This window comes from Lynx rufus, unplaced genomic scaffold, assembly GCF_022079265.1.
Source record: "Lynx rufus isolate CCGP_SWC_20201006 ecotype Redwood Valley unplaced genomic scaffold, mLynRuf1.p SCAF_19, whole genome shotgun sequence".
Classification (NCBI taxonomy): domain Eukaryota; kingdom Metazoa; phylum Chordata; class Mammalia; order Carnivora; family Felidae; genus Lynx; species Lynx rufus.
This window is the reverse complement of record NW_025814833.1, coordinates 7,385,923-7,530,101: the sequence shown is the minus strand read 5'-3', so window position 1 is coordinate 7,530,101 and position 144,179 is coordinate 7,385,923. Positions and strand designations below refer to the sequence as shown.

The 144,179-nt window shown below is 42.8% G+C and overlaps 2 protein-coding genes across 5 annotated transcripts; one reads left to right on the top strand and one right to left on the bottom strand.

Annotated features, from left to right (window-relative positions):
* The first annotated feature begins 8,788 nt into the window (after positions 1-8,788).
* Positions 8,789-24,842, top strand: CAPN6 (calpain 6). Its single transcript, XM_047082138.1, has 12 exons — positions 8,789-8,953; positions 17,474-17,605; positions 18,606-18,814; positions 19,324-19,516; positions 20,076-20,269; positions 20,511-20,588; positions 20,694-20,880; positions 22,456-22,578; positions 22,757-22,959; positions 23,543-23,664; positions 24,007-24,143; positions 24,660-24,842. The coding sequence occupies exons 1-12, from the start codon at positions 8,789-8,791 to the stop codon at positions 24,840-24,842; spliced, it is 1,926 nt and encodes a 641-aa protein (XP_046938094.1).
* A 21,167-nt stretch (positions 24,843-46,009) lies between these two features.
* Positions 46,010-138,394, bottom strand: PAK3 (p21 (RAC1) activated kinase 3). 4 transcript variants are annotated; one of them, XM_047081981.1, is made up of 16 exons: positions 138,220-138,394; positions 117,744-117,844; positions 115,223-115,285; positions 113,580-113,624; positions 112,258-112,411; positions 110,236-110,273; positions 99,954-100,085; positions 98,918-99,083; positions 89,648-89,711; positions 70,863-70,911; positions 70,387-70,499; positions 68,520-68,637; positions 67,026-67,125; positions 65,874-66,070; positions 49,530-49,667; positions 46,010-46,099 (listed from the first exon to the last, which is right to left on the bottom strand). In XM_047081981.1, exons 1-16 carry the CDS (start codon positions 138,392-138,394, stop codon positions 46,010-46,012), a joined length of 1,743 nt encoding a protein of 580 aa, XP_046937937.1. The 4 variants fall into 4 exon arrangements, with proteins under 4 accessions (XP_046937937.1, XP_046937938.1, XP_046937939.1 ...); XM_047081982.1 differs by lacking the exon at positions 113,580-113,624; XM_047081983.1 differs by lacking the exon at positions 115,223-115,285.
* Between the last annotated feature and the right edge of the window lie 5,785 nt (positions 138,395-144,179).

The window sequence follows — 144,179 nt, the reverse complement described above, 5'->3', positions numbered from 1 at the left end:
CGGTAGTGTTTTATCCTGGACCCTATCTCATTCGATAATGTTGTTAGTCTGGTTGATCAAATATGCTGATAAAAGAAACTTGGTGATATAGAGTGTGCACTGTCAATGGGGGCGATATCGCCCCCAAGAGGGCAAAAATTCCTTCTTGAGGAGTGAAAAGAAAGCTTTTATATACAGAGCCCGGATAGGATTACTGTACATAAACATATATATGGCATATCTGTGTTAGTAAAGTCTCATGGGAAAATATTAGGAAAATAATGCCTTAAAAGGCTCTTTAGAGGTGTGATAATGCAAAAAAGGTTGAGAAACAATGATACAGAGAATGTGTTTTACATGAGACTCAAGATCTAAAAAAGTTACAAGGGGTACATTGAAATAAAAAATAAACAAGGTGATGGTTTATGAGAACGCATGTAAAGCACAGCATCTAGGTTAAAATAAAAGTCAACTGTAAGGGCACCTGGGTGGCTCAGTTGGTTGAGCGTCCAACTCTTGATTTCAGCTCAGGTCATGATGCCAAGGTCGTGGGATTAAGCCCAGAGATGGGCTCCGTGCTGAGCGTGGAGCCTGCTCTCCCTCTGCCCTTCTCTCTCTCTCTCTCTCTCTCTCTCTCTCTCTCTCTCTCTCCTTCTCTCTCTTTCTCAAAATCCCTTCCCTCAAAATAAATAAATTAATAAAAAGTCAATTGTATAAGCATAGAATCAGGCAAATAATAGTAGTTCATACAAGAAACAGAAGAGGGATTTAACTGAGCTGCAAGCTGTGCACTGAGCAAATCTACGCTTGAACAACAACCAGAATGGCAAAAGATCTAAACACTGTGTCCCATGAAGCATAGTTTAAGTGAACTAAAGATATTTAGCCTGGAGGACAGAAGACGTGGGGTGACATGACCAATATTGTACACAAGTCTGTCATGGGAAAGAGGCATTCAAAATAGTTTACAGGAAGCTAATTTTTGCTCAACCTAAGTAATAAGTGTTTAACAGTTTGGGGATGCTCAAACGTGAAACAAGCTGCTTTCCAGAGAGATGAGCTTTCCAGATTATCGGGAGGATATTTCTGCGCTGAGTGGAAGGGTAGATATGGCCTCTAAGTTTCCTTCCAATTCCCCGAGTCTATGATTCGCTGCTCACTTGAAAATTATGGAGGTGGAGAAGATGGCCAAAGAAGGTGACCCCAGACAAAACACCGCCCGTCCTTGGTTTCAAAGCCCAAGTCCCACAACATGGGGGATACTTGCTCGAGAAATCTGTCACTCAAGGATTAATTTGGGTGCCAGTATTTAAAGCCCTAATTCTCCTGGGCTTCGGTGTTTTGTATTGCCCCCTACTTCTAGCTCAGTTTCCACCTTGGCACAGAGGAGGAGAAGGCACCGAGGGAGTTATAGGGAAATGCCAAGAGGGAGATCTCAGAGACCAGAGTTATAGAATTGCTCAGATCTGTTTCATGAAAATATTGGTATGGGGCCAGTGAGTAGAGAAAGCACACTTTCTTTCCTTTTTGGGGTCCTTGCTCACTTGTTCTCCCTCCCTCTCTCCCTCCCTCCCTCTTTCTCTCTCTCTGTGTCTCCCTTCCTCTCTCCCTCCTTCTTCCCCTGTCTCCCCCCCTTCAAGTAGCCAGAGAGTTGGTGCAAGGGTAGGGGCAGAGAGTGATATAATTCCAGGTCAAAAGGCTGATGCCACGTTGGTGAGGCGCGCTGGGGAATGAGATGATGAGATGTAGGTTGTGAAAATGGAAACAAAACAACTTGAGAACTGTGTCCCCGGGATCGTGTCCCCGTGAATGTCTCAGGGAACAGGACCCTGACTGGGATGCAGCAGAGCATTTTACAGGTTTCCCCCCCACGAAGCCTCTTGGTTGGCTTTTCTGAGCAGACACCTTTGCCCTGCTTTTCACCTAACACGGCCAGGCAGGATTGCCACCGCCCGCTTCGGTGCTCGAAACTAGGCTTCTCGCAACTGCCGTGGAATCAATCTCCACTCGCTTTCCTCTTAATGCTCCCTTCTCTCTGCCCTTGGCCGAATGTGACCTGTTGCTTCCCAAAGCAATCTGTTCTTTTCCCGTGCCCCATTAGCTCCACTTTCTCTCCCACTCACTGCCCGGAGCCCCCATCGCTGTGAGACATCTGCAGCCTAGCCCTCAAGAACTTTGTCGACCCTTCAAGATTTTTCTCTCCCTGTCCTCTCTTGAGTAATGTCCACATCTGCACTATTAACCCCGGGAACAGAAAAGTCAGAAATCTATCAGACCCCTCCCTGAAAGTCCTATGTCTCCTTGGAACAGAGAGAGCTTTCAAACGTGGCTTCCTGAGTTTTCCAATTTGCTGGCGGGTGGATCTGGAGTGGGCATCCCGTCTGCACATCTGGCAGGGGCGCTTTCCAGATTTTCCTCATGACTCAGGATCAGTTTCTGACTGCTAGGCGGGGCAAAGGCTCCTGAAGTTTCTGCAAGGCACCTCCCCCTGTGAGCAGAGCTTGGTACAGCCCAAATAGTTTTCAGGTTAAGAAAGCCAGAATCTTTGTTCAGCCGCACTGACTGAACAGACTTGGTAGGGGTTACCTGGCCAAGAGCAGCGGCGGCGGCGGCAGCAGCAGCAGGGCTCCTGGGATAACTCAGGTGAGCAGGGAGGGCATTTGCAAACTCGCCCTGCAGTTTTATCTGCTGGTGACTTGGAGTCTTTTGAAAGAGGTGAAGAAACTTGAACTTTAGAGTTCATCGAACTCTGCAGCTACCATTTTCGGATTTGTCGGAATCGAGTAGGTGTGTGGGGGTGATTGTGGTTGCCTGGCGATGAGATTTTTCTGGTGATATCTGGTCAGTTGTGTGTGTGTGGGGGGGTGGTGTGCGTGTGTGTGCGCGCACGCGTGCGTGGTGTGGCGTGGTTTTCCTGATAAGGAAGAATAAACCTGGGAGAGAGGTGTGAGGGGGAGAAACCAGGCTGACCGTGCTTCCCTCTAGCTTCTGCTGACCCCCAGCTGTGGGCAAATTATTGAACTGCAGGCATGAGCTTGGATCTACACTATGCACAAAAGGTCTTTAAAAGCCCTTGGAAGTGGGGTGCACAGGCTGTGTGCTTTTGCAGCAGAGGGAGTGGCTATCCTGTCTGCACAGCCGGGGGTCCTCCTGCCCTGGTGACAGGTTGATCTTGGCTATTTCATTATCAGCCCGTGGCCGGCCTGGTTTTATTCTTCTCTGACTTTGGCTTTAGTTTAAACTTTGATTTGCAGCTAGGGGCTTAACTGGGCTCCTTGACCAGAGTGGGCTGAGAGGGCAGGGCAGAAAAACGAAAAGGTTCAGAGTATTGCAATTGCGATTGGTTCCGAGGCTTTGGAGCTTGAAGTTTGGTTAGAAACACATGGGGAAATTAAACAAATTCTAACATCCTGACAGTCACCTCTGGCTTCAGGATGACGCATTGTGATTTGTATTAATGTTTTATTGAAAGGTGGCTAATGTCTCATTTGCTAATCTTTGTTGTGAAAGTGAGGACGTTTTATGGTTGGGGGAATTAAAAAAAAGATTCTTTGGGTGGGTGGAGGGCGGACTGCTAATTAACTCTTTCTTTCCTCTGGCTGTTTGTGTGCACGAGCGTGTACGTGTGTGTGTGTGCGCGCGCGCGCGTGTGAATACTTGGAATTGGAATAGTATTCTTTAGTTATCCTTATAGAGTCCCTAGCAGGCTAGGGAAAAGTCTAAACACTTGTGTTGTCAGGAATAGGTGAAAAAAAGTCTTTCCCCATCCTTGGGTGTTTCAGTTCCTAAATGAAAAGCAGAAAAAGTCTCTTTGTGACCCCCAAACAGTATTTCTTTGATTAGCCTTGATTTGAAATCATCTCACCTTCTGACAATTTGCGCACAAAACTCCTAAGTGCATTCTTGCAAGAAGACAGAGAGGATTCTAAAAAGCAGGAGGTGTGTAAACTGTGTAACCTTGGGCCCGAGTTTTCACCTTCCTGTAAAGGCAAGTTGGGCGAAGTGATTTCTAAGAGTCCTTCCAGTGTAACATTCTACAAAAATTGGAATTCGATTCTTGCAAGGCTGTAAAATTAGACTTATAGGATGCGCTTTTTCATCCACGAGGGGGGAAAAGTGGGTAGCGGGGCAAGCCAGCCAAAAAGGAGGGGTGGAAGAGAGAGTGCGTACTGAATGGCAGAGGGGCCATTTTATACTGGTCTTTTAAATGTCGATGAGTGTCTTAGTTGAGGCAGGTGATCAAATCTCATTTTCCACTAAGGACAGAAAAGAGATGTAATTTGCTAACGATGAATGTTTTCTAATACTACTGCCATTTAGTGTCGGCAACATCTCTGTCCCTCAGTTTCCCCATGAGCACAACGGAAATACGATGGCTGCCCCGGGCGCCTCAGAGTGTTATTGGGGGAATCTAATGAAATTAAGCACCGTTTCAACAGTGAAAACAGCTCACATGCTTAATTTCATTAGATTCCCCCAATAACACTCTGAGGCGCCCGGGGCAGCCATCGTATTTCCGTTGTGCTCATGGGGAAACTGAGGGACAGAGATGTTGCCGACACTAAATGGTGGCGTGTGGGACTTGATCCTGGATCTGCTGACTCCTTGTTTGCCTTTTATGATTCTGAATTGTTTTGTATGTTTTGATAAAGTGTTTCCTCGATGGAATGAAAGGAAATTGTGCGCTCTTTTTTCTTTGAGTTTCTTTGAACCGTCTTCTCTCTCTGGATTGAGTACATGTGTCCTAAATAAAGGTGGATCGGAGGACTTGTATGGTCCCGTTCAGGCCCCGGGATGTCTGGCCGCCAATATGCATTTGATCAGCCGTATGTTCCCTGGTAGATGCGTGTCCATAGATCTAGCTTGGTCACTAGCTAGGTCTTCCACATTCAGTTTGCTCTGCAAATTCCTAATTGCTATGATCTCCCATTTCACTTCAAGCACAGCACAAGGGGGGACACTGGGGCCGGCGGGGACGGGGGCAGTGGGAGGGTGGCAGCAGGGGAAAAAAACAGCCAGGGATAACACCTCCAGAGCCATGCTCTCTCCCTCTCACCCCCTTAAATGCCCGCCCTTTCTCTCCCACTCACCCCAATCTAAAGCAGTTTGTAAACTGCAGACGGGATTTCCTCTATCAGAGAACGGTTCTCTTTAAGAGACTGAGGCAGATTTCAAGCTTTAGAGCCAAATCTGGTTTCCATGTGAAGGCTGACCCACAGGTGGAGAACAAGTGACTTTCTTCTTAAGAGTTTGCCCAGCTCCCCTCGATTTCCAGGCCAGTGAGTAGCAAAAGCTCCTAGCTGCAGCCTTGTGTTCTACGTGGCAGGCTCCCTCGACTTCCCTTGGCGATTCCCAACTTTCCATCCTCTGGATCCACCCCTCCCGCTTGCCTGTGTCCACACAGCCTTCTTCATACTCCATCTCTAGGCAGTGGGTCCTAATTGAAATAGTACTGCCTAAGACCACTATCTCTGTGCAAAACCCCACACTCTGCTTCAGCCAACCACCCATGATACTACCCCCACCCAGGGTCCCTCAGTTTCCCCATGAGCACAACGGAAATACGATGGCTGCCCCGGGCGCCTCAGAGTGTTATTGGGGGAATCTAATGAAATTAAGCCCTAGCTTTGATTCTGTTTACTGACTTTCTTAATATGCGGTCTTTAACCTAAAGGCCCTCTCGTCTTCACAGTTGGGTGCAGCAAGATAACCAAGAAGGAGCATTCCCTTCCCCACTCTCCTAAGCTCTGACGGGGCGAGTTTATGTTTATGACAAACCCAACTTACAAATTTCTGGGTTTCCAAACGTTTTTTTTCCCCCAGACTTCACTAATGAGCCCTCAGATGGGAAGGGTTCAGATTCTCCCATGATCATCAAACCGTGGAAATAAAGACCCTTTTCAATATCTACCATGGCAATAAATTCTAGGCAGAATGCCTCAAAGTTAGGTATCATGTTTTCTTTGGAGGGTTTTCCTCATTTGAGCTTAAAAAAAAAAAAATCCCGTCTTTAAGGAGGCAGTGACCAAAAGGAGCAGTGTGGTGTGATGGAAATCTGCACGCTAAATCAGGCATTACACAAACCCGGGTTTGAGTCAGCTTTGCCGGTTTCTAGCTGCCCCTTCTCTGAGCTGCCATTTCTGCAGATACAACATGAGGGGCACAGATAATATCTACTAAACATGGCTGCCATGAAGAGACCATGAGCCGAAATGCACATTTCAAATGATAAATTGCCATGCAAACGTTCATTGCCTACGTAAGACATCCATCCGTTCAACAAGTATTTCCTGGACAATGGTTGTGTGCCCAGTTCTGTGCCAGCCAATGAGAGCACTTACAATGCGTGTCCTGCATTTATGGAGCCCCTTCTACTCATTCAAAATACTTTTACATTAACCATCTCATTAGGTACAGCCACAGTATAAGGAGGGCAGGATAGATAGCCCCACTCCCCTGATGAGACTATTGAGGCACAAAGAAAGCAAGGTCGCAGCAATGGAACACATTTCTCCTGTTACCTAGTCAGAAATGGGGCTCAACTCTACTCTACAAGTCCAACGGGACTTGGGACTATAATTTTATTCTAATGAAAGCTTGTCAAATTGCAAGCTGATAGCCTGCTATTCCTTATTTACCCTGCACCCCCAAAATGCAGGTGCCCTCACCCAGAAGGCTTGACCTATCCACATCAACTGTATATGCTGCCTCTGAAAGAGTCTACGGGGATCATACTGGTTTTTCAAATCAAACCTGATTTTCCTTTCAATTGATGCTGCTTCTGTCTGGAGACGGGGCTCTCCTTATATAACAGGGATTTCTTTTGCAGGGTCCTGCCTGCCTCGTCATTTGGCTGAGTAGCAAGGGAGACTGTTGGGGGCAGAGGGCCTTCCCAAGAACAGGAAATAACCATTTATCCCAAATGTTCAAGGCCTCGGAGGTTCTGGCAAACTAAATACCCTAATTGCCCCAGACTATCCTCCATTTACAATCCCCAGCCTCTGGCGGTCCACCAAACCTTCCAGGGAAAGCAAGAGGCACAGTAGTGTTTGTTGTAAGTTCGAGCGCACGTGAAAATTCGGGTCCATTTGTAACAGACTCCAGAAAGGAGACTGGGCATACGTTCAGATTGGCTCTGATGCTGCTTAATGGAAAACTATTACTGATACTACTCATGATTTTAAATACAATGAGATACACTTCAATATTTAAAATATGTGAACACACTTAAATCTGATGACTAAAGGCGTTTTGGTATTTTGCCGGGTCCCGTAGCCTTTGATGCAAAAAGCAATTGTCAATAAATAAGGCTATATAAAAAAAAAAACAACTATAGTTATTTTCAGCTTCTTATTGCTTGGACCCAGAGAAAAGGTAAGTTTGTCTATATGTATTGTCGTTTGCGAATAACATCGAATTCAATTTTTTTATGGTTTTCAAATAGGAAAACAGCTTTACCGGTAAGGCATCTCAATGTAATACTGAAAGGACATGAAATGAGGTAGTAGAGAAGTCTGATTAATATTTCACCTTTTATAAAATTGTGGCTTCCTCTTTATGAACTGGATTTGGAGCTGTGGTACCTACACAGACACTCTTTAAAGTGCTAAGTAGGTTTTTTTTTTCAAACTTTGTCCATTTTTCAGCAGATCCTCTGACCTTAATCAGATTTTCTTGTTTCCACCCTCATGTAATCATGAAATATAGATAAAATCTATTTTGTCCTTAAAATATATTTTTGAAATGATTGGCATCATGTAAATTTCACAACCCTCCTCTTATTAACCATTGAATGTCAAGAGAGAATCATTAAAATCATTACAAATCTGTCTTTGTGGATCAAGCAAAGGCATTGAGAACCCTATTATCACCCCAAAGCTATTTAAATCAAAGTTGCCTTTCAAATTATCCTCATAAAAACCAGTTGTTAGGGACATTTGAGCGTGGGGCACTCAGACATTGCTTGAAGAGCCCCTATATTAATTCTTTATTTAGCCATGTGAGATTTTTTTTTTTTAAAGAAAAGAAAGCAACAGTGTATTGCCATGGGATAAGAATCTATAGTCCATCAAATCAGTGTAATTGAATTTCAGAGTCCGCTTTTTAAGGCGGGCAAATGATTGCACGTTACACTTTGAAGAAGAAAGACACACACACAATCTTTCTATCTTTCCTTGTCTTTGGAGGCCATCTGCTGAGCTCAGTTGCTTGCATTAGCCTTCCAGGCCAGTAATAAAAAATGCAAAGCTCTTTAAATGATAAAAGGGAAGGAATTGTGTAAAGGGGCTCTTTAGAAGTGAAAGAGGCTGCTTCTCCCCACAAGCACAAAGTGTGTGGCCCTTCAGGGCGCCAAATTATTCTGAATATAGTAAAACAACTTTCTCCTTTTATTTTCAAATTTAGAATTGTCCTTTGCTTTAAACTCCTCTCTGCCAACTAAAACGGAAAGTTGCCCTTTAAATTATAATGACTTACTTTTAACTAGCAATCGTAACATTTATTATCTATTTCTTGGATAATATTGTTACGGCTTATATTGTCCCATTTGGCAAATGAAGATACTGAGGCTCCAAAATGTTTTAGGCGCCCAAGCCAAAGCCCCATGCTAAGCTAATTGGTTGCAGAGTCTGGACCCTACTTTCTATAAAAATGGTCACTTTTCTTAAAGCCAAGCTCCAAGTGCCTAGCTCCAGGAATAAGTCCCTGGGATGACTACTGTTGGTCTAATCTCAGGTGATCTTTAACAGACGTAAGAATTTCTTTCTCCAATGACTACGCTTTTTTCTCTTTGTAGACATAGCTCGGCACTATGGGTCCTCCTCTGAAGCTCTTCAAAAACCAGAAGTACCAGGAACTGAAGCAGGAATGTATCAAAGATGGAAGACTCTTCTGTGACCCAACCTTTCTGCCTGAGAACGATTCACTTTTCTACAACCGACTGCTTCCCGGGAAAGTGGTGTGGAAACGTCCCCAGGTAACTTGGTGGTTTTTGTTGTTGCTGTTTGTTGTTGTTTTGTTTTTTGTTTTTTGTTTGTTGTTGTTGTTGTTGTTTTACTTTCTATCTCCTTCTTGATCTCTTTCATCAAAGCTCTGTCTGGTCCACTATTTCTCTTACACAGCCTACTATACGGAAAGCAATTTAGGAGACAACTTTAAAATGCTAAGTTTTATGGATCTGTGTTTCTGGCTCCAGCTTGAGGAATGTTGAATTTCAGTCAAATTTGGTCAGACTTAGTTATTTTAAAGGAAATAAAAAAATAAACAACAACAAATGCCACGCTTGCTTGCTTTCAGGACTTCACTTTAGTAAATGTCGTAACTCAAAAAGCAATTATACTCTTGTCTCTTGACCAAGTTACCTATCATAGCAACCTCAAGATAATCTCAGACCTGTGAGGACGAAAACTCCTTATGCGAGGAGCATAAATGAAATGAACTCTAACGAGGACACGATGGAATTTGCACTGGGGGAAGGAGACGTCTTTGCTGCTCTTTGCATACCATCATCTAGATTCCCTCACAATTAGCGAAGTGGGATCTAAGTAGGAGTGTAGGTCTTTTACCATCTCTTAATAGTTACTGTGGTTCTCTGTGGAACAGCTGTATATTGTGTCTCTAAAGTAAGTCTCAGGACCTCGTTGCAAGCCCTGCATGAGTGGGATCTCAATGTATGAAACGATAGGATGATGGAATCTGGAGAATGAATGGCAACCTTGCCCTCAATCTAAAGGGCATTATCACTGGAAGAAAGATATTACACCTGAGCCCCTTCCCGAAGCGGGTGACCCCAGAGATATAGGCCCCAGAGGGCTGTTATGAAATTCAGATTCTTGGGCCTTCACAATATCCCCGACAACGCTCTGATTCCATGCATTGACGTATCTTTTTGTGCACTCGAGGTTTGCTTTCTTCAGTGAGCAAGCCTTTTACCCGCAACGTTTTAGTTGCCATTTTCACAGCTTCAATTCCTAAATGGACTTCTCACAAGAGCTACTTCAGTTTATGTAGGTTGCCACCAGGTGGTGCCACGATACATTGGTCACTTCAAGGCTCTTGTTTTTTCTATATGACTCAAAGGACATGTCTCAGTTTTTGCCCACCAAGTATGATAGCCATTGAGAGGGAGACTTGGAGAAGTTCTCTCCATCGGAAGGAAGACTACGCTCCTCTTGACTTTCTGTGCCTCCAGTGGTTGAGTGCACTGACCTGCAATAAAAATCTGGGAAACATGAGCAGAACTCACTAGCCACTAATTCGGTGTGCAGAGAGGTAAGTTTTGTTTCGTTTCATTTTCCAGAAATGCACGGAGAAAATAGAGCTGTGTTGCTGAAAGCCACTCTTATGAACAAATGATGATAATGAGGCGCACCTCTCGGTTTTGATGCTTGGATATGAAAGGAAGGAGATTGATGGGGCGGAAGTAGCTCAAAGGGAGGCAGAAAATTGAAGGAGGTTTTCCGGGGGGTGGCGGGAGGCCTTTTTAAAATAGGACAGACTTGAACATACTTCTTGGCCAAGGAGGAAACAGTAAAGAAGAGGTTGAAGACACAGAAGCGAGAAGGAATGATTGATGAGGGACAGGTCCTGGAGAAGATAGGAGGAGACCCAATGGGCGGCAAAATCACAGGCCAACGTGAAGCCATTTCCCAGACGTGAACCAAGCTGACAGTGCTTCCTGTACTGGCCGGTCTTTAGGCACAGGTTTCCTCCTCTGTCTTGGCTCAGTCTTTTGTCCTGTGCCTTCTTCTTCCAAATTCTGTGGGTTGAACCCTAGATGGATTAGCAAGGAAGGAAAGAACTTAATAACCATGGCAATAGTCCATCTTGCCTCTCCCCACTCCTCCCAGGGTGAGGGGATAGGAGAAAGAGAGGGTGAATTGGGATGGGAAAGAAAAAGGAATCAGCATCTATGTCATGCCTACTATGGGCCTAGAGACTGTGTTTGGAGTTTTCTGTACATTTTGTTTTTCACCTCATCTTTATTTGTCATGGCTGGGCAAGGTGGGTATCTCACATATTTCTTTAATGTAATTCTGTTTTTTTTTCTGGCTTGAAAAATAAAGGTAAATATGATGCCCGTTTTATTGATGGGGAAACTGGGTTTCAGAGAGATGGTAATAATTTGCCTGGGGTCAGACCCCTGATACCCTGGGATTTTAATCCAGGTTTGACTGCAAAGCTGGTTTTCACACTACCATGCTGCTATTTCAGGGAGACAGGCTTGTTTGTGTCTCCTCTCTTGCTAAAATAGGTAGCTTCCAACCAGTCAATTCTCACATTCCTTCTCATTGGGTTGATGCCAATTAATTGACTAATATGATCAGTTAACTGATCCATACTCTCCCTTTTGAGAGCACACTGTGTGTTTCGTCTTCAGCCCAAAGGGAGAGTCTTGAGAAACATTTATTGACCTACTCTGTTCAGCCTCTGGGCAATTTACGGACACAGCCTGGGGTGAGGCACTCCCATTCCAGCTGGAGAGATGGATATTGAGCTATCAAAGAGTTAAATAATAAATTAATGCCTGATATAAGACATGCTATTTTCAGGCATACAGACAGTAAATCCTATAGGGTTTTGAAGAAGGGGAAGATCCGCATAGATTGGAATGGTTGGGGAAGGGGCCTCTTGTGGGAAGTAAGGGAAAAACAAGGTTCTGGACCACCGTCTGAGTCTCCTCAAAAAGCTGTGGATTCCTTTCCAGCCAGAGTGGAGGCCAAGCCTGTGGTCAAGAACCACGTCAAAGTTCTCTGGCCTCCCATCAGGAAAGCTGAGAGACAGCCCTGGGCCTCTCCGAGTTGGCTCAGGAAGACCAGATGGGTCGTTGGCCTCACCCGCTTCATTGGCAACATTGAGATCCTGGTTTGCAAGGAAGCTTTCAGACATCTTGTCCCTTGGCATGCCACACAGCCTCATCCTCAACCAGGCTTTATTTTCTGAAGTCTTTAAAATGGAAGAAGCATGATTAACCTGATAGTTTTCTGTTGCTCTCCTTTCCCATGCTGAAAAGCTTCTGCCTTTATCAGCCTTCATGCCTGCAAACTCCACTGCTAGTTGAACCAAAATGACTTCAGCCAAGCTCCCAGTATCCCAGGGTAGGATTGAGTTCCCCTTCTTCCCACTTGCCACTTCCTTGCTGTGCCCTAAGGAGCCACTTTAGATAGACAGGGATTATGGGAATGTTTTGCAGTTATTCAGGGCCAGCTCATCTGCCTGTACCCTCCATAGAAAAATCCTTCTCCTTAACTCCTTCATTGGCCCAATGGCTGCAGCTATTGTCCTAGCTTCCTGGGGTACAACGGTATATTGCTTGAGACAAGTACTCCTGAACTTTCCTGCCCTTCTGGCGTGTCAACGTATATAGTCTTAGTAAATTCTAAGTTTTACTGACTTATACTGACTTAGAGGCTTATACCGATCGCAAGGCTTCAGGTAAAATTTTGAGGCTGAAATCTGGCTGCCAAATTCCCATAAAAAATCTCTTCTCCAGCTCTCTCCAGCCACTCTCCCCTCCTACCCGCCTCTGGCTTTTTTCCTGACTGACTCATACCCAGCTACAATAGTGTCTTAGAGTCAGACACATCTAATCCCTGACTAAAGTGGAGCAAGCCCTCATGGGGGTTTGCACAGCCAGCTGTGGGGGAAGTGAGGGCACCTGCACAAGATCTCCTGTCAGCTCTGGTAGAGTTTTGAGTTTGGTCTCTACTACCATTACCATTGCCCAGGTCCTTCCACTAGGAATACCCTCCCCAAGGGCCATTTCACTACACTGGATGGGAGGAGGGTGACGGGGTTCTGGATAAAAGCCAAAGTGGTAGGAATGGAAGGGAAAGTTTGATGAAGGGAAGATATTAGAAGAATACACAGGCCTTGGTGATGGATTGCCTGTGAGGAAACAGTAAAGAGGAAATACTTTTCTCGGTGCTAATAGAAGTTTCCAGCTTCCCACTGAATGTGACACCTCTATGCAGTAGTTTCGGCCTAGGCTGTTCAAAAATTTATTGTTCTTCCCAGAGACCATGTCCCCCAACCTGATTAGTCCTAATGTTTTCCACTGTTGACACAGTTGAAGAGAGTTGAATCGGCCCATTCTCTTTACTGTTTACTTTACTTTCCTGTTTATTTTAAATTCCCCGTTTTAACAGCTTTATCAAAGTACAATTTATATACTATAAAATTTACCTGCTCTAATTGTACGATGCAATGATTTTTAGTAAATTCACAAAGTTGTGAAGACATCACCACAATCCAGTTTTAGCACAGACACATCATCCCAATAAGACCCTTCGTACACATTTGCAATGAGCAAACTTCCTCCCCTCCATTAAAGGTAGTCAATAATCTCCTTTTAGTTTCTATCTAGATTCACCCAATTCTAGACATTTGACTTAAGACAGAATCATAAAAATAGCTGGTTTCTCTTGTTTTGCATAACATTTTCAAGGGTCATTCATGTGGCAGCAGGTAATCAATTTGTCCCTTCTGTGGCTATACAGAATTCCATTGCACGGATATGTGAATTCTTCCCAATAAAGCAGTTTGAGATTTATATCTGGTGTCTTCTACCAGAACTATGAAGGTTCAAGTAAGAAGATAACTAGGCAGTGACTTGGTTGCGTAGGTTGGAAGTGAAAGGTAGGCTGAAGATCTTAATTCTCAGACTTCATATTGAATTTCCCTCAGAGGGGTTAGGAAGGAAGTGAATATTTTACTGATGACAAAATCTTCACACAAAAGTAAAATTCTCCAGCAGGTAAAGTGGACTCCTTGAGAGCCTCGTCCAACATTGGTCCCCAAGTCCAGGTCTACCTACAAATGCCCCGCTTGGAGATGGTTCTTCAGTTTCTACGGCAGCCCTGAGCCTTCTAGAACCACTTAGAGTGCTGGACTTTAGTCATAATGTATCGACTGCAGGGCCGGCCTCACTTGTAGCTGTCCATGCCCCCATCCCATCAGTACTCCAAGACTTCATGGAGTACTCTGGAAAACGCCTCCACTTTTCTGGTTGCTGGTTTTCTAGGCATCCTTTCATTTTGCTGTGGTTCTTGAGGTTTGCCTGGGACATCAATTTTCACCTGTGTAAAAAAATTGCGAAAGATGTGGATGCTCTGGGTGCAAAGGGAGTCACATAGAATGATGTGTGTAGGGCTCCAAGGCTTGTAATTGTATGTCTCCCTTCCCCCAATCTTCCAGAGGTCTATGTGAAGGGACATGAGCTAAGAGCAATGGGAAGTTCTCTCAGGGCTCAGCTAAGAGAACATATTTCCTGGAGAAGCTGTTTTGCTTATGGAAGGCTTTGGCGCAGGGATGGGGACAGGCAGAGACCATTCCTGGCTTTACTCTTGGTGTCCAACTTCCTAGTTGTGTGTGTTTCCCCCTAAGAAATTATTTTGCCTTGACAAACAGCCCAGTTCAAGGATCACAGCAACTGTGCCAACACAGCTGGGAGCCATTAGGGGCCCAGCATCTCCCCTCCCTCTCAAGCCACCCAAATATGTGAACATGTGAGCCGTGACCTCTCCCCAACTCCATTCCTTACCACTCTAGCAGAGCTCAGGCTGAAATGTCCCATCTGTACTCTATATCTGTGCTCTGAGCTACAGAAAATTTTCTCCAGCCTTACTTCCCTACTCCCAACAGGAAGACACCCTGTTGTCCAAAACTATGGGAAAAGTCAATCAGCAGCCACTTCATTATTTTCAAGTGTGTCGCCAAAAAGTCCGTTTGGCTCTTTGATTTGCAGTGGCTTGTTACCCTTTACCCCTTTTACCTCTTTAGCCCCTTTCTAGTCTCTGACTTCCTTAAAAAGGTAGAGGATGTGGCATAATAAAGATTTTCACCCATGTTTCATATCACGGTGCTGACACACATAAGAGATTGGTTCACATTTAGTTGATTAAATTGAGGAGTTTAAAGCCCGTTGGTGCTATTTAGCCTGGAACCAAAAGCTAAGATATAACTTAAGCAAGTCTTCCAGAACAACGAAGAGCTTTTAGGTGAGCGTTAAGGAAAGAGGCATGAAACACTGGGATGGATGACTGATACAGGTGGTTGCAGCTCTGTCCCTGAAGAGCTGCACAACATTACCTTTTTTGTGGTGGACATCCATTAACCTAAAGGCAAATGGATGGGCCAGCTGAGGTCTTGAGTTTCCTTCTCAAATTATACGTGCTTTCGAAGAACCTAAAACTTTAATCTTAGGTCTCCTACTAAACTAGCTGCACACCCGGTGGGGGGCAAGTTGCTGCCTTTCTCTGAGCCTGTTTTCTCCTTTGTAAAATAAGCAAATTGAATAAATAGTCCCTAAAATTTCTTTCAGCTTTGACAGTCAATGGCCTGTTAATTTATCAGGTTTTAAAACCCATTGTTAAATGGCTATCCATCATGTATGAACAGTGGTGAAGTAAAACGTGGGCTAGTTTATAAGAGGAAATAGAAGATACAGAATCTTGGGCCCAAATGTATATTCTTTTGTGATTACATACAGCTACACACACACACACACACACACACACACACACACACACACAATGACCACACTCAGCTTAGATCTATAGGAGAATAATTACCCAGTTCCTCAATTTGAGTTCTGTTTACATGTATTTGTTCATTTACGTGACCCTTTAGATCTTGAATAAAAGTTGGCATGCCAAAAGTGTTGGCTGAGCCTGGATCCCTGCTGTGAAATGAGAGCCTTATGGAAATCCAAGACACTGTAATGTAACTCCAACCACTAATAACTTTACATAAAACCAGCAAATCATTTGCCTTAATAATTTAAAAGGACACTTTTCCTTATGTCAGTGTTCACTTTATTGTTTTTCCATGCTAAGCAACAATTCTATGTGTCATCTAAACTCAAGAAATCATTGGATAACTTGATGTCTTGCTCCAAATCAAATGGTAACACTTGACCCACAAAAGAAAACTGTGTTTAGTTTCATCTTAGAAAGGGCAAAGAGACAATTAGGAGAGAAAGAGTATCAGGGCCTAATTCAATACCCAACACACCTGCTTTATTCTCAATAAGTGAAAAAGCAGGCAACCTCCACCCCATAAAAAAATATTAAGATAGAAGTCTTCTAAGACAAAAAAGTAATGATGAGACACTAGGTATGTGTCTAAAAAAAAAAAGTGACCAGAAAATCCAAAACTGAAAACCCACCTAACCCTCTCCTTTTGGCAGAGGGATGCCCAATTAATCTTCAGTTTGGATTTGTCCCTGCCTAGAATGCTTATTCCTTTCCAGAGTTATTTTGGCTTTTAAAGAATATATGGAATGTTTCATTCTGTAGACCAGACCCTTCATCAAGGAGAATTATGTCCATTTAAAAAAGAGGTTTGAGAAGCAGAAAAATATAGCTGTCTCTATTTAATAAATTTTAAAAGGATGTATGTCTAGATTTTCTTTCCATTTGAGACGAGGATTTATTTCTGCTGGGTAAGCAGAATGTCAAGGTACCGGCCAACGGCCTCCTCCACGAAGCTTTCTCCAGCTACTCAAGACTTCATTGGTATTTCCTGCCTTTGAACTCTGCAAGTGCTGATTCTCTGAGTCACACAATCATGTCTTCAATTATACGATGTTATGTATGCGGCTATGCCTTTGTCTATGCTGGTCTCTCTATTCATTATGCCTCCATACCTCTCCCTTGTCCAGCTACCTAACGCTAGTCATCCCCAAAGCTTCATCTCGAGTGTTGCCACTGCTATTCAATCTATTCTGTTTACCACCAGGGAAACATTGGGGATCTTTCCTTTAGACACTGATTATACTTTGCAGATAATTCCGATGTGCCCTCAGACGTTGTGTTGTAGTTGTCGTATTTGGGTCTCATTTTCCCACTCACAGTGGGAAAGGCACAGCTGTTGACATGTTGGGGAAAGAGACACACATACACCCCAAACAAATGTTTCCCCCACTCTGTCTAGCTTCCCTCAGAGCATCCTCACAGGAACACTCCAGCAGACGCTCTTTTCCCACAGACATGGAAAAATCTAGTTGCCATGGAGACTGCTGTTCCTTCGCTTTACGTTGGGAGAGGGCTTTCTGTGTAAGGTCTCCTAATTCATTTTCCCAGAGAGGGAGAACAGGTGCTTCAGGAAATTTCATCCTGACAAATGGGAGCAGAATGCAATGTGCTAATCTCTAGTTCCATTCAGAAGCTCCCTGCTAGAGTGAAAACTCTTCCAAATTTCAATGCTAGCTCTGAGGGTTCCGGCCAGCACATCTCAACCTGTCTCCACGTGTCCCCTCCTCCCATTTCTCCTGTTATTCCTCACATAACCCTTTTCCTGTGGCTAGATGATCTGCCTTGGACTTTTCCTCACCACGCCTAGTCCCGTGCCGACCTTCCCTTTATCCCACTTATGGAAATCCTAGTCACTATCTTTAACCCAAGCTCTTCTTTGAAGTCTGTCCTGCCTCCCTCAGCTCACATTGACCCTCGGGAAACCCTTTCCACATTCTCAGAACCAATGATTGTATCCACAGGACATCTGTGATGACCCCCGTCTGATTGTGGGCAACATCAGCAACCACCAGCTAATCCAAGGGAGACTGGGGCACAAGCCGATGGTCTCTGCGTTTTCCTGTTTGGCTGTTCAGGAGTCTCACTGGACAAAGGTATCCCCCCTCTTGTGAGACTTCACTCAGTTTCCACCTTCTTGTCTTCTTTAGTAATTTGGGGAAACATCAGGTCATAAGTTTTTTAGATTGTTCAATTCCTGAAGTCGAAGATATTAACTACATGACTTCTCTCCATTTATTACTAGGGTTTTTTATAAATACAGGAAATTGAACAAATTTTGCAGTGACTGCCTCTATACTCACCTAGATTCTTACCATTAAAATTGCTCTATTGGTTTTGTCACACAAGAGTTGATCTTTTGTCACTGGCAGTACTTTGACTTAGTAGCTCTGCACACTTGTCTTCTCTGTACCAAATGGAGTTACAGAGTACCAGTAGGGGCCAGGAGATCACAGATATGGGTAACAGAAAAGACAAGAAAGATGGAAATAGTTCCTTGAAACAGTTCTAATAAATTATCGAATACAAAAATTCCTTTGGCATTTAGGTAGAGTTGAAGACGGTGGAGTGTTGACTTGATTTTTCTTCAAAAAAATAATTTTAGAAGAGTAATTTGTAATTGCATATAAAAAAGAGAATTTCCTAAAGATAATTTTATTCAAGGTGTGAATAAAATCTGTATTCGATAGAATCTGCATGAAGTCTCTAGGATGGGCCTTTAAACACTGGGCCTTGTAGTTTCATTGATTTTGTCTTTTAGGTGGTTAAACATGCCACCGTGAATATGTTTGTGTGGACAGTATCTCATGATCGAGTTTGAGATTATCTATGGGAAACAATTCAACCCCTACCTGGCTCCCCCCAGTTATCCTGTGTGCATTCAGGCATGGTAATGCTATCCTCGGCAAAACTGAACTAGGGAAGCGAAACTGTGGGAAAAAAGTGCCCAACCTTGGACCTCCCAACCTAGACCCAAACCCAATGTATTTGATGTGCTTCCTGTTGCCATATACATTTGCCAGAAGTCAACTGCAATCTCAGTTGTTGGATATCGTGTGGTGAATAAGAGTTGTATGAATGTTTTTATGTTTCCAGACAATTCCCAACCATAAGGAGCAGGAATGGGACCCTCGGAAACTAGATAAATATGCTGGAATATTTCGCTTTCGTTTCTGGCATTTCGGAGAATGGACTGAGGTGGTGATTGATGACCTGTTGCCCACTATCAATGGGGATCTGGTTTTCTCCTTCTCCACTTCCATGAATGAGTTTTGGAATGCTCTACTGGAAAAGGCTTATGCAAAGTAAGGAGGGGGTTGACCACTCAGGGCACACGAGGAGAGGAACGCCACATTTGTCCTTGGGAGCTCATGCTCTGCCAGCCCGGCCCCTGAGTTCACACTGGGCAGGACATCAGTCAGATCCAGGGCATTGCTTTGGGCATGCGACTGGCTCTCAGAAATCCTGGATGATAGACAAATGAGCTGTGCTGGTTTCCATTAAAAACCCTCCCTGCTCCTAGGTGCCCCTTCCTGTGGCTAATCTGCAGATCAGATGGCATTGTAGCCTCAAATTCTCTCCTTCTCTAATATTTACCTGGAGAAAGAAGTTTCTTCATGGGCTGTCCTTGTTCAACCCAGCCTAAGCCTAGAAATCGCTGCCTATAATCTCAAAATACCTCTCATTTTCATACCTAAAGAAAAGCCAGCTGGTAAAGGCTGGCTGGGCAGGGACTGTTCTAATTCTTGGGAACAAGATACCCTTCACGTGGAAAAGTAAATTTACAAAGATAACCTTGCGTATTTGCCCCCAGGCTGCTTGGTTGTTATGAAGCCCTCGATGGTCTGACCACCACTGATATCATTGTGGACTTTACTGGCACGTTGGCCGAAACTGTTGACATGCAGAAGGGAAGATACACTGAGCTTGTTGAGGAGAAGTATAAGCTGTTTGGGGAACTTTACAAAACATTTACCAAAGGAGGACTGATCTGTTGCTCCATTGAGGTTTGTTGTCACCCCAAAACAACCATTCTTTGCTCACTCTACAAAACTGAGTAGGGAATGTCACCCTTACCCCCGAGACTCAGGAAAAGACATTGCAGAACTCAGAAAATTAACAGTACACTTTGAGTCCTGGAGCAGAGACCGTACAGCTTTAACCTTTTATGCTTTTGCACCAACCATCCCACTGGGGGCCAATGCAGCTTCTGAGCTGGTGTAAACAGCCTCTGCTAAATTCTTCCTTCTGCCTCTGCCCCTGCAGGTGAGGTTATAGCTGTTTGCTCATGGAATAAACCAGCCCCACCAAAATTTAAAGCTGCTCATGTCAATGTACCACTGTGGGTACTTTCAATCTGAATTGCTTAACTGAGTTGTTATATTAAATTCTGTATTTCCTTTCTTTCACTTGCTTTGTGCCAAGTCAAGATATCTGGATAAAATTTCTATCCACATAGGGAGAACTAGCTTTAACCCCGCTGGGGTAAACCAATCAAGGAAGAGGAGGAGCCAGGCCTTGGGTCTCCCAATTCTTGTGGCCTTATGTATCTTTCTTGGCTCTCAGTCTCCCAATCAGGAGGAACAAGAAGTTGAAACTGACTGGGGCCTACTGAAGGGCCATACCTACACCATGACTGACATTCGTAAGATCCGTCTTGGGGAGAGACTGGTGGAAGTCTTCAGTACTGAGAAACTGTATATGGTTCGCCTGAGGAACCCCTTGGGACGGCAGGAATGGAGCGGCCCCTGGAGTGAAATGTGAGTGACATTTCCCTTGGACTGCCACATCTCCAAAGCCCTACAGTTTGTCCTCGCGCCCCATCCCTCCATACTGCTAGTGTGCTGTCAATGCTTAGTGACATTTGTGGGGTCTGTGACCCAGCCGGAGGTGAAATAAAGCAGGTCCGATCCCCATGCATTCTGGTCCATTAGCATCCTGTTTACTGTACGAAGTCAATGGCAAAAATGGTGGCTTATCCCTTTGCTCATTTGCCTCTAGCTCTGAAGAGTGGCAGCAACTGACTGTGGCCGATCGCAAGAACCTGGGGCTTGTTATGTCTGATGATGGAGAGTTTTGGTGAGGAGGGGTTTTCTGTGCTAAGGGAATTGGGTCTCCACATGGAACTACAAGGGGAGGTATTAAGTACCATCTTCATTTCTTTCCTGCCTTCCTTCCATTCAGGATGAGCCTGGAGGACTTTTGCCGCAACTTTCATGAGCTGAATGTCTGCCGCAATGTGAACAACCCTATTTTTGGCCGCAAGGCGCTGGAATCGGTGGTGGGATGCTGGACTGTGGATGATGATCCCCTGATGAACCGGTCGGGAGGCTGCTATAACAACCGTGATACCTTCCTGCAGAATCCCCAGGTGTGAATCCATTTTTTTTTTCCTTTGCCTCCAACTTAGCAAGGCAATAGGAACTCAGGTCTCACCTCGGAGTATTTCTTTGACATGAATTCTTCAATTTGCAGCAACAGTATTCAATCTGAGCAGTCTTCTCTGGCTGCCGCTCTCCTGGCCGTACTGCTTAGTATGGATTTTTGTGATTGTCCCTCATTGGACACAAAGGATCTGCTCCCGGACGCTTTCTCAATTCTTTTTCATTTCCTTATTGCGCAACTGTTCTCTTGGGGGTGGATTTACTATACGTGTCTTCTTTCTCATGCAGTGATTCTTCTGAATGCCATCGTTATATTTCCCTTTTCTCAGCCAGAACCTGGTCATTTTGCCCAGGACTTGAATCACTACCCTGTCAGTGAGGCCATCCCATCAATCTTCTGTTACAATGCTCTTCCAGAGGATACGTTAGGACTCAAGCCCAGGCACGCCCCAAAGCAAAAAATCCTAACGTCCAAAGCCTGAATCTATAGTAATCTTGATGGTTTTACCCCATAATGTGCTGAAGAGGTAACCCACAGGAGACAAGAATTCTGACTGTATTGCCACCTTACATGGGTGTGTCTTTTCTTTCCATGGGCCTCATTGGCCACGCAATTTGAAGAACACTAGATTAATAGACTGATTTACTTAACTCATATATTTTCCCCATTCCTTTCATCTTGATTGTCCTTAAAGAAAAGAAAGCTCCCATTGCCCTCTACCTCATCTCCATGTACAACCCCGGAGATGTTTCAAATATCGGGCACATATAGCAAGCTGGAGAAATGGGCTTTCGGCTTCACTCTTAACTGTCTGCACAGTGCACAGGATTGATCTTTAGGGTCCTTGTGAGCCTATGGCTCTGAATTTATTTTCTGTTTCTTGCGAAAGGGAGGGAGCAACAAGATCTGAGTGGGAGATAGAGACAGAAAGAAACACCAAGACAGCGACAGAGTGAACATTCAAATGCCTTTTAATTTTACTTCCCAGTGGCACCATGGGTCCCTCAGATGAGGTTTCAAAGTCTCTAGCACAGGTCTGCAGCCTTCCCTGGAGAGGTGGTTGCAAAGCATCACCTCTCTAAGGGAGTGGATCCAGCCCCTCCACAAGCCACACATCTGGGCTAGCTATAGGAGGCTAGCTGAAGGGAGTGGCTATAGTGTCAGGTTAAGTCACACAAAAGTGCTTTTTGCCTTTATAGATTCTGGAACTTTCCTGTGTGCAGTTTTTAAAAGCAAAGGGCAAAACAAAACAAAACAAAACAAAAAAACCTAAGATCTTACCGAGAACTTATCAAAACAAAGCATACCTTCTTTGGCATCAGAGATCTAGGCATGAAGTTGTCTCTCAATCCATGCTGAATGTCATAGGGAGGACCAAAGATATGACCTACACTTAGCACGTCTATGGATTATCCAAGGCCTCATTGTCTGGTCAATGGCAAAGTCCAGAAAATCATGCAAGTCTCGACTTCTCGGTGTAGAGTTTTCTTCCCTGAAATCTGAGCCGGCTCATCTGAAATGAAAGTGCTAACTAAGCTCCTTGGTGGCCTCTTTCCTTTAGTACATCTTCACTGTGCCCGAGGATGGGCACAAGGTCATCATGTCACTGCAGCAGAAGGACCTGCGTACTTACCGCCGCATGGGAAGACCTGACAACTACATCATTGGCTTTGAGCTCTTCAAGGTAAGAATGGGCATTAGGAGCAGAGAGAATAATGGCAACCAGAGTCGAAATTAGGATGGCCTGCAGTTAGGGGACTGAAGGTAGGTCCAAGGGTAAGGAAAGCAGAGGACCTAGGATCTCCTAACACAAACACTGTGATCTGAGCAGAATGGAGCCTTTCATCCCGTTTCATTTCCAGGTGGAAATGAACCGCAAATTCCGCCTCCACCATCTGTACATCCAGGAGCGTGCTGGGACTTCCACCTATATCGACACTCGCACTGTGTTTCTGAGCAAGTACCTGAAGAAAGGCAACTATGTGCTTGTCCCCACCATGTTCCAACATGGCCGCACCAGCGAGTTTCTCCTGAGAATCTTCTCTGAAGTGCCCGTCCAGCTCAGGTTCAGCCTCCTTGGCCAGCCCTGCAAACTCCTATTTTCTGCTTTACCTCCAATCCTAACCTCCTTGACCCTGCTCCTCCTGTACAGACACACAAAAGGACAACTTGTTCATGTCAGACTTCACCGAAATGATGGCGGTAGAAATCTTTCTCAAAATGGTTATTTTCACAACCATGAAAAATTCCTTAGGAGAGGTCCGAGCTTCAGAGCTCTGAGCTGCCATTTAAGGGGAACGGGCCTCTAACCTAAGCTTTTCCACTTATATCTTATCTTCCGTTCTCCGGCTGACTCTATTTTCTCTCGAACAGCTGGCACTCCTCACTGCTCCTGTGCTGTGTTCCGAGTGCTGGGTCACCAAAGCTACCTTTTCACCCCAGCCATGCCTACTCTGATCTTTATCTGCTGGTCCTTAAAGCGAGGGAGAAGCAAAACAGACTCATAAAATATAAGCTATGCCTGAGGAGGAATGGGCTGGGTCACTCAGCATTCCATGCCTTTCAGCAACAATGTGTGCTTTGGCAGGCCTGTCTCCTCATCAGAGGGCCTTCATCACCAGTGGCGTATCTTCTTTTTGATGTTCCAGGGAACTGACTTTGGACATGCCCAAGATGTCCTGCTGGAACCTGGCTCGTGGCTACCCGAAGGTGGTTACCCAGATCACTGTTCACAGCGCTGAGGGCCTGGAGAAGAAATATGCCAATGAAAGTAAGAACGGCAGAGGTGTCTGGGGAAGCAAACTTCGGTTGCATTTATTGCATGTATGGCTAGAAAAGATGGTCACAAATGATTGTCTCCAGCGGTATTCAGTCTAGAGAAGTCCGGAGGGCTGTCAACCTTGACAGAGAAAGGGATGTAAACTTCTTCGGGCAAGGTCTACACAATGCTCCCTTTCATAAAGTATGGAAAAGAAAAGGGAATCAGGAGCAAAAGTTCTAGGTCATTCTGATACCCACCTGCTATGCTACAAGTCCTAGTGAAATACTTTCTTGACTACCTAGAAAGAAAACTTTAATGACTCTGTTAAAAAGCAACTGCCACTTTTTCCAGCTGTAAATCCATATTTGATCATCAAGTGTGGAAAGGAGGAAGTCCGTTCTCCCGTCCAAAAGAATACTGTTCATGCCATTTTTGACACCCAGGCCATTTTCTACAGAAGGACCACTGACATTCCTATTATAGTGCAGGTAAGAATGTGAACGGGCCCCGCCCCCCCCCCCAGGATGGCTCACATTCCGTACAGGATTCTAGATTATCCCCAGTGCCTCAACTATCTAGGATACAGAGCAAGGGTTATCCTCACTTCCTTGTGGGCAGAAGTCCACATGCTCACAGGTACACATGTCGACAGGCACTTTAAAATCCCACGAGCACCATATGCCAGTTCAGATGACCCTTATCCTGACCAGGGATAGGTCAGGATGGACCGCTACGGTTTGGCTGTTTTTCTGACTTGATGCTTCTGCCCGTCCGCCTTTACATAGCCGTCTCCTAGCTCGAGGCGTCCCTTGAGCCCTGCTGGCTGGCTTTTCATCTCTACTCTGTGCGGTATCTTCCTGTCAGCCAGAGACATATCAGGAAAGATAGTCTCTTGGTTTTAAAACAGACCTTTCCAAGTTCCGCACTGGGTTCTAGGTGCCACGGGGCAAAGTCCAGTCTCGCAGAGGGTGGCTCATATTCACTCTTTCAAATCGTCTCTCCAGGTGTGGAACAGCCGAAAATTCTGTGATCAGTTCCTGGGGCAGGTTACTCTAGATGCTGACCCCAGTGACTGCCGTGATCTGAAGTCTCTGTACCTGCGCAAGAAAGGCGGCCCGACTGCCAAAGTCAAGCAGGGCCACATCAGCTTCAAGGTTATTTCCAGCGATGATCTCACTGAGCTCTAAATCTTCAGCTCTAGCGAATCCTGACAGAGCTGTCCATCCTTTTCTTTTCTGTCAGATGCCAGGTCTTACCTAATTCATAATCCTTTGAAAGAAAGAAACTCACAGTAACTAACTTTTCCTTTCTTCTCATAAGTTCCCCATACCTCCCAATCCAAGTAGCATCACTAGCTACATAACCTATATACCTCCAGCAGCTGGACAGGGGGAGGTGACAGTTCTATGTGGAGGTCATACAGATGTTTGCCAACAAAAGATCTCCGGGGCTTCCGGGGGTGAAATTCAAGCAGGACAACAAGAGCCTGGATACCCTACAGATGTCTTCACTGCTTTCGGGTGCCCAGCGTTATCTTCCCTGTAGGGCGTGTTGAGGAAGGAAGGAGGGGTGATCAAGGCCAAGCCGGTCTAGCCTGACATCCCAGCTCCTGACTGAACACTACAGACCTCCCAGCAGCATCCGACCCAGCGGCCAGCACCCGCTTTTAAGTCCCCAGCCTTTATCACCACGAGCACCATTGCCACCTCCGTCACCACCTCCGGAAAGTGTAGTCCTGCCCTCACCCGAGTCACACCCCCCCCCCCCCGCAGTAGGTTTGACCTTCATGTTGAGGAAGCTTCCTAGGTGCTTAATGACGAGCTGGAGTTGAGTGAGGCCTAGATAGCGGGCAGGGCCTGAGCTCCAGCTCAGTGGAAGCCAGCTGTGTGCCACAAGAGGGAAAGGTGGAAGAAGCTGCAGTGGGAGACGAAGCCTCGGTCCCCCACCCATCCACACACACCTACACTCACACACGCGCACGTAGGCGCGCACGAACTACCGTTCAGGCAGTCAGTGGGCACGAGGAAGGACAAAGCAGTACCACACGCTCCCGAAAGGATGAGAAAACCCACCCGGGCATATGATAGCCAGTTTGGGGCCCCTGACTGCAATGTGAAATCTCCTGCTGCTGCTAGGTTTACAAACAAGCCTGTTGTCCTGTGCCTCCTAATATCATTGGTACTGAAGACCCCATCTGGGGGCTTGAGATTCTGGGTCCCATCCCAGGCCCCTCAGGCGTTTCTTTCATTTGGGAAGCTTCCCTCCCCGGGGGCATTTGTTTGCCCTCTTGGTTTTCAGTGTTTCTACAGAATTCTCTCTAGGGTCAGTCATTCTGAACTGTTCTTCCCCCCCATCTCATCTATCAACGTTCTACCCCTCCTTCAAGGTCCAGCATAAATGCCACCTCCTCCACGAAGCCTTCCCTAACTCCTCCCAACCCCCACCTCTGACAATATTTCAACGCTTCCGCAATGATGAAGAAAAAACATAGCTGTAGTACTTAGTCTAGTCCAGCACGCATTCATTTAAAAATATATTTTGTAGGGTTTTTTTTTTTTTTTTTTTTTTTTTTTAGTTCACTGATTTCCTACCATGTTTTTCAGTCTGTGTAACTTCTGCAGTGCCTTCACCACACTGCCTTACATAATCCAAACCACAATAAAGTTCACATTCAATAAACCGACCAGTCTTGGCTTGATTCGATGGGATGGGAGAGATGGCAAGAGTGACCATCTCTTGAGACTTGTTTTGGAGCCGCTAGAATTGGGAGTGGGGAGAGGGGAGTTTGTGCAGAGGCCTTAGCCACGTTCTGATGGTGCAGTCCTTTATCCAGGTGGGGGACGGGGAGGTTGGGAGAAAAGAATGCAGAGGGGCCCTCTTCTAGTCCACATTCAGGGATATTTGAGTGGTATTGGGGGGTTACACGATTTTGAAGCCCCTACAAGATCGAACCCAAGGCCAAAGCCACAGTGGCCATATCCTTCAAGGGCAGACCTCCCCACAGGAGAAAATAGCAAAGCCTTCCTCCCGGCATCTCCTTTAGAGCCAAATGGATGTGAAGACATCACTCGCTTCCACCCTCAATATCTCATCTGCCCATCTGGAGGGGGGTGGTACGCGGAAGCTCCCCTTTTTTCTTTATCTTTGCCTCTTGACAGGCAAGGATACCTAGGCAGGGGAGGGGTCTGCAAGCTCAGCAGAACAGTCCTTAACCCGTCGCTACAGCACTAGCCCAGAACACAGTAGAGACGAACTTTTAAATACGGGTATTCAGATGCGGTAGAGGTTTGTCAGAAATGTACTGTACGAGTAATGTAATAGTTCTCTATGGTCAACAGATGGCACTATGATATTACAATTAAGCTCAAAGAAGCTATTACATTTTTTTTTTCAGAATGAGCATGTTTTTCCCTCAACTAAAAGGTAGAACAGAAAAGGAACCAACACTTTTTGATTTTTTGCGATGTGTCAGGCTCCATGCCCAGTGCTCTGTATTCTTCACATCTCATTTTAATGCCCATGACAACTATACTGAAGTGCTGTTATTCCCGTTTTGTTTGTTTTCAAAAATAAGGAATCGAAGCCACCGAGAGGTTCACTGCCTTACTCAAGGTTGTTCGGTCAGTAATCATGTCATGATTCTTAGGCAATCACATCTATTGACTCGTAGGCCTTGACCCTTTCTAGGAAGATATGCTGTCCCACAGAAAGTGGAAATATCTTCCTTACACTTATAATACCAGCGGTATATCCACAAGACTGTACCAAGAAGTGTCCAGCTAGCATACAAAATGTTTCTCTCTTGGAATCTTTACCTCTCTCATTTACGTGTGCACATATGTACTTACATATGCACACATAGAGTTTGTCAGTAGACTTGGTGATGGGTATTGAGGAGGGCACCTTTTGGGATGAGCACTGGGTGTTGTATGGAAACCAATTTGTCAATAAACTTCATATAAAAAAAAAAATAAAATAAAATAAAAAAAAAAAAAAAAAAAAAAAACCAAAAGGAATCCAATGCAATAATACACACTGATATGTGTGGGATAACGACAACACAAGTGCATCTCAAAATAATGACGCCGAGTAAAAGAAGCCAGAACAAGAGGATGCAACCTGCCTGATTCCATTCATATAAAATCTTGAAAATGCAAGGGGCACCTGGATGGCTCAGGTGGTTAAGCATCTGACTCTTGATGTTGGCTCTGGTCATAATCCTAGGGTCATGGGATGGAACGCTGTATGGGGCTCTCTCCCCATGGAACCTGCTTGGGATTCTCTCTCTCTCTCTCTCTCTCTTTCTCTGCCCCTTCCCCCCACCTCAAGAAAAATAAACATTTAAAAAAAATCTTGAAAATGCAAACTGCTCTCTAGCAACGTAAAACTGATCATTTGTTGCCTGGGGAAATGGGATGGGAAGAAGGAAAAGGAATACAAAGTGGCCTGAGGGAACTTTGGGGAATAATGCCCATATTTATTGTTTCCAAATTACTCTGTATCTTGACCATCATGTTGGTTCCATGACTATGTGCATTTTTCAAAAACTCAACTGACTTTTGCTGTAAATACAGTTTTTTTAAATTTTTTTTCAACGTTTATTTATTTTTGGGACAGAGAGAGACAGAGCATGAACGGGGGAGGGGCAGAGAGAGAGGGAGACACAGAATCGGAAACAGGCTCCAGGCTCTGAGCCATCAGCCCAGAGCCCGACGCGGGGCTCGAACTCACAGACCGCGAGATCGTGACCTGGCTGAAGTCGGACGCTTAACCGACTGCGCCACCCAGGCGCCCCTGTAAATACATTTTTAAGAAGTAAAGCCTTACAATCACTTCACCCCATGACCGATCCTTTAAAGTTTCATAGGTAGCATATCTAAATACATTAGAAACTCCTCCTGACAAAGTTATAATTTTTTTTTGGCTTCCAATGGTCATGCACATTTTTAAAAACTTAAGAGGAGGAAAATAGCATTTTATGTTTGACATTTCTATTTCTCTTTATTCCTAAAGTTCCAAGATTCTCCCCAGTATCATTTATGTTCAGCCTGAAGAACTTCCTTCAGTATTTCTTTGAGACCTGTTTTCAAATTCTCTTTATTTTTCTTCATCTAGGAGTGAATTTATTTTGCCTTCATTCTTGAAGGATATTTTCACTGGATATAGAATTCTAGTTAGGCATCTCTTTCTTTCAACAATTTATTATTTTTTTTTCAAGTAAACTACCCCCAATGGGGGCTCAAACTCACGACCCCGAGATCAAGTCACATGCTCTACTGACTGAGCCAGCCAGACACCCCACTTTTTCAGCAATTTAAAGACATTTCTTTGTCTTCTACCCTCCATGGTTTCTGATGAGAAATCCACTCTGTTTCAAATTATTGTTATCATATATATTATGTGCCATTTTTTCCCAGCGGCTTTCAAGATTTTTCTTTATTTGTGTTGAGCAGTTTTATTATCTGTCTAGGAGTGATTTTCTTTAAGTTTATACAGTTTGGAGTTCACAGAGTTCTCGCATCTGTAAATTTATGTCTTTGATTAAATTTGGGGAGATTTGCAGCAATGAATATTTCTAAAGTTACTTTCTGCATGAATCTCCTTTCTGCCCCCTCTGGGCCTTTAATGACATGAATGTTAGATCTTCTGATATTGTCCCAGAAATCTTGGGAGTTCTGTTTAATATTTATTTTCATTTTTTAGTTGACATATATGTCTTGAATTAAAACTCTTCATTTTAAAAATGCACATAGTGTAAATGATTTGACACACCGAACCCCCCGAGTCAGGAAACACTGGTAGAAGTGATATCTAAGCCCATCTTAATGGATGAATACAATTAATCGAATGAAGAAGAGAGGGACCAACAGTTATAATAAGGAGTGAGAATGATGTGTGTACATGACTTGCAAGGGAGCATGGAATGTTTGGAGAAAAACAATTAGCTTGCTGCAGGTGAAACATATGGAATGAATCATGCAAGATCTTATATTTCAGGATAAGTACTTTTTATTTTTTTTTAATTTTTCAACGTTTATTTATTTTTGAGACAGAGAGAGACAGAGCATGAACAGGGGAGGGGCAGAGAGAGAGGGAGACACAGAATCCGAAGCGGGCTCCAGGCTCCGAGCTGTCAGCACAGAGCCCGACGCGGGGCTCGAACTCACGGATCGTGAGATCATGACCTGAGCCGAAGTCGGCCGCTCAACCGACTGAGCCACCCAGGCGCCCCAGGATAAGTACTTTTTAAAACAATGCTTGTTTTGAGAGAGAGAGAATCCCAAGCAGGCTCCGACTGTGGGCACGGAACCCAACGTGGGGCTAAATCTCACAACTGTGAGATCGTGGCCTGGGCCAAAATCAAAAGTCAGTAGCCTAACCACTGAGCCACCCAAGTGCCCCATCAAGATAAGCACTTAAAAAAGATGTTTATTTATTTTGACAGAGAGAGAGAGAGAGCACATGAGTTGGGGGGAGAGGCACAGAGAGAGGAGAGAGAAAGAGAGATGATCCCAAGCAGGCTCCATGCTGTCAGCCCAGAGCCCCATGAGGGGCTTGAACTCAGGAACCATGAGACCATGACTTGAGCTGAAGTTGGTTGCTTAACTGAGCCACCCAGGCAACCACAGTTTTTTTTTAAAAATATGAATGGAGTTTCTTTCTTCTTTTTACTTTTCTGAGTTTTCTCATGTTTCCATAATGAACATGTATCACTCTCTTATAACAGCGTTAGTGAAATGTCATTCCCATACCATACAATTCACCAATTTAAAGTGTGCAATCCAATGGCTTTTAGTGTATTTACAGAGTTGAGCAACCGTCACAGCAATTAATTTTAAGAAAAGTTTATCCCTTCCAAAAAGAAACCCTGTATGTATGCTTTAGCAATCACTCCTGACTTCCTCCCAGCTCTTTTCCCTTCCACCCTAGGAAACCACTAATCTACTTTCTGCCCATGGACTTGACTATTCCAGACACTTCATACAAATGGGATGATACAATACGCGACCTTTTTTGTCTGGGTTCTTCCAGCACAATGTTTTTAAGTTTCATCCATATTGTAGTATGAATCAAAACTTCATTTCTTTTTATTGCCAGGTAATATTCCATTGTATGACGATACCACATTTTATTCACTCATCAGCTGATAGAAACTTGGGTTGTTTCCACTTTTGGCCAATCATGAATAATGCTGCTGTGAACATTCATGTACATGTTTTTTTGTGCGGACATACCTTTTTAATTTTCTTGGGTATATACAGCTAAGAGTGGAATCCTTGGATCACATGGTAACTCTGTGCTTAACTAACTGACAGATGATTTTCCAGAACAGCTGCACCATTTTGCACTTGCACCAGCAATGCATAAAGGTTCCAATTTCTCCGCGTCCCTGCCACTACTTGCTATCTGTCTTCCCTTTTCCCCAGTTTTATTGAGAAATAAATGACGTACATCGCTGTATACATTGAAGGTGTACGGCATGATGATCTGACATAAGTTTAAGGTATACAGCATGAGGATTTGATTTACACACATTGTGAAATGATTACCACAAAAGGTTTGGTTAACATCTATAGTTTCATATAGATACAGGAAAAAGAAAAAGATTTCTCGTGATGAGAACTCTTAGGAACTACTCTTTTAACAACTTCCCTGTATTATACAGCAGTGTTAACTATCGTCACCATTTGTATATCATATCCCTACTACTTTTTATCTTAGAGCTGGAAGTCTGTACCTTTTGACCACCTTTATCCAATTCCCCCTCCCCTCCCCATTGCCTCTGGTAACCACAAATCTGATCTATTTTTCTATGAGATTTGTCTTCTTGATAATTTGCATCCTAGTGTGTGAAGTGATATCTCGTTGTAGTTTTGATTCGCATTTGTCGGATGGATAATAACGCTGAACATCTTTCTATGTGTCTATTGCACTTTGTACATCTTTGAAAAAAATGTCTGTTCAGATCCTTTGGCTGATTTTTCATTGGATTATTTGTCCTTTTATTAGTGAGTTGTAAGTTTTCTTTATACATTCTGGATCTAAGTCATTTAACATATTTTCAAGTTTTCTCTCCCATTCTGTGGGTTGTCTTTTCTATTTCTTGATGGTGTCTTTTGGAACACAAACGTTTTAAATTTTGATGGTGTCCAGTTTATCTCTGTTTTTCTTTTGTTGCTTACGATATTGGTGTAATATCTAAGAAACAGTTGTCCAATCCAAGGTCACAAGATTTATGTCTATATGTTCTAAAAGTCTTGAAGTTTTAGTTCTTATATGTAGGTCTTTGATCCATTTGAGTTAATTTTTATATATGGTGTAAGACGAGGATCCAACTTAGTCCTTTTGCGTGTGGATATCCAGTTGTCCTAGCACCCGTTGTTGAAAAGACTATTCTTTGAGCAAGTGAATAGCCTTGACACTCTTGTTAAAAACCAACTGACCACAAATGTACGGATTCATTTCTGCGATCTTAATTCTGTCCCACTGATATGTAAGTCTATCCTTCTGCCAGTATCACACTATCTTGACTAATGTACTCTGTAGTGAGTTTTGAAATCAGGAACTGTGAGATTTCCAATTTTGTTCTTTTCTTTCAAAATTGGTTTGGCTATTCTGGGCTTCTAGAATTTCTATATGAATTTTAGGATAATCTTGCAATTTCTGCAAAGAAGCCTGTTGGGCTTTTGATAAGGATTGCATTGAATTTTTTATATCAATTTAGGGAATATTGCCATCTTATTAAATAGCATTTAACGCAACATCAGGGTGAACATGGGACATGTATTAGTTTTTAGATAAAAGTAAAACTAATAGTATTTATTTACAAAATGGTACACTATCCTCCTTTCAGGTCCCCTTCTCAACAATCACCCCATATCCATCTTGCATTGTTTCTAGTTCGTCCTCTAGAGACAGAAACAAAGACCTTGCTATTAGAACTGGGCCATATCAAAAAAGGGTAGCTCTGATCCTGAGGATTCTTGGTTTTGCATACTCTTCATACAGTCTCAGGATGGGCAAGAGGAAAACTATCATTGATCAAGAGGAAACTGTTAGCCAAATCTTGTGCCCTGAATTTCCTCACAACATGGTCTCAATCAATCCTTACATTTTACATGGGCATAACTATTCCAGTTTTACAGATGAGGAAGTGAAATCCTGGGGAGTTTACAGAATTGGATCGAACTCACAGGACTAAGTGGTAGAGGTGGGATTTGAATCAAAGTTGTTCTAACTCTAGAGCTTTTGATACACCCACTGCCCCCATGCCTGGAGACTACTGAGAGTATGACAGCACCTTTCTTTTTTTTTTTTTTAAATTTTTTTTTTCAACGTTTATTTATTTTTGGGACAGAGAGAGACAGAGCATGAACGGGGGAGGGGCAGAGAGAGAGGGAGACACAGAATCGGAAACAGGCTCCAGGCTCTGAGCCATCAGCCCAGAGCCCGACGCGGGGCTCGAACTCATCGACCACGAGATGGTGACCTGGCTGAAGTCGGACGCTTAACCGACTGCGCCACCCAGGCGCCCCGACAGCACCTTTCTAATCCTTCTTCCCAGACCTAGAAGAGGGTCTCTTCTCCTTTCTCTGGACTCTCTTAGGCTGAGTTGTTCCCAGATGCTCTTTAGAGATGTTGAAGGTCACAAGAAAAGTTCATAGTCTGTGCCAGGGTCCTTATCCAAGCTGACCTGGCCCCTGGCATAGTCCATCTCTCTGAGGGTGCTCTGCCCAGAGAAGCTCTGCCCAGAGGGTGCTCTGCCCAGTTCAGCCCAGGGCTGAACTTATAGCCAAACCAACAGCACTCATGCTTTTGAATTTCAGGACAGAACTTCTCACCTGGTAAACTATTTGGGATGAAGCTCTCAGTAGTAACTGTGTAAGAACATTTTAAGGTGTATAAAAACATTTCACTCCATAGTGGAAGATTTCTGTGTGTATGGCCCTAGACCAGTATAGGGCTAGTCTCCAAAATTCTGAATATATCAAACCCATCCAAGTTATTGGTCAAGGACCATGACTTCTGGAGCACCAAAATAAGAGAGGAGTTAGCTTACTTTTCTGGAGTGAGGTTAACCTGCAGCAACAAGAAGGACAAATCCAAACACCATGGAATGGGGGACGCTGTATGCTTCTTCTGAAATGTGCCCTCCTTTACCCAGTTTGTGAGTTCTCAGCTTCAGAACTACATCACTGGGCTTATATGCTTTTCCTATGGTTATCATACCGGGAGACAGGGAGAGTTTACAGTCACATGCTGTAGCCAATGTTCCTCATCATTTTTTTTTTTTTTACTTCCTAGTGGCTTAGGGATCAATTTTGACTTCTCGGTGTGACTTTCATAGGTGGTTCCCGTATCTCTCCATGGATCTACAATCAGGGGTTATGGTTTCTGTTCAGGGAGTATTAGATAAGTTCTTGAACTTTATGTGAGGATCCACATGAAGGGGACACACTGGAGAGCAAAAGGTCCATCCTGATGGTGCCAGAGAGTCCATGGAAAGGATTTAAAAAGCGATGTGACCTAGTCAGATATACTTTCTAGAAAAAACAGTCTAGCAGCAATGCGAATCAGAATGCCAAGAGTAGAAGCTGAAAGACCAGTTCATAAGGCCTTCATTATTTTTTTTTTACGGATTTCTGCAATATTCCACAGTAGTAGTGAGGGTAAAAACTAAGGGATAACTTAAGAGATACTTAACAGAAGGAATCAAGGGAACTTGGGAATTGAGAAAATAGTAGGGGTAAATATGATGAAGAGAAAATTAATGACCCTATATTTCTTTTTTTTTGATGATGACACCTAGATTTCTGATGTAAGGGGTAATGATAAAGAGAAAATAAGAAGGGGATCTGATGTGGTGGATAGAAGATATGCATTCAGTTGGGGCAATTTGAGTATCAAGTAAGTAGGTAGATGTATAATTAAGGTATGAAGTTTAGAGGAGACATATTGACTGGAGATAATCACTTGGGAGTTATGGTATAGGTGAGAGCTGGAGCCAATGGCTGTAAGAAAAAAAGACCATGAAAGAATCCTGGGGGTCAACTACATGTAAAGGGTGGGTAGAAGCAAGATTATGAAAAGGGAACTGGAGAAATGGCAGAGAGGAGAGAGAATGATAAGGAAAGAGTGGTCACAGAATCAAGAGAAGACAGGGTTTCGAGAAGATAGGAACATCCAACATTCACTGAGTCAACTAAGGTTTATTGAGTGACTACTATGTGCCTTGGGATGCCTCAGGGGATTAAAAAGAAGATACTTGCCCTGGTGGAGTTTACAGTCGACTAGGAGAAGTTAGACAATAGACAAAGTAAATAAACAAATGGTAGAGTATGAAAGAATTGATAGGTATTATGGCAAAAAGGACTAAGGAAAGAGTAACAGGAGTTCTGGTCAGAGAAGTGCCATTGAAATGGGGTAATCAGGGTAGGTCTCATTGAAAAAGAAGTATTTGAGCAAAAGTTAAAGGAAGTGAGACAGAGAGATGTGTGGATATCTGAGGGAAGTTTTCCATTTAGAGAGAACAGCCATCACAGAGGCTCTGAGGCAAAGACATGCTTGAAATGTTTGTGGATTAGCAAGAAACCACTTCATGTGGGGCAGAATGAGTGAAGGAGGGAATAAAATGGGATAAGATGAGAAGATAAGGGGATGGCACACACAGTAGAGGGCCTTGTAAGTCATTAGAAGGATCTCGTCTTTAAGAGAAATGTGGAGCCATTAGAGAGATTTGGTTTATGTTGAATGCCATGCCAAGACCAGAGGTAGGCATGCAAGGGTTTTAAGAGTATTACACAATGGCTTTGGCAATACAAGAAGGGACTTTGTAACTATTTTAAAAAGCTGGTTATTTCAACCAAAGACGGACGAGGACTTGAAATACAAATGTCAGGCATGGGCCTGCTTTTACACACCACAAGACTTCGATACAGAAACCATAACTGGATGCTGCACCCAGGTGCAAACCACTGGAGTTAGTGGGCAAAGATTTCTTGCTTTTGGATATAGATGGGAGAAAAATTGGGGTGCATAGTCACACTGCACACTTCAACTAGAACCTGCCCAAGCCTGTCCTATACAGGACCAGGTCTCCAACAATGGCTACAGTACTATAGAAGAAACATTTTTCTGCCTTTGGACTGCCAACCAAAATTCGCTCAGCGTAGTAGCTACCGTTGAAGGTGTTACGGTGGGCCAGGATATTTTTTAAAGGTTGATAATAATAATAGCTACCATTTCCTGAAAAGGTTAATAATAATAGCTGCCATTTACTGGACATCTGAAGTATGGCCAAATGAACATTTTGATAAGTTAACTTTTTGATTCTTCACAACCTTGTGATGTATTTTTGTCCTCTTTTTATAACTGAACTTAATGCTTAGAGAGAAGTGAAATGAAGTTCTAGCTCTGAGACCTAAACTCTTAATCCCATAACGGCCTAAGAGGAATCCATCATTTAAGAGATTCAAGTGAACTGACAGCACATGGTTGAATCTAGTTGAGGCAAGAGCAAAAGAGGTGGTGGGAGCCAGGATGGAGCATTTGGGGTATACGGTTACTATTCTAGGAATGATGATTTTACTCTCATTATTTTATTTTTGCTGGGAAAACCCACTGTCCAGAGACTTCTGCGGGAGAGGAAGTGGGAGGTATGAAGATTGAGGAAGCTGCCATAATATATAGCTAGACTGAGATGGAAACTACTAGAAACACACAGGTTGGCCTGCCCAAGGCATTTTGCATCTTGAATGGAACCAGTACCAATGCAACGTTAGAGTATGATGACAGGAGCTACATGAAGGGGTGTTGAGGAACAGGGGCCACCCTGGTGAACCCAAAATGATTGCCCTATGTATAGGCAGGGAGAAAAATAGGGTGAACCTATCACAATGGGCCACAGTGTATACTCCAGCCAATAGGTAATTAATGGAAAGCCACTGGACCATATGTTGGTGGACAAAGTAAATACCCCTCCAGGTAAGGCTCATTTCTTTACTCCCTAGACATTTAGAGGCTGAGGAGCCACACTTGTACTTGGCCTGACTCCGGCAGCTGCAGGTGCCACCTCAGCTGTACCCAAGCACCATGACAATGATGAACATCATTAAAAATTGTTAATTACAAGGTAGGGTTGGGGGGTAGAAGTCTCCTTCAATTGTGATGCCAAGATGGTGAAAGAAAAGTTAGCGCTAAACCTGATGACCTGGGGGCACCTGAGTGGCTCAGTTGGTTAACCATCCATCTCCTGATTTGGGCTCAGGTCATGACCTCACAGTCCTGAGATCCAGCCCCGTGTCAGACTCCATGCTGGATGTGAAGGCTGCTTGGGATTCTCTCTCTCTCTCCCTTTGCCCCTCCCTTACTCTCTCTCTCTCCAAACAACAAAAAGAAGAGATCTGAGGATCTGAGAAAATGAAAAAAACTGAAATGGGTACATGGCATCTCATAAATCATTAAGCCTATGACCAAGTGCTGGGCCACACCTTTACCGTCAGTGGAACAGTGACTCCTGGAAGGTCATAGAGAGAGGATAGGCTCAGCACAACCCACATTGTGCCTTGCATAGTATAGATATTAGTGCAGATGACATCAAGGCTTTGGCTTCTTTCATAACCTATCAAGTGCTATCATTGCTATACCATTTGAAGGAGGGCCTAAGGTACATATAATAACGTTCAAAATTATACAGATGAGTTAGGGAAGATCACAGGAATGTAGCATGGAGCCAGATAAAAAGGGTTGCTTTGATTCTAGAATTGATGCCTTTGCTACTCTTATGAACACTAATAAAAGGGAAATGTTCTGCATTACAGATATTTAACCTGGTACCATGGGCTAATTCTGATATTAATATATATGCCTGTGCCATTGGTAAACACATCAGTCTGAGTGGAATCCACAGAACTCTGCCATGGGCGAGGCAGCTTCCATGGAATTGAAAAATTCATGAATGTAGCCTCTTGCACCAACCTCTTGAGATTGTCTCCCAATGTGGGGGATAAAACCTTTATTGTTCAGGATTTGGTAATATGGGCCTGCACGCTAGGCAGTATTTATATCATTTTGATGTTAGATATGCTGGTGTTGTTGAGATTGATGGTAACGTATGGAATCCAGATAGTATTTAGCCAAAAGAGAGAAGACTCTAAATTACAGATGAATAACAAGATTGGACAAGATTGTCTTTTCCACGGTCAAGTCCTATGAAAGAAATACCCTGATAGCAGATTATGACACATGCACTTCTGCTTCAGGTAAAAAACAGTTCACCAAACACAACACACCCCAAATCAGAAAATAATCATTGCTAAAGGCAGTAATGGACCAATAAATACCAGGGATAAAAATCTTCTTGAGGGGGAATGGTTTCGTAATCCCTGTTCTCTACTTGAAAGCTAGGGGAGTAACTGTATCATTTAAGTGATTAAAAAGTGTTTTTGAATTATGTCACACAACCTCTTAAATATGAACAGATTTAACTACCATTTGCTAATGCCTGCTTCAGAAGTTTAGAAAGAAAATGTGGAAAACGCGGTGGGTCTCATCATTTGTGCCCTATTGCAGGAGTTCAGGACATAATGTCAAGTGCTGTAGTACAGCACTGTAAGAACATGACATTCCCCTCCCGTATTTTATACCTTAAAAAAATTTTTTTTTGTTTATTTTTGAGAAACAGAGTGCGAGCGGGGAAAGGGCAGAGAGGGAGAGGGAGACACAGAATCCGAAGCAGGCTCCAGGCCTTGAGCTGTCAGCACAGAGCCGGATGCGGGGCTCGGACCCATGAACCGCGAGATCCTAACCTGAGCCAAGTCAGACGCTTAACCAACTGAGCCACCCAGGTGCCCCCGGCTGTACAATTAAAAGTTGCTTCTTGTTAGGAATTTTATTCTCACGTGACACCATAGGCTGATGAGCCAAACTGATTGATGCCCATGGCGAAGGACTCATAAGCAACGATATTTGAGTTCTCTGCTTCCCCTGTGAGGCTTCAGAAGTGCCTGAAGAGAGAGTGGGGAGTCCTACTACCTAAAGGGGAATTAAATTAGCGCGGAACTTCCTGATACCAAGATGATTGGTGGTTGGCATTGGTACCGGGTTAGGGTATGCCATGCAGCTCGCATCCTATCTCCCTGCCATGACCTCTGAGATGTCACGATGGAGGTATCATGTAGTCTGTTGCTTTTCTTATTGGAAATTTTATCAAGATAACTGGAGATCCACATGCAGTTACAAGAACTAATACAGAGAGATCCCGTGCACCTTTTACTCAATCCCCACCCCCCCAAATGGTAACAGAATCTGTTGTTTCTTACTTTATGGGAATATATATGCCTAGGAAATAGGACCAGAGTACTCTGGTTAAAACATTAAAGTACACGTATAATGGAGCCAAACTGCCAATTTCCTTTTCACTCCAATGTGGGCTGCTAGGGAGAACATGGAAAACTTACAGGTGTGATTCCATGTGAAAAACCATGACTCTGAGCTGTTCCATGTGAAACCAGATGGACATCCGGGGTCTGAGTTACTTGGCGGCAGAATCTTCAGGACATTTCCTGCATTGCTCACAAGGCCAGGCGTCTCCCTGCCTCTAACCGGTGAACTAGGTACAACGGCCAATGCCAGAGGGGTAGGCAGGAAGGGTGACAGAAGACAGAAGCACCAGCTCGTTGATGTTTGTCATTTTTATTTGCAATACTTTAGGTCCAAGTTTCAAACTGCAATATTTTTACACTCAAGACACAGTCATGCACAATCCATATTTCAATTTTCTATTGCTTCAACCACAATTTAAAATAACAATATTGGAAACAAAAAGTCATTAAAAAATCAGAAGCTGAGGTCAGAAGGATGGAACCATACCATCAGCAGGTCTACGAAAGAAATAACTTACTTAAAAATCAAACAAACAAAAAGACCATAAATACCTTTAATCCAAAGTTACAGAAGAGTTGCACTACACATGGGTTTACAAATAACACATTTTAACAAAAGTAATGCACAACCAAATGAGATACAATTCTGATAAAGAATGAAAATATAGATCCTCCTCAACTTGTTTTGTCTGGATATGATGAGTATAATCCCAGCAGACATCAGTACCCTGTGATCTGACTCCTCCTGGCTGATGTACTGAGATTTAAAACTCAACCCACTAATGGTTATAGGATTCTGTGAAAGGTCTTATCATCACTAATGAATATAGTATATGCGGGTCCATAAAGCACACCACACACAAGCACACATACTGAACTTGAGTTTCGCACTCAGGGCTGGTTGGCACTCTGCTATAGGCAGGGCGTTGGGACTAACGAACTTCCAGTTTACCCTCTTTCCAGCAGTATACTCGTACACCTGGCCGATCGCTGTGGGAGTTGTCATCAGAAATGCTCTCTTTGGTTCCCAACAAGTTGATTTGTCAACACTCCTTAATGCTAATAGCGTGTGCTCACTTTTTCATTTCTTTCTCTGCAACCTGCAAGTGCTTATGTCCATTCTGAATAGTCCCAGCCATTAAAATGCATGGGTTCTGCCATCTTGTGCCCTTTACAAAGTAAACTCTGTAAAGACCAGCATTGCTTCCTAGGAAAGGAGAGGCCCAAATGTAGCTGTGTTCTAGCAAGTGTGACAGTGCATTTCTGTTCTAGTAGCAAATACTGGCCACAGCTTAATGAAAATCAGAGTTTACATATAGAATATATGGAAAACGAAAACTGGGAACACACCACAGAAAAAGGACATCAAAAACAAAAACAAAACAAAACAACTGTGAGGATTTGGAAGGCTGCCGCAAGTTTTATCAACGTTCCCTAGTATTAGTTGCATTTATTTGAGGCTTTCATTTTCCCTATCATTTGACATAGTTCTACTGTTTAACTGCCACCTAAGAAACCCAGGCTTAAGCATGCGATATTTGCCATCATTTGAGCAGGCTGAATTTGCAAGGCAACCTAAGGTGCCATAGAAAGATAGGACTTTTGGAAAGACCTTGGGGTCATCTAGTCCGATACCCTTATTTTACAGATGACGGAATAGCCATGAAAAGGTTAAGTGACTTGCCCAAGGCCACACAATAAGAGTAACACAGCCTACATTAGAATCCAGGCTTCTTTACTCTTAGGCTAATACTACACCTGCTTGATTCTGTGTAATTGCTGTTGATTTCCTCTTAGGTGTGAAATCAGGCGAACATGGTACCCCCCTTACTGCTGGTAGGTGTTACGGGGTGGCATTCACCTGATAGCAGCTTCCAAAGGAGACTCTGATGGCACTAACCAGCTTCTAGAAGTTTATCTCGCAAGTCTGACTGTATGACGTGGCAGTAAATGCTACTTGTAATTATAGTATACTTGCACACAGAAGTGTGCACATGGAGGCGATATCTCAGGTCCCGCATTTGCAGATTCAGTTGGATATTGTCTACTATTAAACAGACATTCCCGATGCATGAGGAGTTGGGGGATATTCATTTGGTCACTGAAGGAGTGTGGGATCAGAAAAAGAGTGGAAAAATTAAAGCTAACCAACAGAAAGATTGTATCAGAAACAATTTTCTCTCAGGAAAAATTCTTTCTTAGGAAAAAAAACACCTCCTTTATTTCCAAGGTACCATTTCTTCCCTTCCCAAGCCACATGCAAAAATATGTTCAGAACTGTGTGTTCACTCAAAATCCCAGGCCTATTGGCTCTCAATTTACAAATGCTGAATTTCAGTCCTCTTGCTCAGAGACTGGGAGAAGCTTGCATCCCTGGCCATGCCTGTGTTTAACTGAATACTAACTGCAAGTAGCTCAGAAAAGGACCGCGAGATCCAACTGGGGATGGCAGGGTTAGGACGCCCGTAAGTACTTTTTATGTTGAGAATGGCCAATGGAAAGTGGGTTCTCTAGGTATAAGGTCTGCTCTTGGTGAAACTGAATAACATCTGAGACCACTACCCCATTATAAAACTCCTCACCTGAGATTTCTTCGGTGAGTTCGGAGGAAAATTCCTCTCTTTGGGTAGAGAGTCTCCCTTTCGCTCCTGAAAAACGACAGTAGTTACTGCATACAGCCTATAAACAGGCAGGACAGAAAGCACATGGAAGCCATCTCAAGCTAAAGCTAACACGACTGGAACTGAAGGCCAACAGGCAACGGCAGTTCTAAACATGTGTCTTAATGTTTTCATTGTCGGCTTCTAGGCACAAGTCATAACTTCCATTGAAATCAAAGGGACTGGTCCACTGGTCACAAAAAGAAGAATCCCTACCCAAGTGATGTAACATCCAGTCACACAAGGACAGCGTGGGAGCTGGGGGATTGATCCTTCTGTTCTTCCACATTCAGCTTGAAAATCTGCTAACAGTTGATCCAGAAAGGTGACCCCTGACCCAGATGCTTTCAAGGGGACTAATCACATGTCACCCCTCCAATTTCAAGTAACCACAACAGAAGCCTCCATGCCATATCCAAGTGGAGGGCAGCCACTTTTAAAGCAGAAGGATGGGTGTGTTTGGAGTTCTAAGAGCGACATCTCCCTAGCTTCAACTTACAGATAATAGTCCCCTAAGAAAGCATGTGCCATACCCGAGCATGTGCCAACCTCAGCACCCAGGCAAATATAAAGCCTATGGAATAACTGTAACTAGCAAATATGTGTGCCCTGCATGCTCTGGGCTCTGGCCAGAAGGCATCTGCTCCTGGCATCTTTTCTATGTCTCTATAGTTCCCTTTCTGATGTTTATTATAAAGCAATATTAGAACAATATCAAAGAAAATTTTGAAAGAAAAAAATGTTTTGCATAATCCCACCACCCTAACACAACTGATTCAATGGTCTGTGTTCCCAGTCTTTGCCCATTATGCACAACTTACTTTTTACATAGTTGTAATCCCTGTTTACGCTATTTAAAAGTGATTTTATAGATTTCTCTCTGAGAACTGGCAGCCTCATTAGAAATAAACAACCCACTGCGCAAAGGAATATAGTTATTTACACGATCTTTGAGCTGAGAAATATCCTTTATAGACAAACATCTCAAACTATCAAAACAGTTATACAGACGACAGGAAGCAATTTCATATTTGTTTTTTTAGCAATGGAATGTGCTTCACGGGGGAGGGATTGATGTGGGGATCAGGTGGTTAAACTCAACATCGGGGTGCAATCCACAAGCCTGAAGAAATCTGAGTAACACAATTAAAGAATAAATACTTGAGTTAAATCTTCTTACGTGACTTGGCCATCCAGTAGCCAAAACGGAACATGGACACACAAATATTTACAATGACACATAGACGAGATCAGCAAGAACGAAGTCATTACCCAGCATGGTGACTGATTTGGGGGGTATTGTGTCATCCGAGAATCTTCATGGGATTATGACAACGCACCGGATCCTTGCTACAACATTAACGTTCTTTTCTTTTCTTAAATAAATAATCTCTACTGTGCTTCTCACCCTTCCCTGACTTTCCCACTGCCCTATCCCTATCTTGGGACATTTTGGAATCAACATTCGACAACGTGCCCCCATTTTCTCAGGGCATACTAGCAACTTTAAAGATCTGGACAGACTCATCTGTGTCAAGATGAGCTTAAAAAAACAACAACAACAACAACAACAAAAAAAACAAGTCCAGAGAAAGAGGATAAACGATTAACCACCTGGAGTCCAAGTTGTTCAAATGCACCCAACGTGAATCCTTCAGCATCTTTTTTTGGCAGGAGAAACGGCTTCTCGCTAATACTTATTAGAAATATACGTAATTCTCCAACATGGGGGAGGGTCTCTGGAAGCTGTTCTCGTTTAAAATCTACACAGATATACATTGGTAAGAGTAAAGCCTACTGCGATATATTACCATAAAATCTTGGTCCGATGGGATGTGGTGAAGAAATCTGGCGGCCCGTTGTGAATATGCAGGATTGAAAGCATAAAAGAACAGCCATTTCTCTGTCTACAGTGATCTGAAGGATCACTGCTCCAGGCCTCTCCCCACCCAAAGGCCTTAATGACATCTAAGGGACACCAATCAACAACTAGGGCTTCCCAACCAGGTGTGTGGTTGTCTCCACTGGCAGGGCATAGTTAACGTACTGAATTCGATTCACACCCCAGGTATGGTTTCATTGAATTCCCTGGCACTATGAATGAAACATTAAAACAAATATTTAACTTTAAATGAAGTAAAAATTAAGGCCTCTCTCTCTCTCATTAGAACAGTGTGGCATTAAAAATTTCAGGCCCACCCACCTTTTTGCAAAGTATAACACAGCATGCTTCAAATGAATGTTGCTATTTGATTTTCTTTTCACATTTGTTGTTTTATCTCACTGTGGCTATTTTCCAGGGGGTCGAGCCCCTCCCAAATGTTATAGTAAAAAAAAAAAAAACCAGTAGGAAAATAGGAAATCCACCAGTGGTGCCATTTCCTAAACATAAACACGCACCCTATATGGTTAGCAGAAATTCTCTAAAGAAAGTGCTTTCGTTTTAAGGAATGGACGGATGGCCAGATGGATAGATGTACCTTGGCAAAGAGGAAGAGAGGCCCATGTCATTCCCTTTCTCCCTCTTGCTGAAGTAGACAGGTTCTCTTCAGAGTCTTGATATATTACACATCAAGAAGCCTTCCGTAGCACAAATTGTTAGCTTTTCAAAGGTTTGGAGAAACAACTTTGCAGAATTTATAAAACTGACAGTACATTTGAAAGAGAAGTATATATTTTGTTTCTACGCAGACACCATCCAAATATTTTTCTGCTCTCAGAAGATTCAGGAAGTGCCAACTGGTGACTTTTTAGTAAGTAGATACATGGTGAAATAATAGTTAAATTTTTGTGCTTTCCTTAAGCCACAAAAGGAAACCAGTTGGAACTGATACTTCTCAGGATAGATGATTGCAAACCCTAATTACTTTTACTGGAGAATTTCCAGATCTTTATGAACATGTTTTTGAGATTCAAAAGTGCAAAGGACAAAGTATGAACATACTATATCCTGAAACAGAAACTGGCGAGACAGAGGGCAAATGGGAACAAGTACTTAGAGCCAAATATTGATTGGGGTGTAGTTTTCGCGGACCTCCCACTTCTGACAGGGTCGAATACCTAAAATATCTCTGTTCTCCAGATCCTTTGAGGAATTTTAAAAACGTTATAAATTTTCACGTGATTTTGATCATAAATGTTGAACAAATGTTGGCTAATGGGTCTGTTTCCTCCTAATGCACCTATTTTCCGATGGCCTGTGTTCCACAAGCACAAGGGGGATTAAATTAGGTACCTTTAGTTTTGTTTCCTTCTGTCCAACAAAGATCTAAGTATTGTACACGCATTTTGCTTTCCTTTTGGCTCTCAGAGAAAGTCCCATCTTTGTCTAAGTATGACTTCTCCTGCCAGGATTTCCTAGGTTGAGGACCTGGAGTCACCCAACAGGAGAGTTCACAAGGCTTGGGGTGTCCTTTCTCAGGTTATCGTGAAGATGAGCAAGCTGGTTTCTACAAACGATACATCAACTACCTCTCTTAAGCATCATCGTGAAAATGTGACAGGATTTCACCGTTTGCGCTTTATATTTAGAGATGCAGTTTTTAAAAGCCCTTCCTGAACACACATACTCCTCTCTGCTTTTGGAAACATGCCTTCAAAGAAACCTTTCCCAGTACAAATGCAGAAAAACAGGTACGCAAACCAAGCCACCACTATCGAAGAAGAATGAAAAATTGCAACTCTATTAGGGCATGGACTTCCACATGGTCACACAGTATTTGCTCTGGGGTAATTTTTTTTTTGTTTGTTTTGTTTTTGTTTTTTGTGGTTTTTTTGTGTTTTGTTTTGTTTTTGCTTTTCATTTTTTGCTTGCTTTAAAAAAAAAGTTTTGACATCTTTTTTTTTTTTTTTTTTCCTCTGGACACCTCATGACAGTGCAAGTGAAGAACGTCACATTTGGGTAAGGAGTTTTGAAGGAGGTTCGAATGCAAGAGGGACTACTCTCTAACTTAAAAACGAACACGACACTATGAAGAGGGAGTGTGCATCTTTGAGAAACCTTGTTTTCTTCAAAGCGAATGCACAAAACGAGGGGATTCACTACTGGCTCTTTCGCTTCACGGAAGAAGTGGCCACTTCACGGCCGCTTCGACATTGCTGCCCGGTTTGGGCTGCGATTCAGGCTTACAAATAAATTACATAATCTGAGGGAGTAGGAAAAAGGCTTATAAGAAGTTTCTAGTCATTGGAAAGTTAAAGAACCCCCACCCCCACCCCATTTGACTGTCTTTGCTTCCCTCTTTCCTGCCGCAGAGTTTCACAGTTCAGTCTTACTCAGGAGGGAGATGGTGTGGGGTAAGGCTTGCAGTCCTAGCGGCTGCTGTTCTTAATTGCTTCCTTCGCAGCGATAATCAGAGGAGTCAGGCTGGAGAGAGGCTTGGCTAATTTTAAAAATGGATGCTGCAAAAGGGAAACAAACAAACAAACAAGAGGAATTACTGGTCTATTTCCCTCCCACGAGTATATTACTTTACATTCTCAAGCGGCCCTTTCTTCATTCAAATGCACTTTGAGTGTCCAACGAAACACCATGAAAGCTAATGAAGTATCTTTATTTCATTAAAGCTAGCACCAATTTTTGTTCCTCAGATGTTCTGGTCATTCAGTGTCATGAAACACTCCGGCAACTGACGGGCCGAGCCACAAACTCAGAGGAGGGGGTCTCATAAAAAAAAAAAATCTCACTGGGCTTGCAACAGTCTCGTTTTCTGATCTTCCCCAACTGATGCATTTATCTGGAGCAGCTCTCAGGTTGGAAGAAGTGACCTTGGTGGACCTTGACCCTGAAACTAGTGGCTTCTTATCTGCTAAACCACATCGCCGTGCCTCTATCATTCCTCTCTTGGCCCCTCTGCAGTACTTAATACAAATGAATATCCCTTCCTTCTTTGAACATCTTGGTTCTCTTCCATGTGTATGCTCGCTGACTCTTCCTCCTCTGTCTTCTTCCCTGCCTTCCCTCCCTTCTCTCACCTCCCACATACCAGAACTCAGCTTTCATCATGTTCTTTTTCTAACTCGATTCCTTTGAGAGCTCACTTTCTTTCATGGTTTTGACCTCTTATCAGCTTTATGGGGATGACTCCCAAAGCAATATGGAGTGACCTGACCTCTTTCTTGCAGACTGGTCCTACTTCTCCAATTGCCCGCTGGGTATTTCCTTTCCAATGTCCTTCTGTCCCCTTGAATTCAACATTTAAAAACACATGTTAAGGTCCCCAAACAGGGTACACTTGCGTGATGTAAGCCACAGAGGCTCTGGAATCAGCCCCCCTAGGTTCAATGATCTCCTCTGCTTATTACAATGGTTAGATGAAGTAAGTGACAGTTCCTTTTAAGCTACATAGAGGCAAAGAAATGCTAGCCAGTGTATTATCCTCCATCATTTTTGCTTTTACTGAATGCTGCCACTGGTTCGATATTCTGAAGTCACTTTCGTCTTCTTCTGCCTTATGTTCTACATGCAATCAGCTACCGAGTACTTTTTTAATGCCTTTCACAATTATCTCTCGCCTTCGTAATTCAGGCCTAATCAACTTAATCCTGAACTATAAACCTTAGCTCCTCCTCCATCTTCCTGCCGCCATTTTTTTCCTGTCGCTAATTCTTATTGCACACTACCAAATTCATCTTCCATACAAAGTTGTCACCATGTGACCCTCAGATATGTTCAGTGTTTCCCCACTGGCTACAGCCCAAATTCTATAGACTGGTGTTCAAGGCGCTCTATGGTCCTCTCTCTTACAGCTTCCTGACTCGACTTCTTTACTTCAACTATATGCTTCATTTTCTGTTCCTTTCATTAAACCTTGTCTCCATGCCTTTGGTCACACTTTGGTCCTTCCATCTGAAATCCCTTTGAAATCCCTTCCCCTGTTCACCTTGACTATTTAAAACTGCTCTGCTCTTCAAGACTCAGCAGAACTCCTTCCCGTTTGTCAGACACTTTCTGGTCCCTGTAACCTATAGAAGTTGCTCGCTAAGCAACCACAGCATTTATTGTTTGAATAGCCACCTGGTTTCAATAAGTCTGTAAAACACCTCGTGTTGTTTTTTGCAAATACTCAAGGACATTGTGAACTTCTGGCGAGCAGGAATCATGCCTCTGAGACGTATGTATCACCCACTGCAGTTAAGCCTTGCAAACGGGAGGTGCTCAAAAAATATCAGTTGATGGGCAGAGACCTGACTTAGGCCACAAAGGCACACAAATACTTCAAGACCTGTGTCTCTTCTCAAGCATTTTAGTGGCGGGTGAATGCCATGCGTCTCTCTCTTTTCTAGCCTCTGAAATGGGCAATGAGAGGCTAGAGTCAGAAAACAATGTTCTGTGGACTTAAGGCAATACACAGGTTACTGCTAACGTGTAAGATGAAAAGATACAACACACAGGCGGTTCAATTTAGACTCAAAATACAGTTTTGTGTTACTCGTGTGACTGGCTCAGATAAAAGCGTTGTCTGGGAAGGAACTAACTAGATAACAGCCAATGATCCCGGTAACAGTAGAGCTGCGTTAAGAGAACCCGTCTCTTCACGTGTCCTTGGAACGTGTATCAGGATGTTCCTGATGTGGGTGGTGGAGGGTGTGAGGCGCCGTGGGTTAAATAGAGGGTCGGTGAAGGGCCATTGCAGATTTGACATGTGCGGCCCTAGGGCAGCCTGTGAAATGCTCACAGGTAGCAGAAAAGAGAAGGTGTAGCCTCTTTAAGAAACCAGTTTATCCCAGGTGTGATTTGGGTTGAGGTGGGATATATTTTCCCCGGGGTGTAGCTCTCTGTGTCTGCAGGGGGTTCAGAAGCAACGGCAATGCTTGCATTTTTCTTTCTTTCTTTCTTTCCTTCCTTCCTTGCTTCCTTCCTTCCTTCCTTCCTTCCGCCTAGAACAGACTTGGTCTGTGGTTAACACACAATATAACCAAGGGCCGCACCTTTCTGTTTAACTGGATTAAGTGTTCAAAGTCACAGAGAGAATAAGCAGTCACTGTTCTTCGACGTTACGGGGCTTGACACGTGTCCCCGAGGCCCAGTCCCCAGCGATGAAGTTATATGTGTAGTCCTGGGCATGTGTTCCTCTATCAATAGAAGTACGTCTTTTTCTCTAAACTGGTTTGTGGGTTTGTGTGGTGGAAAGTCTGACAATCCAGGACTCAAATCCCAGTTCTGCCACTCGATGGCTGTGTCAGCCTCAATTTCTACATCTGTGACACGGGATAATAACACCTACCGTATGCAGTTGTTTTAAGAATTGAATGAGATAATGTATGCAAAGAATGTGGCAGGGAATTGGTACTAATGACCATCAGTTATGCTAATTCCCTGAGAGCCTTGAAAAGGGCAAGTGGTCACAGAGGCTGGATGGTACACACCCAGGCAAGCAGGTGCCTGCCATTTGCCATCACCAGCCAAGGGGCTTTGACCAGTAAGGCATTAGAGTAGCGAGCGCCATGGAAACAACTGCATAGTTACGCAGAGAATTACCTCTGGCCAAGGGCACCTGCCTACAACATCCAGGGGCACCAGTCAAGCTTAGAACAAGACGGCAACCCCAGAGGTTCACAGTTTTCTTCTGTTCCTTGCAAAATAGGACTCCAGGAAGAACAAAAGAGATTTACAGATTAAAGTGCCAACTTCTCAGAAGAAAGGCAACATGCCAATCAATCATGTATTAGATGCATGCCTCTATTTCTGTGCCTGTGGTCTAAAACCAAATGGCTACGGCCCAACTCGAACTAGACATCTCTTGACACGGCTTCCCTTACTGTCACACATTGAAATGGAGAAGCTCAATGTAATGACTCTCTCTTTGTAATTGTCCTGTTTTATTTTCACCTGCAAAAGCTCCTTGGCAGATCCCCTCCTGTCCACATCCATCTCAAGACAGCGGTTTAAAAAGTCACGGAACACAGCCGACAGTCTCTCAGGATTCTGGAGCTCTGGAGTCCCATTAGTGGCTATCAGGTATAATGCCTACAGAGATTTAAAAAAGAAAAGAAAAGAAAAAAACAGGAAGATCCATTCAGCACTGACAAATGAGGATCGTGAGTTGGCACGGAAGGTATGAATCCAGCTTCTTCTTAAAAATTCCATTTTAGAACATGACACTGACATGTATTTCAAAGTTTCTCTACCAGTTAGAAATCACTCCTCTCGGCAGTGACTGAGGTGACAGTGAGGGGCTCCACCCCCAAAAATTTGGAAATAAGGTTAAAAGGTTGTCCCTTGGAGAGTTAAGTCAGGAAAAATCCAGTTATAATGAATGTGTGATTAACCACCTAGGAAATGAAGCCAAGGGGTTGCCTGGGAAACCGTGACTCTAAAGACTTGGGGAACATGCACACACCCAATCACGTTGACCTGGGTACAACCTCCAGAAGGCACTGTTGTAAAAGTGACTGCAATTTGCTCAGTGTTTATCTTGTTTGAAGAATATTTGTGAGGGGCGCCTCAGTGGCTCAGTCGATTAAGCATCTGAGTCTTGGTTTCAGTTCAGGTCACGGTCTCCCGATTTCGTGAGTTTGAGTCCGGTGTCGGGCTCTGTGCTCACAGCATGGAGTCTGCTTGTGATTCTCTCTCTTTCCCTCTCTCTCTGCCCCTCCCTCGCTCGTGCTGTCTCTCTAAAAATAAATAAACTTACAGAAAAAGAATATTTGTGAGCATCCCAGGGATGAACAGAGTACATTACAGAATTAGAGAAGCACAAAGAACCACAGAGATGGTAGGGCCTCGATGCGAAGTAACCGGTGAGACCCATGGACCCCAGTACTTTTGCCCTATGGCAGGTGTATCCCTGTACATTTCAATTAGATTTCCTGTGAAAGTCTACGTCTAATAAGAGAAAATATGAGAAAACTTGGCATTAGTACTCCTGGAACCTGACGATTATGGATGCTAATGTAAAATAATCAGTCGCTAATATATTTCTGAGATCTTTGTTCTGTAAGGCCACCACCACTGAGAGGCGTCTACCGACTGACTCATGGTGTGCTGACAGAATCAAGGGCCTAGCCTTCAGGGAGAGAGCAGGACCTGGGTCCCTGATTAATTCACAAAGGTAAACCCATCTTTTGAAGGCTCATGACAGCCAAAAAACAAAAAAAAAAAAAGGGTGGTTGTTCCTCATGCCTCCTGTAAGCAAACAATTCTAGAACGCTAAGTATGTATCAGGTATTGTATTAGACACTGGATATCCAAAGATGAATATGAGAATGCCCTGCTTTCAAAGATCACACAATTTGGTAAGGGAGAGAGACATAAATAGCTACAATACAGTGAGATGAGAGCTAAAGGAGGGAGATAGCAAGTGTTGTGTAAATACAAGGAGGAAGCAGTTTACCCTAGAGCTCAGAGGAAGCTTCACAGTGGAGGTTGGCATCTGAACGGGGTTTTGAAGGATAAGTAGGAGTTTTCCTGCAGGTATTGCCACCAGGGTTATGTCTGCCTATGTGACCAACCCCCTAACTATTATGAAGACATGCTCCCTCCTGAACTTGCTTGGGCTTTCGTGGCAAATAATTTCCCCCCTTATCTCTTTCTTCTTTGCCCACCATGGCTCCTAACAGAAGTATTTTTATAAAAGTCCTTTCCTGGGGACACCTGAATGGCTCAGTTGGTTAAGTGCCGACTTCCGCTCAGGTCATGATCTCCCGGTTTGTGAGTTCAAGCCCTGTGTTGGGCTCTGTGCTGAAAGCTCAGAGCCTGGAGCCTGCTTCAGATTCTGTGTCTCCCTCTCTCTCTGCCCCCCACCGCCTGATGGTGCTCTCTCTCTCTCTCTCTTAGCAATAAACATTAAAAAAATTTTTTTTAAAAAGTCCTTTCCTGGACCAGTTTTCATCAGCTGGTAAAGACATCTCTCCTCCTGCCTAGAAACCTCCACAAGTGTACTTTAGAAAGGGTTAGGGGATGCCTTGGTGGCTCAGTCAGTTGAGCGTCTAACTCTTGACTTCAGCTCAGGTCATGATCTCATGGTTTATAGGATCAAGCCCTGAGTCAGGCCATGTACTGACAGCGCAGAGCCCGAATGGCATGCTCTCTCCCTGTCTTTCTGCCCCTCCCCTGCTTGTGCTCTCTGTCTCTCTCCCAAAATAAATAAATAAACATTAAAAAGAGAATGGGTTAGGAGGGACTGTTTAATTCAACGGCTGTCAACCTACAGCATGCATCAGAATCACCTAAAAGGCTTGTTAAAACAGATTCGTAGGTCACCCCCGGAGTTTCTGAGTCCGTAAATCTGGAGGGGGGCCCAAACAATTTGCATTCAAACAAGTTCCCAATAAATGCTGAAGCTGCTAGTTCCAGCACCACACTTTGAGAACTGGTTTAATCCACACGGGTAATTAAAGCAATGGGCTAAACTAGAAGGTCCCAGAAGTGCTTGCACATGGGAGTCACCCGGAGAGGTTTAAAAGATCCCCACGCCCAGTTCTCACCCCCAAACCAATTAAGTGAAAATCTTTGGGGGTGGAACAGGCATCGGGATTTTTTAAGCTCTCCAGGAGACTCCAATTTATAGCCAACACTGAGAATCACTAGCCAAGGACTTGTAGTCCCCTTAACCCAGAATCTCTGAATTGTAAGTTCACCAGACACGAGAGCCACAGAATCCCACAGAGTGAGATTCCCTTACATGGTGATGACCGAGAATTAAAATGGCACAAGTTTCTATACAGTGCAATGAAACTTTTGCTTTCTCACTCAGTACATTAAAAAAACGCCACATGAAATACAACCCCCTCTAAACCCACACCTTGTTTCCCCCGACCCCTCCATACTTTCTGATTTTCAATTCCTTCACTGATGAACAGCAAACGCAGAGGGGCAGCTATTGAGACTTCCGTGCCAAAATACAAGTCAGCTGCAAATCTAATCTTGACTAATAAAATAAAACAAAACAAAATAAAATAAAATAGTGTGAAAAAGGAATGTGTTTGTAAACTGCTTTTAGGAAATCAGCAACTGGGCTGAAGTCAAATGGTGTTTGATCACAGCAGATACATTACATGGAGTTCAAACCGGGTGTTTTAGTTCGCGGACGATTAGTGCTTCAAGCACCTGTCCTCACAAACCGTCTTTGCTCCCTTATTCAGAGAAAATTGCTTACCATGCACCTTACAGTTTGCTGCCTCCTCCTAAAACTTTCTTATTTTTGCTGGCCACAATTCCGCTACACTCACTGTCCTTTGTTTGCCTTTTTCTGCTCTGTGAGCCAAGCCAGGTCCTAAACACATGCCTACACACACACACACACACACACACACACAGACTTTTCTTCGTTTCCACCCTCCCTAGGTCCTCCTGCATGCTACATGGTTTCATTTCCCTACCTTTCTTTGACCACTGTGGCTCAATACAGTTTCCTCCACATAATCTCCTGCCTTACAAGTACACATACACTTCTGCCCAAATCCTTCTCACTTCTCTTTAGTCCATGCCTCATTACCTCAGGAAACGTGTGCCCCTCTTTCTATTCATGAATTACAAAACGGCCTTCATCAGGGTTGTGCAGCATGAGTAGGGTTGGTGATACACCGGAGAAAGGGAGAAGAAAGTTCAGGAATCTGAAGGAAAATCAGAATAAGGAGCCAGTGCTATGAACTTCACCACACTTGGAAGAGAACGCACGTCCTCTTCCGAATTTCTACAAAAAGGAGGAACTCTGATATCTGTTGTGGGGAGTGGGGGTGGCGGTGGGACTGAAGGTTGGGGATCTTGGTTGGTAGCCTTACACACCTTGGCCCCCAATCGAGGCATCAGATGCAAGAATGCCTTTTACTCAAACACTAGATCATAAATATTGTTTGATGCTTTAAAAACTTCTTCCTAAATATCATTTTATTAAAAAATGTTTGATGTTACTTTTGAGAGAGAGAGAGAGAGAGAGAGAGAGAGAGAACGAGCGGGGGAAGGGCAGGGAGAGAGGGAGACACAGAATCCGAAGCAGGCTCCAGGCTGTCAACACAGAGCCCGACACAGGGCTCGAACCTGCGGACCACAAGATAATGACCTGTGCAGAAGTTCGAGGCTTAACCGACTGAGCTACCCAGGTGCCCCGCGTTCCACAAGATAATGACCTGTGCGGAAGTTCGAGGCTTAACTGACTGAGCTACCCGGGTGTCCCTATAAATATCATTTTAAAGACTGCACAGCAGTTCATGTGGGATGCACTCTGTTAATACTGCTGGCTTGATTTAAAAAATACACATAGTCAGGAAAAGGTTGAAAGGAAACACACCAATATGTTCTCTCTGGGTGGTAGGATTACTGGTGATTGAATTTTTCAAACATATTTTTCAACTTTCCAAATTTTCTACAAGAACACGACTGCTTTTCTTATTTACAAAACCGTCCCAAACATTATGTAAAAAAAAATTTCCAAAGCTGTGCCGTCCAAACTCACACAAAACTCCTCATGTATTTCTCTTTGTCTTCCTAGGATTAAACCTGCTTTTCATCAAGTGCTAACCCTTGAGGGAAACAAAAACCCAGACTTTTTTTTTCAACTATTGTTTTCGTTTTAATTGCAACAGTATTATATCCAACTAATTTCCATTGCAAAAATCCACACTTTCAGTTATATTATGGGCTAAACTGGCCTTTGTGGAATGGCCTGGGAACCTACTCACTACGCACAATGCTGCTTCTATGGGAAAATGTACTCTGAGTTCCAAATAATTAACTTAAAAATGAACTTTTGGAACACGTCTTGCGTATAAGCTGGGTACTATCTTTGTAAAAAGAAAATTGCTACCCACTGCTCTGCTAATGGGAGACAAATACAGTTGCAACCAATACAACAATCACAGCAAAAAGGGTTTTACTAACAAAGTCAAGTCTTTTTTTTCTTTTTTGTGTGTTAAAATTTTTTTTTAATTTTTTTTTTTTTTTGAGAGAGAGACAGAGACAGAGTGCAGGTGGGGGAGGAACGGAGACAGAGAGGGAGACAACAGAATCCGAAGCAGGCTCCAGCCTCTGACTTGTCTGCACAGAGCCCGATGTGGGGCTCGAACCCACAAACCGCGAGATCACGACCTGAGCTCAAGTCTGATGCCTAACCGACTGAGCCACCCAGGCGCCCCCTAACAAAGTCAAGTCTTACATGAAGAAAGATTGGGGAAAATAGATCGCGGCATGAGTGATCACAGTGTGGTTTTATCTTGAGCTAGTGAAAACGCAGAAAAAATGAGCTGGCTGTTAGAAAAAAATCTTTGTTGGCTCCTCTGTGGTCCACATATGTGGTTTTCAAACTGTACTCCCCAAAATAGTCCTCCAAAGAGGCGGGACAGGGAGATACATGTGAAGGCTCTAGGAGCCTGCACCCACACATATCTGTTTCAATGAGAGAAATATTTCTTTTTTCTCTATTTCTTTATGCTTCCAAGCAAGGTTTCATTTGAACCAAGGGCTCGCTACCGTCTTTTGAAAGCCACTGGTCCCCAGGATCCAGTAAGGATTCCTTAGCATGGCATAGACGGTCCTCCATGATTGGGCCCCCGTGGTCTTTGTGGTCCTCAGTGTGTTCTCTTCTTACCCAAGAGCCCTTCTTCCCCCACCCCCACATACGTACACACACCGGCCAAAGCTCACATACCATTCAAGCCAGTCTGTTCACTGAACTCTGAATAAGAAATGCTCTTTAATATCTGCTTAAAATGCTAGCCCCGTTTCTCATAAGCGCCTGGTGAACTTCTGCTTGCTGCTGAGGCTCTATTTCACGTGGCATTTCGTCTTTCAAGCCTTCTCCCTCCCTCCCACACAGACAGGGTGATCAGCCACCTTGGTTTTCTGCGGACTGTTTTGGGTTTCAGTACCCTAGCAAACTGGGATAACTGGTTACCCTGCAGACAGAGTTAGCCTCAAACAGGTGCCCAGGAAATGCGTTCGTTGCCGAATAAAAGGAGAGCCAAAATGTATGAACACACCTAACTGTGCTGGGACTATAACAGACTTGGAAACACGAGGTATTAAAGCTCAGAGCTTAAGTGAATCATTCAACATATGAGAAGATACACAGAGAATGACCAAAGCGCCTTTTCTGAGTCGCACAGGCCTGGCATGTGGTAACTTCTGATGACCTGGTCCTCGGTGTGGGAGGAGGAAAAGAGCTCTGGAAAGGGATGGCATCGAAGGGAGCGAAAACTGGAAAAAGATGGCCATAACATGGTAATCTGCTGCATGGGCAAAGCCAGACAGGAAGGGGAGAAGATGATGGTCTCTGGAACTTGAAACATAGTTCCGGAATGTAGTCTTCTCTGACTGAACAGCGAAGGCAGTCTTGATTAGTCTTTTGCTACATCATTATGCAAGGTCTGTTTGATTCCTCAGGTGGGGCAATGCAGGCCCTATGACCTACTGACCTTGTTTGTAAAGTTAGAAGGACAACCTCGGGGCATAAAATGGTGGCTTCCTTCATGGTGATCTTGATATACACGTTACCTAGAAGTTTCTGATGTTCTGGAATTCTTCATAATAACTCTAGGGGCGCCAGGGTGGCACAGTTGGTTAAGTGGCCGACTCTTGATTTCCGCTTGGGTCATTATCTTGCAGTTCATTGGTTCAAGCCCCGTGTCGGGCTCTATGCTGACAGTGCAGAGCCTGCTTGGGATTCACTCTCTCTCTCTCTTCCTCTGTCTCTCCCCCACTTATGCTCTCTCAAAATAAATAAATAAACTTAAAAAAATTAAAAAATATAATAACTCTAAAGTCTCTTGGCAATAACACACAAACATCACAGTTTTCACTGACTCCAACGTGCATCTAAAATTTTCCTAAGTACTCAGAGAAAACTACTCTACCCAGTTGAAGGAATAATTCAATTTACCTTATTGGCAATTTCCTCGGTTAAAAAAGATCAATGCAGTCATCTTAGAAGTTACCACATTTCTCCAAAGAGGCCCCAAAACAATCCATATGTACCCAATAAATTTTCATTAAGGCAGTTTTGCAACAGGACTAACCATTTAATTAAAAAGCTTCAGTTTGTGACTTCAGTTCATTATAACACTTTATAAAGTTTAGATTAAGATGTTAGAAAACAAACCAGGGGACTTACATGGCAATGTGTTAGTAACCATGAAAGGCTCCGGAACTGATATAAAGGCTCAATTTACAAAGACGATTGGGTGTGGTACAAACATTTCTTTCTAAGTTGACTATCTGGGACTCAAAACACATTTTCCCACGGAAATCGTGTTATACATGGTGAAAAGGCTCCTGACCTAGCCAATAAAAATCTATTTAACAAAACAATGTAACTGAACTCTAAGACCAAGAAGGCTATTCATCTGTGTCTCAATATCTCTATAAATACTATGTCCATGGAAAGTCTTAATAGCTAACTAACATTTATTCAGTGATTACTATTAGGTGACCTAATCCACCCAACAACCCACTGAGGTAGACTCGATTATGATCCCCCGGAGACAGATGAAGGAACTGAGGCCTGTGGGACTAATTTAGCTTGTCCAGTATCGCACAACTAGCAACGAGGAAGTCAATATTTGAATCGAGGGAGTGTGAGTCCAGAGTTCTTGCTCTTGACCACTGCAAATAACACCTCACACTGTTTGCAGTCTGTGAGGTAGGAATTCTCCTAGCAGAGGCACACAAGGGCTCCTCAAGAAATGAGGCACACTGGGGCGCCTGGGTGGCTCAGTGGGTTAAATGTCCGACTTTGGCTCAGGTCATGATCTCACGGTTCCTGAGGGTGGAGCAGGCATCAGGCTCTCTGCTATCAGCACAGAGCCTGCTTCAGATCCTCTGTCTCCCTCCTTCTCTGTCCTTCCCTCTTTCTCTCAAAAATAAATAAACATTTAAAAGGAATGAGGCACACTGAAAAGTTCGCCTTTACCTCTACAGAGGAAATGGACACTCTTGAGGTCAATCGTTCGTTCTCCACTTGTTTGGAAATGGGGAACAAAGGTCACCAGTTAGAGGGTTTCACACTGTATTCTCCAGTGTCTATGTGTATGTTGAGAGTTTATAAGCAGCTCTGTACTCTGCAGTCTCCTGCTGTCCTGGTTCCTCCCTCATCTTAGGCTTTCCAACTACCTTTGAGTGTTTTATGAGAGTTATTTGGCAACGAGTGACTTGACACCTCATGGCTTAGTTTACTCATGACCTGGGATTTCAGAGGTCAAAGGCCAGAGTGTACTGCTACCTCTGATGTGTTTATGGATGTCATGAAAGGCCCTAATGTTTCTTTCTAAGAAGAAAACGAATGGGCCAAAATATGCAGTAAGAAATTACTATAGTACACCTAACGTTTTCTTCCATACGTTGACTTGTTTATCCCAACGGTCCAGCGTGATCGCTGAGTATGCAATGTGGTGTCATTCTGTTCCCTACTTGTCTTCCATAGTGGTTCTCATCTGTCACCACATCATGGGGCTGGGGGGGACGGTGCTTGTTTTTGTTTAATCCTTAAAAAGTCATTCAAAAGGAACCTATTACAGATCGATCCTCTTACAGGTTGATGGCAAAAAGTAATTAGGTACCACTGACTGATTAGGTGTTGGTCTAGTTTTAGAGTGCTCCTTTCGAGCATCAAGGACTGGCCACTGCTAGAAAATAAAGACCAGATGACTCCAACAATGGGTGTGCTCGTTCTAATCTCTCAGGATTAATAGTGCTTGTCAAGAAACACGGAGCAGGCTATGTGTGTTCACAATGAAACCCCAGGGCAGCCCAAGTGGCAACCCAGGATTGAGAACCAGAGGGGATCTGGAAGTGGGGATGAGGGTAGGCAGAGGCACGGAGAAGAGGCAAAGCAAAATGGGACAGGAGGTGGAGGAGAAAAGCTGGGGGAAGCAGAAGGAGCAGATGATCACAGGGCAAGGACAGGGGCAAATGACAAAGGGGAGAGAAGGGTGGCTGATGGAACCCAGAGGAAGAGAAATGAAGATAGAAGCTAAAGAATCAGGGAGGCCAAAGGGACCCGATCCTCAGTCCCATTCTGCTACTGCCCTATCTCTCTGGTCTTCTCGCATACAATTTCTCAAAGCACTGCCTGTAGTTTTAGTGTATTGGCTTCTTCACCTCCCATTTTCGCTTCAACCCGCACCTGCTTTCTGGTTCTAAGGTGCCATTGAACACGACACATTTTTCATGTCTCATTTTAGAACATTAGAGGAGGTAGGGCACTAACTCCCTGATTCTTCTGGGCTTTTCACCCAAATTCCTGTATTGGGTTCAAAACAGCCAACCACGGCATGATCTGTGAAACATGCATTATGTTGCTCACATCAATTGGTTGCGACTTCTACTTTGTAAGCAGTCGGTCAGCTGACCAGCTCTGTACATGGTAGCATATGATTCTTCCCTTCATGCCCCAGAATGCAGCCTATGGATCCCTACAGTAGCTCTATCACTGCAGTGTTGTTTCCCGGCTTCTCCCCAAGAGTCATGTCAGAGCAGGCTGTGTGGCCCTACATGCAGCCTTATTTCACTCCCAACATGGTCAAGTATCTTTGCTTGGTAGGAGAAGGGGGATCTTCCCTCTTTATGGGATACAGATTTAGTCAGGAGGTGATGAGAGAGACATCTTCGAGCTGCTTCCTGAAGGTCACTCCTCTGGAAGCAGTCCTAAAGACAACACACACCCAAACCATGGCTCTTCCAGCCGTCAGGGAAGGCTGTAGCCTACCTACAGCTCAAGAACACAGAATCTGAGTCAGAGACTCATGAGTTTTTCCTTTTCCTTAGGTACCGCTCATGTGGAAGCCCAATACAGAAAAACAATTAAAGAGGACCTGTTCTGGTGGAATCAAGAGCCATGTGACCTCTCCCTTGGGCCCTTTAAGCCTAAGGAGCTCCGTAGAATTCTAGGGCCTTGTGAAGTCCCCTGGCAACCAATAATCTCATCAAGCTCCACTTCTTTGAAGTGACAAGAAGATGGAGGCCAAGGAAGAAGTAACCTGTGCAAGGTCATGGACTTCCTGACTGGCACACCTGGGAAGAGAATTCACTCTTCAATTCGCATGATGTAGACAGGTGGTAGAGACAATAGAAAGCTCTTTGTCTCATCCTCTCGCATTTATTGGCCACTCGTGGAAGAAAGGTGATGATGAATTTTGCCATCTAAGCACTGGGACGATTCCTGACAGAAGGAGGAGGTGGAAGAGGAAGAGAGGGTGGAAGAGAATCAGAAGGAGAAGGAGAGGGAGAGGGAGAGGGAGGAGGAGAAGGACGAGGAGGAGAAAGAAGAGGAAGAGGAAGAGGAGGAGGAGGAAAAGTTAGGGAAGGAAGGAAGGAATTAAGGAAGGAAGGTGGGAAGGAAAGAGGGAAGGAAGGAAGGAATTAAGGAAGGAAGGTGGGAAGGAAAGAGGGAAGGAAGGAACAGAAGGAAGGAAGCAGAAGAAGCGGCAAAAAGATCAGCTTGTTCCTGACAATGTTAGCACTTTGCCTCTCCCAGCTACAGAGGTAAGACTGCCTTCATCAAGTTAAACTCTCTCTGCTGAGAAGCTCACGTAAGACATCTCAGAGCATCCTTTTATCAGGATGCAAAGAGTCTTCTAAAATGATGTCGCAACCAGGTTGACAAAGGTATGTTTCAAAATGGTGACAAAAGTTAGAAATCATCTTTAGTAGTCAAGAAAACCCAGATTTTCTCGGTGACGTTATGTTTCATCGGCAAAAACACAGACTGAAAACGCCACAGGATAAAACATGCCAGTGGGCATTTCACTAGGCAAAAGCCCATCAGCACACTCCGTGATTTGTCTGTTTAGGATGGGCTCTGATTTCGAGGGACTTAACTGCTTCGTTATGGGTCTGGTAGCTATTCGGGCAACAGGCATATGCATCCTTGGCTTATTCCCAAGTCATGCTTTAAGGACACCAAGGAATGATAAGGTGATATCAGGATAAGGGCCTATCCGTCTCGGCCAACAGTAAGTCCCCGGTCACTGCATTTTTGATCTTCCTTTCCCTCCTCTTTGCCTGGTCAGAGTCTCAGATTTTCGCGTGCTGTGGAATCAATTTCTTCTTTGGCTGTCTTCCGGGTCATAACTCACCAGTCTGAGCCGTCTGCTTCTGAATTACAATCTAAATGAGAGTTGCAGCTTTCCTATGGCTAGGTCCCATTTTCCTGTGCTAAATTCCTGACAACCAATGATTCTTAAGAGCTGTCTATCCTTTGACAGGCAGTATTTTTTTTTTTTTTTACTGATTAAAAAGAAACCCTGTTACTGTTCTATAATTATTTTAGTTGCAGTTGGTCCCAACTCACCACTCCTTTCAGGCACAGGTTTGCCTTCAGAGTAGGAGTGTCAACAAACCATCAGCAAACCTTGCTGTTCCACAGTGGTTTATGGAAAAAGAAGGGAATGCTCCCAGCTCTTCCTGAAATACATTCAAAACAATATTGACTGAGTGCTAGCAAAGTATGCTTGCTTCTCCGGCGCTCAGGAAGTTTATGTCTGACTTTAATTCCAAATGAGCACGCGCCATCAAAGCCAGACATTCCAATCCACAGCACAGGTTCCAGTGGTTGGAGGAGCTAGAAGCACGTTGGCCCCTAGTTGCTGTTTTTCAGTTGCTAGAGATTCTCTCCTGCTTAACTCTCTTCTCTAGACATCCAAGCCAACCAGAATTTCCCTAGTGCTGTAATAAAGGGTAAGGGTAACTGACATTAGCGCAGTGCTTTAGGTGCGGGGAAAGGGAGAACAGGGAGCCTCGTTGTCCTCGTAGGGTATGCAATAGGACCGATTTTTGATCCGTGCCCTCCCTTCTCTCTGGCCATCCAGGTCATGCACTCCTAATCGTGAGCAGTCAGACTGATAGCTTTATTATCACCGATAATAAATAATAAATAATGTACTCAGCAGCTAACACATCATCATGATAAACTCTGTTTTTTGGGATCAGTAAAATTGAAAAAGAAATGGCGTATCATGGACGTATATGCTGAGCTAAGGTCATTCCTTTTTCTAATAGTGCCACCGGACTGGGAAATCAGAAAATGCCGTAAAGTGCAAAGGGATTTTTCAACAGGGCTCTGACAGAGTTACTCACGGTATTTTATTTTTTTAGGGGAAACGGAGAAATGTGTACAGAATAACAGTATGATCTTTTCTGGTTGAAGAATCATGCTCAAAGAGGGCTGGTGAAGAACTGTTTTCCAGTTCAGACAGGGTTCTATAAAGCTCTGCCACAGAGCTTTGGATTCGGTTTAGTCCTTGCTGTGGGAACCCGACATCACTGGTTCTTAAAGCTCCTTAGGTGATTCCAGTGCACAACCACAGGGCAGATCCACTGCTATGGGGTCAGTGGTTCGCATCCTACATTATATACTGTTTTTAGCATTCAGACGTCCCTTATTAATACCAGTAACAGCCTTCCAAACATCCAATGCTTGCTACCGTGTCACAGACGCTTGAAGCAAGGGTAGAAAGACAACATTTAAAGTTCATTTCAACTAGGATAAAGGTTTGGAAAATCACATGTAAAAAAGGGATCTGCCCACCGTCCACTAGGGACCTCAACCGGATGTCACTGGGACATTTCACAAACACCAAATTCCATCAAAACTCATTGATAAGAACAGCCCAATTACATGTGAATGCAAAGTTCATACAGGGGTACTCTTTTGGGGCTGAGAAAAACAAGCAAAAGATCCGTTTTATGGAAATGATCGTCCCTCTTTACTTAGAAGCGGGTCACTGTGACCACAGGTTTTAGACCACATATCTCCAATTCAAAAAAAAAGTTGGGGAGATGAGCAGAACACCAACACTGATTGGCATATCCACAGGCGAAGTTCGATTTTATCCCGTCGCTTTGGCAAACAGAAGAAACAAGGCACTTTATTACTGGAGACCGCACTAAAAATGTCCATGGGTCACAGAACAACATGTTCGAGGCCAATTATGTTGAGTGCAAAGACTTCAGGCAGTGGGGGACGGTAAGAAGCTTGTCTCCTCTCTGTCTCTGGAAGGGTACCAACCTCATAACATCAGTAAATAATTCTACGACCTTTAAAACTCATTTTATGAGCAAACTGGGTCAGTTAGTACGGAGTGAATTACATTCAAACAATTCCAACCACTTTATAACTAGGGGCGGGGGGAAGTAGCTGATTCCTTGCATCAGCGATATGTTAACTGGCAGCATTCATAAAGAGCTTGCTCGGTTGTAACCGACCCAATAGAGACACACGCACAAAACCACAACAAAAGGCAAGAAGCCCCCAAATGTACAGCCCCAGTCTTCACCTTGAACCTCTCCTGTGTTACCTGTTCATTGTAATTTTACTGAGCTCTGCAGAACCGTCTACTTTTTGTGGGGACCGGAGTATAGCTACCGTGAAGGGGAAGTTTTTGCAGAAGTGGGGAATCCAATTTCCATTTATGAATGTGTAAAAAGCACTCTGAGGATCCTTTCTTTTTCCTTTCTGACTTTTCTATTTGTATAATCAATCTATCTCTCTAAGGAGCTTTAAGAACCAGTGATGTCAGGTTCCCACGCCAAGGACTAAACCAAACCCAAAGCTCTGTGGCAGAGCTTTACAGAACCCTGTCTAAACTGGAAAACAATATACATATATATGTATTTCCTACAATGAGCTAGACACTGTGCTAGGTGATTTGCATGCATTATTTTATTTAGTGTTCACGCTACCTCTGCCAGACAGGTATTACCCCCATTTTATGCAAAGGAAACAGGGTTACAAAGGTTTTAAGTGACTTGTTGAAAGTTATAGAGGTTCTAGGTTGTGGAGGCAGGGCACACCGGATCCACCTGACTACACGGGCCAAAATTTTCACTATGATGTGCTACCCTCTACCACGCTGCTTCCTTCCACTTCTTTCCTTCTTTCCTCCTCAAAGCCCAAAGGGGTGGGTGGGTGGTAGTATGGGAAGGATTTCAAAGAAAGAAGGACTAATCTACCTCTCTTTCATACCTCTCCCAAAGCTCTGTAATTCTGCAATTCCCCACACATAGCCTGGTCACCAGGACCCAAGAAAATACAGGTTTCTTACAGGCTCATGTTATGTCTTTTCCTCTCCAATCTCTCTATGGTTTTGGAGACCACATTTTGCAAATCCCAAATAAGGGCATATATCCCAAGACCTTGTATTTTCTCTAAGCAAACACAAGGGCAACATATTTAAAATCAAAACTCAAAAAACACTTGTGGCACCTAGCAGAGAGAGAGAGAGAGAGAGAGAGAGAGAGAGCACTGGCTCAATATGGACCTGTTGATTGATTGAGTCATTGGGGGTTGATCACACATGGAGAGTAATGAGCAAAGTTAGACTAAATCCTTATCAGTGGAATTCAACAGGGTGGTCTTTCTGACAAGTCTTTTTGTTATGGCCTTAATGTAGGCTTCCTGAACCTGGTGGCTTGTTAATCTGAAAGTACTTGTTTAGATACAAGGCTGTGGATTCTAAGAGACAAGCTGTTCATTATGAGTTCTAATCCTAGGCTGGAAGATGCCTATAAAGATTAAAACTTGTTTCCTTTTTTCTAACAATTAACAGCCTAGCTAAAGAGCGATCAATTGTAATTGGGGAACTGAGGAAGGTAATAAATGCATTACCGAGACCAGTTGCTTTACAGCACCATTTATTTAATCCTTAAATTTTGCAGGTTGTAAATTACTCATTAGAAGGCAGAAAGCAAAATAGCCGTAATCCGTTTAGTGCCTCCAAACTCCGAAGACTTAGTGGAGGAAATCCATGGAAACAAGAGGCCTGATGTGTTCTTTCACTGCTATTTCTTAATGGGCAAAGGTGGTTAAACAATAAGGATAAGCCCAAGTAATTATCCTGATGCGCTGGTCCATAGGTCAGGGGTGGGCTTGATTAAATTCATGGAGGGCTGACCCACAAACGGTGGGAAAATGCCCCTTCTTTTCCACTCAGCCCCGCAGGCAGCTAATCAATGTGCACATCTCACTTCCAGATTGTTTCATGAGACCAGAGCAATAGCCCGTAGCATTCATTAGGGCATTTGCTCCTATCTGTTGTTTTCTAATCAGTGCAGGGACTGGACAAGAGGCCAAGTGCCAGAGAGGAATTAGGAGGGGACGAGGAGGAGGCTGTCCCCCTCTCCATTCGCGGGAACACAGCTCCCAACTACAAAAGGTTCAATGTGAAAACAACTAGACAATTAGTTTGTACGTTGCTTTACATATCCAGAAAGCCACGTATATCTGGCTTGAAGATGGATTTTATCAGCTTAACATGTAGACGCCGAACCATTTGCCGAGGACAATTTGTTTATACCAAGGACCAAATTCGATTTTAGACTCAGTGGTAATGGTGTAAACAATACACAGGATGCCTTTGGCGCTGGCACCCTATTTGTGTTTTGAGAGTAGAATTTGAATGTGTGCGCGTTTCCTTTTTCAAAAGCGGGATGCCCTTTAAATATGTAACACAGCTTCTGGCTCTCCCTTAGCCTCTACACAACAAAATAGCTGCTGGCTCACTTCAGGGCTGAGCGGGCGTTTCGTTCCTGCTCCTTTGCCCTTTACTCTCGTGATCCATGGCTTCTCTCTGAATAAAGATGGTGTTAGGCTGTGAAACGGAGCTTTTCTCTTTCCAGAGGTAACCAGACCACAAGAGGACCAAACCTGCTTCTGCAGTAGCAAACTGAGTTACCCAACACAAACTATCTCCATTAATTTTCTACTAGACAGTCTAATTAAGTTTGTGCTTCCACCAGGCTGGCACGGCGTCTCTCTCGTGTTCCATTCGATACCCACCCAGCTGCGGCTGCTCAATAAATCATTACTGACAATGAGACAAAATCTAATTTAAAAATTATAGGTGTCCTGGAAATGCGTTTATTCACTTTGTTAACGTGACTGTACAACAAGTGTTTCCTAGATAGATCATTGAACCATGGCATGTGATAAAAAATACTTTTCTTCCCACATCTCACTTTTTTTTTTGAGCTATGCTTTTTTTTTTTTAACAGTAGAAAGCGATACTGAAGAATTTTATAGACCCCTGCCGTTAGAAATCCTGATATCAAAGCACCTGGAAAAACCGCGGAGACATCTTAAGAGATACTGACATGAGCTCACAGTAATTTTGCGAAGTAGAACTTGGAGCTTCTGTGTCACTCGTCTCAGGGAAGGGCCTGTTCTGGGCACTTTTGGTGGAGACAAGGAATGACATTTGGCCCCTTTCCTGGGGGCTGAATTACCTATGTTTTCATTTTACTTACCCTGAGTGGATTTTCATTAAGGTAAGGGGGTTCACCTTCCACCATTTCGATTGCCATAATCCCCAGAGACCAGATATCAACTTTCGGACCGTAAGCTTTTCGAGTCACCACCTCAGGTGCCATCCAATAGGGAGTTCCCACCATAGTACTTCGTTTACTTTGCTCAGGGGTGATCTGGGCGCAGAACCCAAAATCAGCTGCAGAGAAGAAAAGTCCGTTAAAATCAAGTCAAATTCCTCTGGGTTTTTTTTTTTTTATTTTTTTTAACATTTATTTATTTTTGAGACATAGAGAGACAGAGCATGAACGGGGGAGGGGCAGAGAGAGAGGGAGACACAGAATCCGAAGCAGGCTCCAGGCTCTGAGCCATCAGCCCAGGGCCTGACGCAGGGCTTGAACTCACCGCGAGATCGTGACCTGAGCTGAAGTCGGACGCTCAACCGACTGAGCCACCCAGGCGCCCCTGTTTTTTTTTTTTTAATGTTTATTTATTTTGAGAGAGAGAGAGAGAGAGCATGAGCAGGGGAGGGGCAGAGAGAGAGGGAGAGAGCGAATCCCAAGCAGGCTCAGCACGGAGTCCAACAAGGGGCTTGATCCCATGACCGTGAGATTATGACCTGAGCTGAAATCAAGTCAGACGCCCAAATGACTGGGCCAGCCAGGTGCCCCAAATTCTTCTTATGTTTTTTTTTTTAACAATAGATCACTTTCAGATATGGCTGTACCTTCTTCTGTTCGACACTGAGCTTCCACAAGTCCCTAGCTCATATCTATTATTACCTGATCTCTCCAGTGGCCCTGATTTTAAAAGGGTCTGAAATAACTTATGAATGTGATGTCATTTTTCCTAGACCTCAGTCTGGTTCCCTCCCCATTACTGTTCCTTTTAACTTATAGAATCTTTCAGCTTTCTATTTAGGTATTTATCATCCAGCAGATAGAAGTCACTAGAAATTCTGAAATGTTAACCCCTCAGAATCTGGCCACGATCTACAGGAACACAGAATTAGAAAAAAATTCTTTACTTCAAACTGGGCTCTAAATGCCTTTAAACCAATCACCTTCAATAGCCATTTTCATCTCAAGATAGACAGTAAATGAGCAGAAATCCTCCAATATTCTTTCAAACACCATCTGAACCAAAATACCTACTCAATTTAACAGAGCCATCCATCCCAAGAAGGATATTGTCACTCTTTATGTCTCTATGGATCACTTGGTTTGAGTGCAAGAAATCCAAAGCTTGGAGGCACTATTGAATCAGAAAAAAAAAAAAAGTTCTAATTATATCGCAAAGAATTTAAAACAATTTACATTTCGTTTCTAGATATACTTGGGGCAAAGGCATACTTTTGCATTGTCAAGGAAAATAGATTACTATTGTATTATCATTTTGAAATCACATTACTGTTTACATCAATGCTGTAACTTAGCAGAATACATTATAAAAGCTTCTGAGTCAGCCAAACTAACCAATTAATAATCATACTTTGACCTAGTATCTGGAGGGTACGGATTCAGCTTGGTCTTAAACAGGTGTACTAAGCTTCTGTATCCACGGTATTTAATTCAGTAGGCCTGAAGTGGGACCCAGGAATCTGCCTTTAAAACGAGTGCCCCAAGCTACCTCTGATGGACAGCCATGGTTGGGAACCACTTCTAGTCTATGAAGTGGCTACAGTTACTTGCTTGGAAATGGCTTTGCACCATGCAACATGGAAACCGTAGACTCAGGGTAGAATATTCTCCTAAGGATTAGAAGCTTGCTTCACTGCATGAATAGAAAATACATGTGTTTGGTGGATATGCGTGCATCCTTGGGGAGGAGGAAAGGCAGATGAGAGGAGAGCAAGGGAGGAGGAAATTTGAGCAAACCATTTAAAATAAAACGCAAGCAAAGACTGGCCGAAATTACTTGGTTTTGTGTTCCCGCCATTGGTTTTCAAGTTGCAGCAGTGGGTCAGAGTTCCTATTTGTGTCTAGAGAAAACCTCACCACAATGAATGGGGTGGAGGGTAATGCCCCGGATGAGACTCCAAAGAGGGGTGTGTTTCTAAATATTGAAAAAAATATAAGAAAACATGTCCTCGGTTTAGCTCAAAACCAGGGATATGACACCGTTATTGGAAAAGAGGCAGACTCAGGCCCCCTGGAGGGGGGTGAGGGATGTCCAAATTGGACTGTGAAAGCAACGACTGTCTGGGCTGAGGGAGGACCTTGCTTAAATTGCCTTCTCGAGAATGATGGGATTACAGTGGTTTGTAATTCACGTAGCTCACGTTGTGCGTGCAGGACAAAATCATCAGCGTGTAAAAATCCCCCCAAATGTGAAGAAACTTCCGTGCCACCATTGCTATTTTCCGTGTTCATCGAGACTACAACATGCAGGCCGAGCATTCACCTCGCAAATGGCGTAACAGAGTTCAAAAGGTCCATAGCAAAATGACCAGAATATACAACAGGCTGGGAAGGGAGGGTAGGAAAGTGCGATTAGGAAAGGATTTAAATTGAAGTTAGGCTCTCCAATTTTTTTCATAGAAAAGACACGCGATCATTGCTCTGATGTTCTACACATTCTGGATAATCAGAGAAAAAGAACTGCCGGTTTTAGTGTTGTCATCTGCTAGAAACGCTCTATTTTCTTACCTCTCTGCACACAGCTGCTATCTGGCCTTCATCCATACAGGTCTCGGTGACCACATCAGTCAAAGAGCCGCCAGCCAAGTATTCCATGACCACCCATAGTTCATCACCCACTAAGTAGCTATAAGAAGAGAATAAAAAGACTTTGACTCAGGTCTAAGGAAGTGGGGACTCTTTTATATCCCCATTAAGGTAATTTACAATTAATGTCTGCATTTGGCCACATTATATAACAAGAGGAAAATATCCATGACGGTGATGAGATATTCCTTAGCATTAGAGAATATGCATGAAAGTCAAAGGATCATCAGATATAACGGCACACCATGGAGGAAGGAAAAGAGCAAGGAGGCCTCTGGTGACTGACTACTGTCAGTCATTCCACTATAAAAGCTACTTTCAATAAACAGGATCAGTGAATAGCCACTATGTTATATCATATGCCATAATGTTGACTTCTTGGACTGAAGTGGCCCATGGTATACAGAGTTGCAAGATATGCATTCAGATCTCAGCATTGATTTTGAGGCTACTGGATTAATTACTGAACTCTTTTCAAGCAGTTTCTGAATCAAAAAGACTCCTGTTCACCATGGATTTACCGTGCTGAGGTCTCAATCCTCCAGCAGAAATCAGGGGCAACATGCCCAATTTCTTTAGGCACCTATTGAGGAGCACGCGCAGATGATCAAACATGGGGAGGAAGGTCACCAGAGCCCTACAATTTGGACAAAATTCAAAACATCTGGAGTCATCTGAAGGCACAGTAGCAGGATGATCGGGTCTCTCTTCCCCTCCCCGCCCCAACTCAGCGAGAGAGAAATTTTGGAGAATGGAGTGAGCCCACTGATCCTGTCCTGCCCTAAGTTTGACATCAATAAGAAGCAAGACTTTCTATCCAGTGGTGCTCGAACTGCAGTGCCTATAAGATTCACCTGGGGAGCCTATTAAATGTGAAAATTACAGGCTCTACCTCATCAGTAACAGAAAGCATCCTAGAAATCTCCATTTTGTACAAATGCCATTTTGACAAAATGAAAAAAGCAGAGTGAAGTCCCTCTGCTACAGATAGTCCCTAAATGGCACTTTATGAAACATAGGCTTCGCCTGTAAAATTTGACTCCTTTTTTTTTTTTTAATCTCCCTTTCCCCCTCTTTCTTTCCCACCGGTCCACCTGGCACAAAACACAGAAAGCAAGATTTTAAGCTCATTGAGGTTGCAGACCTAGTCTTACTTCCTTTATATCCCCCCAGAGTACACAGCACAGCGGTGCTAAACAAACACTTACTGAAATTGAATGAGACAGATGTTAACCACAAGTGAAGAGTTAGCGCTGTCTTTAAATGCCTATTTATAACCCACTGCTAATACCACTGATGAAAGAGACATTAATTACCTGGTCTAGGAAAAAGGTTTGAGATTAAAGTCTCAATTCCCTAGACCTCACTGTCAGTTAATCACAAAGCGCCCATTAAAGCGGGGCCATTACAGCCAGCCCTCTTCACTTAGACACCCAGAGACTGCACTGGCTCCAAACAGTTGATGAAGTGTTTAAAACACCACAGCTCTCCTCTATACGCAGTAGTCTATTTCCTGCCAACACGGAGTCACGATGCTCAAAAGGAAATTACACAAACTGCTCATGCTTAGAAGCAAGACCATAAAATGTGTCTTCAAATGTTTGATGGTGGACAAAGAAAAGTGGGTGCAAATTTAGCAATAGATGTGATACTCTACTCTTTTGCAGCATCCGCGAGGTTTTTCTAGCAATTGAGAAGTATTTGGAGAACGGATGCTAAATGAACAGATGTTAAATAAAATAATTTGCCAAGAAAAGAAAATAAGTACACAATGAGGGAAACCACTTACCTATCTAAATAATTAACAATATTGGGGTTCTTATTTTCCCTCATGACCAGAATTTCATTAATAATTAATTCCTTTTTGGGCTGCTGTTGAAGGTTCATCTGCTTTATGGCCACCTGAATGGTGATTAAAATGCACAAATGAGTTACAGTCATTAAACACGCACACGCATATATATATATATATATATATATATATATATAGACACACACACATATATATATATTTGGCACACAGAGTAAGGCATACAAATTCTTTACCTTACTAGGCTCTTTCTCAGTGCCACAAACCCATACCCCTTTTCTTTGGTCAATCACGAGTAAACCATCCACTTTAGACACTTTGGACATCTATGAAATAGATTCCCACGTCAACCCAGTGCCGCCCATTTTATCAGATATAGGTGCTATCAAAGAAGAAATGTGATTCGTGTGAATTAAAGGACAATTAAAAAATCAGGATTGAATGTTAGCACTCACCTCTTGTCCTGTTGCAATGTCTAGCGCTGTATAAACAGTACCTGATGCCCTGTGAAGGTGAAAGTTATCAAATGAATAAGCAATCCAGCTGCTATCCATAGATTTTACTTGAAATAAAATGTCATTATTTTTAGGAGAGGGAAATCAGCAAACTCAAGATTCAAGGATGAAATAAGCACGGAGCGCCCCTTTTGTGTGGTAATTACAGCTGAAACAGTCTTAATGTATCCCTTTGGGTGGGCCAGTAATTCCAGTCGGACTTTCCAGCACTATGCAGTAATGAATTGAGCAAAATGGCCCTGCTCCTTTTAGGAAGCTCCTGGAATATTCTGAATACTCCCCGGATGTGGCAACAGCTAACATTGTAGTCCTCTGATTAAACTGAAGTACGGTTTAGGAAATAATACATCATCTCTTGTTTAGGCAACTGTAAATTAACCTTTCCTCTTAGCACATGGACAGAGTGCTTTTCCCATAGATATCTCTTTTTTTTTAATTTTTTTTAATGTTTGTTTATTTTTGAGACAGAGAGAAACAGAACATGAGTTGGGGAGGGGCAGAGAGAGGGGGAGACACAGAATCCGAAGCAGGCTCCAGGCTCTGGGTTGTCAGCACAGAGCTCGATGCGGGGCTCGAACCCACAAACCATGAGATCATGACCTGAGCCGAAGGCGGACTCTCAACCAGCTGAGCCACCCGGGCACCCCTCATAGATTTCTGACTCTTAAGAATATTTTTATGTAACAAATCAATCACACTCAGTGCCGTACTTACCTAGTGCTGCAGCTACACCAAGTTAACGACAACGCAGTCTTACTATTGAGACATTTTTTTTTTCAAAATTTCTCAACAGCTTCTATGACGTTTCCCTCCAACCCACCACCCTTTAAAAATCTATCATTCCTAAGGTCCTGGTAGTATTCATGCTCCCATTCTAACTTCAATTGTAGGGGTCTTTGCTTTGCACATAGAAATTGTGTAGTGAAGCTGAATTCACAGTGATAACGTTCTGTGAAACACACATGCATTCTGAACCACATCCCTACCTCTATTCCCAAGAAAAAGGAAAACCCCGTCAATTTCATCGAAATGTTTGTGGTGAGTAAAGGAATAAGAATGGAGATCAGTCCTGTGATTCACAGGACACGGTAATGCTCCAACACTGCTACTTAAAATTTCTAGTAATTGTTGTTGCTCCTTTGTTCTCTATACATCACTTGCTCTTTTGTTTTCTGGGTCCAGGATTTCTTTTCTTATGTCAGCCATTTCTTTGCCATTCTTCTCCCTTCTTCTACTTGGATGAACCAAAATATTTCTCCTAAGCCTAGGAAGTTTACATTACTGCTCCTAATGAATAAAATGAGTGGGGTAGTATAAGGACTATTTGACTACTAAGAGAGATCTGAGTCCTAATATTTATCCTAACATCAACAAGCTGTGTGACCTTGGGCCAGTCACTTCCCTGTTCTGAGCTTCAGTCCCCTCAACTGAGAAAATAGTGATCACAAGAACAGTAAAAATATATGGAGCATGTTGTGCATGTCAGACAATGCACTAAGAATTTAATATAAATCACCTTATGTCTATTACCTCCACATTACAGACAAGGAAGCTGAGGCTCAGAGAGGTGAAGTGACCTGCCCTAAGTTAAACAGCTTATAGTCCAAGTCTGTCTGACTCTGACCTGTAAAATATAGGAAATGGGCCACTTTATTTCTACAGTTCTTTATTTTTTTGAAATTTTCAAATTTATTTAATTATTTTTATTATTTTTTAAAGGTTTTGGGTTTTTTTTTTTTGAGAGAGAGAGAGAGAGAGAATGAGTGGGGGATGGGCAGAGAGAGAGGGTGAGAGAGAATGTCAAGCAGGCTCTGTGCTATCAGCATAGAGCCTGACTTGGGGCTTGAACTTACGAACCATGAGATCATGACTTGAGCTGAAATCAAGAGTTGGATGCTTAACTGACTGAGCCACCCAGGAGCCCCAAAAAATTTATTTCAAAGTAGTATCTATGCCCAACGTGGGGCTTGAACTCACAACTCCGAGATCAAGAGTTGCACGCTCCACTGACTGAGCCAGCCAAGCTCCCTAAATTCTAAGGTTCCTGAATTTCATGATGTACAATCTACAAATTCTGCTCTCTTCATTCTGCATAGGTACATACATATCTATTGGAACTTGACTAAAAAATTGCCCTTACTCAACAGGTGTCACCTAAAGCAGGACTTACAAGTTTCAGAAATTCCTCAGGTTTGAGGCTGATGTGAAATCAGCCTCTCAGTTTTGTGTATTTGAGATTCTGGGCTCAGAGCACGCGGTTCGTGCTCATTAAGTATTTGCTGAATGAACAAATTAATAAAAGTCTTTTCAAACAAACATGCAACTGCAACAAAACCTTTCCTTTCTGTGGAGGAATCTTCTACATAAACCAACATAAAACACTTCTCTTGTGGAATAAGCTATCAGACATTTCTGATTTCAGGGGCCACTTTGTGATTGGTCCTTCTGAACTCAGAATCACCTGGGCTCAAAAGAATAGATCACCTTGACTTGGTGTGTATTTCAACTGCATGAGCCCCGAACAACTACCTAAATCTGTTTGTAGGATTATATTCAAAAATGCCTTTACTTGGGGCACCTGGGTGGCTCAGTCTGAGGTTAAGCATCTGACTCCTGATTTCAGCTCAGAAAGTGATTATCATGGTTCATGAGATCGAGTCCCACAACTGTCTCTGCACTGACAGCGCTGAGCCTGCTTGGGATTCCTTCTCTCTCTTTCTGCCTCTCCCCTGCTCATACATGCTCTCTCTCTCTCCCTCAAAATAAATAAATATTTAAAAAATACCTTTTCTTGCACATTTCCTTCAGATGCCATAAAAGTAACAGTATCTGCAAAATGAGATGATAGCATCTTCCTCACAGACCCACAGGAAATTGAAAGGCACAATCTATGTAAGCATTCAGTCCTGTGCCCAGATCAGAGTTGGCGCTTAACACGGTAACTGCTATTATTATCAATTTACTTCCCCATCTCCAAGCCAAAACACCCTTGCTAGTGCTTGTCCCTGTTTTCAAAAAGGACAAAGGTAGTGGGGCACCTGGGTGGCTCAGTAGCTTGGGCAGCCAACTCTTGATTTCGGCTCAGGTCATGATCTCACGGTTGTGAGATCGAGCCCCACGTTGGGCTCCGTGCTGACAGCTTGGGATTCTCTTTCCCTCTCTCTCTGCCCTCCCCCCTCCCCTTCTCTCTCTCTCTCTCTCTCTCTCTCTCTCTCTCTCTCTCTGTCAAAAATAAATAAATAAACTTAAAAAGAAACAAAAAGGACAAAGGACAAAGGGGGCTTACTGGAATGCTTTATAGAGGTTCCACGTCCCTTTTTTTCCTTAGTATTTTTGCCTTTTTCTTTCTTTTTGGAATGCCTTTATTGAACAAAACCATATGTAAAAATCCCTCAATATAAAATAGGAGCTGCTCCAGCTAAAGCTGCTAGGGAGAGAGGCCCAACATCCCTGCCCCAGTGGCTTTCCCCTATTCACCACCCTGTCCCCTGCCCCTAATCCCATTTCTACTGTCCTAAAAGCTGAACTTGTGATTGACTTGGAGTGCAAAGGGGATTAGTGTTTAACATCTCTAGAGATTTACCTTTCAAATCCTTGGGTTTTGGGCCCCCCAACCTCCCTCAGCATTTCATTGTCTTAAATTGCTAGAGTCCTAACGCTGGAATCCCAATATCCTGGATTTTGTGGCATTCTGTGGTATAGAATTGCCACAAATCCCTAATCCACAGAGGTCTAAAGACCCTGAAATTCTAGAACATCAGTTATTAACTAAAAAATTAGCTTTTCTCATTCTCCCTTCTCCCACCTTAGTGCCTACATGCAATTGTCCAGGGGGAGCCATTTTCTCCTTCCTCAACTCTTGTTCCCAGCCTTAAAATGGTGACATTCTCTTCCACCCCTCTTCTCACCCCACCCCCCACCCCCAAACATGTCAGGCGCTTGGAATTCACAGCTCTGATCAATAAGTTCTTGGTCGGCCCAACTTTTGGCCTTCACAGAATCCTCAACGCAAACTCAGGTACTAACCTGCAGAATACAATTTCGTGCCCTGCCTCCCACTTGATCTTTGCACCTCAAACACTTCTCCACACGACAGCTCTGATGCCTTCCCATAGTCCAACAATTTAAGATTCAACTGGTATGAATGTGAATGTCTCTCCTTCACTTATTCCTTTGAGCCAAGTGCTCTCCTTGCCTGCTCATAGGTTATGAACCACAGTCCTTGCCCCCATCTGCTCAATCCTTCCTGGGTTCAAATCCCACCAGTTCCTAGTTGTGTGACCCTGGGTAAGTAATTTAACCTCTACGTAGCTCAGGAATAAAGGAGGATTAAATGTATATGGTGGTGAAAGCCAGTTCTTCAAACACATTGCCAATACACATCAGCACTGACATCATCATCACCATCATCATCCATAGTCTATAGTTTGGGAACTTAATGAATATATTAGGCAACAACCAACCTAATAATAATAGTTACCATTATTAATGTAATAACCATTAATATGATAATAATATGATAGCCATTATTATTAGGAATTATATTATATTATATTATATTATATTATATTATATTATTATTAGGCATCTCATTTAAATATCTGGGAGTTTCCAAGATATTTGATTTCCAAATTCCTAACAGGAATTTTACATTTACCTAAGGTGGAACTAATTAAAATATCATTTTCTTTTCACAAGAAAAGATTTCATTCCTTCATTTCAAAGAAATACATTTCTTTTCAGCGAGAATGATAACTTTTGATTACCTTGCATAGCTCACTGATCAAAAGCTCTAAGCAGCAGTTACACAGTGTTTGCCTAACAAAGTCTGAGAAATAAGCTATTGTTTAATAATATGGTCTAATACTTTTAATTATTCATGTCCTGGAGTTCATAAAAACAAATAACTGAGGGGATCCTTCGTGGTGAAGCTGGGAAGCACTTTCCTTGTAAGAGGGAAGCACAGTAGTGTATACTCCTAAAGAAACAATCTTTGAACCAACAAACATGTCACACTGATTCCCCCCAAAATGGGCCTTGTAACAGCCTGGGCTATGTTGAAGTATCTCAAAGGTTATCTTTACAAAATCAATCAATCAATCACTTTAAGAAAAAAAAAAGGCAGTTCCATGCAGCATTTTGGGACATAAGAATGCCAGGAATCAAACTAACAAATATGAAAGTTAAAACTCCCAATTCTCGAGTATATTGGGCTGGTGGGCCAAAATGGTCAACACTGTCAATTTAATTTTTATGCCAGTTAATTACATTGATCTCTCTTATGTCTCCATTCCAGTTATATCGAAGCCAGATTGCAACGGGAGGAACATTTGTTTATGATGGGGTTTTTGTTTCTTCCAAACCTCAGTCACTCAGATGGTATAAAGAAAGCATGCCTTATCAGGACTCAAGGGAAAAGAGAGATCATCCAGTTTAACTTCATTAAAGATGGGAAATCTGAAGCCAAGAGAGTAGGATGAATGTGCCCCAAGATGACACAGCTAGTAAGTAACAAAAGCCTCCCAATTTTGAGCAAGAGATATTTCAGTTAACCTCCACGATGGTTCAAGAATATTAAACCAACAGATTGCTCAACTGTTGGGCCTCATCATCAATTACAGTGTGATGAGTACTGCTGGGTTCTTGGCATCACATTAGATACTTCATCAACAATTTCTTCTTGACCTGGCCAAGCACTTAGGACTCAAATGGAAACATTGGCATCTAGCCTAAAGAGTCTAGAAAGAAACAAACAATGCACTGTTTCTCCCTTTTCCTCCCAAGACAAGTCCATTTAATTATCAGCAATCTTCATCAGGTTTTGATGCTTCCTGCTAAGAGCCGATGTCAAGCCATGATCATGAGTAGTTGCCAGAGCCACAGCATGGTAAGATTTATAATTTAGATTAATCACTCGTATTTCAGCATGGAAATGGATTTGAGGAGGGAAAGAAAGGCAGGCAAGTGAGGCTAGAAGGAAGCTCACTGACTAAGAGAACAGGAAGAGGGCAAGACGACTGGAGAGCTCAGGGAGATCCAAGGAGAGCCTCATGGTAATAAGAGCAAGGGAGCCAGAAGGATAGGGCGATATTCACATTTAAGGTTTTATAAGCATAAATATGATGCTAATGAGGTCACAGGGATTTAATCCACACTGAGGATGTTTTTTTTTAATTTTTTTTAATGTTTACTTATTTTTGAGAGAGAGAGAGAGAGACAGGGCGTGAACAGAGGAGGGGCAGAGAGAGAGAGAGAGAGGGAGACACAGAATTTGAAGCAGGCTCCGGGCTCCGAGCTGTCAGCACAGAACCTGACATGGGACGTGAACCTGTGAATCACCAGATCATGACCCAAGCTGAAGTCAGACGCTTAACCGATTGAGCCACCCAGGTGCCCCAAGGATGGTTGTTTTTTTACATCTACTCCTACTTCTGCTGATAGAAAAGGCCATCTTGTTTATTGAACCTTACACTCTGCTTGCTCTCTACAAATGGGCGATCTCACTGCTCACCCTATACAATTTTACAAATGAGGAACCTGGAACTGGGGAATGCTAAGTAACCTGCCCAAGGTTACACAGTTTGTCAGCAGCTGAACTCACAAATGCATTAGTTGGGCTCCACAGTCCACACTCTTAACTACCATTTCATGTTCCATTACAGATCTTTAGCTTTTCTACATCAATGCTAAGGGCAAGCGTGGTACTTCCTAAAGTCTGGCCTTGTATCTACTATGCGAAGGTGCCTCCCTAAAATATTTCTCTTGCCTCTAATTTCCTGCTTAACTTAGTCCACATGCCCCCTCTGTAAGCCATTTAGTTTGCCCCTGCACAACTCGGTTTGATTCCTTTGGCATAACAATAGGAGATGGTTCTTTTGTTTTCAGACTCCATTAAGATTGCTCATGTGGCCAAGAGTGGGCTAGTTCTTAGGGCGGGACTTCCTGTTCTGCTGAGTATTCAAAACACAGTTACTACATGTAGGCCCTTATCTTGCTATACTAATGCACCTGTCATAAAAATACCTAGATATCATATGGTCCAATACTACCGTACATCTACTCATTTGGTTGAGGCACATGCCCTGTTGTGTTCAGGAATGGTGATGAACAGTGTCACCACTCAGGCAACAGCTCTTTCAGAGGGGGTTCCAGTGCTTCCTTTTGTGTAGTTTGCCTCTTAAAAATGTATCACTAAATTAAAAAAAAAAAAAAACAACCACCGTAAAGTTTTGTACAGATCATGTTGTCAAAGTACCTTTCTAAGTACCCAGAATGGAGCCGGGACCAGGTGGTCCAGTCTTTACTTAGTAGAATTATAGATTGGAACAGGGAATTTTCTGTTCCTTCGCTAGGGCATGACGGTCCCCAGAGTATCCGTGGTCATCTAATTTTAAATAGAGCTGTAACACATTACGGGTGTGGGGCCAGGGAGCTCCATGTGTTACAGTCTAGTGATAATGAGGCCACAGTTACAGGCTTTAATCCCTGGAAAGGCCAACATGAAGCCTAACCAGCTGTTTCACACAGTGCACGCCATTGGTTTCAAGACTGCCTAGACAGGAAAGGGGGGCCGGCGGCTTCATACAAGCTCATTACTATGGCTGGAAAAAAAACAAAGTGTAAGCCCTGCTAATGGTGGCTGATTGAGTGGCATCATCCTTCTTTACAAGGGACAGCACACAACACAGTGCATTTAAGAGCAATAAGTAGAACAAAGAGCATCTTCCAGTGCTCTATAAACATTGTTCTTCACAAATGCTAATGTATTCCCAATCTCCTTCATCACAAAGGCTATTATAAAGCTCAGACGACATCTATTTAGTGCCTCCTAGCTGTGCGCTACCTTGTATAGCCCAAAACAGATCCGATGAGGGAGCAAATACTTTTCTGCTTTGGGTGGTCCTACCCAAAGAATCGCTTGGGTAAGCACACTAGACACCACTTATGCTCTTGCGCATAGTTTCTTGAACAAAGCAAAACAAGTCAGAGGTTTTATTCTCAGCACTTATCCCTGAGTTCTATGCTTTCCGCCCCTTTGTCAGGTTCTCTAAACAAGCTGTTATTCATCAAGTCCTCTAAGAAACAAGTTTCAAAACGATTCATCTTCCATATGGGAACTTTATGTCAGAGGCAGAAGAAGAGGGCTCCTCACTGGGTAGCAAAGATTAGTCTGAGAAAGGCCTAACATGATATATTTACTTTCTCAAGCCTTAAAATGAAAATGAGTTGAGGGGAACAGGGACTGAACTCTTGCAAAACAACAAGAGAAGAGGTTTATCTGCAATTACTGATGGCTTGATCATATCATTCCATAAAATTATATGATTGGCAAAGATCCAGACGTTGGACAAAATCCCTGTGGCCAAACGTCCTTATTCACAGGAGGAAATCAGTTTCAAGCAGTGCTGCCATGGTCGCTTTCTGACAAATTTAGCTGCAGGGTTCGTGTAATCTACAAAGAGACGCGGTATACCACCGAGGTACTTTGGCATCATACAGACACAGATTCTGTTGGTCAGTGGATCCTTCAATATAGCCTTTTGTTTGCCATATACAGACAGACAGAGCATGAGTGGGGGAGGGGCAGAGAGAGAGGGAGACAACAGAATCCGAAGCAGGCTCCAGGCTCTGAGCTGTCGGCACAGAGCCCGACGTGGGCCTTGAACCCACAGACTGCGAGATCATGACCTAAGCCGAAATCGGACGCCTAACCGACTGAGCCACCCAGGCGCCCCTAGAGCCCCTTCTTAAACGTTCTCCCTTTTGGAAATCAGTGTGTGTATGAGTTTTTATTATAATCCTAGATTCCCAAATAAATTAACGGGGCTGCGGTGGTAGGGTGTGGGCCAACAACTAACATTGTTAGTCAGCATGTCACATGGAACAACCTCTATGGTGGGGGGCAACTTGGCCATTACAAGTATCCCTTCGTGGGGCGCCTGGGTAGCTCAGTCAGTTAAGCATCTGACTTCGGCTCAGATCATGATCTCACAGCTCATGACCTCACACTTCTGGGTTCAAGCTCCACGTTGGGTTCTGTGCTGACACCTCAGAGCCTGGAGCCTGCTTCGGATTCTGTGTCTCCCTCTCTCTGCCCCTCCCCCACTTGCACACTGTCTCTCTCTCTCTCTCTCAAAAATAAACATTAAAAAATTTATGAAGAAAGTACCCTTTCATGTAACAATTCCACTTTCAGTAGTTTAACCTAATGATCGATTTGCATATGTATGAAATGCCTTCTTTGTGAAGATCTTCACTGAAGCCTTGTTTATGTGAGCAAAATACTGGAAACAAACTAAGCGTCTATTGATGAGGCGCTGATTAACTATATTATGGTACATCCAGAAAAAAAAACACCACATCTGTTAAAAAGAATGAGGTACTGATACGAAACCATCTCTAAGACACAGGCAAAGAACAAAATAGGAGATTTATAACATGTTACCACCTGCGTTAAAAATATACCTACAACAAACACATGTGTACATGCACAAATACACACAGATGTGTACCACATGTGCCCAAATACAAGGTATGGTATCTGCTCCCCCCAGTTTTTTCCTCAGGAAAAAGGGGAATTGCCTTATATTCAAATCCTTATAAAATCTCTCTTGTAATATGGTCATTCTTCATGTTCATTTGTTTTTATCCATAAAGTACTATTTGGGATTGACACCTTAGGTTGAAATATTCTCAATCAATGCCAGTTTGGATACTCATAGAGAATATCTGTCAGAATTGGAAAGAAAGGATGTAAATAAATTATTTCTGAAGGTATGATCAGAACTGCAAGTGTTGGATGTCATAAACAAGCTTTGTAAAGGTCACTTTCAAAATTAATGCAGTGAAAAGGGCACCCATTAGCCAACGATAGGAGAGTTGGAACATCAAATACAAGAGTGAATACAACTGACTGAAATGGATTCAATATATAAAGGCCAGTGAGCTTATAAAATTTTTTTCATAAAAGAAAATGCTTCCTTCTCTCACTTAAAATCAAAACACCCCTCATAGGACGCTTCTGGAAGTAACTCAGGTACCAACTCCTTACACTGAAATTGGCAATTAAAACTTAAGCATCTAACTTGATTTGCCTGTATGAACTATATTTCAGAGTAACCAAAGACCCCCAGCTGATGAGGTAAAGTTCTTTTCAACAAAAGCACTGCAGGTAATAAAATGTAGAAGGTATGATAGTTTTAGAAAATCACGATCTGGGGGCACCTGGGTGGCTCAGTCAGTTAAGTGTCCAACTCTTGGTTTTGGCTCAGGTCATGACCTCACAGCTTTGTGGGTTCAAGCCCTGCATCGGGCTCTGTGCTGGCTCTCTCTCTGCCCCTCTCCCACTTGCACTGTCTCTCTCAAAATAAATAAACTTAAAAAAATAAAAACACAATTTTGTAATCCTTCATTTAATAATTATTTGGGCAGTGCAGTCATCAATAGATGAAACCATTAGATGAAAGGCTGATGAAGAACTTTGCATTAGACGGGACAGGGAGTCCCCACTGACTGTTCTTATTTATTTATTTATTTATTTGAGAGAGAGCACGTGTGAGTGGGGCAGAGGGGCACAGGGAGAGAGAAAATCTCAAGCAGGCTCCACACTCATCACAGAGCCCAATGAGGAGCTCGATCCCACGACCCTGACATCATGACCTGAGCTAAAACCAAGAGTCAGATGCTCAACCAACTGAGCCACCCAGGTGCCCCCCGCAACTGACTGTTCTGATCAATCTATTCATCACTGAAAAATGGGATGATCAGACACTGTGTTCCTTCTGATATCATATGAAATACATAGAACCGACCTATGAAGGAATGTTGCCAAAGGTTGAACTTGAATCTTATTAAGCTTTGAGGACTAACTTCCACTGATAGGAAATACAGGTAATAGATGAGCAAGTTAAAGGACATTGAATGAAACTAACAGACAAATCCAGAAAGTGGTACATTCTACAAGACAATGACTAATTTAGTCATTCCATCAGTGGGAATGGAAAAAGGGGAAATGCTTTAAAGCACGGAGATTTAAGAGACACGATATGTCGATCTTTTCTGGATGCTAATTTGAATGAATCAACTATAAAAACTGCATTTTTGAGACAACTGGGGAACTCTGAGAGTAGACTGGCTTTTAGATGATATCAAGGGATTGCTGAATTGTGTTGGTGTTACCATGGCATTGTGATCATATTCAAATATTGATAACTATTGGATTGGGCCAATAAGAATATGGAGGTTTTTGTAGAATTCTCTCTACTCTTGTGCAAGTTAGAAACTCTAGATTTTGGCTCAGGTCATGATCTCATGATTCATGAGTTTGAGCCCCACACTGGGCTCTGCACTGGCAGTGTGGAGCCTGCTTGGGGTTCTCTGTTTCTCTGCTCGCTCCCTCCCCAGGGAGCTCTAAGTAAATAAATAAACCTAAAAAAATAAAATAAAAAGTGGTATCACGGAGAGTTACGATGTGAAGATCTAAATATACACCTGCAAAACAATCATGTAAATGTTATATGGGTGGGTAACTGCAACCAGAAATAAAATATCCAGGGACACAATAGCAGTGGATTCAAAAATATTGTATCTAAAGATGTTAGAGGAGATTCAGATGATGTACTTGGATAGCTGCTGGGTGACTCAAAGCAGGGCTTTAGTGATTACAAAAACGATGTTAAAGATGCACATTAAGATTTTGAATTGTACTCAGGAAATGCGAGAGTAGAAAAATCTCTCCCAACGTAAACATTATTTTATATAATGTGTGTGGGGGGGGTTTTGTCTGGTTTTTCAAGTAGGCTTTACACCCAACATGGAGGTCAACGCTGCACTCGAACTCATGACCCTGAGATCAAGACCTGAGCTGAGACAGAGTTGGATGCTTAACTGACAGGGCCACCCAGGTGCCCCATATAATGTGTGGTTTGAAATATATAAATAAGAGTGATTAGCAAGTTAAACATCATAAATAGACATTCACCATTTGTGTATCTAACAGTTTACATGTTCAGATAAGTAAAAAAACTGTTTTTAAAAATTATGTCATTGGGGGCACCTGGGTGGCTCAGTCAGTTAAGCGGCTAGCTTCAGCCCAGGTCATGATCTCATAGTTCATGAGTTCGAGCCTAACATTGGGCCCTCTGCTGTCAGCACAGTCTCCACTCTGGTTCCTTTCCCTCCCCCACCCCTCTTTGCCCCTTCCCTGCTCAGGTGCTTTCTCTTTCTCTCTCAATAATAATAAATAATTTTTTTAAAAAAATTATGTCATGGTGTGACCTTTTATCCAAGTATACATGATGTATGAGTACGTGTATGTGTGTGTGTGTGCGTGTGTGTGCGTGCGTGTGTGTGTGTGTGTGTGTGTGTGTGCTTAGAGAGTGTATGAGAGTTTTACCTAGGAAACCAGTAACAAATTCTTTCCAGAGGTTTCCTCTATACAAGGTAAGACGGAGGCGAAGGCACAAGGGTTGGAGGGACGTTGACTTTTCACTGCCTACTCTTGTGAATCTTCAGAGGGTTACACCATGTCCAAGTACAACCTACTTAAAAAAACTATCCAAACGAATACAAATTACAGTGCATCTTGTATCTCTCACTTTGTTTGATAACATAGTCCGGAAAGATCTTTTTAGCATGATTTCCTGTTAACTCCCCGGTCAAACTGGACGTTTGACTGTCCATGAGACTGGTGCTGCTGATTGCCTCTTTTGGTCTTTTTGATATGCAGTCACCAAACAGTGGCTAAGGATTTCTTTTATGCCAGACACCTCTGCAGGCCCTAGCGATACCACAGCCCGAAGCCGGTGTTCATTTGGTTTCCTTCCCCAACCGAACTGCCCATAATCCCCACTTGTTAAATCCTATACCTTCTCAAGTCACTATTCCAATGCACCCTTCTCTAAGGATCCTTCCTTATCCCCTCTCCCTGGCTAGAAAGGATTTCTCCCTCCTCTCCAACCACATGTCCCCATAGCTCTTTGTAATTATGTTACACTCCTCAGTGTATTCTGCTCTACAGAACAGTAGCCGTGGGTGCATTTCACCTCTAATAATACCTAACATTTACTGAGCACTTCCCTATGTGTCATGTGTTGCACTAAGTACTTTAAATGCCTTCCCTGGGGGCGCCTGGGTGGCTCAGTCGGTTGAGCGTCTGACTTCGGCTCAGGTCATGATCTCGCATTTCATGAGTTCGAGCCCCACATCGGGCTCTGTGCTGACAGCTCAGAGCCTGGAGCCTGCTTTGGATTCTGTGTCTCCCCCTCTCTCTGCCCCTCCCCTGCTTGTGCTGTCTCTCTGTCTCTCAAAAAAATGAATAAATGGTAAAAAAAAAAAATTAAAATACGTTCCTTAAAAAAATAAAAATAAATAAATAAAAAATAAATGCCTTCCCGGGACGCCTGGGTGGTTCAGTCCATTAACCGCACGACTTCGGCTCAGGTCATGATCTCATGGTTCATGAGTTCGAGCCCCGCATCGGGCTCGGTGCTGACAGCTCGGAGCCTGGAGCCTGCTTCCGATTCTGGGTCTCCCTCTCTCTCTCTCTGCCCCTTCCCTGCTCATGCTCTGTCTCTCTGTCTCTCAAAAACAAATAACCATTACAAAAAATTTTAAGCACCTTCCCTTTTTCGCATCTCCCGACCTTATGAGGTATGGGCCTTCTGTGTGCTATGAACGACAGCACTGATGGTTTCGGAAATTAACTAATTGGCCTACAGACTTCTGAGCTCAGAATCTGGGCTCTTTGTTTTTCTTCAAGGTTTCCCCAAACCATTCCTTCGCTCCTCCGTGGTTTTCCCAGTTTCAAGCGATTTTACGTGGCGAGGCAAGCTCAGATATGAGTGATGTATACATGTATGCTGTAAGATTCAGGCCTGAAGACAGAAAAGATCAGTTAGGGCCAAGGCAGCCAGGGAGAGGTCTGTGAGGGAGAGGGCGGTGAAGAAAAACATGCGGATAAAATTGTGGGCAAAAAGTACACACATTTGGGAGGGAGGTGAGGGGGTCCCTGCTCATTCCTTGATCCAACTCTCCTTTTTGCCCCATCAGATGTTCAGAAAGACGGTGAACACAGAGGTCACCGTGACTCTCAGAACCCGGGTCTTAACTACTGTGTTCTGTTCCGTGCGTCATGTGTAGTCCACACTCAGGAAAAATTCACTGAATTGGAAAAGTCATGTGTTAAACTGGATCCAAACCGCCTCTGAGTTGTGTCCTCAAAAATGTGTGTCTACTACAGTGAAGAGAAAGCAAACGTGAAACCGAGAGAGAAAGGGGGTCTGCCTCTCAGTGTATTCTCGTTTAGGAAAAGGCCGTAAAAACAAATTCAAATACGTTAATGAGGAACCTGTGAGGACAGTTGCTGGTGTTACTAAATTCAGCCCTGTGTAGGGACACAGCTGCTGCCTCTTCGAGAATTACACAGGCTCGCCAGTGATAGCTGTTGACTGAAACTAAATATTTGATTTTCTTGTCTCGCTCCACCCCCTTTGCTAAACAAGTTCTTTTAATTAACTATCCCACAGAGTGAAGATTCTGAAGTCTTCACTGGATAGATTTCTGACAGACTCATGCTGTTAATGGTAATTTGGAAGGTGCCCGGCCTCTTGTCTTTCCTTCCTTTTCTTTCTCTAAACTTCGCATACATCTGCACAAAACATCCAGATTTGGTGGCCAATGATAGAACACTTCTCACAGAAACCTGGTGAAATAATGTCATTTTTAGCCTTCACAGAAACCTGGTGAAATAATGGCAGAAGCCCATACTGGAAAAATTCAGTTTTCCAAGTAGATGAGGGTGATTAATGGAGAGGTTCTTCTCAAATCCGGCTCCCAGGGGTAAGCTGCTGTGTTCCCTGGAGCTGTCTGAAACTGGAATACTGGGGCTGATTATTCCTAGCACCAAATGATTCCTGACACAGGTTTGAATTTCACCGTTATAACAGGTAAAGCAAAAACAAGTAAAAAAAAAAAACCAGGCTTAATGAAAAGAAAATAAAAACCCTATATACTGAGAGCAGAGACGCATTTGTCTAACTCAGGCCAATCATTCATGGAAAAAAAAATCCATTGAGAGCAATTTAAGTAAAAGGAAAATTAATTTAAGTGGTTTTCTTTTTTTGGTCTAGTGAGAAATAAATCCATATTTTGCTCATTCACTTGAAAAATGAAGAACGGAGAACACAAATCTACTAAAAATGAAAAACCAAAATTAGTCAATTAAATACAAGCTGAAATCACAGCAAATGAATAGATTCTGGTTATTTCTATCGTAAGTTACTTCTATCTTAAAAGCCATTTAGAAATGCATCTTGATTTTATATTACTACCATTTGGGTTTGGAAAATGGGCAGTGGAAGATGAAGCCAACATGAACGAAAAAGGCAGACGTGCAACACACACAAATACCCAAAGAATAAGGAATCAGAACGAGTTATTACAAGAAAAAAGAGAGACACATGGAGACAGAGAGAGGGAGAGACAGAGGACCGAAAGAACAAGATGGACATATATGTACATATGAAAGCACAGAGGACGGAGGAAAAGGAGAGCTAAAAAGAACAAACATTTCCTTGTTTGTTCCACAAATATTTATTGAGGCAAAAACAGATCCAGAGAGATGGGAGAGGCAGACAGGAGAAGCTCTGTACGTCTTTGACCTTGGCCAAGGAAACTCTTGCTGTTGACCAAAATTGTACAAAATCGTTTCCTCTTTTTTTCTTTTTGAGGGGGGCTACTAAAGTACAAAAACACTGTGATAGACACCCAAGGAGACAAAAGGAGGAATAAAATGACCTCCTACCCTCTAAGGATGTATTTAAAAGTTTAATTGGGCATATGAGTGAACAATCTACTGGGTTCAACATTCTTTAAAATGATGAACTGGCTGGGAATTTAAAACAGACCTTTCCGCGGTGGCAAGCGGGATTTGACTTTTCAATTTGGATTACAGAGGATTTACAAAGTTAGGCAGAAATACAGAACTTTCCTTTTGCACCTTCAGAGGTCAGCAGCATAAATAACTAGGAGGGGAAATGTCTTTGGAGTATGCAAAGTTCCTTGGCAGCCTCACGTTTGTTCTTGGCGAAATCAGTCTTGCTTCATTACCTGGTATCTGGGAGATATTCGAAACCATCTCCTACTTTTTTCTTTTTTAAATTCAATGCTTTTTTTTTTTTTTTGGCTCAGTTGGGTCTTAGTGGGAAAGAGCAAGCAAAACAGAATTATAACATCTTCCACTTCCCACTCCCCAAAAGACAGCTAAAAAAAAAAACCAACCCTGATTTTTGAATAAATAAACAAATAGCTCCTATTTAAATCTGCAACTAGAGCAGAGCTGCCCGTTAGAAATATAATGTGAGCCGTATTTTAAATATGGGGGGAGCTATATTCTAAAAAGTTTCAAAGATAAAATTAATTTTAAGAATACACCGTACTTAACACAAGGCATGTAAAATACCATCTCAACAGGCAACCAAAATGTAATTTATTACTGAGATATTTTGCACCCTTTTTTCATGCTAAGTTTTTGAAATGAACACGTATTTCGTACTTGCAGCATATCTCAGTTTGGACTAGCCACATTTCAAATGCTCCACAGTCACATGCTTCCCATACTGAACAGCAAAGATCAGAAATGCTGCTTCTCTGTGGATTGTGTATCCCTTCCTATTGTTAGCTCCACCAAAACCCCAACCGGATTATAATAAAATCTAAAAGGCAACTTTTGGGGCACCTGGGTGCTTAGTCAGTTAAGTGTCCAACTTCGGCTCATGTCACGATGTCACGATTGGTGGGTTCGAGCCCCGCATCGGGCTCTGTGCTGACAGCTCAGAGCCTGGAGCCTGCTTCGGATTCTGGGTCTCCCTCCCTCTCTGCCCGCCTCTCTCTCCAGGTAGGAAATAATGGCTATAGAAGCCAGCCCTGCCCTGCACTTCGGTGAGGTGAATAGACTTGTCTTAATGTCTTCTTCCTTGCACCCTATGTAACCCTCTGTTAGGCATTTACAGCTATAGACTGTAAGTTCCTTGAGGGCTCACATCGTTACCTAGCTCTGTTTCTCTAGTGCTTAGAAAAGTACCTGGCACATAGTTGGCGCTCAATGAAGAAGTAATAAACAAAGAAATTAAATTAAATTAATATAGTTTCTCATTTGCCTTAGACACATTACAAGTGCTCCACAGCCATACATGCTACTGCTACTGTATAGGACAGCACAAATATAGAACATCTCCATCATCGTAGAAAGTTCTATTCGGACAGCACTGTTCTAGAGTGAGGGGCAGAAATACTATTTGACTGGACAGGTGACGGGCATCGCCAGAGACCACAAAAGTCCTTTTTTTATGAGCAACAGAGAATACCAGTGATATCAAATGACAAAGAAGCAAAAGCACACATAGGTATGCATTTTGGCCTCTAGAAACTTCGAATACAGCCGTGTTATGGTTTCCACTGGAAGAACAACCATGGCCATATATTTTTCCCTGAGTTTCTGTCTCCCTCTTATGGTTTTCTTACCTTGATTCCCATCAGGCACATTCCCCACAAGTGCCCTTCTTACCTCCTAGCCAAAATATCTAACGAACGCTTTCCCTTATTTCCTGAGATAAGTTGGCAATTTCAAAAGAAACTTTAGTACAGAAGCTAGGAGGAAAAAAAAAGAAATAAAGGATAAAAATCGTGAAAATTCGTCAAGCTTCTGTACAATATATACTTTTCTGAACGTAAGAGTCCAAGGAAAAGCAGCAAAGTACGTGAAGAAAAGAGACTCCACTGGCTGCAGGGCTAGCCTAATTTTGTGGGCACATTAGCAGTACCCCTTCCTTCTTAGCCAGGAGACCTCTGGAGATGTACCATCTGGGCTCCTGGCGGCGTAGAGTAGTTGATGCATCTAAATATCTTGTCCCATCCCCCATTTAAGGACCTCTCTTAAGAGCACTTCATTTGTCTTTAAACAAAACGTTTCCCTGTTGCAAACATTTGTAGCCTACTCGGGCCCTCATGATTAGTTTCACATTGAGGTCTGAGAAACATGCCTAGTTAGAGTCAGTTTATAGAACCGATGACTCCCACCTTTAGCTCTGGTGAATGATTCGGCCCCGTGGGTCCCCTTGTCTAGCTGACGATCAGGATTTCCTGAGGAACTTCCCCGAAGTTCAGATTCTTGGGTCCCACTCCAGACTTCTGAATCAAATCTCTGGCGGTAGGGCCTAGAGATCTTTATTCTTAACAAGCATACTAAGTGAAAATGATGTACTCCATCTCATTTAGGAATGATTAATCTGTTTCCTTCTTACTTGAGCAGTCAACTCTGCCTGCCTCTGGACTTCTCAGTAAGGACCTTCCCTACCTCCACTCTGGCCCTTAACAATTGGACAATGAAACAGGATCTTAAGCATAACATCCATACAGATGTAGGGGGGACAGGCAGGAAGGGGGTTTTCACACAAGTTAGAAGTTTCTATGCCTCTACTACTTTTCCAGAGAAATCAGTTTGAATCTTCTAACCATATGGGATTCAAATGTCCCTAAACACTTCATTGTTGGCCCAATATTCCTGCGGATTCCAGCAGGATGTATTCTTAGCTTAATTAACAGTCAGTCTGTCAGCTAGAAAGCCCAATATTGAGAATGCAGAACAGGAATATAAGCTAGGCTGCTATTGAATGCGAAAGTATGTCTCTGGTGCTTATCTTTTGATATTTCAAATAACAATCACTTACCCTTGACCTATTTTTTCAAATCTTGTGTATTTTTTCTTTGGGTCACCAACACTCACAATGCTTCCTGTGTTTGGGGTGGGGGGAGAGAGGAAGAGAGAGAGAAAGATTTAAATTGGTTTATCTCCCTTCATTTCATACTGAAAATTACAATGCTCGAGTCCATGACAAAACATTGGAGTGATATTCCCATGTAATTTCTGTAATTTACATGGGTAATAATACATTTTATTAAAGTAACACACAGTAATACATTAATTAAAGTAGTTGTAATAACCCATGCTGCTTTTATATTCAAAATTGATGATGTTTGGGAAACAAAAAGGACTGGACACAACTCAACATTTATAAAAAGTTCCCATAAAAGGAGATGGTAGACTAGGAGATAAAAACATCTAAGGACTTGTGTGCACTATTTAATAGAATCACAATCTTCTCTGAACTGGAGTAAAATTGAGAGCTACATCACATCCAGTTCTTCTGGACAAATCTCTATTGAGCAATTATTATGTTCCCAGTACTGTGATAAGGGTGATGGGCTCATAAAGAACAAAGTCTAATCACAAAGTAATGAGACTCATGGTTTTGGAAAATCTACATTCCCAAACCCAGGGCCCTACTTGCACTCCAGACATTTTGCAACAACTTTACTTGAATATGATTTCACCAGTGCTCCCAAACATACGAAGCAAACACTGACAGCAACGAAAGGGGGTATCGACAGCAACACGATGCTGGTCAGCGACTTTAATTAATAGCTCACTTTCCATAATGGATTGAATAACCAGAGAGAAGATCAACGAGGAAATAGTGAACAACACTATAGATTGACTGGAGCTCATACGGATACAGAACACTTCACCCAACAATGGCAGAGTACACATTCTTCTCAAGTGCACATGGAACATTCTCCAGGATAGATCGTATGTTAGGCAACAAGTCTTACTACATTTTAAAAGATTGAAATCATACAAAATGCCTTTTTTAATCATAATGGATGCAAATAAAAGTTCACTGAACAGAAAGATGACTAGAGAATCCCAAGGTATTTAAATAAGACTTGTGTGAAGGGAGATACCTCAAGAGAAATGTAAAAATAGTTTGAACCAAATTAAAATTAAATACAACCCACCAAATTATGTGGGATGCAGCAAAAACAGTGTAAAACATTTTTTTAAAACAGGAAAAAATTAAGTGTGCCATTCAATGGTTTTCAGTAAATTTTTTGAGTTGTGCAAATTTATTAAATTTCACCAGGATCTAATTTTAGAACATTCTGGTCATCCCCAAAATGGAACCTTGTACCTGTTAGCACTCTTCATCCCCCTGCCCTGGTTTCCCAACCCATCCCCAGGCAACCACCAATCTACCTTGTGTTTCTACGGATTGTTCCAAACACTGTAGAGGAAGGTTATAAACCACCCAGGAAAAAAAAAACCCATTAATTTATCATGTTTTGACTCTGGGAGAAAATATTGGTTTTGTTATTTCAAAATATCAAATTTAGTACTCAGAGGATGAATATTTGCCACCACTCGGAATAAATCCGAAGGAAGTACCACTGATTCTTCAAATGGTGTTCAAATGGGTGCAGAAAAATTCTGGGCCATAGCAGCACCGTGGGAATATGGGTTCAGCTTCTCAAGCAGACTACCTTGAAGGGAATAATTTATTTGCATGCCTCTGGCTCTCCCTTCATTTTTTTTTCTTTTAAGCAAACATATCATTATTGTTACCTTTGAATTATATCTTACTAATATGGCCCCTGTTCCAAAGAAGTGTAGAGTCAGTAAGATAAGATTTACACCATGAACTAATCAAGAGAAGATCTATAGACTCTACCTCCTAATTGTTACTCTTATTCATTCCTTCCTCTTCACGCCCATGGCCACTGCCATTGTTCAGGCCCTTAACATCTCTTGCCCAAACAATTGCACTAGTCATTACCTACTTCGAAATGCTACCTTCTCTAATTATCTTCCGCAATGCTTTTGGAACAGGGTGACCATATAATTCACTAAGTTTCTCCTGGATAAACTGAGATGTATGGTCACCTACTTCAGAATGATTTCACTCTTACTTATAATTCCTCAAAAGTTTCTCCTTGCTACATAATCAAATTCAAATCTCAGTCTGGCACAGAGGGCTCTTTACCGTCTAACACCATCTAACTCCTATCTAACCAGACTGACCACATAGAATTCTACTCTCCATCCCTCCTACTTTACACCCTAGTAATGGTATCACTATCCAAGGCTTAGGTCTCTGCAGATGCTCCCCCTTTCCCTTTCCTAGCAAACCCATGAATTCCTATTTATTATTTAAACATTATTTCAAAGCCATCCTATTTTGTGAATTCTCCTCTGATCCTTCTAATGAGACTTCCATGTTCCTTCTTGAGGGCAGGAACCTTGTCTTTTCATCCCTGTAACTTCAGTGCCTAGATCAATGGCCACCACTGAACAGATATTTGTTGACTAAATTAATGAGAACAAGAAAGTGCGTGTTCAAGTGCTAAACTGTGTGCTACAAACAACACCCCATGTAAATTCAGACCTACCAGTAGATGGTATACCTTGAAAAAAAAAAGTTTCAGCCATGGACTGCTCATCAAGCTGTTAGGTTTATTGGTGGTGGTGGTGGTGGTGGTGGTGGTGGTGGTGGTGGTGGAGGTTCGTTTTTTATAATAGAGCTCCATGTTTCAGTGAAGTTAAATAAGACATAGACAGTGTGTGAGCTGTTCTAATTCTTTTTCTCTTGCATTTCTCATCTCAGTCTGTGGTACTACCATCTGTCTACTCAGTAGCCTGAGTCAGAAACCCGGAAGTCGTCTCTGACTCATCCCTCACCTCCACTCCCCCAATGCAGTTGTCCACTGAGTCTTGAGACTATGTCTGTTTACCTTCTAGATACCTTTTCAGTGGCACCTGGGTGGCTCAGTAGGTTAAGCGTCCAGCTCTTGGTTTTGGCTCAGATCATGATCTCACATTTCGTGAGATCGAGCCCAGTGCTGGGCTCCTTGCTAATGGTGTGGAGCCTGCTTGGGATCCTCTATATAACTCCTTCTCCGTCCCTCCCCTGCTCTCGATCTCTCTCTCTCTCTCTCAAAAGAAGATACCTATGCAATGTGGACCCTCCTCATTACTACTGTTCTGGTTGGGCAGGCTATTGCAACAGCCTCCTAAATGTACTCCCAACCGTCAGCCTCTTCACACTCCAGTCCAGGCTCCACACCTCTCTCTGGCAGGAGGCTCTAAATGCAAAACTGATCATGTGATTCCCTGGTTCACGGGTCCTAGACACTCCCCTGACACCTCCAGGGTAAAGCTCAAACTCCTTGGTATGGGGTACAAGGCTCTTCATATCTGATTCTTGCTTCATTTTCCCATCTCCTCTTCCCCACTTCACCACTAGAACCTCATGTTTTGACCATGCCAAATTGCAACTCATGCTCCTGCTTTCCAGTTGAGCTTCCTCTCTTAAGACTGCAATCCTACCGCCCACCTACTAATTCTATATTCAAGTGACATTGAATAAGTTAGCATTCCCAGGCATGTGCCTTCATACCTTCTACACATGCTATCCTCCTGCCTGGAATGTTCTTAAATTTCAAGTTCCAATTTTCATGCTTCAATTCAGCTTTGATGGCGCCTCTTCTAGGAAGCCTTCCCTGACTTGTTTTGAATAACATTAATAATTCCCCTTCTCTCTAGTACTGTACCTTCTCTCTCTCTTTCGGTCTCTCTTTTTGCACTTAGTCTGTTTCTCTATACCTAATACACCATGTATCCATCTCTATGTATCTGATGTCCCCTTATAGACTGTATCTTAAGAACAAGAGTCACTGCTCATTCATTTCTCTATCCTCAGTACCTCCTTATATAATGTTGTGTGAGAAATACACTAGTTGCTGAATAGATGTCTGTTGCAGTAAACTCAAATAAAGTTGGGAATTTCCTTTTGAAATTGCCCCATATTTTAAGACAGGGGCTGGAGAAGGTATTTTACTTGATTTATTGCTATAGAATGCCACCAATTTAAGTTTCTGAATCGCCACTTCACATTTCAAATTGTTTTACAGATCTCTACATCATTGAGAACTAATTATCCTTATTCAAGTCAGCAATTAATGGATAAGGGCCTGGATGTTTGCTTTTTTTTTTTCTTTTGAATGAAATGATAATTTCAAAATCACTTGAAACCATCATTTTATTTAGGAGTTTATAGTCTTCTAAAAAAGTTATACTATTAAGTTGCTGAGCAAAGTCTTTTCCATAGACTGAACAAAAAGCAAATAAGCTTCAGCCCAAGCCGCTTTCTGAATTATGACCAATTTCAATTGGCAGGGTTTGGTTAATGAGGTTTTATGGTAGTAAATTACTCAACCTTTATTTCCTTGGTATGCAGAGTAAAAAAAAAAAAAACAAAAAAACTGGAAATAAATCCTTTCATGAGGATTTACCAAAAGACAACCATTTTGATGAGCTCCTGCTTCTGAACTGCTATTCAGATAAAATGGCTTCTCCACACCCATTACCATTCACAGGAGAGCGCGTGCTGCCATCTACTGATGTCAGGCAAGTACACAGGAGGTCTTGTTTACGATTCCGAGTCACAACACAAGCTTTTCAAGTGACCTCTTTCATCAGAGCCACTGTAATTTACTTTTTTATACATTACACTAAGGAAAGGGGAAAAAGCCCACTGTGACACAATAGGGGGGGGGAAGTGACAAAAATCAGCTACTCAAAATCAAAAAGGAGAAAAAAAAAAAAAAACCCCGAGAGCAAGACCAGAACAATTTCCTGCCAGGGCAAATTCTTAAATAAGACACAAACTATTCATTATAAAGTATAAGGATTTAAGAAATCACTAAATAGTAGTATTTGAAAATCGGGTCCGTGATGTGGTTTCAGTGGCAGGAAAGCCGATCAATGTATTTTCCTACATATTAAGCTAAGTTGAACTCCAACCATGAAAAGATTATTAGCCCCTTACAGACCGAAGGTTTTGATTCCTGAGAAAAAAAGCAAAAGAATTCTCGAAATTACTATTAGTCCTTTCTGAGGGGATAGAAAAGTCTTGGGCGGGCGGTGCGGGAGAAGGGGAGGGACAAGAAGCGGAGGTGACTTATGGGGCCCAAGACAAATTTCCTGCGTTGCACATTTTCGCTGACAGCGCCTTTTGGAACTTCTAACATGTAGGGGTTTCTTTAGTTTCCAACAGATTCAGACAGACCACAACGAACAAGCCAGACCCAGGCTATCTGTCTGTGTAAAACTGAAAGATGATCTGTTTGTTTCAGCTATTAATGATCCCATGGTCTGGCCCCCACAATCAGCATCTGCGCCGAAGAGGAATAGCTGGGCGGCTCTGTGGTCTGTGCTGCCCACCTCACAGTCACTGGATCCCTGAGCCTGCTCTCCCTACTTCCCCGTGCTTATGGCGGGGTCCGCTCTGGGATGGGCTGTGGGCTATTCCTCCAGCGCTCTGTCTGCCTTCCTCCTCTCCTTGGCTTCTCAGCGCAGGGTCCTTTACTCCTTCCCGAAGCTCCAACAGGGGCCTGATCCCAAGGTCCCCCAGTGACTGCTGCATAGGGACCATACGTCTTGGATTATTTCTGGTTTCAAACGTTCTGTCCCGCTGGAAGACCTCACGCTCCAATTTTTCGTGTCACAAAATCCGGTTGCTCTCATTTTGCAAAAAACATCAGAGTTATATACTCCTCTTTCTTGTGCTTGGCGTCTTACATACTTTACGTTGTTTAGTCCTCACAAAATCCCTGTCACATTCGTACTATTATTGCTGCCATTTTTCTTTTTAGAAATCGAAGATTTTTTTTTTTCATTTTAGAGAGTGAGAGAGAGCATGTGAGTGGCGGAGAGGGGCCAAGGGGGAGAGAGAGAATCTTAAGCAGGGTCCACGCTCAGCGTGGAGACTGATGCGGGGCTTGATAGATCCCATGATCCTGGATCATGATCTGAGCCAAAATCAAGAGTTGGATGCCCAACCACCTGAGCCACCCAGGCGCCCGTACCTCCATTTTTCAAACGAAGAAACTAAAATTCAGAGGAGTTGAGTGATTTGCCTGAAGCCACACAGCGAGTGTGGGCCTAGAACTTAGACTTCCTTATGATTCATTCCAAAGCCTGTCCTATTGTCTTATCAAGGCTTTATACTCATGTAATAAAATAGTAATTGCCATTTATTGAGCTCCTACTGTGTACCAGGTACTGTTGCTGAGGTTTTTACATGCATTATTCTCATTTAATTATTATAATGCTATTTTTTATTACAACCCCTATTTTTGGCGGGGGGGGTTTGTGAGGTGAGGAATAAGAGGTCAAGGAAAGTTAAATAACTTGCCCAAAGTAACACAAGCAATGGGCTGGTCATTTCTGGCTCCAATATTTTCCTCTTAGTCATAGTTGAGCTACATAAAATTCATCCAATAGACACAGTCCTGAAATGTAGTTATGGTTTTTGACTGAGGCTCGGAGGGGTTCAATAAATCGTCTAAAGTCATACAGCAAGCACATGGCAGAGAGGGGGTACACAGAGGGCAATGGTGCAACAGAGGCAAGAAAGACCCCACTTTGCAGACTTTGCAGAATAGCTCAGCCTGGACCCACTCCGTGAAAAGTACCCTCCCCCCTGCCATTTTTCTACAGGTTCTCCCTGCCAATATCTGGAAGCACAAGGTAGGGCTGGCAGTCATCGGTGGTCCAGTGGCTCAAGAGAAAATGAGTCTCTCGAGGCCCGAGCATTCTCCAACAGAGGAGAAAACACTTAATTCTTAATCAAATGTAGTCTTCCCCTCTTCATCACGTTGCTCAGTGCAGGGCAGAATAAACGACCAATGGAAAAGACCAGGGGCACCTGGGTGGTTCGGTCAGTTAAGCGTCTGACTTCAGCTCAGGTCATGATTTCGTGGTTGGTGGGTTTGAGCCCCGCATCGGGTTCTGTGCTGACGGCTTGGAGCCTGGAGCCTGCTTCAGATTCTGTGTCTCCCTCTCTCTCTGTCCCTCCCTGCTCGCACTCTGTCTCTCTGTCTCTCTCTCAAAAATAAATAAACATTACAAAATTTAAAAAAAAAAAAAAAAAGGAAGGCCTGAGCTCAAGGGCCATTGCAGTGTGCAAATACTGCAGGATTTTGGCCCAAGAGAAGAATTCTTGTTTCTCTGTCACTGAATGTAAAAAAACCAAAAATGCATTTTAATTATAATAAATCAATTAAGATTTGAAACAAATGCCGGTAACAGTCATTTTTACTAAAGCGATGCTGTTAGATTTTAAAAGTCTGATCAAATCTCATAGGTCATGTCTCTGTGTACAAAATGGGGGGGGGGGAGTTGAGGTTAACAGTCTGAATAACTGAACTGAAATTACCCAGGCAATTCTTTCTTTTTCCTTCCCTTTTACATATACAGACAGTAGGGATGCACAGAAGCAAAGTGGGTAACAGAACGAGTTGTAACCTTTGAAGGTAAACAGATTTGAGTTCAGACTCTGGCTATGCCACTCATTAGTTTGGTGACTTGGTCGCTTTAGCCTCTTTTTGAGGCTCTCACTGATCTGTAAAATAAGGATGTTGAAATCTACCGCAAGGGCTTATTAAGAAAAGTAAACGTTCTGATGTATGTAAAGTGGCCAGCACAGAGACTGCTCCATAAATGGGAGTTATTACTATTGTTAGTATGGCAAATAGTAGGTATTAGCACTACAGGCATATTTAATCACGTATAATAAAGTCAGTTGGCTGAAGTCGAGTGATTCCAGCTCCAAATGCTCAGTGCCAGCTGCAACCCGAAACTCTGCCTTTCCAAACACCTCTAGCTCAGAATGTCTCAACCTCAACACTGCTGACCTTCTGGGCTGAATAATTCTTTGTTGCAGAGGGGCAAGGAGGGGGGCTTGTCCTTAGCATTGTAGAGATTTTGGAAGCCTCCTTAGCCTCTATCTACTAGATAGAGCACTTCTTGTGTTGTGACTATAAACAGGTCTCCACATGTTGCCAAGTATTTCCTGGAAAGGCAAAACGGCCCCACAACCCTCTCTGCAGAGTCTCCCTGTGGCCTATAGCTGGCACTGCTCTCTTTCTTTTCTGAGGCTTTTTAGATGGAAATTTGCATGAACAAGAAGGCTTCCTACGCTCTAATTGTATCACATTATCGAATCTTATCGTCCAAATCAAATTGTAAGTTTCTCGACAGCAGGAAATTGCTTTTCTATGCTTTCCTCCAAAAATTCTTGCATGGAACAGACAAGTAGGAACTCAGTAAAGGTACACTTTTTGCTCATTTTTTCATTCATTCACTCAAAAAGTATTTGTTAAGTCCCTTTATGTTCTAAGCACTTTATTAGGAGCTGGACATACAGGAAAGGGAGACACAGTCTCTTCCCTTGAGGAGCTCACAGCCTAAGTGAAAGATTGGACGAGTACGGTGTGACTTGTTGCCATAAAGGCAGCAAAGAAGAGGGGCCTTAACTCAGACTGGGAGAAGCACAGAAGGCTTTCCTGAGGAGGCAACTTTTGAGTTGGGTTTTGAAGGATGAGTAGGAGTTAGTGACACTGGGGGCACCAATTGCCTATAAGTAGAAATTTGTTAGATGTTTTTGTAGTATGAGCTTAATGAATGTGCTTCACAGACCTGTGACTCTTTTCAGCAGACAATGCATTTTTCTTAGACCTCCTTGACCCAGAAAGCTCACCGAAAGAGGACTGTTTTGTCAAACTGGAGTCAGTGTATATGCACAAGTAGGTACACAAAAATGACACTGTGGGTGGGAGGGTTGCTAGCATTTGCTGGCCCTGCCCCCTTCTCCACATAGAAATGCGCCTAAATTAAGGGAAGAGGCTGTATTATTGTGGCTGCTGGTTTGATTGACTGTGTTGGGCTTTGAGGCTGACTTACTTATCATGACAGATCAGTTGGGAGACGTTGGGCGATGATCAAAAGATGTCACCAGATTATTTTATTCCTTTTGGGAGTGTCATCTTAAAATAAAGCTTATTGTTTGATTCATTATGGCAAGTTATCACCTTAATTGATCTTTTCAAGTGAAAATATTTAGCTTCTGTCAGATTTGGAGTGTGGGGGAAGGAGTGATCTGGAATACACAGCAAGTACCAAACTTTACATCTTTTGACTTCAGGGAGCCTGGAGTTTATGCAAACAGGCCCAAACTTTTCAAGGATCAGTTTTTCAGTTTAAACGTTTTTTGAGAAGCCATCCCATGAAGAAAGTAATGATGGCAAAAAGAAAAACTCACTTAGCTTCTCTAGGATCTCCTCATCTGTCATCTTGGATTTTTTCCTTTGCCGATCTGTGTTTCTATACAAAGTACTGGAATTGGCATTCTCCGCAGAAGGTGGTGCGACCTCTTTATTTGGTGCTGCTGGTGAAGCAATGGATTCAAGCACAGAACGAGTGTAGATCTTAAAGACAAGAAAAAAAGTTCTACGATGAAAACAGTAGGTCAAGGAAAGGATATGAAGTCAAGATGCTACCATTTCTGTGAGGTTTTCTTTTTTGGATTAAGATGAAATCTTAAAGCAGATTTTGGTTCATAGCAAAGTCGAGCGGAAGGTACATATTTCCCATCTACCCCCCCCCCCACCAAACGTCACAGCCTCCCTTATCACCAACACCACCCCCTCCATCAGAGTGGGACATTTGTTACAACTGATGAATTTACACTGACATGTCATAATCACCCAAAGTCAATAGTTTATATCTGGTTCACTCTTAGTGTATACATTCTATAGGTCTGGACAAATGTATAATGACATGTATCCATCATTATGGTGATGGAGTTTTGTCACTAGCTAAAAATCCTCTGTGCTCTGCCTATTCACCCCTCCTCCCCACCCCAACCCCCAATAAGTTTTTAAAGACATGTGATCGATTATTAAAAAAAGAACTTTAAGTTGCTTCAAATATACTGCCCTTGGAAGCTCACAGGACCCAGTCCTTTGAGGTCCTCACATATCCTGAGCTAATTCTGGTCTCAGTGTCTCTGCTTAGGCAATTCTTCCTACTTAATTCACATGGATTTCCTTCTCTAACATCTGCAGCAATTTTATAACTTAGCGCTTCTTTGTACATTGTTCAGTATCATTCTCTAGTTGTCACGTACTATCCTGTATGCTCAAATAGCAACTTCAGCCACGGTTGTATCTTGTATTCTAGTTCTGGGAACACAGTGGATCCTCAATAGGTATTAGTTGATTAACTAGATTCTGACTTCACGATTGCTCCAAAGGGCATCTTCTGAATCATTTAGAAAACAGTCATTTGTGGCTTACTGATTTCGTATGCTCTGGTCTTGGCGCAATAACCGGCGGGGGCTCATTGTCGTCTTCTTCTTCTTCCTCTTCTTCGTCTTCTTCTTCGGACACAGGAGGAGCCAAAGGAGGCTCTGACGCTGTTTTTGTACTCTTGTGACAAAAACAAAGTTTAAAGACCAGGTATTAACGCCTCGTTGTTTTTCTTCAGAAATGAGAAAAGGGAAATGAGCTAGGAAGAAACTGCACCTTTTACAACTGAACAGAAGAACCATCTACAATTTGGTGATCAGTTCTGCCCACATTCGAAGGTGAATTCAAGCCACGGTTTGAAACATCATGACAAGAAAAATTTTTTTAACATCATGAAATTTTCAAAATCTTGTTATTTTCCACTGGGCTCAGAAACAGTGGGCTAGTCATTTAATATGTGAAAGTTCAATGCTCTTGAAATCAATGAATACATTTTTTAAATGCTATAAAGCCTTCAATTTGTACCGGGCAGCTTGTCAACCTGTTGATTGATATTTTGTCGACCAGAAACAGGCTATGTTGTGCCTGAGGATCAGAGCATGCGTATGGATATGGTATTAATACAGCTCTGCAAATACTCACTAAGTACAAGCAAGCCCAAAAATGTTGCTCCCCTGTTCATCCTCCTGGAAAGAAGCACTCAGAGAGTAACAGACATGGAGAGCTAAGGGATATTCATCAACAGAAATAATTATTCAGTCTTAACCAACAGGTGAATGGTGGCAGTAACACCACCAAAAATAACAACACCTGTAGTATCTAGGATCGGTTCTTGATCATTCATGTTAATGCCAGGTAAAACGTTCCGAGGCAGAATTTTGAAAGAACTGTAGCCATGGTTCTCAAAGTGTTGTCCCCAGGCCAGCCTCATCAGCATCATCAAGGGACTTGTTAGAAATGCAAACCCTTGGGCTCTATCCACACCAATGAATCATAGATCTGGGAGTGGGGTCTAACAACGTGTTATAACAAGCCTTTCAGGTGATTCTGGTTGAGGCTCAAGTTTAAAAATCACTGATCACCTCACGCCAGTCAGAGTGGCCAAAATGAACAAATCAGGAGACTATAGATGCTGGAGAGGATGTGGAGAAACGGGAACCCTCTTGCACTGTTGGTGGGAATGCAAATTGGTGCAGCCGCTCTGGAAAGCAGTGTGGAGGTTCCTCAGAAAATTAAAAATAGACCTACCCTATGACCCAGCAATAGCACTGCTAGGAATTTACCCAAGGGATACAGGAGTACTGATGCATAGGGGCACTTGTACCCCAATGTTCATAGCAGCACTCTCAACAATAGCCAAATTATGGAAAGAGCCTAAATGTCCATCAACTGATGAATGGATAAAGAAATTGTGGTTTATATACACAATGGAATACTACGTGGCAATGAGAAAAAATGAAATATGGCCTTTTGTAGCAACGTGGATGGAACTGGAGAGCGTGATGCTAAGTGAAATAAGCCATACAGAGAAAGACAGATACCATATGGTTTCACTCTTATGTGGATCCTGAGAAACTTAACAGGAACCCATGGGGGAGGGGAAGGAAAAAAAAAAAGAGGTTAGAGTGGGAGAGAGCCAAAGCATAAGAGACTGTTAAAAACTGAGAACAAACTGAGGGTTGATGGGGGGTGGGAGGGAGGAGAGGGTGGGTGATGGGTATTGAGGAGGGCACCTTTTGGGATGAGCACTGGGTGTTGTATGGAAACCAATTTGTCAATAAATTTCATATATATAAAAAAAATAAAAAAAAAATAAAAATCACTGAACTATGATATAGGTCTGTGCTGTCCAAGATGGCAGCCACCAGCTCTCCATGACTAATGAACAGTCACAGTGTGGCTAGTCTGAATTGAGATGGGTTGTAAGTATAAAGTATATACCAGACGTTGAATATGTAACATGAAAAAATTGTAAAATATTTCCTTGATGAAAAATATTTCCCTTTATGTTGGTTATAGGTCGACATAGTAATATCTTGAATACATTGAGTTAAATAAAATAGTATTAAAATTAATTTCACCTATTTCTTTTTACTTTTTTTTCAAAGTGGCTACTAGAAAATTTAAAGTTACACATATGGCTTTCATAACATTCACTTCTGTTGGAAAGTACTATTACAGATGTCTTTTTATGTTTTGTTTTGTGTGTGTATTTGTTTTTTGTTTATGCCTTTGGGTATGCTGGCTCAAGCTAATCCTAAAAAGAATTTTCATTTCTTGAGGACAAAGCTCCTGAGGTAGATACAGGGAGCCTACTAATAGACTATTACCTCAAAGGACCTCAGCCTACGATGAAAATTCAACATGGATTTTCTACAATCATGTATAAACCGATGGTAAAGTTATAAGGTGTAATCATATATTGGATTGGAGACAGCAAGATTTATCTACTGTGAAAAGGAAGACAACTTAGAATTTATAAGCACTTGAAAGAATATTTGCTTGCCCTGATATGTGATTTATAGACTGAAATTGATAATGCTTACTTGATATTGGTTTTCTTATTTTTTTTAAAAGTTTTATGTTTGTTTATTTTTTGGAGAGAAAGAGAGAGAGTGAAAGAGAGAGAGAGAGGTATTGGAGGAGCGGCACATACAGAGGGAGACGGAGAATCCAAAGCAGGCTCTGGGCTGTCAGCGCAAAGCCTGATGTGGGGCTCGAACTCACGAACCTGTGCGATTATGACCTGAGCCCAAGTCAGACGCTCAACCAACTGAGCCACCCAGGTGCCCCTGGTTTTCTTATTTATACACCTATATTTGTTCTTATTCCAGGCAAAATAGCGAGGCTATTACATTGTATCGTGGCTGCGTTGAAAGCAACATGTGTTAATGACATTAAGTTTTCAGATAAAAAAAATCAGTTTCTTCTTATGAAAGACTAACTCTTCAGGGCACTTCAGTGGTCACGGGAAGAAACTGCCTTTAGGTTACTGGTGTCTGCTTTGCTATCACTTTGTTTCAGAAAGTTCTGCCCTATCTTACGCCGGCTGGGATCAAGAATGCACCTAGTTACCGTTTGTTGGTAGAAGGAGCAGAACCTGCCTATCAACTGACTACTTTTGATATGGCAAACAAAGCTATTTTATCTGCCGGGCAATATGAACCATGCCTAGGGATAGTAACCTTTATGAGGGTCTAGGAAAATATGAGAAGTCAGAAATAAATCATTGGCTCCAAAATGCTACAAAAACCTGTAAAATCTAAAGTCATTAATGTCTCATTACGTGTCTATGAAGTGTAACTACATGTCAAGTTAGTTACTTAAATTTAGTATGTATTTTACAGGAATTGCATTACATTAAAAAACAAATTGTAGGTTAGAGTGTCTTATTTAGTAACAGTTCTTCAGTATTTATGATGATTTCCAATAAATTACGCCTAACCATGACTCTAATGCTACCTGCAATCAACTAATGGTCAAAAGCACTGCTTTAAAAAATCACTTGAAAAAGTGTATGGCAAAAAAATTAAATGGGATATGGGAGCCCTTTAATATATTTGATACAATGCATCATGCGGCCTCCATAAGAGAGTGTATATACAACCTGTGAGCACCTAAAAATAATCCCTGTGGCAAATGTAATGGGCCTAGGTCTGGGCTTCTCAGACTGGTACAAAGACCAAGCAGTCCTACTGACCAAGATGTAGGCTTGCACATCTCAACCATCGCTATTTCAGTAAAGAAGACGCACCTGCAAAATATCAGTTTCTCAACATTCATTACCATCCTCTCTATTCCCGTTTAATATGGGGGACACTCTCCATCTCCAAGGATGGACTAAGGGACTATTAGGAAAACCTAAAGTCTTTCATCTTCTTGAAAGTTTGTAAGGGAGGAGGAAGACCCGTATTTCTGTTTATCTGGTACCAAACACTAGGCTGTCATATTGGCTGGTTGGTTGGTTGAGAAGAATGTGCGTCCTTCAGGGGACATTGTCTTTTGCATGATGGATGGGCCAGGGAACATTAGCTACCCGGAACACACCTAGAACACCAGGCATTGGTACGGAGAACTGAAATCAACATAATTTCCTGCCCCTGTGCTAAATAATACCAGGACCAGGCACTGGTCCCTTGTCCAGCCTGTGTAATTAACACTGGGACGGGGCAGTGTTATTTTTCTTTTCCTGTGGTAAACCAGCATCGAGACAGCATATTTTCCTGTTCTTAACGTTAAACAATACTGAGAGCAAGCAAAAACAACATCTTCAAGAAATGGTTGTTCTTGAAAGATAAGACTGAAGTATTTTACTTAGTCATAATAACACCTTGCTCACCAAGACTCTCTTCAAGACTCTCGCTCACCAATCTAAAGCTATTTAACCATAAACACCGCACAATCCCAACCTTATAAGACCTGCTTTAAAATCACACAGCCATGCTCTAAAACCCTACAAATGTTCTCCCCTGACAGCCCCTGTCTAAGACACTGCTAAAGCTCTATAAAGGGAGGGCTCTTACTTGCGGCTAAAGTTTAATAAACAGCTTCGCTTGATTAACAGGTTTCTCAGGTGGTCTTTTTTGGGAGTCACAGGTATAATGTCGCTATGCTCTTCCTTCTAGGCTGAAAATTACTATGACTGTCTAAACTTGAAAAAAATATATAGATACTCCGGTTTCTCTTCAGATGATGACCAGAGGTGAGGAGGGTAGAGGGACGGGTGAAATAGGCCATGGGGATTCAGGAGTGCACTTGCTGTGATGAGCATCAGGTATTGTACGGGAGTGTTCAATCACTCTATTGCATGCCTGAAACTAACAGTAATTACACTGGTAACTAACTGGAATTTAAATAAAAACTTAAAAATAAGTTTTAAAGAAGCCAAAAAAATATAGATGAACAGCAAGTAAAGAATATTTTTGTCTTATTAAAATTTTGTGGGGCACCTGGGTGGCTTAGTTGGTTAAGCGTCTGACGCTTGAGCTCAGCTCAGGTCACGATCTCAGGTTCATGGGTTCGAGCCCCGTGTCGGGCTCTGTGCTGTCAGCACAGAGCCTGCTTGGGATTCTGTCTCCCTCTCTCTCCCCCTCCCCCCTTCAAATAGATAAGCTTAAAAAATTTTTTGTGATACACTTCTTTTGCCACACAGTGCGGCAGGGGAGGTAATTCTTTACCTGAGCTAGGTCCTGGAGTCTTTTAGAATTCTGAAGTGTTTGGCCAATCTCTCAAAATGATTACAGGTAGATATGTGCTTTTCCATATAATACCAAGGGTTCATAGATCTTCTGAAGCCCATCCATATGGCCTGTAAGTTATAAACCCTGCTCTGAAGAATACACTAGCTAGAGAAGCTACCTTAGGAAATTCTTCTTTCTTTGAGCTTAATTGTTAAAGGTCAAAGGAATTAGAAGTAAGGACCTTAGAGCCTTTAGATAATGCAAAATGTGGTCTTTGGTCACTTTTCCTGCTTGTTTAAGAGGGAGATTTGAGGGTTCCATTCACGATTGACTTGCAAACTCCCCGGGCAATTCTGATACACACTGAAGTAAAAGAACCACTAATCTAGGTGAACAAAATAAACCAGGACTTCACATCAAAAGCTCAATCTGTGTCAACTACACACCCAGCTTCTCTGGACACAAATCGTGACCTATTCATATTACTGTTGTTACCTTCCGCTCAGAACACTGGTACGAGATTCTAAATGCATTACTTCACTCTCAATAGTACAATAAACATATAACATTTTAAAGTAGCCTTAAATTGAAGAGTAGGTCCCTGAATAATATTTAGTGTTTAATATACTGATATCAAAGAAGCTACCACAAGTGAGCAGTAAAGCAGATGTCATAGGACCATGGGAGGTATTGCTGAATTCAATATTAATTATATAGTCATTAGTTAAAAATATTTAGTGACTACAGCACTGCTTCTATTTTAATTCCCACCCAGGCTAGTAAAGGAGGCCAAAACTGGTGATCAATTTAGGCCGCGTTTATAAGGGGATAGTCCAATCCCATTAAGTCAGATCCTATAGGATAGCTAGGTCTACTTGGGAGGGTTCCTAATGCAAAGAAAAACAAAAAAAAAAACATAAGCAGTGTCAAGTGCAATCTCCTCCTAGAACCATAAGGAGAGCACAGGGTCCTCTCTACTCCCCATTCCTAAGCAGCTGAGTCCCACTGAAGGGATCCAATCTGAACTCAAGGGTGTAATCCAGTTCATTCAATCAATAGAAACACAACCTTAGTTAAGTAGTTTAATCAACTGTCTCCACCTGGAAGTCCTTCTGGCCCTTCAAACTCAGAACTATCCAACAGGAAACTCAGCATCTTCTCACAAAAGTTGCAACTCCTGAACAAGGGTGTCCTTGTCTTTTTGGCCATCCTCATATCATTTTAAGCCTGCTATGAATCTTTGACCTTAACCTATTTTCCAACATCCAGTCAATAACCTAAACATGTCCGGAATTTGAACTTCCTCTCCATTCCTACTGCTACTATCTCAGGCCCTTATTACCACCTAAGGCCTGGATGCTTGTGCTGCTCCCCCAAGTGGTCTCCCTTCCTCCAGCCTCATCGTCTGCCTTTAATTCATTTTGGACATTTGCTGTCAAATAACTCTTAATTGCCTAATTCTCCTGGTCCAAAAAACTCCAAGGGCTTTCCAACGTCTACTAGAAAATGTCAGATTTCTTAGACTAGTATGTAAAGGTCACTATTATCTGGCTCCAACTTAACATTCAAAGCTTAATTCCTATGATTCCCTTTCTTATATCTCAGTCTTCATTCAAACCCACACCTTTTTTGTTCCCGTGCCCTCCCGACTACTGTGCCCTTTCCCATGTTTTTTCTTTTGCTTAGAATGCCCCGCGCTATCTTCACAGATCCAAATCCCACCTGACCTTCAAGATCTAGCTCAAATGCCACCTTTTATATGAAGCATTTTCCAACTCAATGTTCAACTAATATGTACCAAGTACCTATTTTGTACCAGGCACTGAGCTTAAGCTCTTAGAGACTAGGGCCAGCTTCCCTTTTCCTCCCCAGCAAAGAGCAAACTCTTTTCTCTGAGTTCTCATAGCAAATGGACATATTTGATGGTATGTAATATGGTCCATATTGTATCGTGTTTCTTTATGTGCACACTTCTCTTCCCTTACCAGACTGAGCTCCAAATTTCCTAGTGCTTGTAAAGAGGCACTTGATAAATATATGTGAAAACATAAATATCCATTTGTTTTATCTCCAAACAGGGAGAACACCATTTTGTTTCTGATTTGTTGGAATATTTTGATCATTATGTAGAGTTAGTTTGAATTCCACAAACAAAACCAACAGAAGCAAGCTCAAAAGAAAAGGACAGTATTTTAGGATATCTAAACTGTTGATAAAACAAAACAAAACAAAACAAAACAAAACAAAACAACCTACAGACCATCCTGGCAGGTTAGTGTCTGAAATAAGTGACCTACCTAAAACAGATACCAACTATTTCTTTGCCCGAATACCCAGCTAGTATTCATTAAACGCTAATAATATTAATTAAACCAAGGGAGGTGAGGTACATGTTGGTCCTGGAAGGTTGCCGTTTTTGTCTTTCTCACTTTAAAATGACCTCCCTTCACATGCTATTTCAGTGTGGCCTAGGAATCTCTCACGGGAGAGGAGGAGAGGGGGGCAGAAATGACCAGTTACAATGGAAGAATGACATTCTACTCCGTTTTGGGGAATCTGAGCATGGCACAAGTACCACGGCATCATAGGAGTCTCATGCGTGGAGAGTGAGTTTTTCCTCGTATTGCCATCTAAAAGTGATAGTAATACTAGGTTACACTTAATAAACATATAGTATGTGCTAGGTCATGTGCTAAGTATATTATATGCATTACCACATTCAGTATCCACACAAGTTTTAGGAGGTCGGTAACGTTATTATACCCAGTCAAAGCTGAGGAAAGACGGGCTCAGCAAAGCTAAGACGCTTTCCCAAAGTTGCGCAGCTTGTAAGTGGAGGAGTAAGACTAAAAACACCTAGGTTCAGAGCCTTCATTCTTTTTTTTTTCACTGTGGTAAAATACGCATAACATAAAAGTTATCATCGTAGCCACTGTTCAAATGTACAGTTCAGTTGCATTAAGTATATTCACACTGTCGTGCAACCTATCTCCAGAACCCTTTCCATCTTGCAAAAATTTAACCCTTTCTATGGAGTACTCTATACCTCATATAAGGAGAAACATACAGGATTTGTCTTTTCATGACTGGATTATTTCAATTGGCACAATGTCCTCAAGGTTCATCCACGTGGTAGCACGTGTCACAATGTCCTTCCTTTTTAAGGCTGAATAATACACCATGGCGTGGATATACCACATTTATTTATCCATCATCTGCTGATGGACACGGGAGTGGCTTCTACCTTTTATATATTGTGAATAATGCTGCTGCGAACATGGGTGTATAAAAATCCATTTGAAAACTTGTTTTCAATTCTTTCGGGCATAAATCCAGAAGTGGGATTGCTGGATCCTATAGTAATTCTGTACTTTTTAATACTTTATTTATTCTTGAGAGAGAGAGAGAAGGAGGGAGGGAGGGAGGGGCAGAGAGAGGGAGACACAGATTCTGAAGCAGGGTCCAGGCTCTGAGCTGTCAGCACAGAGCCCGACGCAGGGCTCGAACTCACGAACCACAAGATCATGATCTCAGCCGAAGTTGGACGCTTAACCGACTGAGCCACCTGGGAACCCCTGGTAATTCTATTTTTAATTTTTGAGGAGCTGCCATGCTATTACATAGCCTTTACTCTTCACCACTAATGACCTACTGCTGTCATACGTGTTGCTCAGGGTGATATCAAGGAGGCCAGCATCTATCTGTCCTCTATAAAAGGTTCATTACCCATGACTCTTCGAACCAACAGGAAACTTCCACCACTGCTAATTATTTCACTCCTAAGGAAGCGAACAAAGCAGGAAATAATTTCTATCGAATATCAAAATAAAATCACACAAAGGGAAGCCTTGTCTAAGATAACGTTCTGTCTAATGCGTATGGGTACGGTTGCAGATACCATATCACTTCCAAGAACTCTGAACTAGGTTACTTATGTTCTAGTCACTTCTCTGATAAAACTGTCTATGTGACTTTGGGCAAAGTCACCTTCGCCACTGCACCTCAGTTTGTTGGAACAGGTGACACTAAAAGGTATAGGGGTATGACCTGAGAGGAGTTACTTCACCTCTCTGAACTTCATCTGTAAAACGGAGACAATGGTACAATTTACCTAATTTGGTTGCAAGAAAGGGTAAGTGCATGTCAAATGGTGTGATCCCAGGGGTGCCTGGGTGGCTCAGCTGGTTAAGTGTCCAACTCTTGATCTCGACTCGGGTCATGATCTCACGGTTCATGCGTTCATGCTTCATTCGGGGCTCTGCGCTGACAGTGCAGAGCCTGCTTGGGATCGCTCTCTCTCCCTATCTCTCTGCCCCTCCCCTGCTCACGCTCTTTCTCACTCTCAAAATAAATAAAGAAAAAATGTTATTATCCTGGCGCCTGGCACATTGGTAAGTGTTCAGTAAAGAGAAGTCCCTATCATTATGATTACTTGCAAGATTCTATATGTAAGAGAAACACAAACATTTATCTACCTAAAGGTTAAACATCTATGTTCACAGTAGCTTTATTTAGAATAGCCAAAAACTGTAAACGGGCCAGAGATCCTCCAAAGGGTAGACTGTCAAACAGCGGTACACCCATACCATGGAATACTGCTTAGCAATAACAAGGAACAAACTACTGATAACACACAACTTGGATGAATCCTAAGAGCATTTTGCTGAGTGAAGAAAGCCAATCCCCAAAGGTCATACGCTGTATTATTTCATTTACACGAAATGTCCACAAAGACAAATCTGTAATACCAGATTAGTGACTGCCTGGGGCTACAGTGGGGGTGGGATGGGGAATAACAGGAAGCAGGCCTAAGGGATCTTAAGAGGTGATGAAAGTATTTTAAAACTGGATTGTGGTGAGGGGAGCGCTGGTATGTAGATTTACCTGGAGTCGTCAAACTGTGCACTTAAAAATGGGTTATATATTTTATGTTCTGTACATTTTATATACAAATCCTCTATTTTATATTTATATATATAATTATATATTTTATACACCGAAACGATACCTTTTCCTTTATATATCGAAATGATACCTCTAAAAAACTGTTTTTTAAAATATCCTATGCCTAAGCTGAATCTGTGCAACAGTAGTCTGTTGGAGTGCCAGAAACACTGAGGACTCTAAACCATTTTCAATTTTTCACTTACCGAAGGATGGGCTGCTATGTATCCGTGTGCACTTTTATCTGAAAAGTAAAGGTAAAGATGTCACCTTTATTTCATAAAGACTGCCTCATTTAGAGGCCACAGTTAATAAAAAAAAATAATAACTTATGCAGGTTTAACCTTTGACCAGAAGGAGATTCTCCAATTCGGTATTAAACACATGCTATGACAATGACATGATTTTTCTTTTCTGTTTTTAAAGTTTATTTATTTATTTTGATGGGATGCCTGGGTGGCTCAGTCGGCTAAGCATCTGACTTCTGTTCAGGTCATGATCTGACGGCTCTGAGTTTGGGTCCCACATCAGGTTCTCTGCTGTCAGCGTAGTGCCTGCTTCACATCCTCTCCCTCTCTTTCTCTGCTCTTCCCCTGCTAACTCACCCTCTCTCTAAAATCAATCAATCAATCAATCAAATTTATTTGAGAGAGAGAGAGAGAGAGAGAGCAAGGGAGGGCCGGAGAGAGAGGATCCCAAGTAGGCTCCACGCTGTCAGCACAGAGCCTGACGTGGGGCTCGATCCCACAAACTGTGGGATCATGACCTGAGCTGAAACCAAGAGTCAGACGCTTAAGTGACTGAGCCACCCAGGCGCCCCTCACTTTTCTTAAAATAGCTCACACCCCTGCATCCTTACTACCCCATTTTATAGACCTTAATGAAGGCCTCCAGCGAATCTCATCCATATGGAAGAATATTGAGATCACCTACTCCTGATTGGTATGAACCTAGACATCTATATCCAGAATTTCTCCCCCACCTCCTTCTTCCTTATCCTCCTCTCTCCTTCTCCTTCCTCGCTTCTGCCCTCCCTTCCTTCCCTTCGATTTCTCTTCTCCCCACCTCCTCCTACCCTATTCCTTAGTTGCCACACTAGAGCATCCCAAAAATGTCTGGTGGGTTTCACTCAGCTCAGACAAATACTGGAATGATGCATTTTTGGTCTTGGTCGCCTATGGTTCTACAGTGAACCTGGAGGACAGTTCTAGATTTCCTCACATTAAGCATTGCTTGATGTGTCACTAGGATCTCTTAGATATTTCACTCTATGTGGAAGACTAAATACCATGAAAAGCTCTCCTTGATTGCTTTTTTTCTTTTTTTGGTTTTCTCCACTGGAGAACAGCAGTTAAGCAATCTTCTCCGTTAAAATCGCCCCGTCGAGCAGGTGAATTGCTATATGCCTTAAGTTTGGGCTTTGACATTTGTTATGACCAAATGAGATGCTCCTCCCCTTCCAGGTGGGTCTTTGCACCATTCTTGAAGATATTTCAAGCCTGCCCTATATTTAAATCAATGCTGAGAGGTAGGGACGCTTTACAGCTGCGGCACTGATGATAGGATTCTCTCTCTCTCTCCCCCCACCCTTTTTTTTTTAGACGTTATACAACTTACACAGTAAGTTGTTCTAGGGAGGCAACCTAGATCATTTTCCTCAAAATACCAAAATATTGTTTGGTATATGTTTTTCAGTTGCGTATAGTACAAACTTGAACATCAAAGCTTCAAACAAAGGCTGGGTCTACATGCTAGCAAATGAAGTCAAGATTTGGCAGGAACACGGTCATTTCGATTTCATATAAATAGCCAGACATGATTTCCCTTTTTAGGTCTCATTTTGAGGTTGGATCAAAATAACCTGGCAACCACGAAACGTGTGCTGTATCATCATGGTACAATTCAATGAGTCTAAAAGATAAAATAAACTTCGAGAGACCACGGTCTGGTCCATACACCTCTTATTTCATGAGCACATCACAGGGCCTGATCCTAAGTGACTAAGTGTCTTCTTCACTGAACAACGTCCCTACTTGAGTTCTACGAACACCCAAGAAGATCTCCTAACATCAACTTCAGCTCCCAAGCCATATTTCGATTTGCTTATGTTAAAGTCATTTGAAGATGAACCAGAACTGACTTCGGACACCCTCCAGGCATTCTGTTCTAATCCTGAGGCTCTGAGATCAGAATCACCTCTCTCTTTGATACCTCCGATCTACTCTTACCTCCGGATGTAAAGCTCATATATTTCTGGTTGTTGACGGTTTCTTTGGAATCGTAGAATTTGAGAACGTCTAGGACGGCTTGTGGATTCTTCTTCTGTTCCAGCTTTGTTATGTTGGAGGTTTGGAGTAACCGTGCCCACTGCTCAGGAATTCCCTGTGGACAACCAAAGGGAAAGAATGGCAGCTCAGAACATTCAGTAAGCTGCCTTTTCATGTTCCAGTAAAGTTCTTCACCAAGAAGCCCATGCTACCTGTAGGATTACACTTGGGAAACTGAAGTTACACTCTCGATTTAAAGTTAGTAACTTAATAATGCAATCATTCTCTTCTCTAATTAAAACACATAGGTAAAACTAGGATCCAACTTAAAAAGGGTGGGTGGGAGTATGACTGTGATAGAAAAAAAAAGCGCATGAAAATCACCTCCATATTAATTCTGCTCATCCATGAAATGATGTTTACGGCTTAGCTTATTTTTTCTGGCGACTCAGGGCAGACATAGCAAGACTTCTCTAAATTTGGGCACCGTATAGTATAGTGCAGATCAATGGATTTTGTATGACTGGAATAACATAAGCTCTTTCTGGGCACGTTGGAATCGGAGTTATCTTTCCGAATAAAAGAAAAGCCTCACCCTTGGTTCAGTTTATAGTCTGTGATTACAAAATGTAATTTGGGGGAGGGGGTGTCAAGGGCTTTAATACAGAGGGGGACTGAGAGGAGACAAAAATAGAATAGCGGAGGAGCAATAACCACGGAGATGCGAAACGGTAACATTAACGCTGCTTTGGGTGTTCTCCCTGCAGCTTTCTCCTCTCCTCCCTCCGTCCCCTCTGCCCCACTTTGTTCATTGGCCACACAGAACCTGGGGACTGTGACAACCATGGCAAAGCCCTGTGAGAATTTGCAATCGTCTAAAGCATTTAGAGCACAGAGGAGGGGGTATTTGGAAATCTAACCAAGGACAATTGCACCAATTACTTGGAAAGGTTAGTTGTGCCTTGAGGATTTTAGCATTCTTTCCTACACATTCAGCCTCCGGATGTCCCCATTTCATAATCGTCCGCCCTCCAAGAGCGACTTGGAGCGAGAGACAGACACATCATTCCTGAAGTGCATCTAGACCCAATTTGTGCGGCTTTGTCCTACGAAGTCTCGGCAAAACAATGTGTGACGTGGGCCTCCAGAGTTTGGGAATGACAACAAAAAAGTGATATAAGCCAAGCAACAACTCTACTGCACACACATGAACCTGCTGCTGCAGTGCTATGACATCTCAAAGAAGCACTTTGATGCAAGCTTCTTTTGGGCCTGTGACGCACCTCTGGGAGCTTCCCTGGGCACATCTGTGAGCCATAGAGATCTGGCTGTAATGGACGTAAATAAAGAAAGAAAAGAAAGTTAAAACAGAATGCGGGACAACTGAGAAGGTGGGAGGAGATGAAACCAATGGGTCTGGATGGGGGAGGGGGGTAATCCCTTCTAAAGTGGGGCGGTTATGAAAATAGAGAGGCATTAACTAAATCAGGGGCAGGACAGATTTAAGAAAACAGAGAAAACGACAATGTTCTACGGAGTGGATGCGTAATTCCACTTTTGGCCAGATGCGTCCTCCATAAATATGCAATAATAAGAATTACCATTAAATGACTGGAGAGATTACCAAAAGGCGGAAACATGACTTCGGGGGTGGGGGAGGGAAGAAGGATGGCATCGTGAAAAGCTTTGACAATAATTTGTAAGTTGTATTTACAACCGGGTGATCACAGGTAGCCAGGGGCCATGTGATGAACTTACAAATTTCAGTTCCCAATTCTGGTTCACCATTTTCAGCTTCGCGTGGGAAGTGTCTGTGTGGCTACGACTGAAAGGGTGGCTACGTGGGGACGCTAGATTCAACTTCATTCCCATCGATGTGACTCTTCTGTACTTTGTAGTTAAAGTCGTGGCCGGTGTCACGAAAACTAGATTAAGGATTTCCCACACAGCCAGACTCGGCCTTTGAGTTCCTTTAGACCAGGGGCAGGGAAACCATTTCATTTCAAACCATATATGAGTAATTGCCATGTTAATGCTACAGCTCTGAAGTCTCACTCCCCACAAAAGAAGACCAGAGAAAAGATAACAGCTTTGTCCAAATAAAGCTATTGTCTCCAGTGCTACAGAAACATGCTTTGACCCAACTGGTTGGATTCGGGACATGGGTCTTTGATTCCTGGCATTTGGGGTTACTCCAAGCATAGTGAAAACGACACTTTTACATGCATTAATCACGCAATTTGATGCTAAAGCCTTAAGCCAAATATTTGAACTCAGGAGCCCATGCATGATCCCAGTTCTGATTCTAAGTGCAATTAATAGCATTTGGTTAATACTATAATGGCCAAAGGAGTTATTAAGTGTTACGAAACCAGGTATGCGTTGCACATAACCACTAGAGCAGACATCACTGGCATGGTCATTACCATAATTATTAGAATATTTGCAGTTATTATACATTCTCATGGCACTTCTAAACTTTTGTGATAAATAAATGTCTGGAGATCACTAGACAGCAGGAAAACATGCTGCCAATTGCAGAAGATCCTTCAGACAACTGTACTTACCACATGGCTACACTGCTGACACAATTTCTTTTGTCTTTTGTAAGTTGAGATAAACTAGTAGTTCATCAATGAAACCTGACCCTTAAATTTGAATGTCTGCCACAGAGGCACATAATCAGAAAGCCATCTCATTACTCCAAACTGACGTACAAATCCCAAAAGTTAAGACAGCTAATGGAGGCCTAGACGTATGAGCATCAGAAGCAGGAGCACATATCAATGCCTCACCACGTGTACAATAACGACCAGATGTACGACAAGCTGGGGATTGTCCCGTGTAGCCCAGGAGAATGGCAGCATGATACGACAGGCCAAGCATTTATCTTATCATAGGAAATGATCATTTATATCACTCATACCATTTTTCCCTCTGATTGACTTGAAGCGACCGTCACAGGTCGAGAGGTCTGGAAGGGGGAGTTCTAAAGTATTTGGGACAAAAATGGCAATATAAAGGGTAAGGACTTGTAATAGTTCAGTACCCCAAATCTCACCTCCCAACCTAATTTTAATCTCAGGGTCCAAGTGTGTACCCAGGTACACAAGATTACATGGGCCAGCTAGCCGTAGGACAATGACAGGCCCTTGTAAGACAACTGAACAACACAGTTCAACAGATGGCTCAAAATCCAACCTAAGCCACCGCAATGATCAAATTCAGTAATATGCCCCTCCCCCCTCTGCACGCACACATGTGTGCACAGACACACACACACACACACACACACACACACACACACACAATAAGTGAGTGGTACCAGGGCAGATAGGACCCAATTTTAAATGCTACCAACAAAATGATTTTAAAAGCTCTTGATCATTATGGTAGTTTTTCAAGTTAGGAAATGTAAACCATCGGTGAAGATAGTAAAAAAGGGAAGAATTTGGCATCTTTAAATATGACGTGCGGACAAGAAGTTTTCAAAGATCATCAAGAGGCCAACAGTGCATCAGATACCCAAATTTAGCCAGTGTCTTATCTGTATATTTCAAAGGACTTCTAACAACCGACTGCATCCAAACAGATGCTTTATTTTAAATTGGGCTTGGGGGACCAAGGGGCAGATGTTTTGGTTTGGTTCAATTGCATCGAACAGGTTGTTCACAACTGGAAAGCCTGCCCATCACATAACCCACCCACCTCGCCCTCTCTGGTTGGTTCTTTGGGTTCTAACTGACAGCGAAGTGAAGATGTGGTCAGCAAGATGATGGTGACTCACTTTCCTTCATTTCCATTCAGAACCCCAAAAGAACAAAGAAGGAGCTAAAGATAGATTGTATCTTAAGATGTCAAGCAAGTTGGAAAGAGCGGAAAAAAAAAATTGGAAAGGAACCAGAATGTCACATGAGAACAGCAGAGGAGAAAGCTTTCACATCAGACCACAAAAAGGAAGACAAAAGAAAAACATGGCATGACTGCAATAAAACCTAAGAGCAGTTTAAACACAAGAAAAGCAACATAGAAAACAAAAAAAGGTCCGAGCTAGAAACATAATGTTCTTAAAATAAAAACAGGGAAGAGTTATTAGACAAAATTTATGGTTTAAGTGCTTTTACTGTTTCGAATGTCAAAAAGTCAGCTTATAAAAATTATTATTATTATTATTATTATTATTATTAGTGGTGATGGTGGTAGTTGCAGTGGAGTCAGTAAGGTTATATTTCTGAAGTGCAGCTAAGAGAATATCCTCAAATACAGTAAAGAACAGCGGCCAGACTCAAACTCAAAGCCATTTGAATAATGTCTCTGACTCCAGTAATGAAATTGGTTAAATCCTACCGGTATCTCGACTTTATCAATGACAGTACCTCTTTCTGTTCTCTTCTGCTTGCTACTGAGAGCATAGAAATAATCAGCTCACATCACTTTACAAGGCCAAGATGTTGACTCAGTTTCGATTTTATTCTCGTATTGCTTACTTCCAGAAAAAAATAAAAAGTAATTTGGCTGTCAATTCAGAGACCTTGGTTTGCTTCTCCAAAGCAAGTTAATGTGTCCCCCTCTCTTTTTTGTTCACTTATTCATATGACAGTCTACTCACTAACCATCAAGTTTTAAAAACAGAAACTTCAATTATTTAATATCTAAAATTATCTCTGGTTTAAGAACCCAAGAATCAGTGGTGATGATACCATCGGAGATTTTTTTTTTCTGAAGGCATTCAAAATTACTCATTATCTCAGAATGTACATTTTTATTGAGATCCTTACTAGGATGGAAAAAGGTAGTTGATCCTCCTGGGGGCATATTTCTAGCCACATCTTTTCCTTCATCCATCTAAAGACAAATATGCCAGATCTTAAAAAAATATATCCAAAGAAAGGCTGAATCTACAGCTATGGTCTTTCTGGTGAATTCTTACTGATATTAATTGTGGATTGTATATCTATAAAGCACATGACCACTATAGCACACGTGATATATCCATAAATATTCTTCCCGAAACATGGGGTTTGTTGTTTTGAATGTCTATAAAATACACCCGTTAATAAGCCTAAAGATAAGCTATGTTCTTGGGATCAAAGCGGAGAACAGGTCGATTTTACAGAGATTTTTGGTTAGCTTGGTTCGCTGATCTGGGTAATCCAGATTCCAATGTAAAGCCCGAATTATTCAGATAGGCTGTCTTCGCTGGTCAAGTTGAATCCATGATTCTCTGATTCACTTCAAACAATAAAGCGCAGACTCAACAGGCTAACTGCGATCAGACATTTTTATGATGGACAAAATAATTTTACCAGTACTCTTGCCACTCTCTAGTTCCACCTGTGATTGTCTCTGTCTGTGTCCATGTCTGTGACATGGAAATGCTTTCTTGAAACCTATTTTCACAAAGGAACTTTTCATGGCTTGCAAAACAAAATAAGGAGCTTACTTACAGTGAACTCCCCGGTGACTGCGTCAAACCCCACATGAATCGTATGTTCAAAGTCTGAAGGAAGAGAGATCTCTGGGCGTTCTTTCTCTTTCTTCTTATTGGCTAAAGGCAAAATGTTAACATGTATTTATTTGGGCTATAGTTTTGTCATCCATAAGTTGTACAATTAGGTTCATGAAAACAGTTACAAAGGTGAAAGACAATCGATTCCAACACAACTTTCACAGTATTCCACTCCAGAAATTACAATTTCATTTGCAGAAGTAGCTGAGAGTTTGACAAAAACGTTACATCCCCATAATTTACAAATTTCCAAAATCCAATTCAAACAAAACTTGTGTTCAAACTGATTTATGTCCTTTACCAGTCGAATAATGTAACCAGTAGGTATCTAGGTAGATTGTGCTCAACTGGCTTTGTTGGATCAAATAGGACTTACTAAAGAAGAAATTCATTATGCTCAAGTCAAGCTAAGGCTTACTATTAGAACGGACGGACGAAGGGGGAAAACGCTGAAGCTATGAACTATTTCCACGTTAACCATAGCTGAGTACCAAGCAGCTAGAACTTGTTTAATTTACACGTTTACATTATGAAGCATAGAAGCTTGGTCTTCTTCCAATGAGAACACTATTGCAGATCAATCATGTCACAAATCTTTATCTTTAAAAATGTTTTTAATCATGTCCTACCCAGCACTTTGTTAGTAAAAACAAACACACAAATTGCTGCTTTCTGCTGAATTAATTTTATTTAGTTCTCAGTAACCTCAAACCAATGCCTTGGTTTACACATTCTAGTCTGTAGCTCTTTTTCCGTGTCCCTAATATATTCTGTCATATTAGCCACTCAAAATCATTGTCCTCAAGTAGCAGGGTTTTCATAGTGACACAATTGTAAATGAGCACATCCCCAGTTAATATGTCAAAAGCCTTTAAAGATATCACCACTGGAGAGATCAAGTTGGGAACTGTAATGAAATTAGTTTATCTTGAAATAGATTCCAGGAGGAAGTCGCTGCGGAAATGTAAAATGGCATCAAGTAGATTCCCTAATAGACATATAAACAGATCTGAGAATGTGACTTTGATCAGGGTACATCTCACACTCAAAAATAATAATAATAATAATAACAATAATAATAATACTCACCCTCCTAATAATGGGAAAGTCAGCATGGTTTGCCCAATTGAAACCAGTCAACCTCAGAAATGCCCAAGGTGGCCAATTTAGAACATTCTGGTTCAAATAGATATTTCCTTGGCCTGAATTTCAGACAACATTCAATTAACCATATTATGGATTACTGGTTTTGTGGGTTACCCAGGAGAAATTTTAGATTCAAAACCTTTCGTGTTCAAATGTCATTTTTATGGCTTCTTTTTTCTTTCTACCCTCTCTCTCTGCTCCCTATCTCCAGCCAGAGGACAGAGATATGGGGAAAAAATATGGAAATTCAAGTAGTAAGAAGAGTAGGACACAGGATTAGGAAAGAAAGGCTGGAGGCAGGGGGTGGGGGGGGGGACAAGGGTCATTCAGTGCCTCTGCCTGGCCATAGAACACATTTAGGACTCATTTTGAAAAGTACCTATGTGCCATCTAAACTTCAGTACAGATGTCAGTTTTGCAGCAAGCCTACTTTATTGAATATTATCGTAACCTAATAGTTAAGCGTAGAGGTTTTTTTGTTGGTGTTCCTACTTCGCTGCATGTTTTTGCACCATGGCTACCAACTCACCCTTGTTTGACTGCCATGTTTCCTTGTTCAGAACCACCACAGGTGCCCTAGATACTCCTGTGACCATTCCCTTGTTTTGCCTCTTCCCTGCCCTCCCGTCCATATTGGACATAGTTGACTACCTCTCTATTTCCTTGACAACATGGTCTGATTCTCCTCCCTTGGTGACTGTTCTTTATTTGACTGGCATTGCTTCCCCTTCTGCATTTTGTAATGCAGTCTTTGGCCTTTAACAATTCCTTCTTGAAACTCATTCCTCATAGATGGCATACACTCCCAGATACTATTCCCTAATCTGTGGTTGGCAGGGGTAGATCCAGATACTGTGGGACCAAACACTTTATACAATTTGAGAAGAACAGCCCCGTTTAAGTAAAAACAATATGAAATTGCCTAGGGCCCCTCCTAGGGCCTTAGAAGAGCCCCAGGCAAGTGGGGAACTCTAAAGAGGTTTTATTCACTTTATAGTTCATCTACTCCTGGTGGTTGGTGACTTTCTTGGGGTCAAAGACCACTTTGAAAAATCTTTAGAAAGCTGTGGAGTTCCTGCCCATAAAAGGTACTGTACACATCTACCCAATTCTGCATATAATTTCAGAGGTTCAAAACTCCCCTGGGCTCCAGGATGAGAACTTGTAGCTTAATCTATGTCTTCAATCATTGCATCAACTTGCATTCATGATCTCTCTTACCAGTAGTCTCTCCCTACTTTCCATTAGTATTGACTGAATGTTTGAACCATGTTGACTTGGACATAAACACTCTACCTGAGCTGATCTATATGAATTGGCTTAACGGAGTCACTCTAGAAGACCAAGGCTCTAGAAGGTAAGGATCGCCAGTCCCTTACCACCCTAATAATGCCATTCCCTTCACTCAGGGCTAAGCATGACAAAGGCAGGAAGGAAGCCCAAACTTGCCCTTCCTCCAGTGTCCATGTTCTCTCAGTGAAATGACACCACTAACCACCCAGATCAGAGAAGGATTCAGACTTCAGATACCTCCTCCTTTGGGAGGCCCTGAGCAATGAAAAAATTATGACCACCCCCCCCCACACACAGATAATTCAAATAAAAATACTAAAGCGTAAAAAGGTAAGAAAGTCCAAAAAGTTCTTATATGCCTATGATGGTTAGGTCTTTCTAAAAACTGTACATGTACAAAATAAATATGTGGCCATGTTTGGGGTGCCCCTAATCTGCTGGGCCCACAGCACCTGCTTATTCTGGCTATTAGGTAATTTGGCACTGGCCCAACTGCCCAAGCCATAAACTTGGGAGCTTCTTTGACTCCCACTGTATTTCTATCTGAATTGGTCACCAAGTTATATTCTATCTCCTAGACTCATCTCGAATCCATCATCTTCCTTTCGTCCGCACACACCATTACCTCAGTCCAAGGTGCTAGCATTTCTCACCTAGTCTTATTGTCTCCAATCTTGCCTCCTGTAATTCATTACTTTGTGGCCAGAGTAATCTGTGAAATATACAAATCTGACCACATTCCCGCCCTTATGATTCTTAAATGGCTCCCCATTACCCATATGGTAAAAGTTCATGCTTGTTGGCATGCTACCCAAGGACCTCCAGGATCTGCCCCCAGCTTCCCTCTCCATCGTCTATTCTTGCCATAGCCCCCACTGTCCCACACCCATGTCAGGCTCCCCAAACTGCTGGATTTTCTCTTACTGCCAAGATTTCATGCTAGGCTAAGGCCTGGAAAGTCTTATCTCTTACCATGATTCCTCCCCCTACCTCTTGCACTTTGGGTGGATAACTCCCAGTAGTCCTTACTCTTCACTCTTGGGCTTCCTCTTCTTTGGCAAGTCTTGTCCTGTCCTCCCTCTGCAGACAAAGCTAAATGCCCTTCTCTTCCTGCTCCCACAGACCTGTCCAGGGCAAACTCTGAGCTTGGCACGTGTCAACATTGGAGACTTTACGTACTTGTTGCTCTAGCTAAAATTGAGATACTTGACATCAAAGCCTATATTTTATTAATTCTCACATTCCCTAGCACCTGGCTGATGTCTGTACACTTAATGATTATCACTTATGGAATATTCACTTAATCTCTACCACAGTCACGTTAGGTAGGCCTTATGATTATGGTTTAATTATTGTTCTCTACATAAGGAAAATGAGAGTGAGGTTCAACCACATACCCAGGGTTATACAGCTGGCAGGTATCAGAGCCAGAGTTTGAACCAAGGTCCTGTGTCTCTAGAACCTAAGTTCTTAATAGTTACACTATTTACTATTCGGGAACATTAAAAAAAAAAAACTCAACATTTTTGAGTCCTCGTCTTCAGAAAATGTTTAGTATTGAAAGGAGCGTAGATGAGAATTTTTTGTCTTTTGTTCTTTTCAGGAACACTAAAACATATCTCCTCCAGAAAATTCTGCTGAACATTGGTCGTTTACATTAACAGTCTAACCTGAATCTTGGGTTGATAAGACTCAGCTTGATCAGCTCTGGGTTGGTATCTGCAGAGAGCAGAAGCCCAAATGAGTACTACTTTCTAAGGGTACCACCCATGTACTACTGGAACACAGAATGAAGGCCACATCATAGACAGCAAAGTGTTTCACCCTGGGACCCTCTGGGTATACATGAGTTCTCATTCCAGGGGCCAGCGAACCCCTCCAGAGTCTCTCATCCTGACATCTCTCTCCATTCCACCACCTTTTAAAGAAAAAAAAAAGCCCCTCTAATAATCTATCATCTCCTATACACCCTACCCCAATCAGTATTCTGCATTTCCCCAGTAGCTACAGTTTGCCCCATTACCAATCCCCCTACACCTTCAACCTCTTCATTAAATGTTCTCTTCACTTCTTGCCTCCTTTTCCCAAAATTCACAGTGCATCACTCTCATCTGGGAAATTTATAAGAGAGAAGAGAGATATTAGAGCCTCACCCCCAGAGATTCAGATTCAGTTATTCTGGGGGAGACCCCAGCACCTTTAATGTTTAAAGCTCTTCAGGTATTTCCATTAATCAACTTGGGTGAAAGGGCAACTGGGTGGCTCAGTCAGTTAAGCTTCCGACTTTGGCTCAGGTCATGATCTCACGGTTCATGAGCTCAAGCCCTGCATCAGGCTCGGTGCTGACAGCTTTAGCCTGGAGCCTGCCTCGGATTCTGTTGTCTCCCTCTCTCTCTGCCCTTACCCCACTCGTTCTCTCTCTCTCTCTCTCTCTCTCTCTCTCTCTCTCTCTCTCTCTTTCTCTCCCTCTCTCTCTCCTCGCTCTCAAAAATAAATAAACATTAAAAAAAAGCAACTGGGGTGGAGAAAAACAACTTTAAATTCTACCCTCCAAGGAGGGTACCACTTCCTCAGATCATTCTGATGGATGCTTCTCATTCGTCCCCATCCAATGTCCTTAGGCCTGGAAGAATGGGGGAGGGCAGGGTTGCCCGCTTGTCATTCCAACCCGTTTATCTGAGATCAGTACTTCTGCACTTGCCTACAAAGCCCACTCCTTTGAGGTTATTGCCATTAAGTGCTCCCTAAGTCCCCTTATCCATTGAGGACTTGGGCTCCCAGTCTTCCTTCCTACCCTCAATGCTGACATTGCTCTGTGAAACATGATACATGAGTAGACACTTCTTTCACACTCTTTCCTTTTAACTCCTTGGCATCCCTCATTTCTAATGAATTTCAGCTCCCTCTGACTTCAGTCTACTCCCATGGCCACCACTAACGCAGGGGTTCTCAACCAAGGCTGCTCATCAGAATAACCGCTCGAGTTCCATGGAAGACCAGTGTCTAAGGCCCACCCAGGACCTGCTGTAGCAGGATTTCTGGGGGTGGGACCTAGGCAAATGATTTTCTAAGCTCCATAGATGATGTGCAGATGGAGTGGAGGACCAAAGGTACCCCAGACCTTTTCAATATCCAGAATGACCCTTTCATTGAAATATTAAACTCCGTTATCCCAGCCTCCCATCCTTCTAGCCTTCGCTTTCCAGCCCTTAATCCCATTTTGTTTTTTTATCTCAATAAAGCCTCTAGTTTTTGGATCCCTCCATTTTTAGCCAAGTTCCTAGCTTTCTCCTGCCTAGACTCTTTCGTCCATCATTTAAAATTTAAGTTTCTTTATTTGAGAGAAAGAGTGCACGTGAGTGGGGGGGGGGCAGAAACAGAGGGAAAGAGAGAGAATCCCAAGCAGGCTCTGTGCTGTCACTGCAGAGCCTGATACAGGGTTTGAACTCACGAACTGTGATATCATGACCTGAGCTGAAATCAAGAGTTGGATGCTTAACCGGCTGAGTCACCCAGGCACCAGTGCTTCATTATGTAAATTGCTCTTAAGCCACTGCCCTGGAAGCAGTGCCGCCCTTTGACCTGCTCTTGCAATTCTCCTACAAAAACCTACTCTGATACAATCCAACCATGAAACCTCCTCTTCTATACTGAGGCTGATGAGTTGTTGGAGGAAAAAAAATTACACAGCCATGCAGATTGGTTCATACTACAAAAGTCAGAGATCATAGTTGGGTCATTGATGGCACGTGACAGTATTCTTTTTACCCATCACCAACTTCGTTTCCCACTTATTCTTACTGAATATTCCAGAATGTTTCCACTTTACCCAAACATCTGCCTCACCCTCTCCTCCTTGACTTTCCACATATGAAATTCTTTCCCCTTCACTGAGAAAACTGGAGGCCATCAGTTTGGAACTCCTCTGACTTCACTTCCTCTCCCATTCCAGTTGGGTTGATCTCCCTCAGTAACATCTTCTCATATCTCACTGGAAGCAATGTTCCCTCCTTCTGCCTAAGGTTTATTCCTTCACTGGTGCTTTAGAAGCCAGTCCCTGTCACTTCTCCAAGAGTCTAACACCACCAATTATTGCCTATTATTCTTGTATCTTCGATCTCTCCCTCTCTACTGACGCTTCCTATCTGGCCTTTAAGACCTGCTGAGATCTCTTTTGTTGTAAAAAATTAAAACCCTCTGCCATCTCACAACTTTCTCTCACTGCCACAGTCTCTCAGCCTTGCCTTCTTTGGCATAAATTTCTTGAAAAGGCAACGTAGGCTTCCTTAACCCGCACTCTCCAAACCATTGCAACAAGTCTCTGAGGTCTCAAATTAATCTCCTCCTTGAAAATGCCCACTTTCCAGTCCTTACAATCGCTGACCTCTCAGGCAAAACTGACATTGCTGACCATGAAGTTCATGAAACTAAATCCTTGCTGCCATCTTTCACACAATCCTTTCCTAGAGCCTGTTCCTGCATTTCTGGGTCTTCCATTGACTCTAAACGGTAGTTCCCAGGAGCTGTCTGAAGTCCTCATCTCTTCTTACCAACATGCTTCGCCTTTCAGTCACCTCACCTACTTGTATGGTTTCCCGTCTACACTAGTGACTCCCTGTATGTCTGTCCAGCCCTGACCTCTTTGTTGTATCCTGACCCCATGGAGTTGCATTTTGAACAGCTCTATCTGGATGCCTCACAAACCCCTCACTCTAAATATTTTCAAAAGTAAACAAATTTTCTGTCTTCTTCCATGTGAAGCAAGAAATTACAACCCCTCCTGTGTTCCCTACCTCACCCTCCTCCACTTTCTCATCATCTACTTGGTTTCCTAGCTCTGTTAAGACTTCCTCCTGAGTATTCCCTCTGCATTGTCCTTTTCTGCTCTTACTGATACTGGCTCTTAGGCCAGGCACTGTCATTTTTCACCTACTTAACTCCAACAGCTTGATGTGTCTCCTTCCATTCCCCCCCCCCCCACGCAATCCGTTCTTCTCCTGGGGCTAGAGTGAGATTTTGAAACACAAATCTGATACCGTTCCTCTGCTTCAATGCTTCCCCATTGGCTTCAAAATCAAATTCAAAGCCCTTAGCATGGCATACACAAGCCCTCCAGGATACTGTCCCAAATTACTTCCATGGCCCCATCTCCCACCCCTCTCCCACCCCCAATCAATGCACTAGCTATTCGGAACTACTTGTAGTTGCATTCAGAGAGCCTCAACTAACAATGTGTCATGCCTGCCTTCATAATGCTGCTCCATCTAGAAGACCACCCATCCCTTACATGGCGAGTTCTACTCCTCCTTTAAGACTCACCTCGGTTCAGTGGTCACTTCCTCCAAGAACACCTCTCTAAATTCCCCTCAGTCTTGAACAGATGCCCTTCCTCAGTGCCCACTTCTATATTGCACTTACCATGCTAAACTCTAATCATTGACTGACTTGTCTGGGTCCCTCGCTAGGCCATCAGATCCTTAAAGGCAGGAACTGGGACTTCTTCACCTTTGTAACCCAACATCTATCTTAACACAGTACCCGATTCAATAAATATTTGATGAATAAGCAAATGAACAAATCAATGAATGGATGAATGACCTTCATTATATGAAATGAGACCCAATATCTGGAGACAGGTCATGCCTATCTGCCATTATGTGTTCATGGATGAGGAGACAATGGTCCAGGTTCCCTAAAAATTCCTTAAGGAGGAAGGGTATGTTCTAACATACTTGTTGTATAGCTGAAGATGATGGTGGCAGCAATGTTGCTGTTTTTCCTCAACAGTGGGGATGACTCTGCACTCATTCAGGCATACCTCTTGCCAGGTGCCACTCCGGGGCCAAATGCATATGTTGGCAACACAGTTGGACAGGGTTCAAGGTACAGCAAAGCACCCAATTCTCCCCCAGATGAAATCCCTGAAAGGCGCTATGCTTGCCTTCTCAAAGTGTTTTAGAAGACTGACACCTGAATCTTCCTTGTTGTAGAAATTCCACTTGTCACCTTCCTCTAAAATTCCTGGAAGTTTTGTTGTTGGGCCTTCTCATTGAATGATGTCATATGGTCCCATCCAGAATTATAGTTTAGAACACTTTCTCGTTCCTTGAAAACAGGGCATGCAGGAAAAGAAAGGGAATGGCAGAGAACAAACATAGACAAATGCTTTCCTACATAAACGTAGCCTCAAAGCACAGAATAATCTTTTTTTTTTTTTAAAAAAAAAGCAATGGAAAGCATACAAAGTTATGGTCTATGGCATAATAAAAAGGTGACATGTAAAGCCACATTAAGGGTGCCTGGATGGCTCAGTCGGTTGAGCGTCTGACTTCAGCTCAGGTCATGATCTCGTGGTTCGTGGGTTCAAGTCCCACATCGGGCTCACTGCTGTCAGTGCAGAGCCCGCTTCAGATCTTGTCTCCCTCTTTTGCTGCCCCTCCCCTGTTCTCTGTCTCTCTCTCTCTCAAAAATAAACATTAAACAAATAAGGCCACATTGATACCAAAAACTAAAAGCAAAATATTGAGTAAAACACAGAAACAATTTTTCCAAAGGAGAAAAAAAACCCCACATAGGCTGGCTAGTTCTAAGCAGCAAGCATATCACAACTTTGGCTCTTAGGAACCACTCTGTCCTGCCATTCTCCCAGTTTCCTTTTCCTTTGAAAGTGAAATCCACGGAATTGTGGATCAGTGTAGTGACAGACTGTGCTGGGCAGCTCATTAGGAACTTAAGTAATATTCTAAACTTTCAGTCTGATTGGGGAAATATGCTTGGCAAATAAGAAATAGCAACCAACACTACCAGACCAAAGAAACTTAGCAGCTGTGGCTCAGTTGGTTAAGTGTCTGACTCTTGGTTTCGGCTCAGGTCAGGATCTCATGGTTGGTGGGACTGAGCCTCACATTGGGCTCTGTGCTGACAGCATGGAGCCTGCTTGGGATTCTCTCTCCCTCCATCTCTGCCCCTTCCTCACTCACTCTCTCTCAAAATAAATACATACACGTTAGAAAAAGAAACTTAGGTGCCGAGTTGAAAAGAATAGAGTATAAATGCGGCAGCCTATCTAAAGAGGACGGAAGTCTGTGGTGGACAGTGAGGCTTACTGGAATAGGTAGGACTCAAGAGACGGTATTAAAAAATGGATAGGCAGGAAAGGGTAAGGCACCTAAAATAGAAAAAAAGAAAAAGAAACAGAGGAGAATCAAAGCTGGCAAGTAGGAAAGTATGGAGCATATCGATGAGGACGTGAGAAGACGGAAGGGTAAATAGGGTATGGCCTTGGAAAGCAGGAAGGAAGGTGAAATTGAAGATGGTAATAAAGAATGTACTAGAAAAGGTTTTTGAGCAGGTGGATGATACAATAGAGAAGGCACTCTCTGGAAGACAAGCCAGGTAGCTATGTGCTGCTAGGCACACAAGGCATGGTGGGGGCGGGCTTCAACACGGTAGCTTCTCTCACACAGGCTGAGGAGGAAAATGTACGGTGGGTATGGAATGGGGAGAACCTCTCTGCATCTGTTGCCTCTAAGATCACCTACTAGGCATTTTCTAGAAACCGTGTGTGTGATTTCTGCAACTACACGGAAAGTTACAACCCAGGGGAAAGGACAGGAAGGAAAGCTTGCCTTCTGTGCAGTGTTCCCGGCAACACTCAACACAGAGCTAGGCACATAAAAATCAGACACAGATCTTTTCTGAGTGAAGTATACACGTGAACTATAAAAACTGCTCCAGGGAGGCTGATACGAACGTCCAATTCTGTTCTATCTCATTTTTCCGTTGAGCCAGCTAGTAAACAAGATCTGTGTTTGAAGTCAGCATGCAGCCCAGATTTATGCATCGGCTGGCTGCACATCTGTATCCTGTGATTTTCCACGAAGCCCTTGGAGATAAAGGAGGCCTAATGAAACATTTCGCGAGGAGGCTTGCACCGAAGTTGCTGGGGTTGGAGCTCTCCTGGGAGGGACCCTCGCCCCACAACCCTTAGCTCGACATAGAAGCCCTCCTCTCCCTGCTCTTTGACCTGTTCCCCCTGGCCAGGTGCAGTCTGGACGCAAGTGATTTGCGTTCCTGAAGCCAAACTTGGGCAGACATAGAAGCCATTTCTGGCAGGGGCCGAGTTAGAGATCTGCCATACTAAAATGCCTGCTTCTCACCTCTGTATTCCTGGCTTTGCTCTGGGAGAGCCATGTTAGGAGGATACAGAAGTATTTTTAAAGGGCTCTCCACCTCCTATGGGCAAACGACCTTTACTTTCCCTAGTAGATTGTCATTAGTGACTTGGTCACTCTGTAGCTGGGTGATAGGTGTTTTCCGTGGTCCGTTAATTTCTCTAATTCACTAAGAGGCTGCTAGTCAAGGCCTCACAAAGATCATTTACAGAATGCTACCCTCGTGGCCTTTAAGAATTAAATTAGGTATTGGAGTTGTTTTAATTCAAGAGAAAAAAACAATGCCGTTCTGCCCCATCGTCTGATTTGTGGGTCACAGAGCACACTGTGCCAGAACCTCCCAGAGGGAAACTTTCTGAAACCTTACACTTCGGTAAGAGTAAGTGTTCCAGACCAGTTCTGGGATCCAATTCTTCCTATGGCAACAGCAGCCCTGCAGGTGGTGTCCAGGAGAGCAATAGTCCCAGAGGGACTGATATCTGCAAGATGGTTCTCATCTCTGGCACTCTGCTCTATAAACACATATGGCTCGGGGGCTTATTATGAGAGGGGATCTGCGGTTATTTTTTATTAGTTTCACGAAATGTGCATTTTTCCTTACGCGTGGGGGAAAATGATTCTTCAGTTTTCCTCTATTTTCTCTTTCTTTTGGTAGGACGAATGTCATTTGTGGGTCTTCAAATTTATTTTTCCCATTGGAACTACTTGAAAGTACTATGTGGTAACGACAATGGAAAGTTAGGCACAAAAATAGATTTTATTCCTGGCTCTAAGTATTTAAAGAAATTGACAGCACAAGGTGGGTAAAAGATTTAAAAAGAGGTTCTATGTAACAGATGTATTTTTGGCTTAAAACTAGCATCTTGGGCAAAATATATACTGATTCTGAGTGGAAAAGGAAAAACGGTGTCTATGAAATGAGGAAGAAAAGACCCGACTCTTCAAATACTGGATTATAAACGAATCTAAGAGAAGGCATGAGAGGTGACACTTGTGTTCTATTTTAACATGGTTCTTTAATCACTTAATTGTAAAAGCATCAGGCATTATTTTTGTAATAGAAAAAGACTTAAAAGCCCCCAGAATAACACTGGAATCGGGGAAAAGTAATTGACAATTCTTTTTTTTTTTTTTTTTTTACAAAGGCCATTACTTTTGGCTAGCAAGTCAGACCCTCAGGAGTAATTGGAAAGGCAAAAAGGTAAGACTACTGTTGTGACTGCGGATTCAGAAAGTGGGTTGGGTTCTCCTGGGCTTCACTCGCTTCTGTAAAAATTCCATTTTGTGCATATTCCGTTGGCTAAGACCCTATTTTCGAAACAAGTTAGGGAACTGCCATTTTATGACGAACAGTATCATGTTCCACCACCACTGGATTAGGAGTTGGCGAGGATCCAAAGCCCAAGTCTGCCTTTCTTTGTAAATTGGTAGTGGGGCAACTCTGTGGAAGTCATTTAACTTTGGAGTCTCTAACCTGCCTTCTTCTATATAATGGGGGCTAGTCCTTGCTTCCATGATAAGAGATCTGAAGGAGGTACCTCGTATGAAAGCCCTGTAAACACGATAATATCCCTAAACTGCTATCCCAAATACAACATCTCATTAGCAATATACTCAAGTAACACAGTGAGTCTGTTACTTATAGTGGAGTTACTTGTTTCGTTACTGGAGAACGAAGTAATCTGCCATTTCCACCATGTGGGTGATGTCCTTGAAAATGGAATTACCAAGAAAGAGGATTAAGCTGCCCCATTTTAAACATTCACTGCTCTTATAATCTTTTATGATATTAGCAAATCCCAGGAGTAGAGAGGTGGGAGGGCCCAGGGTTGAGGGTTCATTCTCCTGCTTCAGGTAGAGCGTGCTGAAGCCATGAGAGCCCCAGTAGAAGAACCTAGAAAATTTCACCCTTGGTCAGTCACAGTATGTAATCAGCATATCTGGAATTTCTTTACGCCTGGTTCGTTCCCTCTGTGGAAACAGTAAGCCTGTCTCCTCCTGCCAGGTCTTTGGCGGCTATGGAAAACAATATGTACTCTCCATAAATCAGCCTTTAATGTACAGATAAAAACTTCAAAGTGGTACCTGATTCGGCAAGAGCGGCTACAAGCCTAATTCAGAAGTTGGGTGTTCCCTGAGGATGATGGGGGAAAGGAAATGATGGTCCCGTGTGAGCCCTTCTAGTGACCTCCACTCACACACGGACAGCCATCACCTTCAGTGGTATCATCTTCAAAAGCATTCAGCAACAGCGATCATTCTGGCAAATCGTCAGGACTCTTGCCCATCTCCTTTCAGGCAACACACACTGCTTCCACTCGCATTTATGCCCAGTTCACACATGCAACAATTTCAATGGAAAATGTTTGAAGACAAAAAAAAAAAAAAACAAAAAACAAAAATTATGAGGCAATGTCCTAAACCAGACACTCCTGATTGTGTGGATAATTACATAGGGTGCAAGTCTGAGAGAGGGGTAAATTAAAAAGTCCTCATTTGCTTTAAGGAGGAAAGCAGCCTCATATGCCTCAGCTGGTGTCAATTTTCCTCTCCTTGGAATGCTTCGTTTTAATGTTTCACACAACTTTCTTCTGTCTGCCCATCTTCTCATCCATCCCCAGGATCCTCTCCACCCTCTAACCTCCCCCTCACATATCACTTCCTCTCTCAATTTATATCTCCCTGTTGCTTCTTTCCTTCCGCGTATCTGTCTCCCAATCCAGCATTCCATGCTTGAACTTGACCGTCTGCTCATTTTAGCGGGCCACCGTATTTGTCCCCAATTTCCCTGCTTGTTGGCTTTGATGAAGAAGCAAAGGCTCTAGTAAATAGAGGGCATCATTATCCCACCTTCTTACCATTTCAACCACGGGGCACTTCTAGGAGTAAAGGAGGCTCTTCTCCTGGGGCAGAGCACTGACCTTGGAGGACAAGCAAGATGCCACGTCCGCCAGGCTTCCCAAAGGGCAGGGCAGTGATCTCCCAAGAGCACTCTGCTGAGCTGTACGGTTTACGTTTGGAGAACCAAGAGGAATGGAAATACCATTCAGGAAGCAGCAGTCTCGGACATCTGGCTTTCTGATAACAGGACCCTCAATGAATTGTGCCTCCCACCGGCGATGATAAGGATCTTGAGCTACTGCAAGATCTCAAAGGGTCTTCAGCGTCACCGAAGAAAGACTGCATACTGTTCCGTCTAGTTATCACACTAAGTATGTTTTATTGTGCGTTAATTGGACGAAAGTTAATAGCGGGCATTGACCAGAACATCTGATAACAAGACCATAAAGGATAAGCTGAGAGTCTTCTTTAATATAATCATTGCACAGTAAAGCTTCTTGTGTAGGGAGAAGTGGCATACTCTAGGAGTCAAAACAGTATGTATGCAATACAATAACAACACTATATCGCACTTTAAGAACTTTTTCACATATATGAACATGCTCGTTTAGAGCCTTGACTTTCTAACTTAAGCAATATTTAAGCCCGTCAAATATACACACCAGATGAGAATACAACCCACAAAACACCCAAATCAAATGTTAGCACATGTCTGTTGTCAAGAATATTTTCTTACCGTCTCTTAAAAAAAAAAAAAAAACATGAAAAAATTTTCTTTCCTTCTGTGTGGTGATTGAAAAAAATAGTCCCCTTTTCTGAAATTCAGAGAGGTTTCAAAGTGCACTGCCATCTTTAGGAAAAATGAAAGCCACTGCTGGCTTTTGGATGCCAAGAGCAGAGTTGACCACACGTTCCCTTCGTCCTGTTACAAGGCAGCGTGACGGAGCAGACAAAGCACCGGGTTTGGAGTCAGAGAGACCTGGGAGACTCCTGGATTCCCTCACTTGCTATGTGATTCTCGGCTGTCTACTTAAATGCTTTGAACTTAAATCACCTCATCTGGAAGAAGGGGATAATCCCAGAGTGGCTGCTAAGGGTTAAAAGACTCAATCTGTGTCAAGTGCCTGCCTGGCACACGGTCTGGCACCCAGGGACTGCTCGGTAAATGGTGGGTTACCTCTTGTTCGCTTTGACTTGATTTGTATCCAACCACCCCCCCCCGTGCTCCTCTGGGGAGAGGGGCCCCGGCGTCATCCCCAGGCTCACCAGCTCCCAAATCTCCCTGGGTCCCCCATAAACCAAGCACACAAACCGTGCTCTCTAAAGACACAGCCCCACACACAGCGTGGCATGTCCTCTGAAACACACCTCATGCTCAAGTGCGGGGCGAGACACAAGACACGAGAAAGCACGCTTCAGAAGACACACGTCACGCAGAGCAGGTCACCTCAAAATGCAGCCTCACCGGCCTCTTCCCCACATGCTCCCCCAAGCTTTGGGTCCTTAACACTGATTATTTTTAGAGGCACTATGCCATTTTCAGAGGCCTGGCTGATTCATTCGCCTCGTTGCATGTACCCTACTGGTTTATTTATTCACGTATTTTTTTCATATATATGTTAATCATCCATGTATTTATTCCCCTCCTTGCTCCAAAATGGATTTCAGGTGGCTTATAAGAATATACACAATATGATACCACAAATTCAAAGTAGATAAGAAAGGAAAAGGAAAAGAAACACAGAGACATAAAATGAGCCCAGAAGAAAGCTAGTGCAAAGTGCATACATTCCACAGAGTCCCATCACCAGTGCTACGCATGGGCCGCACATTTGGCTGCAGGCTTTCTAGTAGCCAACGAAAGAGAAACCTGATCAGTCTCATGCTGCACAGGGTCCATAAAATGAAATCGAACCACTCGTTCGGGATGTCCTCTTCCTGCTCTACGTTCTGAAAACTGCTCTATACGAGAGTATCAGAACACGGTGGCAAAATGTCTCCCCTGATTTGCCCTAACACCAAGATTCAGCTCCTGGGACGGTCCCCAGCAAAGATAGATCCTCAACCTTGAAATTACATCTACTGCTTCTTATTTCTCTTCTATCTGTCTCTTGAGGTTCCATTTGGCCAATGAAATGCAGCTATTAGAGAGACTTCTTAAGCAAAAACCTCTGCTGTCACCAAAGTGTCTTCATTTAACTAAAGACATAGATGCCGTGACATTATTTATAACAAAAATTTGGAAAGGACCTCAAGTATCCAACTGAATAACTGGCCAAGTAAACCATGACACCACTACACGATGAGTATTACACCCTGTCGAAAATGGTATTTATCAAACTTCTTAAAAATGCAGGAAAATATTCATGATAAAAATTCTAAGCACATCTTAGGTAAAAATTAACATATAACACTGCATATTAGGATTTCAACTATGTAAAAAACTGTATAAAAGGATATGTGTATGTGTGTGTATGAGTGTGTGTGTGTGTGTGTGTGTGTGTGTACCATCTCCACAAAAAAATGTCTGGAAAGAAATCCACGAAGACATTAACATTGTTTCTGAGATTTGTGAATAGGGGTGACTTTTTTCTATATGCTTTTGTTTCCATTTTTTTTGATACTGATAAACAAGTTCTATATGAGGAGGAGGACTAGGAGGAAAAATACTGATCCAGATGGTTATTATTTTTAGCTTGTAAAATTATGGGCAATTTTAATTTTCTTTAAAGTTTTCTATTAGCAACAAATAAATTCTAGTTAGGGGCAAAGGAACTTCAAAAAAAGAAACAAGATTTCTAAAAATCTAATTATTTGGGGCTGTTTTGTTTGTAAAGTCCAAAATGATACCAATGTAGTTAACACCTCACAATTATTTAGCACTTTTTCATTTTAGCAGTGCTCTGATATTTAGAATTACATTAGACTACCAAAAATATTTTGCGAGGTAGGTATCAGGTATCACTATCTGCATTTAACAGGTGATGAGACTCAGTGACTGGCCCCAAGTCACAATAATCGGTGGCAGAGCTGGACTCAAACTCAGATTCCTCAGAACCCCAAGTACAGTGCTCTTCCCATTCATTAAGACTGACTGCGGTGTAACCCAGGCAGTCACCTAGAGGCAGGAGCATGGACACAGTGACCCCTCCTTACCTATGAGGGTCAATTCCTGAACAACCCCCAAGGGAGCAGGGTTCAGCTGAAGAAAGTATGATTTTAGGAGGTTTCAAAAACAAAGGGCAGGGGAAGTGAGGTCCCATGCAAACTTCTGAAAGCCCTCACGAATAATTTTTTTGCACAGTAAAACAAAAACAGTAACAACAGTACGTTACGTGAAAAGAATAACGAGAGTCTACACGGCTTAAATTAGTCAAAGTGATAGGTATAGGTTCTACACTGTCTCCATTGAGAGCCTAGGATGATTTCCACAGGTGATGAGGATGTACCCCTCATTATGACAGTGGAAAAGTGGGGGGAACAGTGGAGAGATGAAGGGAAGTGAGCTGCTCGCTCAAATCATGGCTCTTTAAATTCTCCCGGTCATTGAAATCCAATCCTGAAATTGGAACAACTGGCTTGTGCTGTTAGCCTGATCAAGCAAGTGACTTTAAGTGGTAAAACTTAATGACTGGCTCTTTTTCTGAACATTCTGTCTCCTCTTTTCTGAAGATACTTTAGCACTTCCATACAGAGTTCGAATTAAATCGTTCAAAGTTTGTCCGAAAGCAGCTTACGCAGGGTCTGGCACGGATACTTGAATGGCACTACTTTATGATTTGGGCTCTTCTGAGGGTCCTTTCTTCCTAATATAGAAATGTAAAAAGGCTCTTAGTACCCCTTGATAGAGTTCAATGAAATCATTCAAGATTTGTCTGAAGGCAGCTTATCAGCTGTCCAGCAATGGTATTAAATGGTCCTCTTTGATGATTAAAGTCCTGCTAAAGATGATTTCTGTCCAATGTGATTGTTTGAAGGCATCACAGCATCTCTTTACAAGGTTCTGCTACATCACTCAGGCTTTGAACAGGTTAAGGTTTGACATGTAAAGGTATCAATCTGCATTGCTTTCTTGGGAGAAGGTTTTAATCTTGTCCTAAAAAATTTGCACCTGTCGGGGAGCCCGGGTGGCTCAGTCGCTTAAGCATCCGACTCTTGATTTTGGCTCAGGTCGTGATCTTACGTCACGGTTCCTGAGATCAAGCCCCACGTTGGCCTCTGTGCTGACAGCGTGGAGCCTGCTTGAGATTCTCTCTGCCCCTCCCCATCTTGTGCTCTCTCTTTCCCTCTCAAAATACACACTAAAAAAATAAATTTAAAAAAAATGTGCACATGTTGCTTGTAACTGTTATTTGTCTCCAGTCCTACAGCTTCCTAATTATCTCTGTCAGCACTTACGATAATCACCTCTGGAGTGCCGGAAGCTTCCTGAGAGTCATCCTCTAGTAGCATCATATCACTTGAATTAATATCAACAGGTTCAGATCCAACTTCAGACAGAGTGCTCCTGTACCAAATGCTCATTCTCATCTATAGGTTCTTCTTGATCCCAAGATTCATGGTCTTCAGGACAGATCACTGAAAGGCATGCCACCATCCCTAGCCAAACCTTTTGTCAGTGTGCATTAATGACAGGCTCTGTTGAACTATCTATTGGTTCTTTCAGTAAGAATACACCATTAGTGAGGTGCCTGGGTAGCTCAGTTGGTTAAGCATCCGACTCTTAATTTTGGCTCAGGTCACGATCTCATGGTTTGTGAGATCAAGCCCCGTGTTGGGCTCTGCAATGACCACACGGAGTCTGCTTGGGATTCTCTCTCTCCCCCTCCTCCACTCATGCTCTCTCTCTCAAAAATGAATAAACTTAAAAAAAACCAATACAGCATTAGTGATCATGTCGGAATCCCATGGGGTAGGATCTTCAGACAGAGGAAACTTGGTGAGATTTTCAACAACAAAATTGGACATTAGTTTGGCATGTCTTCTCGAATAGTTGGATCAAACACTGATCTAAGAGCTCAAAGATCTGAAACACGCAACTCATTATAAAAGGCAACCTTGGGGCACCTGGGTGGCTCCGTCAGTTAAACGTCCAACTCTTGGTTTCAGCTTAGGTCATGATCTCACAGTTTGTGGGTTCAAACCCCATGTCGGGCTCTGTGCTGGCAGGGAGGGGCCTGATTGGGATTCTCTCTCTCTGCTCTCTCCCCCCACTCACATGCTCGCTCTCTCTCAAAAAAAAAAACATAAGAAAAATAAAGACAACATTAACATTAAGGGTGCACACTTGCAAATGCATCTGAAGCACCAAAACGACTGGGAGGAATCAGCAGGACTTTGAATTCCAGATTGTTCTTTTTAGTCTTGAACTTCCACGAGAAAGCACTGTTCAAACCATTCCTTAAGGAGAGAAGGAGTTATCCATGTTTTTCAGTCAGTGTGCCAGTACACCAGAAACTTGGCTTGGGTTTTTTTTCCCCGGGAAGATTTGGGTATAGTTTTGTGTCAAGCAGTAGTGGTTTTGCCAGGAGGTCACCCAAGTACTGGCACAAAACAGAAACAGCAGCCTCTCTGTTTTCGCTGACCTCACGTCAGCATCACTTAGTTGGTTCTTGCTCTCCAAAAGGGCAAGTAGGATTCTTCAAAGGCTTCCAAAAATGGCGGCTTCTACAGCACTGAAGATTTGGGCAGGCACATGATTCCCGTCTTCATTCACCTCCTATGGTTGTGGCAGATACACCACAGGAGCTGTAGGGTCTGATGGTTCTTTCTTCGGCACCACTGTCACATAAGACTTGGTCTCCAGGTCATGGTGTTACAGAAGTTTCTTAAGCCATTCCTTGCTCCCGGCAGGACTTTTTGCTGGGCCCACTTCAGTGTCTGAAAACATGTCTTTGGAAATCCCTCGTGCATTTTCACAGATCCCTTGCACGGAAAGTGCTTCATCGTTCTTTTGCCGGTCTTCAGTGTAAGGGCTTAACATTTCCGTCTTTTCCATCCTTGGGTCAGTAGGCATAAAGCATCTCTTGAGCGATTCAGGTGTACAAGAGGCAATCCTGGCTCTAAGAAGAGTTTTGGCCTCCTTTACGGTACAAATCGTGGCCTCACTCACACCACAGGACGTGTGACGCTATTTGTTTTACCTTGAAGGAGCAGATCGTGGATGTCCCTTTTCTCTTCTAAAGACACCACCCTGCTTGCCTTTTTGGCTCCTTGCTGGGGTAGTTGTACTTGTTTCACTCTCTTCCACCTCAGTAGTCACATTTATAGAAGCCATGTTTAAGTTTAGGCTAATTAGCACAACCTGACGACTATCTACTAGAGATTCTATAGCCCTTGATACTACAAATGGTTGTATGAACAACACATGGATTCATGTCAATATGGTGTTGTGATGCTCAGTGCCATAGGGCTGATCGTGTAGGGGACAAGTGGCACAAGACTGAGAGAGGAAACAAATGGCTCAGAAGTTTCTTTCCACCTTAGGATACAGCCAGAGAGACCATCATGTGGCAACTTGGACTGACTCCTGCATACTCCATTCAGGATTTTCACGGTCGTCATAAAGGTATACAGAAGTAAATCCACCTATACTCAAATTTCCAATAAGGACAACTTCCAGTTAGAAAGGGATTACTGTTAAATTCTCCCCTCTAAGTTATCAGAAAGAAAAGCGCTGTTCATAGATTCAAGACAGTACCGCGGCTATGATTTCCCTTGGCTTAACACTATGAATTCAATTTTATGTGCAAGGCAAACACGGTAGAAGTGTATTTCCTGTCAACCCACAGTAAGTCAATCAAACATTATCCTCTGACAAAAGGCAACCTCTGAAGATGTCGATGCAAAGGCCAGGTAGGCCCTGAACAGCCACTGCTCAAGAAATGACTACCCAACAAAGAAAGTGACAAGGAAAGAATAAACTGGCCCCTTTTCAATGCCCGGCCACTGATACTTTACTTTTATCCCCTCCTCCTGGGAAGATAGAGCGAAGCCTGGCTTTCTTATTCTTCTCTTCGGGGGCCATGGGAAGTGGTTTGGAGCTGTGGTTGAGTGCCGAGGAATCTCGGTTGTTACTATTCATTCTCAGCGGGGGAGCTGGGGGTTTCTCTTCATTATCCAGACTGTCAGACATTTTCAGTTACCACTGATGGCGCAGCTCCTAAAGAACAGGAGGAGAAAACAGGAATTAAGAAAGAAGAGGCCTAAAAGACCCATCTAGTAAAATGGGGGCTCTAACAGCTCAGACACAGAAGCATTGGTCTCATGGCTGTCTCCAGTTTTGTGGGTTTTGTGATGACCATTTTGAGAGGTTTCTTTTCTAGAGGGGAGGGAGCTGCCTCCTGAAAGACCAATGATGCAATTTCCCAGAGAGGAAAGTGAAGGCAGTAATTAATGGCTTTTCAAGATGTAGACACAAACACATAACTTTTCTATACACATAACACAAAACACTTCCTTTTCTCAAAAATGAAACTCTATTTTCTGCCGTCTACTCTTAGCCTTTTAATAAACAAATTATGACCTTCTTTAAAAATTCTACCCAGGGTGCCTGGGTGGCTCAGTGAGTTGGGCGTCTGACTTCCACTCAGGTCATGATCTCACGGTTCGTGTGTTTGAACCCTGTGTCGTCGGGCTCTATGCTGACAGCTCAGAGCCTGGAGCCTGCTTTGGATTCTGTCTCTCTCTCTCTCTCTCTCTCTCTCTCTCTCTGCCCCTTCCCTGATTGTGCTCTCTCTCTCAAAAATAAATGAACATTAAAAACAAGCTAGAAATATTTCTACCCTGACTTTTGTGATGGTCAGGAAGCACAACTCCTCAAAGTCTGGAGCTGTCATGGGTTTGGCTGTTGATCTTTAATGGCCCCAAACAATGACCCGTTAGTTGCTCTGACAGCTTGGGATGCTGCTGGCATTGGATTCTTACCTGCATGTACCAGGCTTACAAAACACACTCTACTGTTTCATGTCAAAGAACTGGGGCGTGATCTAGTAGACCTGACAGTTTCAGCAGAGTATGGGTGTAGGGACCGGGGAAACAACGCTGCATTTTCAGGTAGCAGGCAGAAGATAAAGCTGAGCCAAATGTCACCATGAGCAAAGAGGAGCTAGCTCCAAGGAGAGGACCACTTCCTGAGGAGCCATCATAACCTTAAGCTGGTCATGCTTTATGTCCTGAAACGAGGAATGAGGGACTTGGCCTCGGTAAGAGGGCTGTTAAGGGCCGGTCTGGGTTTTAGCAACTTACCCCTGCTCTCAATGTCATTACTCGTTAGCATCTTGTGCTCAGGACGGAATACATTCGGGTTTCATCCCACTGGAAGGTAAAGTGGACTGGAAAAGCATGGACTCCCCAGTGAAACATCTCGGCTTCTGAGTATTTTCCTATTCTAATTCAAGTCCCTCCACTGGCGACCCAAAGGGACACTCGCCATCTCAAATCACGTGTTAAGAATATCTTCCAAGTGAATCTCCAGTTTGAATACAGGGAAAATCAAATCCCACTGCAACAAAATCTGCGTAAATTCATCAAGTGTTAACCGGCACTAATTTAGGAGCATAAGAGCTCTCCAAAAATGATTTAGCAGATCACTTTCTTCCAACAACATTAATGAGAAATAAGCTATCGTAATTATTTTACACCTTTAGTAGTTACAATGTGTTTGTTATTTTCTTTTTGTTTGTTTTTTTTTTTACATTTATTTATTTTTGAGAGACAGAGGGAGACAGAGCACAAGTAGGGGAGGGGCAGAGAGAGAAGGAGTCACAGAATCCGAAGCAGGCTCCAGGCTCTGAGCTGTCAGCACAGAGCCCGACGTGGGGCTTGAACCCACAAACCGCGAGATCATGACCTGAGCCGAAGTCAGACGCTCAACCGACTGAGCCACCCAGGCACCCCATGTGTTTGTTATTTTTGGTAATGAATTGTTACACCGTGCCATGTGGAAAATTTTCCAAATTTTACTATGTCCTAAATTTTCTCCAATTTAAGTATTCAAGAATAGGTGAGTACCAATTAATATTTTCTCCAGCTGCACAGGTAACTTCCAGCTAACAATGACTGACCTGATCTTAATTTGGACAAGAGATCTCTTTTCTTTCTCTTTGCCTAAGTGTCACGTCTTGCATTATCTTCACGGATTTAAGATTAGTTCTGTATTTTTTCAGCAATCATGATCAGGAAAATAGTAACAAGCGTTTGGTCACCACCAACCACTTGATTAACCTCACATTTCCCTATACAGGCGAAACCATGGCACAAGATAAGATGAAAAACCGTGATATCAAGGATAAAGCAGATTCATAGATACTACTGGCATTGGTACGTACTTCGACTAGTACATGAAACCGGTGTTGATGGGTCTGCATTCCCTCTTACATTTTAAATTTGACCCTTCTAGGGGCGCCTGGGTTGTTCAGTCTGTTAAGCATCTGACTTTGGCTCCGGTCACGATCTTGTGGTTCGTGGTTCGAGGTTCGAGACTCGCATCAGGCTCTGTGCTCAGGCTCAGAGCCCAGGGCCTGCTTCGGATTCTGTATTCCCCCCACCCCCTCTGCATCTCCCCTGCTCACGCTCTGTCTCTCTCTCTCAAAAATGAACATTAAAAAATTGTTTTTAATTTGGCCCTTCCAAATTCACTGTTTCTCCAGAAGAAAAGTGAGTTTAAGACTGACTTCACCAGTGGCATTATTCTGTACTGGACAGGTCCATAGTTTTAATTTAGTCACTGAGAAGAATTTGCCACCAGGAGAAGGCACTGTTTTCTGTGGGTTTTTTTTTCTGTTTTACTTTTTTGGGCTTCAAAATAATGCCTGGATATGGATGGGGTGATTACTACATAAAGCTCAGATATACAAAAGATAGCTTGGTAAAAAAAAAAAAAATTGAAAGCCACTGCAAAAAACAAAAACAAAAACAAAAAAACCCTGAGGATTTAAATAGAAATACCTAGAAGATAGGTTTCTGAAAAATGTGTCTCACAGAGAGAGAGAGAGCTGGGTGATATATATTTTCTGATGACATATTACATAATTTAAGATGATGGAAGTTAGAGAAACAGGCATGGCTTCTTTAATTTGATATACAAAGCTGACCTTATATAATAGGGCAAGTAAGAGTCTGGGCCCATCAGGGTTCTAGTACACCTACGTAATTCAAAAGAATACTAGGCTCCTTTGTTCTTGATATTTAGGTGTGGCTAACGGAGTGGTGTTTTTTTGTTACTAATTACTCTCTGGCTAGAGACTCAAAAGGTAGGTGCCCTGCTTCTTTTCAAGCTGCCTGATTACTCTGACCTTATTTGACCAGGTATATTTCAGGCTGGGGAAAGAAGGGGTACTTGGGATAGAAAACTCCAACGATGCTCCCCTAGAATACACTAGATATCCCTGGCCAAAATTTCACCACCACATACTTGCTGTGATCCATAACACAGGCATCGTGTGAAGGACCCAGCATATATGGGACACCTTTCTGCTGCGCAGCAATCTGGGATTGTTTTAACGCTGTTCAGCTCATCTGAAGACTGCAAGGGGAACCAGAATACACCTTTCACACAGATGGAAAAGAAGTGGAAGGATCTGTGTCTAGTTCCACACTAGAAACGTGGAGCACGAAACCAATAATCTTTTGGTTTTACTTAGACATTTCAGATTTGGTATTGCTTGAATTGTCCTGATATTATTTCAGTTCTTTATTACCCTTTCCAATGCAAACCAATCTTCATCTTCTAATTATTCCACAGAATTCTGAGATGGTGACAAAAGAATAGTGAGGAGGCTCTTGTTATCTTTAACTCGCTTTCAAACCAAGTGCTTCGAAGCATGCTTTTAGAAGACCCATGGAGAAAGGGTATGGACCTGTGAGGAAGCTTTGATGTTAATGTTTGTTTCCCAAGTGGGAAGTGTCTCCGATTATTCCACAGACGTAGAAGAATGGGGGATTCTATTATGTTATGTTTGTAAACAATACCAATTTACTAAACCAGGTCCCTCCCCTGAGACAGCTTTCTACAAAGGATACTATTAATGGATTGCTGGTTCAATCTGCCTATGATGTCATTATTTCCAAGATCTTGAAAGAGACTATTTTGTTCAGGGCGGCTGTAGGCTCTATTTCAAGAATTGTACAAAAGCACCATTATTCCCCAGGAACCCAATCAAAACACTGTTTATCTTTAAAGTTTAACTGTTGTCGTTCACTTCTGCAACACAACAGAAACTTGCAAGTGAGTGGCACGTTGGATCTAGCCACAGGCCATTCATTTCACTTTTAGAGCTTGGCCCTTAGCATCTTGGAGAGAAAGCAAACTTTAATGGACAACCAGCCACAGTTTATATCTGCTCACAAATTGATTTCATGTTTGGCTATTAGGTTTTTCAGTGAGAATTCAAGTGGCTCTTGCAGATGGTGTATATTTTTGATCCAGCCCTTGGGACTTAATGTGGCTTACCAACGTTCTGTAATTGTAATTGAAATTCATCAGCAATAAGAAATAAGCCTCTTGTTTCATGATAACCAAGGAGCCTGGACATCCCTTTTCCAGAGTACTAGGAATGATTACTTCTCTCTTTCCCTGCCTCCTTATCTTTTTTTCTCTCTCCACTCCACACTCTACCATACCCCACCCCCAAGTGTGAGGGCAGGCCTGCACGGGCAGGCATGTGCTCACAGGCACATACTCAAATACACACACACACACACACACACACACACACACACACACTGCACAGCCTTTCAGTGACTTGCGTTTTAACAGAGATTTGGTGGAAAGCATTTTAATCAAGATCCATGGCAACTTTAGATGAAATGATTAGGCATGATAAACAACTGCCATTAATTTCTCATTCCTCAAAAATGCATTCTCTTAATCTGCGCAGGGCCACACTAGACACCCAGAGAATGTTCAGTAGATTAAAAGAGAAAGCCACCAACTTGCAGGTTCCGGGAGTCAACAGGAAAGACAGATGATCAATTATTCTCTAGCTAAGATGGCCAAGATTCATGCTATGGCATAGGTGTTGAATTAAATACAACCAAAAACGCCCATTGTGCCCATCTGTCACGGGTGCTCTACCCAGGTGTGCGAAGGGTGAGAATCCAGAAGCACTGACCCTACAGTTTTCAAGGCCATCTGTTAAGTCACAAGCAACTGAAATAAATGTTTTCATCAGATCTGGTGCCATCAGAGACAACCCCCATGTCTGTATCATTTTGTCTGCTTTCAAAATCTAAATAACTGTTTATTTGCATATTTCCCCAATGAGAAACACATTAATACTGGCCTCCTTTCAAAAACAAAAGCCCAGGCCAGCAGATGCACAGCCATGATCTAAAAATCCCAGAGGTAAAGTTCCCAAACCACCAGCCACACAGAGTTATGACAAAGATCGGTGAGCACACCAATATTGCTTAATACCCTCTTCGTATCAAACTAGAGGATCTAACACAGAAATGAGACATAGCCTAGGGGAAATTTCCAGGGGGAACTCCCTAACGTTTCTGAAGAATAGGGTTGCAAGACATCTCGAACTGATCAGATGACAGCCAGACTGACAAGAGCACAAACGAAAGGAGATGGATTTTAGGATCTCAAAAATGTAGTAAACAAGTCAAAGAACTCTGTGTTAACACATGTAACAAAACAAGAGAGTATTTCAGATTTCCAGAGTTCAGGAACTCTTTTTAAAATTTTTTTTTACATGTATCCATTTTTGAGAGACCGAGAGAGACAGAGCATGAGCATGGAGGGGCAGAGAGACAGGGAGACACAGAATCGGAAGCAGGCTCAGGCTCTGAGCTGGCAGCACAGAGCCCGACACGGGGCTCGAACCCACGAACTGCGAGATTACAACCTGAGCCAAAGTCGGACGCTTAACCGACGGAGCCACCCAGGTGCCCCTGGAATTTGGGAATTCTTG

Excerpts from the sequence above, each read along its gene's own strand:
- CAPN6 (XM_047082138.1), top strand. The coding sequence starts at position 8,789 with ATGGGTCCTCCTCTGAAGCTCTTCAAAAACCAGAAGTACCAGGAACTG. Across the intron at positions 20,589-20,693 it reads TCTGATGATGGAGAGTTTTG|GATGAGCCTGGAGGACTTTT; the intron begins GTGAGGAGGGGT and ends CCTTCCATTCAG. Across the intron at positions 23,665-24,006 it reads GAAGAAATATGCCAATGAAA|CTGTAAATCCATATTTGATC; the intron begins GTAAGAACGGCA and ends CACTTTTTCCAG.
- PAK3 (XM_047081981.1), bottom strand. The coding sequence starts at position 138,394 with ATGTCTGACAGTCTGGATAATGAAGAGAAACCCCCAGCTCCCCCGCTG. Across the intron at positions 117,845-138,219 it reads CCCAGGAGGAGGGGATAAAA|CCAATAAGAAGAAAGAGAAA; the intron begins GTAAAGTATCAG and ends TTTTGCCTTTAG. Across the intron at positions 110,274-112,257 it reads TATGAGCTTTACATCCGGAG|ATAAAAGTGCACACGGATAC; the intron begins GTAAGAGTAGAT and ends TTTACTTTTCAG.